General features: G+C 41.2%; 2 protein-coding genes across 2 annotated transcripts; both read right to left on the bottom strand.

Annotated features, from left to right (window-relative positions):
- Positions 1 to 4815: 4815 nt before the first annotated feature.
- On the bottom strand, positions 4816 to 13328 carry LOC140462870 (dynein light chain roadblock-type 2-like). Its single transcript, XM_072556274.1, has 4 exons — positions 13250 to 13328; positions 11744 to 11819; positions 9206 to 9373; positions 4816 to 5694 (listed from the first exon to the last, which is right to left on the bottom strand). Exons 1-4 carry the CDS (start codon positions 13250 to 13252, stop codon positions 5642 to 5644), a joined length of 300 nt encoding a protein of 99 aa, XP_072412375.1. The 5' UTR covers positions 13253 to 13328; the 3' UTR covers positions 4816 to 5641.
- Positions 13329 to 35105: 21777 nt separating this feature from the next.
- On the bottom strand, positions 35106 to 142233 carry LOC140462869 (E3 ubiquitin-protein ligase Itchy-like). Its single transcript, XM_072556272.1, has 25 exons — positions 142132 to 142233; positions 109014 to 109106; positions 101769 to 101859; positions 100445 to 100586; positions 98659 to 98783; positions 95831 to 95968; positions 92266 to 92326; positions 89499 to 89674; positions 86656 to 86854; positions 81536 to 81631; positions 79468 to 79642; positions 77854 to 77914; positions 77609 to 77693; positions 73359 to 73487; positions 71805 to 71877; positions 71127 to 71198; positions 68088 to 68176; positions 64816 to 64975; positions 58320 to 58453; positions 55650 to 55790; positions 54732 to 54852; positions 53796 to 53900; positions 50151 to 50247; positions 43733 to 43805; positions 35106 to 42017 (listed from the first exon to the last, which is right to left on the bottom strand). The coding sequence occupies exons 3-25, from the start codon at positions 101836 to 101838 to the stop codon at positions 41918 to 41920; spliced, it is 2622 nt and encodes an 873-aa protein (XP_072412373.1). The 5' UTR covers positions 101839 to 101859; positions 109014 to 109106; positions 142132 to 142233; the 3' UTR covers positions 35106 to 41917.
- Positions 142234 to 144179: the final 1946 nt, after the last annotated feature.

Below are 144179 nucleotides of genomic sequence, written 5' to 3'. Positions count from 1 at the left end.
GGAGGCTGGTACAATTGCAACATTTAAAAGACATTTGGATGGGTATACGAATAAGAAGGGTTTGGAGGGATATGGGCCGGGTGTTGGCAGGTGGGACTAGATTGGGTTGGGATATCTGGTCGGCATGGACAGGTTGGACTGAAGGGTCTGTTTCCATGCTGTACATCTCTATGACTCTGTGACTCTATCTGAAGAATCTCATCTCCCACATACTGGGACAACAATCTGTGTTGCTTTAACATCCCTCATCTTAACATGACACTGATCATGAAGGGAGGTGAAATAGATGAATCTGAGAAGGAAATGTCACAGAACAGTTTCAAACAGGCCAGCCCAACAATAATTCAAATTTAAAATTGCTATGTTTAAGTGTGGCCTTGGCTTTAAGCTCCTCCCTATCTGTGTAATCTCCACTGGCTCTACTACCCTCCAAGGTCTCTGCATTCCTTCAGGCCTAGCCTCTTGAGATTCCCTGATTGGATCCCAATGATGGCTGTTCTTTCAGCTGCCCAGGTCCTAACTTCAGAATTCCTTCTGAGAAATGTTCCATTTCTCTATCCCCTGAGGCCAATCCTTAAAGCCACCACTGCAGACATTTGTCCTGATAGCTCCTGATACTTACTGCCAGATTTTGCCTGATAACATTCCTGTGAAGTGCTGTGCTAGACGTCACTGTCCTGGAGGCACTATATCAATGCAAGTTGCTGTAGTTTTGAAAGTAGCGAGTGAGAAGCTAGAAGTGCTGAAGGCAAGTGTTCTAACCGATGGAAACGCAATGGCTGAAGGAGTGAATCTGAAGGAAATGTGTATCAAGGAGTAAGATTGGTATAGGCCAGACCACAGGCTACAGTGTCTCGCATGGCTGTGGGTACTGACAAGAGACGATCGGAAAGGTTTGATCAAAACAGTAAAGAACTCCACTCACTGAAGGTGACGTATGAACAGAGGCAGGTAATATAGTGGAGGTTACTGGGAACATTCATGATTATGATTTGGTTGAGGGTGGGGAAGGGGCTTGCAATGGACAAACTGGAATTTTCAAGCTCTTCCTACCCCCAGGCTTCAGAATTTAGCTGGAAGTGACAGCTGAAGAGGCTCGTGGGATGGAAGCATTTACATAAAGGCAGGCTTACCTTTTGGCAACACAGTTCTTGGTAGTTCCTGTTCAACCATTATTCATTCAGTGGATATGGGTGCCACTGACTGGGCCAGCATTTATTGCCCATCCCTAGTTGCCCTTGAGAAAGTGGTCATGAGCGTGGTGCTGGAAAAGCACAGCAGGTCAGGCAGCAACCGAGGAGCAGGAGAATCAACATTTTGGGCATAAGCACCTCATCAGGAATGGTGCTGTGAGCCGAGGGGGTAAAGAGATAAATGGGGAGGGGAGGGGGCAGGTAGCTGAGAGAGTGATAGGTGGATGGACATGGGGGCAATGGTGGAGTGGAGGGGATAGGTGAGAAGGACAGGTCATGAGGGCAGTGCCAAGTTGGAAGGTTGGAACTGGGATAAGGCGGGAGAGGGGAATTGAGGAAACTGGTGAAACAGTTTCTGGAAATGAGGAAACAGTCCTCACTTTCTCCTTGAGAAGGTGTTGGTGAGCTGCCTTCTTGAATCGCTGCAGTCCACCTGCTCTGGGTTGACCCACAATGCCATTAGGGAGGGAATTCCAGGATTTTGAGCCAGTGACAGTGAAGGAACTGCAATATATTTCCAAGTCAGGATGGTGAGGAACTTGCAATGATAGGTATCAGTTATCCTTGTTCTTCCAAACAGACTGTGGATTTGGAAAGTGCTGTCAAAGCAGCTCTGGTGAATTTAGTTGTAGCATTATACAGCACCGAAACAGACTCTTCAGTTCAATTCATCCATGCCAACCAGATATCCTAAATTAATCTAGCCCCATTTGCCAGCATTTGGTCCATATCCTTCTATATTCTTATATACCCATCTGGATGCCGTTTAAATGTTGTAATTATACCAGCCTCATTCCATACACGCAACACCTTTTGCGTAAAAAAGTTACCCTTTAACTTCCTTTTACATCTTCCCCCCCAACCCTGGGACAAAAGATCTTGTCTGTCTACCCTACCCATGCTTCCCAAGGTTTTATAAGCCTTGATAAGGTACCTGGGACTTCAATGTTGTGGCCATTTTGGAGACATGGATAGAGCAGGGTCAGGAATGGATATTGGAGGTTCCAGTGTTTAGATCTTTCATTAAGAACAGGCAAGGCAGTAAAAAAGAGGGGGAGGTGTGGCCTTGTTAGTCAAGGATAGTATAACGGTGGCTAAAAGAACTTTTGGTGAGGACTTGTCTACTGAGGTGGTATGGGCTGAGGTTAGGAGAGGTCAGGAGAGGAGAGGTCACAATGCTGGGAGTTTTTTTATAGGCCTCCTCAGGGTTCCAGGGACGTGGAGAAGAGGATTGGCAAAATGATTCAGGATAGAAGTGAAAGGAACAGGGTAGAAATGAAAGGAACAGGGTGGTCATTATGAGGGACTTTAACTTCCCCAATATTAACTGGAAACTCTAGTGTGTCGGATGGATCTGTTTTTGTCCAACGTGTGCAGCAGGGTTTCCTGACACAGTATGTCGAAGGGCCAACAAGAGGGAGGCCACACTGGATCTGGTGCTTGGTAATGAACCAGGCCAGGTGTTTGATTTAGTGGTGTAATGCCAGTGCTTCCCAATTTCTTTTCTGCTTTGACTGCTAATCCCTGAACTATCCCTGAGTGCCTTCGAACTCACAATCTTCATTGTATGCACCAGTAGGGGTCAAGACCCAGCGTTCCGAAATCCCTGCTTGACATCCTTAGGAAAGCAGATGGAAGAATTCCGTTTAAGATCAGACAGCATCATACCTTTTCATAGAGGGTAGTACATAAACAGAACAAACTGCCAGAGACAGTCATAGAGAAGTACAGCACAAAAACAGACCCTTCAGTCCAACTTGTCCATGCCAGCCAGATATCCTAAATTAAACTAGCCCTATTTGCCAGCACTTAGCCCATATCCCTCTAAATCTTTCCTATTCACATCCCCATCCAGATGCTTTTCAAATGCTGTAATTGTACCAGCCTCCAGCACTTCCTCTGGCAGCTCATTCCATACACACACACAACCCTCTGCATTAAAAAGTTGCCCTTTAGGTCACATTTAGGTAAAGTCAAGCATGATTACATCATTTAAAACAGATACATGGATAGGAAAGATTGAGGGGGATATGGTCTAAATGCAGGCAAATGGGATTAGTTCAGTTTAGGAAACCTGGTCAGCATGGATGGGTTGGGCCAAATGGCCTGGTTCCATGCTGTATGACTGGACTCAGTGCTGCTCTACAATGGCAACCTGGATCTTTGGGAAAACTCAAGCCATAAGAGAAAGTTGGAATGTGGCAACTCAGCTCCACTTTGCTGCCTTATCCTCTGATGATTCCCTCACTGATCAAATATCTATTCAACTTGCTTTGAATACGTTCAGTGACTTCCTTCCAGTGGGTGACTTTTCCAAAGATTCGTGATCCTCAGGGAAAAAAAACAATTCCTCCTCAACTCAGTATTCATAGGAGATAACTTGGAACAGTGTCCAATGCCTGATTCAGCCGAGGGAAAGACATTCTGTCAGCATCGATCTGCCCAAGCTCACTCAGAACTTTATACATTCCAATACGGGCACTTTCCATTTGAGTCTAAAAGTGTGGTGCTGGAAAATCACAGCAGGTCAGGCAGCATCTGAGGAGCAGAAGAGTCAACATTTCAGGCATAAGCCCTTCATCAGCAATGTTGGGGGGTGGGGGAGGGAAGGAGGCTGAAAGATAAATAGGAGGGCCCCCCCCCCCCACCTCTTTACTTATCTCTCAGCCCCGTTCCCTCCCTCACATTCCTAAAGAAGGGCTTAAGCCCAAAAAGTCAACTCTCTTGCTCCTCAGATGCTGCCTGACCAGCTGTGTTTTTCCAGCACTGCACTTTTCGAGTCTGATCTCCAGCATCTGCAGTCCTCACTTTTCATTCTGCCAAACTTTCAATGAACATCAGTTCAACAGCTAAAGACAATGCCTTCGTCAACCCCATGAACTGTTTCCAATTGAAGTACATTCCTCCTTAAATTGTGAAAACAGTGGGTGTACTGGTTGTGATCTTCCAGGAATCCTTAGATTCTGGAAATGTCCCGGAGGATTGCAAATGTATCAAATTAGCACCTTCCTTAATAAAGAGAAAGAGAAAAAAACAGTGCAGATTACTTCAAGCCAGTTAGCTCATTATCTATTGTTGGAAAATGTTGGGTGTCCATTATAAAGGATATAACAGGATACAACATTTGGAAATGCAAAATGTAAAGTCGCCATAGTCTTAAGAGGACCAAATGCTGCTTTCTCACCAGAGAGAGAGTGCGAGAGAGAGAGTGCGAGAGAGAGAGTGCGAGAGAGAGAGTGCGAGAGAGAGAGTGCGAGAGAGAGAGTGCGAGAGAGAGAGTGCGAGAGAGAGAGTGAGAATGGGAGACAGACACAGACGAAGAGAGCTGCTGGTGGTGGTTTAACCTGAGGGTCACTACACAGCAGGTCAGATGAGAGGTTGAGGAGGAGAATCCTTAACGTTAACCTCAGCTGATGCAGGAATTTGAACCCACACTATTGGCTTCACTCTAAATCGCAAACCAGCTGCCCAGCCAACTGATAGATATGGAAATATGGAGACCAAACCTCTAGGTGTAGTCTTACCACCACCCAGTACACTGTGTATTAAAGCATGACTGTCAATATGGTGCTACAAGCAGACTTACCTGTTAATAAGCATGCACTGCTCGAGTAGCAAAGAATAAGTGCTCATGGAGTAAGTCTTTATTTTCAGTAAAACAATATTTTCACTTCTCATCTGCCTTTCCACCTCACTCAATCAGTATATCCAGTCTGTATACTACACCTGTTAACACAGCTCCAGCAGCTGCTATACATTACAGGCTTGACATGCAAATTTTTTAAAACCAAACATTTATTTTGGGAAATAATTAAAAATCTAAAAAGAGAAAGATCAATTCTCTCCTACTTGGAGGATCAATCCTTTTAATGACCATAATTTCCCAACCTAAAGATACTTAACTACATTTATCCTCTCTCTGTCCGATTACTCTAGGCAGGACAACAAACCAATACTTACATGGCAGAAAATAAAACAGTTAGCCGTTGAGGACCCAAAGCACTATAATTTTAAATAAGGTCACCATTATGTGTTAATTATAGCAAATTACACTGGGAAATAGTTCCAATTTCCCAAAGGAAAGCTCTGCACTGGATTCGTTTCTCTACGGATTGATGGGGTTTAAAATGTGACTTGACCAATAAAATTAGAGAGTGACTCTATTGCACCAATTGATAATAGGTGTCCAATGCAAACGAACAAACACATGACGAGTTACAAGCAGCAGGGCACTGGACAATGAACAGACTCTTTCAACAACTTAAAAAGAATGAAACCACTGTCACTTGTTTCAGGAAAAGCACCACAGAAGCACAGGAGTTACGCTACAGCGAGTATAGTCGTGGTCTCGAGCAGGCGCAATGAAAACGCAATGCCTCTAATCACCATCATGTAAATTAGTGTTTCCATACAGTCTTGAAACTGTTCAAAGGTTTCCCCCGGTAATGTTACAGAGACGATTCATTGGTGTTCTGTATGACCATCAGCAAATACTCCTTATCTGTCAGGGAAAAAAATATAATGAATAATTAGAACTTTCCACAATTAAACAGAAATGCAAGATTGCCAGCTAGAGTCAGGGGAGTTGGAGTTAGGTGATTCCCTCACTTTTACTAATGCTCTATGAATAAGAATGTCTCTTAACATATATTATGTGGTGATTTTGGATGAACTGAAATCTGTGTTCGCACTCCCCTCCGCAACATGTTTAGTTCCCTCCAATCAAATTCCCATTTCTCACAACACTGGTCCTAACTGAAGTCACAAAGTCACTGTGTTAGTGAGGGCGTGAACTACCTGCTTCTCTCACTCTTCAACCACTCTGGCACACTTGGAAATGCCATCCTCTGGCATCCAACTCGGTTAAACTGTCTTCACTTGCCCATCTGAGTGTAGCCATTGCTAAAGAGCCTTCTGCTCTTCCTCATCAACATATCATTTACTAACAACGCCCAGAGAAAGGGGTCAACTCTACACATAAGAGTGTAGTTTTAGCAGAACAGAGTCTACGGGCCTTTTTAAAAAAATTGTTACTGGGTTTTGAGTGTCACTGGCTGGGTCAGCAATTATTGCCCAACCCTAACTAACCAGAGGGCAGTTAAGAGTCAACCATGGTAAAGAAGGCATTTGGTTTGCTTTCCTTTATTGGTCAGAGTATTGAGTACAGGAGTTGGGAGGTCATGTTGCGGCTGTACAGGACATTAGTTAGGCCACTGTTGGAATATTGTGTGCAATTCTGGTCTCCTTCCTATCGGAAAGATGTTGTGAAACTTGAAAGGGTTCAGAAAAGAGTTACAAGGATGTTGCCAGGGTTGGAGGATCTGAGCTACAGGGAGAGGCTGAACAGGCTGGGGCTGTTTTCCCTGGAGCGTCGGAGGCTGATGGGTGACCTTATAGAGGTTTACAAAATTATGAGGGGCATGGATAGGACAAATAGACAAAGTCTTTTCCCTGGGATCAGGGAGTCCAGAACTAGAGGGCATAGGTTTAGGGCGAGAGGGGAAAGATATAAAAGAGACCTAAGGGGCAACTTTGTCACGCAGAGGGTGGTACGTGTATGGAATGAACTGCCAGAGGAAGTGGTGGAGGCTGGTACAATTGCAACATTTAAAGAGGCCTTTGGATGGGTATATGAATAGGAAGGGTTTGGAGGGATATGGGCCGGGTGCTGGCAGGTGGGACTAGATTGGGTGGGGATATCTGGTCAGCATGGAGGGGTTGGACCAAAGGGTCTGTTTCCATGCTGTACATCTTTATGACTCTATGTTGCTGTGGGTCTGGCGTCACGTGTAAGCCGAGCAGATAAGAGTGGCAGCTTTCTTCCTTAAAAAGAACATTAATGAACTAGCTGGGTTTTCTCATAACAGTCAGCAATGGTTTCATGGTCATCGTTAAACTCTCAATTCTAGATTTTTACTGAATTCAAATTCCACTCTCTGCCATGGTGGGATTCAAACCCAGGGCCCCAGAATATTACCTGGGTTTCTGGATTATTAATCCACTTGGCTATCTTCTCCCTCTTCTGTATAGTACAATTTTATGGTCTATGCCACTGACATCCAGTTTTCTCTCTCCACTTTGCACAACCCTTTCACCCAGTCTTATTTTCAGACAGCAGTTGATTCTAGCTAAACACTGGCCCTAACAGAGGGAATTGGTTGGCTCAGTTGGCTGGATAATTGATAGCTACAGGATGGGTTCAATTCCCACACTGGCTGAGGTTACCACAAAGGATTCCTCTTCTCAACCCCTCCTTCCAGCTGAGGTGTGGGATAATGGCAACTTTAGATCTTATAGAAAATGAGACTGGGCAATTAACCAATGGAAAGCAATCTAATGGCAAATGAATGGAACATGTATTTTGGATTAGTCTTCACCACAGAATTACAATCACAAGGGGAGTGATAACAAACAATTATTGGAGCTGAAAAGTCTCCAGGTACTGATGGACTTCAGGCTAGGGTCATAAAAGAAGCAGCTAGTGAGACAGTTGATGCATGGGACTGAAGCTTCCGAAACTCCCTTGATTCATGGAAGGTTCCATTAGATTCGAAATATAACTCCTTTATTCAGAGGAAGGGAAGGAGAGGGAAAACAGGAAACCACAGGCCAGATAGCTTAACATCAGTCCAAGGGAAGATGTTAGAAACGATCATTAAAAAAAAACTCAAGAGCAGGGCACTTGGAAAGGTCAAGGCAATCAGGGAGAGTCGACGTGGCTTTATGAAAAGGAAATGACGTTTAATGAACTTATTGGATATTCTTTGAGAAGGTAACATGAGATGTGGACAAAAAGGAGGCCCATGGATGTACTGTACTTAAGATTTCCAGAAGGTCTTTGATAACGTGCCACATTAAAGATTATTGCAGAAAATAAAAGCTTATGAAGTGGGAAGAAACACTGGCATGGAGAGAAGGCTGGTTTCCTGTTAGCTGGCCTATAGTAGGCATGGAGGGTAATTTCCTGTTGCCAATATGTAACAAACGGTATGCAGCAAAGGGACACTGGAAATTATAGGAATTGGAAGAGGCCATTCAGCCCTTTGAGCTTGTTCTGCTATTCAAGGAGATCATGGCTGACCTGTGGTTGAACTCCACACAAATGCCTTTGGTCCATATCTTTTAGGAGTTTTGGTTACAGAAGCATAGGGACCATAGGTATGAATACTGAATTCAACAGTGACATAAAGATAGATTGAAAAGTAGGTCATGAAGAGGGCTTAACAGGCTGCAAGAAAATAGAAGTGGGTTAAGCGAGTGGGCAAATATCTGGCAAATGGAGAGAAAATGTGTAATTGTCCACAAAGAGATATTCACGTATAGGCATTCAAGCTGGGAGCTTCTGATTCACATTTGGCAGTCAGTTCACTGGAGTGCTGAGAACACGGATTTGAAGGCATACATAGTTGAGCTGTTATCCTGGAGGGCAATAAACTGAACATATGCTTAACGGACAAATCAAAACAACCCACCTCAAAACGTACAAGGACCAGGGTAGAGATACAAAGAAAAACTACCACTTGCAAGCTCCCCATCTCAGTCACTCACCATTCTGGCTTGGAAATATATCATTGTTCCTTCATCGCCTCCAGGCTAAAGTCCTGGCAACCCCCCCTCCATTACAGGGAGAAAGGGAGGACTGCAGATGCTGGAGATCAGAGTTGAGAGCGTGGTGCTGGAAAAGCACAGCAGGTCAGGGAGCATCCGAGGAGGAGAATCGACATTTCGGGCATAAGCCCTTCTTTAGAAATGAGCATTCCAAGTGAAGGATTTATACCCGAAACATCGATTCTCCTGCTCCTCGGATGCTGCCTGACCTGCTGTGCTTTTCCAGCACCACACTCTCGACCCCCTCCCTTACAGGACTGCGGGTGGCCTTACACCCTAAAGGCTAGCAGTTCAAGGTGACAGCTCACCATAACCTTGGCAAACGTTGATTTTGGATGGGCAATTAATGCTGGCCCAACCAACAACACCCAAGATTACGTGAACAAATTAAAACAAAAAATTACCAGGTGCGACCATGATTTCATTTTTCTTGCAGCGGATTCTGAGGAAGGTGAGGTCATTCTGTGGATCAATGTCCCGGATGGTGCTCCTAGCTTTCATTGACAGTTGGTGGATAAGTCCTGCGTACTGGGCTGTGCTCACATTGTCCATGGTCGTCCGGATGGGAATACCTAAGATAGAGCATATCAGCATTCAAATCATGTGACAGTGATGGGAGAAACAGAGCGATTGGTCAGCATCAGCCGTGGGTAACACACACACACTCCTCTGAGGCAGTAATTCCTACTCAGGACTGAAACATGAAAGTTTAGGCTGGCACTCTAGTTCAGTACCGAGGGCGTGTGGCACTGTCATAGGGGCTGTCTTGCAGGTGGAAATGTTAGTCTGTGGTCCAGCTTAGTTTCTGAGGTCCTCATTTCTGAAAGGCACATTGATTTGCAAGTCAAGTTCTCCCAGCAGCTTCAGCTAACTGGTACCCCCATTCTCTATACATGCTGCATAATGTGGATTGATATGCCTCAGTGTTAATGCAACTTGCATATTGTTGCTGTAATGTAATAGGAGAAAGTGAGGACTGCAGATGCTGGAGATCAGAGCTGAAAATGTGTTGCTGAAAAAGCGCAGCAGGTCAGGCAGCATCCAAGGAGCAGGAGAATCGACATTTCGGGCATGAGCCCTTCTTCAGGAATGAGGAGAGTCTTGCCAAGCAGGCTAAGATAAAAGGTAGGGAGGAGGGACTTGGGGGAGGGGCGTTGGAAATGCGATAGGTGGAAGGAGGTTAAGGTGAGGGTGTTAGGCCGGAGTGGGGTGGGGGCGGAGAGGTCAGGAAGAAGATTGCAGGTTAGGAAGGTGTTGCTGAGTTTGAGGGTTGGGACTGAGACATAGGTGGGGGGAGGGGAAACTGGAGAAATCGGAGTTCATCCCTTGTGGTTGGAAGGTTCCTAGGCGGAAGATGAGGCGCTCTTCCTCCAGCCGTTGTGTTGTTATGGTCTGGCGATGGAGGAGTCCAAGGACCTGCATGTCCTTGGTGGAATGGGAGGGGGAGTTGAAGTGTTGAGCCACGGGGTGATTAGGTTGGTTGGTCCGGGTGTCCCAGAGGTGTTCTCTGAAATGTTCCGCAAGTAGGCGACCTGTCTCCCCAATATAGAGGAGGCCACATCAGGTGCAGCGGATGCAGTAAATGATGTGTGTGGAGGTGCAGGTGAATTTGTGGCGGTTATGGAAGGATCCCTTGGGGCCTTGGATGGAAGTAAGGGGGGGGAGGTGTGGGCGCAAGTTTTGCATTTCTTGCGGTTGCAGGGGAAGGTGCCGGGAGTGGAGGTTGGGTTGATGCGGGGTGTGGACTTGACAAGGGAGTCACAGACGGAGTGGTCTTTTCGGAACGCTGATAGGGGAGGGGAGGGAAATATATCCCTGGTGGTGGGGTCCGTTTGGAGGTGGCGGAAATGACGACGGATGATACGATGTATATGGAGGTTGGTGGGGTGGTAGGTGAGGACCAGTGGTGTTCTGTCCTGTTGGCGATTGGAGGGGCGGGGGTCAAGGGCGGAGGGGCGGGGGTCAAGGGCGGAGGGGCAGTAAGTGGAGGAGATGCGGTGGAGAGCATCGTCGATCACGTCTGTGGGGAAATTGCGGTCTTTGAAAAGAAGGCCATCTGGGTTGTTCGGTTTTGGAACTGGTCCTGCCACAGACAACTGAATAGCCCCCTGGGATAATCATAGGAAGGAGGACTGGGGGCAGCCCTCGACATTAACCCAGATGATTGATAGCCAGGCATTACAATCACTTACATTTCGACATTTTTCAAGCACTGAGGAGTATTAACTCCCATTATCATCCATGATATCACTGCAACCACCAAGTACTGCAGCTGAATTATTCCGTTTGAGTGAAGGTCTTGTGGCAGTGTCTCAGCCTCTGAGCCAGAAGCTCAAGGTTCAAGTCCCACTCCAGCGGCTGATGGTCAAGGAAGATGTATTTTTAAACAAGTATTAACCGCTGGCGTTGGAAGAAAAGAGGAGGGATGCCTGGGCAGCCTCAGGCTGGTATGAAATCGGAACCACCCCCATCACCATCCATAGCTCCAGGTGGCAACCTGCAGATAGAAACAAAAGGTTGCCATAGCAACTCCAGCTCATTGGCTGGCTGGAGGCTGGTTTGGATCACATTGGTGCCAACTGGGTCCATTACGAACCTACCCTCCTGACCCTACCCCTGGCAGAAATCATGGCACTGTGGATCAGCCACACCTTCAAACATGAAAGATTCCACGTTCGCCCCCTTCCAGTTTACTAACATATACCTTTAAAGAAAAAGGAATCTAAAATAATGAGTGATCATAAAGTCCTGACAATGTCAACTCATCAAAATAAACAAGGATATCAACTTGGGGAGAGATTCGGGGTGAGGAGGGGGATTTGTAGTAAAACATCCAACATATATAGACAGACATTTAAATGTTCAGCTCGTAAACAAGAGCCAGTGTGACAATGAATCAGGAAGATACAGTCCTTTATAACAGACAACAATTATTGAAATACCTTCTGCATTGACAACAATAACACCTACTACACCTCTCTGGCTCTGAATTCTCTTCAGAGTTTCTTCAACTTCAGCCTGAAAAGAGAAGAAACGTTAACACTGTCACGCGGAGATGCTCAGAGTCTCTCAATATTGATTAGATTACTTACAGTGTGGAAACAGGCCCTTCGGCCCAACAAGTCCACACCGACCCTCCGAAGACCAACCCACCCAGACCCATTCCCCTATATTTACCCCTTCACCTAACACTACAGGCAATTTAGCATGGCCAATTCACCTAAACCTGCACATTTTTTTGAACTGTGGGAGGAAACCGGAGCACAGTACGGGCGGCACGGTGGCACAGTGGTTAGCACTGCTGCCTCACAGCGCCAGAGATCTGGGTTCAATTCCCGCCTCAGGCGACTGACTGTGTGGAGTTTGCACATTCTCCTCGTGTCTGCGCGGGTTTGCTCCGGTTTCCTCCCACAGTCCAAAGATGTGCAGGTCAGGTGAATTGGCCATGCTAAATTGCCCGTAGTGTTAGGTAAGGGGTAAATGTTGGGGTATGGGTGGGTTGAGCTTCGGCGGGTCGGTGTGGACTTGTTGGGCCAAGTTTTTCACCCAACATTCTCTCTCTCTGTCACACGTACACAATAAAGGAGCGGATTTCAACTTCCCTTTTACCCTGGGCAATCACAGCACGAATCTAGGTCTTGCCGTATGCATGGGGAGTTTTTTCTTTAAAATTCATTGACAGGATGAGGGCGTCGCTAGCTAGGGCAGCACTTATTGCCAGTCGTTTTGAGCTATGACACTGAAGAGTTCAGCAGAAAGCACAGCCACGCCCTCCTGCCAGCTGCCCACTCTTGTGAGAACAAGTGAACCGGTCTGCGGAATTGCACAGCGGACTCAAGGAATTCAGGAGAGAGCCTGGGAAAACACCGCTCAATGTCGAGGTATCCTTTGTACTGGCTCAGCACCAGCAGTTTAAAATCAGACTGATGGGAGACCGACTTCTGATGAAAATGTGAAATCATCACGTGGGGGGGGGAAGAGCACTTCTGAAAACAACAAAGCAAAAAGCAGAAATCTAAAACACCCTACACAGCAGCATAGTGACATGGCATTCAGTTGGTAAGCCATTGGCACATCAACCACACATACTCCCTCCTCTGAACCTCTGTATATGATGCAATGCCACAGCCAACTGTGGGAGTACTCAACCTCATTGATGATGCTCGGGAGGCTTTTGATTTCCTGGCATCCGGTCTCAGCCAGCTTTTAACCCAGGGGAAAGCTGCTGACCAATATTTAGATTTGCAGACTCGATCCTATTAGTTAGGGCACGTCCAATTCCGCTGACAATCCCCTAAATGCAAATTGCAAAGCCCACCCCCACCGCCTAACCCTCAGTGAGGCTGCAATGAAGAGGCTGGGTCTCATTCTGCAAAGCTCTCTCCCTGTCCTGTCTTCCCCCGTCCCCCATTGCCCTGGCCTGGGCTCTGCAGCCCCTCTGCACTCACCATCTCCCAGGGCCCACTCGCAGATGTTTCACCCAGAGCCGGCTGGCGGGCACTGCAGCTGCGCACTGCCCGGCCGTGATATCATTGCTGCTGGCGCTGATTGGCTTGGCCAGACCTCAATCAGCGGCGAGTGCACCGCCCCTCCTTTTTTTTGTGAATGGGCGGCACCTGTCAATCACCTTTGAATGACATCCAGGGACACACCGCTTTTCAGAATCAGACAATGCTGGGGAAAACTCAGCATCTCATAGAGTCATAGAGAGATGTACAGCATGGAAACAGGCCCTTCGGTCCAACCTGTCCATGCCGACCTGATATCCCAACCCAACCTAGTCCCATTGTTAGCACTTCACCCACATCCCTCTAAACTCTTCCTATTCATATAATCCAGATGTCTTTTAAATGTTCAATTGTACCAGCCTCCACCACTTCCTCTGGCAGCTCATTCCATACATGTAACACCCTTTGTGTGAAAAAGTTGCCCCTTAGGTCCCTTTTATATTTTTCCCCTCTCACCCTAAGCCTATGCCCTCTAGTTCTGGACTCCCCCACCCAGGGAAAAGGCTTTGTCTATTTATCCTGTCCATGCCCCTCATGGTTTTATAAACTTTATAAGGTCATCCTTCAGCCTCCGATGCTCTAGGGAAAACACCCCCAGCCTATTCAGCCTCTCTCTGTAGCTCCAACACCTTTGTAAACCTTTTCTGAATCCTTTCAAGTCTGGCAGCGTCTGTGGAGAGAGGAAGCAGAGTTAATGACTCAGGCCCAGTGGCCCTTCTTCAGATGCAGCTAGAACTGCTGAGCTTTCCCAACAGTTTCTGATTTTGTTTCTGATACCCAGTATTCGGAGTTATTTGGTTTTCTGTTTTCGAGGAGATGGGTCGATGCCAATCCTGCAATATGACACAACTCGGTCCAATGAAATTTAAGGAAATCTGCCTAAGACCTCAGGCCCTGCCGAGACATGGGCTGCTTCAGCACAGCCAAATTTTCACCAACTTATGGTCCCCATGATTAACCTTTCTCCATCCCTGATATACTATAATCCATCTTCTTGCCTATCCACTTACTCCTTTACCTCACATCCAATCATAGAATCGTTACAGTGTGCAAAGAGGCCATGAGTCTCATTGAGTCTGCACTCACCCTCTGAACAGCATACTGCCCTATCCCTGTAATCCTGCATTTACCAGGTTAAATCCACCTAGCCTGCACATCTCTGCACACTGCGGGACAATTTAGCATGGTCAAACAGCGCATCTTTGGACTGGGCAAGGAAACCCATGTAGACACGGGGAGAATGTGCAAACTCCACACAGACACTCATTCGAAACTGGAATCGAATCTGGGTTCCATGTACACCATCACTTTTTCTCTAGCTGTTATCAGTTCTGGAGAACGTTACCAGACTCGAGAAGGGGTAGCATTTTTAAAACAGATAGGAAAGAGTCAAATGCATTGCTGTGGAAGCAGAGTCACGTGTAGGCTGACTGATTAAGTTTGGCATTTAGGGCAGATGGATTTTATCCTTAGACTAACTTTTACTTCCAGATTTGATTGAATTCAAATTTCACCATCTGCCATGGTGAGATTTGAATCTACGTCCCTAAAATGTTAGTCTGTGATCATGTGAGGTAAGCAAATGGCCTCTTAAAAGCTATAAAAGATCTTATTCTCCACTTACACTTGGAGTTGCAGTCTATAAATAACACACTCTGACTTGTCTATTTCAGGTTCCAACTTAGGCTGGTTTGCAAGTGGCCAAAGGTGAAATCCTCTAAAATATGAACATAACAATTAGGAGAGGGAGTAGCCCATTCCACCCCACAGATTTAATCAGATGGTCTAACTGGCCAAAGTTGTTTTCAAGGATATAAACAGACACCAACCAAGAAACAAGGTTTATTGGTTGAATACATTGTTGAACTACAATTTATTGTAAATTTATATTTATAAATAACCATTGATATAATACACCTTCCCAAGGTTTGCGTGGTACAAATTGTGGATATGTATGTTTGTGTTTTAATATGAATTACTGCAAGTTTGCAGGAGACATGGATTTTTCTGTGTCTGAAGTTAATTATTAACTTGGAAGTATTTCTGTAACCATGATAATTTATTTTAAAACAAGATGTGAGGCCTTGTGAAGCCGTGCTGACTCTGCTTGATCATATGTGTTTATAAATACTCTAATAGCATCTTAGCATTTTGCCAATGACAGATGCTCAGCAAACTGGACTATAGTTATCTGCTTTGTGTTGTTGCCTTCCCTTATTGAATGAGATTACTACATTGGCAATTTTCCATCACAGAGTCAGAGTTATACAACATGGAAACATAGTCTTTAGTCCAACTAGACCATGCCGAACATAATCCCAAACTAAACTAGTCCCACCTGCCTGGTCCTAGCCCATATCCCTCCAAACCTTTCCTATGCATAGTTAAAAATCACACAATAGCAGGTTATAGTCCAACAAGTTTATTTGGAAGCACTAGCTTTCAGAACGCTGCTCCTTCATCAGGTGGTTGTGGAGTATATGACTGTAATCATTTCATATTCATGTACTATCCAGATGTCTTTTAAACACTGTAATTGTACCCACATCTACCACTTCCTCGGTAAGTTCATTTTACATGCAAACCACCCTGTACAAAAACAATTGCTCATATCTTGTTTAAATCTTTCCCTTCTCACCTTAAAAATGAGCCCCTAGTCTTGAAAGCCCCCACCTTACGGAAAAGGCAACCACCATTAACTCGATCTAGACCTTTCATTATTTTATACACTTCTATCAGGTTTCCTCTCAACCTCCTACATTCCTGCAAAAGAAGTCCCAGCCTTTCCAACCTTCCTTTACAAAATAAAACCTTCCATACCTGGCAACATCCTGGTAAATCTCCTCTGAACCCTCTCCAGCTTAATAATATCCTTCCTGTATCTTGGTGACCAGAACTGGACACAAGTATTCAGGAAGAGACCTATACAAACTCAACATCACTTCCCAACTTCTATACTCAAAGGACTTGTTGTCTTGAGCTGTAGGGAGAGGCTGAATAGGCTGGGGCTGTTTTCCCTGGAGTATCGGAGGCTGAGGGGTGACCTTATAGAGGTTGATAAAATCATGAGACACATGGTTAGGATAAATGGGCAAGATCTTTTCCCTGGGGTTGAGAAATCCAGAACTAGAGGGCATAGGTTTAGGGTGAGAGGGGAAAGATATAAAAAGGACCTAAGAGGCAACCTTTTCATGCAGAGGGTGATGCATGTATGGAATAAGCTGCCAGGGGAAGTCATGGAGGCTGGTACAATTGTAACATTTAACAGGCATTTGGGTGGGTATATGAATAGGAAGGTTTCAGAGGGATATGGACCAAGTGCTGGCAAATGGGACTAGATTGGGTTGGGATATCTGGTTGGCATGGACGAGTTGGAACAAAGGGCTTGTTTGCATGCTTTACATCTGTATGGATAATGTCTCACAAACTTGGTTGAGTTTTTTGAAGAAGTAACAAAGAGGGTTGATGAGGCAGAGTGGTAGATGTTATGGACTTCAGTAAGTCGTTCAAAAAGGTTCCCCATGGGAGACTGGTTAGCAAGGTTAGATCTCACGGAATACAGGGAGAACTATCCATTTGGATACAGAACTGGCTCAAAGGTAGAAGACAGAGGGTGGTGGTGGAGGGTTGTTTTTCAGACTGGAGGCCTGTGCCCAGTGGAGTATCATAAGGATCAGTGCTGGGTCCTCTACTTTTAGTCATTTATATAAATGATTTGGATGTGAGCATAAAAGGTATAGTTAGTAAGTTTGCTGATGATATCAAAATTGGAGGTGTAGTGGACAGTGAAGGTCACCTCAGATTACAACAGGATCTTGATCAATAGGCCAATGGGCTGAGAAGTGGCAGATGGGGTTTAATTCAGATAAATGCGAGGTGCTGCACTTTGGGAAAGCAAACCTTAGCAGGACTTATACACTTAATGGTAAGGTCCTAGGGAATGTTGCTGAACAAAGAGATCTTGGAGTGGAGTTTCATAGCTCCTTGAAAGTAGTCACAGGTAATTAGGATAGTGAAGAAGGCATTTGGTATGCTTTCCTTTATTGGTCAGAGTATTGACTACAGGAGTTGGGAGGTCATGTTGCGGCTGTACAGGACATTGGTTAGGCCACTGTTGGAATATTGCGTGCAATTCTGGAATATTGCATGCAATTCTGGTCTCCTTCCTATCGGAAAGATGTTGTGCAATTTGAAAGGGTTCAGAAAAGATTCATAAGGATGTTGCCAGGGTTGGAGGATTTGAGCTGCAGGGAGAGGCTGAACTGGCTGGGGCTGTTTTCCCTGGAGCGTTGGAGGCTGAGAGGTGACCTTATAGAGGTTTACAAAATTGTGAGGGGCATGGATAGGATAAATAGGCAAAGTCTCTTCCCTGGGGATGGGGAATCCAGAACTAGAGGGCATAGGTTTAGGGTGAGAGGGGAAAGATATAAAAGATACTCAAGCGGCAACTTTTTCATGCAGGGGGTTGTACATGTTTGGAATGAGCTGCCAGAGGAAGTGGTGGAGGCTGGTACAATTGCAACATTTAAAAGGCATTTGGATGGGTATATGAATAGGAAGGGATTGGAGGGATATGGGCTGGGTGCTGGCAGGTGGGACTAGATTGGGTTCGGATATCTGGTCGGCATGGATTGTCTGTTTCCATGCTGTTCTCTATGACTGAGCAACGAAGGCAAGTGTTCCAAATGCGTTTTTAACCATCCTGCATATGAGTGATGCAAACATCAAAGAATTATGTACATGAACCCGTAGGTCCCTCTGTTCTACAACACTACAAGGCCCTACCATTAATTGTATAAGCCCTATCTTTATTTGTTGTACCAAAATGCAATATCTTACATTATCCAGCTTGAACTCCATCTGCCATTTTTGAGCCCATTGACCCATTTGATCAAGATCCCTTTGTAATCTTAGAAAACCTTCTTTACTGTCTACTATGCCACCAATTTTGGTGTCATCCACAAACTTACTAACTTACTTACATGCCTTCTATATTCTCATCCAAATCATGTATATAAATGACAAACAAAAGAGGATCCAGCACTGATCCTTGTGGTACTCCATTGGTCACAGGCCTCCAGTCTGAAAAGTAACCCTCCACCACTATCCTTTGTCTCCTTCTCACACTGAATCTCACATAATCTAACTTTTCTAATTTGTCCTATATGGAACCTTTTCAAAGGCTTTACTAAAATCCAAATAAAAAATGTTTATACTGTTCTTGACATTACCAACCCTTTTTGGTAATTTCCATAAAAAAACATTTGAGAGACACGATTTTCCTCACACAAAACCATGTTGATTATCCCTAATCAATTGTTGCCTCTCTAAATGTCCATAAATCCTACCTTTTATAATCACTTCCAACAACTTACCCACAACCAAAGTCAGACTCACAGGTATTTGTTTCCCCGGGTTTCTACTTGCAAACATTCTTAAACAAAGGTACAGCATTCACCACTCTCCAATCATCAGGCACGTCATCTGTAGTTACAGATGATACAAATATTTCTGCAAGGGGTCTTGCAATTTCCTCCGTTACTTCCCACAATACTCTGGGATACATTAGATCTGGTCCCAGAAATGTATCCACCTTTATGTCTAAGATTGCCCGATCTTCCTCTTTTTTAACGTGATCTGTTTTTGAAACATCAAGTTTATTTCTCTGCATTCTTTAGCTTCCACAGTAAAAACTGATGCAAAATATTCATTCAGTATCTCTCTGATCTCCTGGGGCTCAACACGTAGATGACCTCTTTGATCTTTAAGAGGCCCTATCCTCTCTCTAGTTACTCTCTTCCTAGTAATGTATTTATTGAATCGCTTTGGATTATACCTAACATTATCTACCAATATTATCTCAAATACCCTCTTTGTCTTCCTGATTTTTCTCTTACAAATGCCCCTACACTCCTTAAATTTATTAAGAGTTTCAATTGAAGCAAGTGGTCTATATCTAAAATAGGATTGTCTTCTACTCTTGACTAGAACTTCAATATCTCTATTCATCCATTGTTCCTTAACCTTACCAGCCTTACCCTTCACTCTAACAGGAACACAATGCTACTGAACTCTTGCCATCACGCTCTTGAAGGCCTCCCACTTGTCAGATGCCCTTTTACCTGCAACTAGTCTACTCCAATCAACTTTTGAAAGTTCTTGTCCCATTCCATTAAAATTTGCCTTACTCCAATTAAAATTTTATGGAAGACTTATCCTTTTCCATAATCATTTTGAAACTAAATTATGATCGCAAGACCCAAAGCATTCCCCCACTTTTAATTCAGTCACTCACCCTGCCTTATTACCCAAGAATAAGTCTAGTTTTGCTCCGTCTCTAGTAGGAGCAGCCACTTATTGGTAAAGAAAAGTTTCTTGAACACTTTTGACAAATTCTTCACCATCCAAACCTTTAACACTGTGGTAGCCCCAGTCAATGTTTGGAAAATTATTATGCTTATGAATATCTGAAATCTCCCTACATATTTGTGTCTCAACTTCCCTCTTACTATTGGGGTGGGGGGCTGCATAGTACAACATACAGATTCCTGGAAATTACTGCTAGTGCCTCCACTATCTCTGTAGCTACATCCTTTAATATCCCAGATGTACCCCATCAAGTCCAAAAGAATTTTCAGACTTTACTCCCATTAGTTTCTTAGCACTATTCCTCTACTGATGGTTGATGTATTTACTATGCTGCCTCCTTTTGGTACTTGACTATTTAATAATTTTAGAACGTTACTAGAATCTTTGACTGTGAAGATGGATGCAAAATATTTATTCAACTCCTTTGCCATTTCCTGCTTCCACATTATTTCCCCAGCCTCATTGTCTAATGTTGGCCTCTCTCTTCCTTTTTATATATTTAAATAAGCTCTTGCTTTCTGTCTTGATATAACCTTTGAGAGTAAACTTGAAGTTATCTTTGTTTTGGTTGTCTTTTGTTGGTTTTTAAAACTTGCGCAAACCTCTGCCTTACAACTAATCTAGGTCACACTATGTTTTCTCTTTGAATTGAGTGCCATCCTGAACTTCCCGAGTTAACTATGGTGGACTTGTCCTCTTCCTAGTCTCCTTCTTTCTCACTGTGAGCTTGCCATTGTTCTGTAACCATCTTTGCTGCCAAACCCCTTTCGAGTCCAGTGCAGCAAGTTGCACCCTCACTTCTTTAGAATTACCCTTGTTTAAACTTAGCTCCGTTTTTTCTGATGCAGAATCCTCCCTCAAACTTCCTAAAGGATCTTCTACCCTGACATCATTTTTAAACCTTGCTTATGACATAACATTCCCTGACTGGATCCACAATGTATTGTTCTGGGAAACTTTGACTGCAATATATGTTATGACTTCTTTCTAGTAATTACTTCTGCTAATCTGACTATCCCAATCTACAAGGTTAAAATCACCCAGTATCATTAGTCAAGATTAATGCATTGCCTTTTTTTTTACATACCCCCTTCATTATCTTTATCAGGTTTATTCACAACCCTGCCAAACAGTAGTTCCAGGGACTAAAGAGTGTGGCTAACAGTGTCTTCTTCCCCTTGCTTTCTAACTTTCACCTGTATGGATTCTACATCTTCTGATTAAAGATAATTTCTTGCTTTCGTACTTATTCCATCCTGTACAAAATTGCTACCCCATCTCCTGCCCTTTGTCACAAAGCTAGTCCCTTGTTTTTCTAAAAGCTATTCCTTGGCTCAAGGAGATTCTGTCCTTGATTTTTCTCAGAGGGGTAATAAACCGGGCCAGGCTCCGATCAGTCTGGTTTGGTTCAGAGATAAAAAGGACTTTGAGATGCCTTTTTTTTATATGTAGACAGCTGAGACTTCAGGCCAAAGTGGTCATGTTTTAGAAGTGACCTGTATAAAGAGAGGGGAGTGGTCAGCTCTCTAGCTGAGCTGAGCAGTTTTTAGTTCAGTCTTCAACTGGGAAGTTCAACAGGGAGCTGTGTGGAAACTCTCACTCTTTTGATCCCTTCAACTTCAGCCTGTAAGCATGTGTTCCACTTATACTGGTTTTTAAAGGGAGTTTATTTATTGGGACTGTTGTGTGTATTCAGAACAGCATAATTAAGTCTAGCTGGATAGGTTGAGTTCTGTAGGGGTTCTTTATTCTGTTCCTCATGTTTCATTGTGTAATTTTATGAATAAATGTTTTGTCTGCTTTAAAATCTAGTCAACCTCGTTAACCTACTCCAGGTAATTTTCACTGTACACTTACCGAAACAAATTGCAAACTTGGGTCTCGGGCTGCCTGCTTAAGAATGTTTTGAGTGGTCTGACCTAGTCCATAACAGATTAGGGGCTTTTTGCTGGATTTTAAACAGCGAGTGGTGGGTGGTAACGTCTTTATTTCGGGTGTTGGTTTGGTTGGGGAGACAAAGCTTGGGATAGCAATGGCTCTCTAAATCGCCAAAAGTTTTCTGGATGTGGATGCGGTGACTTTGGAAGTTTTGCAAAAAGTGAATAAGACCAAGTTGCAAGAATTAGCAGAGAAGCTGGAATTGGAACTACCTGCTTCTGTGAGGAAAGGGGAGATAATTACAGCAATAGCTCAGCATTTTAACTTGCTGGAGAAACCATCAGAATCAGTAGAGATGGTAAGAATTAAATTGCAAATGAAGCAGCTGGAGTTGGAGGCAAGAGATGAGGAAAGGGCAGCAGAAATGAAACAGTTTGAGTTACGATTAAAAGAAGAGGAGAGGGGGAAAGAGACAGCAGCAGAACAGAGAGAAAAATAGAGTGTTTGAACTTCAAAAACTGATACTTAAAAAGGAAAGTTAGTGTAAAAGGCTGGAGATAAAGGCTGAGGGTAGGCTTAGTGAGGAAGACAGTGAGAATGAGCAAGTCCCTGGTAGACAGAAGCCCAGTGAGAAACTATTTAAGTATGTTCAAGCATTGTCTAAATTTGATGAGAAGGATGTGGAAACCTCTTTCATCTCATTTGAAAAGGTAGCTAAGCAAATGCAGTGGGCAGTGACAATGTGGGTTTTGTTGAGACAAACAAAAATTTGTAGGTAGGACTGGTGAGGTATTCACATCCCTATCAGAGGAGGTATCTGGGGAGTATAAGGAGGTGAAAAAAGCCATTTTAAGTGAATATGAACTTGTCCCAGAAGCCTGTAGACAATGTTTCAAGAATCTAAGGAGGGACCCTGATCAAACCTATATTGAGTTTGAAAGGATCAGACAGAGTAATTTTAATGGATGGATAAGAGCTTTAAAAATCAAGCAAACCTATGATGCTCTTCGAGAGGTTATTATTTCGGAGGAATTCAAAAATTCACTGCCTGAAGTAGTGCGAACTCATGTGGAAGAGCAGAGAGTTAAAACAGCAAGGTTAGCAGCTGAAGGGCTGATGATTATGGGCTGCTCCATAAAACACGGCTTGGCTTCCAGAATCAATTTTAGTCCATGGGGGATAGAAACTGGGGCAAAGAGAAATCCTCACGTGGAAAGGTAAAGGGAAATCTCAGCGAAGATCATAAGGATAACTTACCAGAGGGTAAAAAAGGAACCCTTGAGAGGGGCAAAGAAGTTAAAAGGCTTTAGTGTTTTCATTGTAATAAAGTGGGCCACACAAAATCACAGCGTTGGTGGGCTCAGAGAAAGCCAGGTGTAGGAAGACCAGACAAGCCTGGAAGTTTTGTTGGACTAGTAACAAAAAGCACAGGGGAAGTTAGACAGCTGCCTCAGAGGGTACAAGATGATCAGACGTTGATGAAGGAGGAAGTGCCAGATCTGCAAAAAAACAACATGCAAGGGTAAAGTTTATTCACATAGGCCAGGAGTTATAGGTAAGGAGGTAACTACATTAAGACACAGGATCCTCTCAGTCTGTAATGCTGAAGGATGAGGAGATATGTACTCCTGAAGGACTATTGCCAGAGAAGGTACTGGTAACAGGAATTCATGATGAGACAAAAAGTGCTCAGTTATGTAAAGTGAGACTAGAGAGTCCAGCGAAGAGTGGAGAATTTCTGGAAGGAGTACTGGACAAAATCTCAGCTCCAGGAATACAATTTGTCCATGCAAATGATATAGTTGATTCACCAGTCGGTGTGCTTCCTACTCTAGTTGAAAAGCCAGTAGAGACACAGGCAACTGAAGACATGGAGAATGCTTATCCAGGAATTTTCCCTGATTGTGTGGTCACAGGATCACAGAGGTACAAGCTGAAGCAGGAGAGATCAAAAGGCCCAGATAAGGAAGCTGAAATAGTGTTATCAGAGACTTTCTTTGATCAGATAAGTGGAACAGAGGAGAAAATAGGTAAATATGCAAGTATTTTTAGCTCTGCAAAGCTGAATGAATTACAGCAGAAAGATGAGGAGTTAAAACAGTTATGTCAAAAGGCATTTACTGAGAAAGAAAGTGAATGCATTCCTGTGTGTTATTATTTAACAAATGATGTCTTAGTGTGGAAATGGAGACCATCACACATTCAAGCAGATGACAAATGGGCAGAAATTCCGTCAAATTGTTTTGCCACGAGGATACAGAAAGGAGGTGCTGCGAGTGGTGCATGAGCTACCACTTGGAGGTCATTTAGGGGTGAGGAAAACACAGGCTAAAATACAATGACATTTTTACTGGCCAGACTACACCAACACGTATTTGAATTTTGCCAGATGTGTCATACATGTCAGCTAATCAGAAAACCACATGCAGTTATAAAACCTGCACCTTTAATACCTATTCCAGCATTTGAGGAACCTTTCACAAGAGTCTTGATTGATTGCATAGGTCTCCTACCTCAAACAAAAAGTTGGAATAAATACTTATTAACAATAATGGATGTGTCGACTAGATTTCCAGAGGCAATTCCATTATGCAACATCACAGCTAAAAGGGTTCTAGAAGAATTACCTAAACTTTTTTTTAAACTAGATATGGATTACCAATAGAAATCCAGTCAGATTAAGGATCAAACTTCACATACAAACTATTCAAGGAGGTTATGGATAACTTGGGAAAAAAGCAATTCAAATCTATTACGTATCACCCGGAATCGAAGGAGAGTTAGAGAGATGGCATCAAACACTAAAAACCATGTTGAGGGCTTATGGTCAGGATTATCCAGATGATTGGGATAAGGGAGTTCCGTTTGTACTTTTTGTGATCAGAGATGCACTGAATGAATCGGCCAACGTCAGTCCATTTGGATTAATTTTTAGGCATGAAGTAAGCAGACCATTAACATTGATTAAGGAGAAATTAATAAGTCAGAATTCAGAAACCACCCATTTGGACTGTGTGTCAAATTTTAGAGATTAGATTAAATAGAGCTGGAGAGTTGGCTGGACAGCATTTAAGAGTATCACAACATACAATGAAACAGGAAGTGGATAAGAAATCACAAATTTGCAATTTGCCATTGGGAAGAAGGTATTGGTGTTACTTCCAGCAACAGGTGAGCCTTTAAAAGCAAGGTTTAGGGGACCATATCAAATCAAGAGGAAATTGAGTGAGGTGAACAACTTGATAAGGATTCCAGACAGGAAAAAATCTCTCAGTGTGTCATGGGAATATGCTCAAAAGGTATTTTGATAGGGGAGGAAAGCAAGAGGGGAAGGTGTTAATGATTACAGCCCAGAAGGAAGAGCCACGTTCACAGGATTCTGAATTGGACATTCCTCAAATCAAATTGGACAATGTAGAAGTTGTCAAAAATTGGGATAAATTATTGACTTACCTTCCACTAGAAAATCAAAATAACCTGAAAGAGTTATTATTATCACACGGGGAGATATGTGAAAATAAACTGGGAAGTACTAACCTAATTGTGCATGATGTAGATAGACGAGATGCTGTTCCAATTAAGCAACATCCTTACAGACATAACCCTTTAAAGTTGGCACAGGTTCAAAAGGAGATACAGTGCATGCTCCAAGATGGCATAATTGAAGTGAGTTAAAGTGACTGGGGCTCACCCATAGTCATTGTGCCAAAGCCAGATGATACCCGATGGTTATGTGTGGACTATCACCACTAAAAAGACTGATATGTATCCAATTCCATGATGGGAGGATTGTGGCAAAAAAGTGGGACAAGCAACTTACATTTCCAAGTTTGATTTGTTCAGAGGCTACTGGCAAGTACCTCTGTCAGAGAGAGCAAAGGCAATTTTGGCTTTCGTTACGCCAAATGGACTATATCAGTTCAAAGCTGAAAATGTGTTGCTGGAAAAGCGCAGCAGGTCAGGCAGCATCCAAGGAACAGGAGAATCGACGTTTCAGGCATAAGCCCTTCTTCTCCTGTTCCTTGGATGCTGCCTGACCTGCTGCACTTTTCCAGCAACACACTTTCAGCTCTGATCTCCAGCATCAGCAGTCCTCACTTTCTCCTCGAAAATCTTAACCTACTGCGAATCCTCTTACAAGGATGCCTTCCTTGAAGAAGCTCTCTTCCTCCCTCTACAAGGATTTCAGTGAGTCCCTCTCTCACTGCACACCCCAGGTCATCTCCTCTGCACAGAAGCTCCTCAGCCACGTTCTCAAACAGACTCGCTACCACAGCCATGTCTCCTTCCTCAGCACCTGCCTACGGAACCGACTGATCCCACACGGACTCCGGACTACGTTCAGACCAACAAAATTTGGACCCAACCAGGACAACCAGTACCTACAAATCCGAAGCCTCCAGCAAAAGAATCTCCTGTTCCTTGGATGCTGCCTGACCTGCTGCGCTTTTCCAGCAACACATTTTCAGCTCTGATCTCCAGCATCTGCAGTCCTCACTTTTTCCTATATCAGTTCAAAGTCATGCCATTTAATATGAAAAACACTCCAGCCACATTTCAGAGACTGACTAATAAGGTCATTGCTGGGTTATCCAATTGTGTTGTTTACATTGATGACCTGGTGATTTTTAGTCACTCATGGAAAGAACATTTACAGCATTTATCAGACTTGTTCGATCGACTCTGGAAGGCAGGCTTGGTGATAAACCTGGCTAAAAGTGAATTTGTCAAAGCCCAAGTCACCTTCCTGGGCCACGTTATTAGACATGGACAAATGGCCCCATGGGATGCAAAAACAAACGTAATTGGGGAATTTCGTACACCGTCGACAAAAACAGCAGCACTATAGTTCCCAGGGTTAAGTTGATTTTACCGAAAGTTTGTGTAGAATTTTAACAGTGTGGCTGCTCCCCTCATCGAATTGTTAAAAAAAGTCAAGAAGTTTCAGTGGATACCAGATTGTCAAAAGGCATTTGACAGCCTAAAAACTGTGTTAACCACTGCACCAATATTAGCCACAGCAGATTACACATAGACTTTCAAGGTGGCTATCAATGCCAGTGATATGGGTGTCGGTGCAGTGTTCCTGCAGGAGGATGACAAGGGAATAGAAAGACCCATCAGGTATTTTTCCTGCAAGTTGAACATTCATCAACAGAAATATTCAATGGTGGAGAAAGAGACTTTGAGCTTGGTGTTGGCATTACAATATTTTAGTGTTTATATTACCAGCAATGCATCTGAGACAATCGTGTACACTGATCATAACCCATTGACATTTGGGAAAAATTTAAGGACAAAAATGCCAGACTGTTTCGATGGAGCTTGTTGTTGCAGCCATTCAGTTTGACAATTGTGCACGTGGCAGGTCGTGAAAACGCGATTGCCGATGCGTTATCGAGACTTGAATGAGATACGGAAGTGTCCGGTGATGGGTGTACTGCAGCTTGAATTTGCACAGGGTTGTGCATGTTTATAGCTAGTATAGTGTACATTTGCATTTAGACTACTATCCAGCTTTTGAAGGGTTAAAAATGAAGCCATCTCTTGGTATTTTTTTTAAAATGTGGGGTGGGGGGGGTGGGGGGGGTGGGTGGGGAGGTGGAAAATGTCTCAAAGCTAGCCCCTTTTTTTCTAAAAGCTGTTCCTTGGCTCAAGGAGACTCTGTCCTGGATTTTTTCGGAGGGCCAGTAAACTGGGCCAGGCTCCGATCAGTCTGGTTTGGTACAGAGATGAAAAGGATTTTGAGAGGCCTTTTGTTTATATGTAAACAGTTGAGACTTCAGGCCAAAGTGGTCATGTTTTAGAAGTGACCTGTATAAAGAAAGGGGAGTGGTCAGCTCTCTAGCGGAGCAGAGCAGTTTTTAGTTCCGTGTTGAACTGGGAAGTTAACAAGGAGCTGTGCAGAAACACATATTTCTGCCCTTCAACTTCAGCTGTAAGCATGTGTTCCATTTATACGTTTTTTAAAAAAAGGGAATTTGCTTATTGGGACTGTTGTGTGTATTCAGAACAGCATAATTAAGCCTAGCTGGATAGGTTGAGTTCTGCAGGGGTTCTTTATTCTGTTCTTTTGTGTTTCATTGTGTAATTTTGCGAATAAACCTTTTGTCTGTTTTAAAATCTAGTAGTCAACCTAGCTATCTTACTCCAGGTAATTTTCACTGTACACTTACTGAAGCAAATTGGTCTAGGGCTGCCTGCTTCAGAATGTTTTGAGTGATGTGGCCTAGTCCATAACATGTTTCAGAAAGGTCAGATATCCTTGAGCATTCAGTTCCCAGCTTTGATCTCCTTATAACCATTATTCACAATGGCTATATAAAAAAAAATAAAGAAAATTACAGCACAGGAACAAGCTCTTTGGCTCTTCAAGCCTGCGCCAATCTAGATCCTCTATCTAAACCTGTCGCCTATTTTCTAAGGATCTGTACCCCTTTGCTCCCTGCCCATTCATGTATCTGTCTAGACACATCTTAAATAACGCTATCATGCTCGTCTCTACCATTTCTGCTGGCAATAAGTTCCAGACACCCACCATACTCTGTGTAAAGAAGTTTCCACGTATATCTCCCTTAAACTTTCCCTCTAATTTTGAACTCATAACCCCTAATAATTAAGTTCCCCACTCTGAGGAAAAAAAAGTTTCTTGCTACCCACCCTGTCTATACCTCTCATGATTTTGTAGACCTGAGTCAGGTCCCCCCTCAACCTCTGTCTTTCTAGTGAAAATAATCCTAATCTACTCAACCTCTCTTCATAACTCGCACCCTCCATACCAGGCAACCTCCTCTGCACCCTCTCCAAAGCATCCACATCCTTTTGGTAATGTGACGACCAGAACTGTTCATAGTATTCCAAATGTGGCTGAACCAAAGTCTTATAAAACTGTAACATGACCTGCCAGCTCTTGTACTCAATACCCCGTCCAATGAAGGAAAGCATGCCGTATGGCTCCTTGACCACTTTACTGACCTTCAGGGAACAATGGACCTGAACACTCAGATCTCTCTGTACATCAATTTTCCTCAGGACTTTTCCATTTACTGTATAGTTTGCTCTTGAATTGGATCTTCCAAAACACATCACCTTGCATCTGCCATTTCTCTGCCTAACTCTCCGACCTATCTGTATTCTGCTGTGTCCTCTGACAGTCCCCTTCACTCTTCTAATCTTAGCAAGTTTGCAGATGACACTAAATCAGACCACCGATACCTTCCTCCAAATCACTTATGTATATCACAAACAACAGCAATCCCAGCTGATCTCCACTGGTCACGAGTTTCCATTTTGAGAAACTACTTAAGGAGTAAGGTCATACCCATTTACCTGAATTTGTGTTGCTACTTCCTTTTTGTTTTAAATAGGTACAATATTGCGTTCAATTCTGGTCTTCTTCCTAACGGAAAGATGTTGTGAAATTTGAAAGGATTCAGAAAAGATTTAAGGATGTTGCCAGGGTTGGAGGATTTGACCCATAGGGAGAGGTTGAATAGGCTGGGGCTGTTTTCCCTGGAACATTGGAGGCTGAAGGGTGACCTTACAGAGGTTTACAAAATCATGAGGGGCATGGATAGGATAAATAGACAAAGTCTTTTCCCTGGGGTTGGGGAGTCCAGAACTAGAGGGCATAGGTTTAGGGTCAGAGGGGAAAAATATAAGCGAGACCTCAAGGGCAACTTTTTCACGCAGAGGATGGTACTTGTATGGAATGAGCTGCCAGAGGAAGTGGTGGAGGCTGGTAAAATTGCAACATTTAAAAAGCATCTGGATGGGTATAAGAATAGGAAGGGTTTGGAGGGATATGGGCTGGGTGCTGGCGAGCGGGACTTGATTGGATTGGGATATCTGGTTGGCATGGACAAGTTGGACTGTGCTGTACATCTTTATGACTTTATAATACAAAAGCTGTTGCTTCTTTTCAATTTATAAAAGAGTGTTTTTGGGATTATAGACTTACTGTATAGTTAAAATCTCTGAATTTGTACTATAGGTAGATAGAATAAATCAAACCATCTTCATTTCTCTCACAATAAACTTGTTTAATTATTAACACAAAATTGATAGTATTGTGTGCTTGTGTTTCAGTGAGAGACCACTTTGTTAAAATCAGAACAAATCAAAATGACCCATCAAGCCAAGTTCCTGTCTGTAATAACATCAGTTAAGATCATTACATCCAATAAATATTAGAAATTGAAATGTGACACCTAGCCACACAGGCTGATTTGGATGATTTCAAATTTGTGGAGACCAGCACTTGGCAGACCGACCAGGAAAAAATTAAAATAGTCAAGTCTAGAGGTAAAGTAGTAGGAATGAGAATTCTTGCAGGTGAACTTAGTTAGAGATGACGTTAAGCAGTGATATGGAGGTGGAACTAGGTAGACTTATTGATGACACCACTGATGTTGGAAGCTCACCTCAGGGGTCAAATGCAAAACCAAAGCTGTGGACTGCCTGGTTTAGCCTCAAAAAACAAACGGTCACTGGACTGGAAATGTTACCTCTGCTTTCTCTCCACAGATGCTGTCATACCTGCTGAGTTTTTACAGCAATTTACATTTTTGTATCAGATTTCCAGCATCTGCAGTTCTAATATTTGGTTTAGCCTCAGACTGTTGCTGTTGAAGGATGGAGTCAGTAGCTGAATACCAACGAAGAGTCTTTCCAATGTCCACAAAGCAAGATGTTTTAAGGAGGCTTTTGAAGATGGGAGAAACTACCAAATGAAGAGATTAGCATAAGCATTCAATTTTAAAGTCGCTATGCCTGATGGGAGGAGGTCCTTGAAGTCAGGTAGGGGTGGATCAAAATAAGTCACTTGGGCAGAGTGGAAAATGCCTCAAAAATTTGCAAACAATGCCCAACAATTTAAACATTCTTGAAGATAGCTGATGAAAGTGGAATCTAGAGAGAAGCTGGGACTTGAAGTAAGTCTACACCATAGTCTACAAGTCCCCAATTTCTCTACCGCTTTTAAGGGACTCCTGAGAACCTGTTTGTGGCCTAGCTTCTGATTGCTGACCAGAGGATCTCCTTTATCAGCTTGTGTTTATTTTTATCTAGGCATGCCTGTGAAAGGCCTCAAGGCATCACTCCACATTAGAACTTTAGAATTTGAGTTGTCAATTTATCTACAAAAACAGTGGTCTTATGTTTTCTACTCTGATTGGTATGCAAGGAAATAAGAGTTCCATATGAAAACTCAGCCAACTCTCAACGCTCTAATGAAGTCACCTAGACTCGAAACATTAGCTTGCTCTCTTTCCATGGATGCTGTCTGTGATCTCCTGCATTTGTTGTTTTCAGTATAGATTCCAGCATCTGCAGTAACTTAGTCATAATTAGCTTTGTCAGAACAAATGATGAACTACACAAAACTAAAAGTTATCACTGGATTAGTAATCTAGAGACCCAGGTTAATGACTAGGGACATGAGTTCAAAAGCCTGCTCACGGAATTAAAGCTAATGAATATATCTCGAATTAAAAGCTTGTCTCAATAATTGTGACCATGAAGCGGTCATTGATTGTCATAAGAACTTATCCCTCGGAAGAAAATCTGTTGTCACGTCTTCTGGTCTCCACCTGACTCCAGGCACCCAGAAATGTTTTTGACACTTCACAGAAATGGCGTGGCCATCCACTCAGTTGTACCCAACCACTGCAAAAATCAAAAAGGTCAGGGTGAAAACCAGATGGACCACTTGGTACAGGCTGAGGTACAGGAAATGACACAGCAAACAGAATTGCCGACCTTACAAAATCTTCCTTATTAATATATGGGGGCGGGGGCCAAAATTGGGATGGCTGTGGAAATTACAAGTCAAGCAATAGATTGGATGGTTTGATTTCACGACTGCATCAATTTCCCAGACACTATCAGAGGAACAGGTACCCTTGGACTACTCTTTGACTCTGAGCCATATGAAGTCGCATGGCTACATGTTTAGTATGGGTAAGGAGACCATCTGCTGATTCCACCTATCAATTCCAAGTCCCTCCACCCCTTTCAGCATGTGAATCAGTATAATACTGAACACCTCTTGGAATAAGCACTGAGACACAGAGTAAAGCACTGTTTGGGGAACTATAATATCCAGAGTAGCTCAGCAGCACCAATATTGAACGAGCTGGCTGAGTCTTAAAGGACATGGCAGCTAGACAAATTCAGTAGCAGGTGGTGCAGAAACCAAACAGTGAAAAAAAAACTTACTTGACCTGATCCTACCAATCTGTCTCAATAAATTCATCTGACCATGACAGTATCAGGAGGAACAAAGAACAAAACATTTATAGCCCAGGAACAGGCCCTTCGGTCCTCCTAGCCTGAGCTGATCCAAATGTACTGTCTAAACCTGTCGGTCAATTCCTAAGCATCTGTATCCCTCTGCTCCCCACCTACTCATGCATCTGTCCAGACGCATCTTAAATGAATCTACTGTGCCTGCCTCTCCCACCTCTGCTGGCAACGTGTTCCAAACACCCACCACCCTCTGTGTGAAGTACTTACCACGTGTATCCCCCTTAAACTTTCCACCTCTCACCTTGAAAGAGTGACCTCTCATTATTGAATCCTTCACCCGGGGAAAAAGCTAGTCTCTATCCACCCTGTCTATACCCTTCATGATTTTGTAAACCTCAATCAGGTCCCCCCTCAATCTCCTTTTTTCTAATGAAAATAAACCTAACCTACTCAACCTCTCTTCGTAGCTAGCACCTTCCATACCGGGCAACATCCTCATAAACCTTCTCTTGCACTCTCTCCAAAGCATCCACATCCTTTTGGTAATGTGGTGACCAGAACTGTACACAGTATTCTAAATGTGGCCAAACCAATGTCTTGTACAATTTTAACATGACCTGCCAGTTCTCATACTCAACACCCTGTCCAATGAAGGCAAGCATACTATATGCCTTCTTGACCACTCTATCCACCTGTGTAGCAACCTTCAGGGTACAACAGACCTGCACTCCCAGATCTCTCTGCCCATCAATTTTTCCCAAGGCTCTTCCATTAATTGTATAATTTGCTCTATAATTAGACTTGCCTAAATGCATCATCTCATAGTTGTCTGGATTGAAAGCCATCTGCCACTTTTCCGCCCAACTCTCTAGTCTATCTATATCCTCCTGTATTCTCTTGACAGTCCCTTATGCTTTCTGCCACTCCAGCAATCTTTGTGTCATCTGCAAACTTGATCATACCAACAGGGCGCTCTTCAAGATCATTTATGTATATTACAAACAACAGTTGCCCCAATACTGACCCCTGTGGAACACCACTGGGCACCTTTCTCCATTTTGAGAAACTCCTTTTAACTACTACTCTGTCTCCTGTTGCTCAACCAGTTATTTATCCACCTAGCTAGAACACCCTGAACACCATGTGACTTCACTTTCTCCATTAGTCTACAATGGGGAACCTTATCAAATGCCTTACATGTATATGACATCATGTATATGACATCAACAGCCCTTCCTTCATTTAACAACTTGGTCACTTCCTCAAAGAACTCTATCAAGTTGGTAAGGCACTATCTCCCCCGCACAAAACCATGTTACCCAACACCAATAAGCTCACTCCTTTCCAAATATAAATGGATTCTCTCAGTACCCTCTCCAGCAACTTCCCCACCGACGTCAGGCTCACTTGTCTGCAGTTACCCAGAATATCCCGACTACCCTTCTTGTACAGGGGGACATCATGAGCAACTTTCCAGTCCTTCGGCACCTCACCTGTATTTAAGGATGCTACAAATATCTGTCAGGGCCCCAGCTATTTCCTCTCTCGCCTCCCTCAGCAACCTGGGATAGATCCCATCCAGTCCTGGGGATTTGTCCACCTTAATAACCTCTAGCCTACCCAACACATCTTCCCAACTTATGTCAACATGACGCAGACTAATCAAACTATCTCTAATCTCAAGATTCATCATGTTCCTCTCCACAGTGAACACTGATGCAAAATAATCATTCAGAATCTCACCCATTTTCTCAAGTTCAGCACACAGCCTTTCTTCATTATCTTTTAGTGGACCAATCCTTTCTCTAGTTACCCGCTTGCTTTGGGATTTTCCTTACTTCTGCTCGCTAAAGCTATTTCATGACCCCTTTTAGCCTGCTTGATTCCTCAGTTAAGACTTGTCCTACTCTTCCGATATTCCTCTAGGGCCCGTTCTGTTCTTAGCTGCTTTGACCTTATGTACGCTTCCTTTTTCCTCTTGGCTAGTCGTACAATTCCTCCTGTCTTCCAAGGTTCACAAATCTTGCCCTTCCTATACTTTGCCTTCAACGGGACATGCCTATCCTGCACTACCGTTAACCTATCTTTGAAAGCCTCCCACATCTCAAATGTGGACTTCCCTTCAAATAGCTGTGTCCAATCCACATTTCCCAGCTCCTGCCTAATTTTGATATAATTGGCCTTGGCCCAGTTGAGCACTCTTCCCTTAGGACCACTCTCGTCTTTATCTAAGAGTATTATAAAACTTACAGAATTGTGGTCACTGTTCCCAAAGAAATCCCCGACCGCAACTTCTACCACTTGTCCTGGCTCGTTCCCCAGTACCAGGTCCAATATGGCCCCTTCCCTCGTCTGACTATTGACGTACTGCTCTAGAAAACTCTCCTGGACACTTCGTACAAATTCTACTCTATTCAGACCTCTGACGCTAAGTGTCTCCCAGTCAACGTTAGGAAAATTAAAATCTCCCATCACCACTACCCTATTGTCTCTACATCTATTGATAATCTGTTTACCTATTTGTTCTTCTACCCCACGCTCACTGTTGAGAGGTCTGTAATACAGCCCCAACAATGTAACTGCACCCTTATTTCTCAGCTCCACCCATAATGCCTCACTACTCAAGACCGCCATAGTGTCCTCCTTTAGTACAGCCGTGATATCGCCCCTGACCAGCAATGCAACTCCACCCCCTCTTTTACTTCCCTCCCTGTCCTGTCTGAAATGTCTATATCCTAGAACATTCAGTTGCCAAGTCTTCAACCAAGTCTCCGTGATGGCAATAATGTCGTACTCCCAGGCACCAATCCACTGCATAGCCCTTGTGGAAGCAAAGTCTTCGCAATGAAGATATCCTTTATTAAGTTGTGGGACATGGCCACATTGTCAAATGAGATAGATTTTGAGTAGACTTTGCAGCTCAAATTCCTGAACTCCCCTTAACAGTAATGCAGGTCTACTCGCACCACATGGTTTGCAGTGGCTCAAGAGGAAGTTCATCAACATCTACTCAAGAGCAAATTAGGGAATGGCAATAAATACTGGCCTTGTCCACATTTGATGACCGAACAAATTTTAAAAAGCCTTGCAAATTCACCCATCTCTCCATTGAAAACAGGAGGAAATATAGTTCAATGAAATTAAAATATTTCACATTTACAGAACTGGAATGAAGATCTGTGCCTCATCAGAATAGTGTCAACACATTTGCCCTCCTGGAAGCAGTGAAATAATATTGGAAGCAGTGAAATAATATTCAGACCCATAACTGCTCACAAAACAGCTTATTGTCTGCACAGTCTTAAAGAGAAGCGTTTTTATTTTTTTTACAATGTTAACTATCTTTACATAGATAAACAGGTAAGAAGCTTGTGCCAAGTGGCCAGAATTATCTTAGTAGCCTTAACTCATTTCTGGAACAATCAAATTCAGCTTTACAAAAAGATTTAACACAGAAATATTAACATGATTTACAATCCTTAGATATTGTACAGTGGAAATTAGACACTATATAGAAAGCCCAAACGATCTGAGAAATTACCCAGATTTCTTTAAATTATGTTGCAGCCTTAGAAATAACATCCCAACTTCCTATGGAATTTATTGGAAATATTTCTAAAGCTATTTATTTAAAATACCAAATACACTATTTTAAATCAAATTAACATCAGTGCCTTTTATATAACAATGGGTAACTTGTTTTGAGGGCAAGAGTGAAAGAATTCTATGCAGCTATTATCCAATGGACTTATGAAGGCTTGATGTGATATTACAACAATCAGAGCGTACAATGCTGCAATGGATTTTATTTCCCTGGATCAAAGTTGGACATGAGGGAAGATATGCTGGGAACAATGAAAATGGCAGCTGACCAAGAGAGATAGGGTGAAGTATTTGGTCTTTGGTTGCCATGACTCCCAGCTCTAAGCTGCCTCCCTGAAAATTCAGGCAATGCTGCATACTTGAATGACAAGAAGAAAGATTGTGTTCATGAATAGGTGATTTAAAGTGTGGCGTTTTGCAGTTTTCTACTAAAATAAGTTGTTTTGTTACTTTGCATTGAAACAAAATCTTGTGTTACATTGTACCATGGGTTAATACCAACAATGTTTTCCATTATCAATGCACTCACTAGTAATGAGACAGATGTTAGGTTTTGCTTAGGAATCCAATGAGGAGGATGGAGGAAGCATCAACAGAATATCCTCAGCAACTCCTACTTGTGAATGTAACATGGGAGGACCATCAAGACATTACCTGGAATTTTCAGTCATGTCTGACGATTGGAATGCGGACTACCAAATCAGTAAATGATGCGTCAGAGAGAGAGAAACAAATTTCCAAATTCATTTGGATGTATTTTGCCTAAATTTTCTGGTTGTACTGCAGTGCAATTAGAGTGGGGAAGGGGAGGACGGGGAAAAGAAAGAAATCGGTTGCATCCTTCCAATTCAGCCACTTCCAGGAAAAGGGGAAAAATTAGCACACCATGTATAAAATCAAACTTTTAAACAAATACAAGCCATTACCATTGGACAATTAGCTAAGTTTAAATCTTTATCTTGCCAAGAAATCATTTTAAAATTATCAGATGTCAAAGTATCTGGTTTCCTGTTAATATCACAGTGGATAAGTTCATTCTACACAAATCTAAACAAGTGCCGCACCCATGGCTCCAGATTCCAGTTATTTCCTGAACAAAGTGGACATTCAGTAGTTTTCCTTTCCTTCCCTCGTGAACTGACAAAAACACTTGCTATCAACCCCAGATCTCATACATTGCTGCTGTCTGTCAATGTGTGCCCTTTTATCCTCTTGAAAACTTTTACATCCACCAAGATAGAGTTCTGCAGACCTCTAGCACACCAATCACAGGGCATTCTTAGGGACTCAGTGCTTATCAAATGCACTTTCAGCAGGATACACATTCAAGTTTTCGCATCTTCAGGCAATTTTGCTTTTCTCTTGGCCAGGGTACAGAGGCCAATTATGGCAACACAACAAATTTAAACAAAAAAAAAATCAGCAAACTTGGCAAATACCAGGAGTCAGACATTGTACACCATGATTAGTCAAGTGCACCCTTTATCAAAGGAATCATTGACAGCTATAATCACAGACTTCTTTACAGATGGACTTTAAGTCTTTTTTTGCGGGAGTGGTGGGTGGAAGAGAACGTAATGAGCTGCATAGACAAAGCATGGTGAAAAAAAGAGGGGGCAAAAACATGACTTTAAGTACAATACATCCTCATGTAGATCAACTTAGCAGAATGAGAAAAGATATTGTGTTTCCAGTGTCAGTTGAAAACTGATTACAGTTAACTAATCCTCACGGAATGCTCAAAGTGTATGCTGTTTTTGACCAAGCCTATAAAGCTGACAGGAAAAAAACCTACTTCCCCTCCTATAGTGAAGTTGGAGGATTGCGTCAGTCATAACCCCTGATATCCTGAATGTACCAGGGAGAGATTAACCAATGAGAAGTGCTAATATTGTAGTAAAGTAACGTTACATAAGGTAGATGGGAAATGCGGTCATGGGTAATTAGTTTCTTGCATTGTATCAATCTTTGTTCCAGTTATAAAAAAAAACTTACTTTGTGAGGACTGAACTGAGTTATCAACATGGTGCAGACAGTTCTAAAGCCAGAGATGACAATCAAGGTCAATTAAAGTACTTCCTCCCACGAATTTAAGAAAGTTTAGATTGATATCCAGACTATTTCATGATCATTTCGGAAGCAAAATCAGCACACACTGCTCCACTATTCAAAAGTATGCCATTAAGTAGCATTCTTTTGCAGTAAATTTGTTGAGGCCCACAGCTTTAACACACATCAATAAAATTATCCAATAGAAGTGAAATTTTCTTTTGCACTTTTCTGGTCAGGCTAAAAGGAGAAACTGTGTTCACACTAGCATTAAATTTCTTACTTCTGAATGAAAGGTTAGGGGGTAGGGGCTATTTGAATGGATCTGTGCGCTACATTAAAAATTAAGATTCAGCTCATGGCTGTATAACAAAAAGAATACATCAGAGAAAAGCTCAAAGGAAGAGAAGAGGGATGGTGAGGAGGAAGGTTAGCAAACAGGACTGGAACAAAGCCCTTTACCATCTTGCTTCCACTTGTTGGTCTGCAGAGCTCCAGACAAATCTACGATCTGTTCATTTAATTAGAGAAAAGTGTGCTTCTAGTAAGTGGCAAGATACAGAGCAAAAATAAAGGAGGAAGTGTTGCACAGCACACAGTCCTTGCAACCTAAAATCTTCCTGCAATTATTTCATTCACATTTACTGGGAGATAAATATATTACTTGTTTTGCAATTATCAGTTATTGAACCATTGTGATGCATAATCATACAAGATTTATAGACACTATGTTAAACAGTAACAAAAACTGGTAATAAAAAGGGCTGTAACATTTTTAATTAAGCCAAAGATTCCATCTCTAAAAAATATGCTCTCAGCTATTGGGCTCACAAAGGATTCAAGCTGACATGCAACTCAAAAAACCAGTTTCACCAGACAATGCAACCTCTTGAAACAAGTTTCTTTCAGGTAACAGTCATGCACTGACATCCATTCCAACATCCATCTAAAAGAATATGACAAAATCAATGAGGGGAGATCCTGTTTTACTTGATATAAGAGTTCTCCAAAGCAAGGAACACTCAAACCAAGATACCTGACATGCAGTTTACCAAGAACAAGATGAGGAAATTCTCATTGCAAGCCTATTCTGGCCAACTGCAAAATAGTAATGAGTCCCTGTTTTTCAAAGTTTGATTAAGCAACCTCCACACAGTCTGCATAACTTTAGAGTTAAGAAGGCAAACTCTTGAGCTGACTCATGCTGGGATAAAGTTCCATAGGTGTTGTGTGCGTGTGTGGAAACTGCAAACATTTGTAGGTGGACAACATTCAGGCCTTGCCCCCATCCAAAGGCCAAGTGTACACTGCCAAATTTGGGATTTTAATGGATTAATAATCAGGAACCTGTACAGAATTTTTCCTTAGCATAAGGTCAGAGAGCTCAACTCCAACATGGATTAACTTCACTTCCCATAGTTTAAACAGGAACATGCATCCATTAAACAAGGCAACTGGGATGCTTCGACACCAAACTTAAAACTGGAAACTCAGTGATTACTTACAAATGCAAACTGAAGTTCAAACTTTCTAAAATAGGCAGGTTTTAGCAAGAAAAACTACCTAAATTTGATACTCTATATACATAATTAATATCTATGATAAATCCTGAAAATATATTACAAATATACTCTAGCTTAAGAATAGGTTGTGTTAAAAATAAGTCAGGGTTCCCAAGTGCCCTCACTCCACTATTTTCTCACCCAGTCCTGAAAATACTGAGTCTTGCTGGAGTGCTTGCGTCAGCTCCAGCTCTGACCCAATAGTTGCACATCACGAGCTTAGACAGGTGTTCCGGGCCAATTCAGGTATGGAGTGCATCAAAACCAGATTCAGTCTGGCCCTCAACAGATCTCAAAAAAACACTTTCCAGCAAGACTCAGGGAATACTGATTGAGAGCAGCATTCCAGGTGAATTGCCCCTAGCTATCCCAGAATGTTTCAATAATTCCTAAATAAAACTGTTACTCTTCACAGTATAACAAAGCCAGCATAAACCAATTATTGCAGTAACGACTTCCAGTTAATGATATTCTGTACTACGCCTTTGTATACAACAAATAAAGTCAGGGAGAGAAGAGAGGTTTAAGTCTGAATAATCAAAAGAGTATACACTATTTCATATGTTAGATGTTGATGCAGTCATTTCAACCCAGAGATAATAGCTGGGAAGTAAGCCACACTTAGATTTACCTTATTTTCGCTTTATATTGAAAAATACTAAATTTGCTTTAGAATAGACAAACTTAGGAAATCTTTGGCAGTTGCAATCAAATTTTCAAACAAATCTCTGCCAAATTCCCTCAATAATTTGGGATATCCATTCAATTAACAGTGGATACTGCTTCTGTGCGTGATTCTCTTCTTCTTTGTCCTTTCTTCAAACCATCAACTTATTCTGGGCTTTAGACCCATGGGTGTCAACTTTCCCAAACTGCAATGTACTTACGGAATGTGTATTTGCATAACTTTTGCCAAGCTCAGTGCTGCCCTCACCCAAACACACATGCTCACAGTTTCAGCAGGGCCACATTAGTTGACCAGAAACAAGATTCTTGGCTGAGGTCTTTACTGTGCCCTTGTTGGTCCTTGCTGAAATTATCTATTGCAGGTTAGATAATAAATCTTTTAAAAATTGGTATAGAAATATAATCTGTATCCCAAATAGATTTTGGTGATGTGATTTCTCAGCTGTGTTATAAATTTGTTTATACAGAAAAAAAAAACTTGAGGGAAACCCACATTTCGTTTGGTTGTGATCATAGGTTACAATGGATAAACACTAGATTCTAAACTGGGAATAAGAATGGGAGACTAAGTAGTAATAGGGAAATGATAGAACAATTAAAGTGGGTCTCCCAAATTGTATGGGGCTGAGAACTCATTATCCAGGGATTGCTGTGGGAAGGTTTTTAGAAAGAAGAACCTTTTCCCAGATGGATATATGAAGTGAACATTAGTACACAAGACAGAATTATAAACAAAATTCTGTTCAGCTGGTCCTGGTCATATAGAGTGCGCAGTGTTACTAATGAATGTTACTTTTCTTTTAAAATTACTATTCTATTCCACTATTTTTTAAAATTTTATTTCTTATCCCTCTCCAATCTTGGAAATTTACACCTATCTTATTTGCAAAGTGTCCATACAGCTGATAAATTAAAAACCCATAAACAAGGTGTGAAGTAGATATGTCAAGGTGGCCCTTGAGCGCTGTATGCAGAGACTGGGTGGGGACACTTTAAAATGTCCTCAGAAGTTCAATACAAAGTTGCACCTCGTGGGGAAAGGGGACGCATATGAGAAAAGTTCAATCTCTAACCAAAGACAACATTATTTTACAGCAGCCTTTCCTGAATCAAAGGTGTCAGCACAGATACCACAAAAATATTTTCCAATCAAGCTCTATAAAACTAGAGCTACGATTGATCTACATCTCTCAGTCCTTTAAAAATATAGGGCAGAAGCCTCTGTTTTCTAGCTACACTTTACAGAGAGGAGGAAGAATACATCTGGGATAATGAGCACTACTGTCAGAAGTTTTTCTAAGAGACTACTTAAAAGAAAATTCATGAAAGGTGCAATGTTAGAGTAGACATCTGTTCATCAAACAGTAGCCTGCACCTATCTTTCAAGTATCAACAATGCTGGAAAAAACATTTTAATAAGAATTTTGTCACAAGGTAGGGACTCCCTGAAGTTCACTGTACTTGCTTAAATTAAAACATTGTATTAAATTAAGACATTGAGATGCATTTAAATTAATCTTTAAAATGAAATATGATTACATCTTTTAGCAAAGATGAGGACTGAACTGGAGGGGTGGGTGGGGAAAGAGAGAGAGACACATACACACACACGGAGGGGGGGAAGAAGAAAGCTGCTATAATGGGTCATGAGGACACAGAGAGTGTGGTACAAGCAAAAAACAAAAATGGGGGAATAATAGTATAGGAGGGATATACACAATCTAGGATTGTTTCTTAGCTCAACAATGGAATACATGTATGGATAGTAGACATGTATTCCAGCTCTGCTCTGCCAACTATAAGATGTTATTAATTCCAGGAATCCCATTCCCAACCATATCTTATCAACAGCAGCCAACTGTATTCCTACGTCTAAATGGGGTAAGCATGGCTGCTCCTTCGTGTTCAACAGAAATGAACATACTACAGTTTTACACTGTTTATCACAGCACATTAATTCTATTTAAGCATGTACAATTTCCTCATTATATTAAGTTCTTCAGCTTGTAAATACATAGAGTTTCGAAGGCAAGACAAAGGCTTTTCAGCCATTTCCCACAGGATTTCCAAAGCAAATAGACAGTCCTGATGTGTCTGGATAAACAGAAGTCTACTGGAAAGTAAAGCACAAGAAGTGAAATGCGTTCCTCCTTTACAGAATCTTTCAAATGACATCACAAAACTCTCTCCTGACAAGACTTTCATACAGTAATTACTCTTGTCCAAAACCTTCAGTTTCCTCAATTGCGAATAATAGCTTTTCCTTCAGTTGCTCAAAGCTCTTGTATGGTGGCAAATCCAGTCGATTAAAACTACAGGGAAATAGTTTAAAAAAAAAGAATCAGTATTCTGAAAGTTTCATTATGGACTAAGTTCAATAACTCATTTAGATACTCATTTGCTAACTACTCCAACCACAATTAGTTGGCTCGGTTTTATATATTCTGTGGAAAATCAGGTTCCACCATCACCACCAACCATGCTCCCGCCCCCACCCCCCAAAATATTTTTGCCTATTTGGTTCCAGCTGCTCGCTGTCACAAGCTCCACCTCTTATTTCAAGTCACATCTTTCTCAGAGTGAGGGAGAGAGAAATCTAATTGCTGTCTCATGTAGGGGTCTGACTTACAGAAGATAGTAGGGGTGCTAGATCATGAATTTATGTACATGAGGTTTCACAAACACTCTCTAGATACTCTCACACAGCATTACATTATTGATTGTATTCTGGGGTACCAGTGACAGATATTTCACCCAGTGTCAGAAACTGTTCTTAATGAGTATAGTAAACCTTTCTCCACAGTAGCCAGATTATAAACAATTTTCTTAAGCTGCTGGCCTTAACCAGTCAGCACATTTACAAACCATCATTATCCACAAGGTTTACAATATGGATGGCAGCAAATTACAGGAAGGGCTGTGTGCCTTCCATCAACTGCTCTCCTTTAGTACAAAAGCATTTGAAGGATACTTGGCATTCCTGGTGCTTGCTTCAAGGGGCAGGGGAAGCTGATGGAGACAAAATGGAGCTAAGTAGATATAATAAAAATTTCTTTAATCAAAATATGAGGAACACATTCAGTCATCAAAACTAATCCAGCTAGAATTAATGAGGTTTGACATACATTGAATAGAGGGTTCCAGGCTCAAAATAATGAAAAACCTGTGGCTTAATCCCAGTTACCACAGAAGAACAGGGGAGGAGAATTTCATCAGTATGATTAGCCCAATCAAAGTCGAAGTAGGCCAGAAAATGGCTAATATGGTTATAGAAGATTTGCCTATGTTTTACCAAAAAAATACCCTTAATCCACCCATATACTAAATAGGAGACAAACACTCATTAATCTTAAGTAAACAAAGTATTGCAAGAGCTTTGTATCAGGAACTGGGAGAAAGCTTTAAAAAAATGCACATGCAAATGTTGAAGAAAATCTGTTCCGTGGGTTTTTCCAAGTTGAAAACAGTGACCGTGGAGTGGCCACATAAGGTAGAGAAAAGAGAGCAAACCCAAACCAGTACTTCCCAATCAACTGAAACAGTTGGACAAGAGAATGCAAGGGTCAATGAGCAAGTGGCAAATTTCGGATAGATAGTAGAATCTTTCCTCTCAGAGTAGTGAGCTCTTGAAGTGGAATTTCAGAGAGAGCTGGGGAGAGAAAAAAAAGCCCTGGAATAATGTAAGAAACAATTTGGGAGTGATCAAGTAGAATCTAAAAGAAAGAGATCACAATTCAATGTGATTTGAGCTGGAATGATTTAGTAATTCCATTCAGAGGTTGCAAAGATACTGGTGTAGGTGGTGAAATCTTCACTGCCCTCTGCTCAATAGGTGGCTTAAAGTTGGTCACGGTGGAAAGTTACACTCCAAACATATGTTTTACCTTACCTTGGGAAAAGACATAGGAAAAGTGCTCCATTTACTCCGCACAAATTTTTGAAGTTAAGAGGTTAAGGAATGTAAAGAACAGAAATAATAGTCACAGCTTTAAAAAAAGACAGACTTTTCTTGAAATACTCAACTCACCAGGTATGGCTTCTTGGCAACCAATTTTCCTTCCCAACTTTCTCAATACAAAACTTCTGAGGACCATTGCTCCCTTGAACCAAAATGCAAAAATGCAATTTAATATATTTCTTTTCAGTGATTAACAAGAATAAATTGCATTTATACACCATTTTCAACATTCTTTACAAACATTATCAGATAGAAACTTGACACTGATTTGAGGCCACTTTTTAAAACTCATTCATCAGATGCAACTGTCCTTGTCTAGGATCTGCATTTGCCCATCCAAAGTTGCCTTCAAGTGACGACGAGCTGCCTTCTGGAATTTCAGCTGCCCTTGGAGCATAGGGATACCCATACAGCTGTAAGAAAGACTGTTCCAGAACTTTGATCCACTGATAATTTCTTCACTATCATCTAGTTCCAAATCAGCTAAGGGTGTGGTTTGGAGGGCAACTTGAAGGTGGTGATCCCATGTATCTACTGCCCTGATTTTTCTAACTGTTGAAGGAAGGTTGCTGAGTTACTTGGAATGTATCTTGCAGACGGTACACACTGCTGCGACTGTGTGTGTGAGATGGTGAGGGAAGTATAAGTAGGTAGATGGGGTACTAATCAATTGTAGATGCTTTATCCTAAATGGTGTCAATGCTTTGAGTGTTGCTGGAACTGCATCAATCTAGTCAAGTGGAGGCTATTCTAGCAAACTCCTGATTTGTGCTTTGTTGATGTTGGACAGGCACCTACCATAGAAATCTTAGCCTCTGACCTACTCCTGTGGAAACAATATTGTAATGGTCCAGTTCAGTTTTCAGGGAACAGTAACTTCTGGGATGCGCAGGGTGGAGTGTTCAATGCAAGTCATGCCAATGAATGTCAAGGGATAATGGCTGGATCCTCCCTTGTTGCAGATGTTCATTGACTGGTATCTGTGTGGACTAATGCTACTTGCTAGTTATCAGTCCAAACCTGGATGTTGGCAAGATTGCACTGGATATGGACACAGACTGCTTCGATATCTGAGCAATCACAAATGGAGTCGAACATGGTGCAATCATCAGCTCAACATCCGACCTCATGACTAAAGGCTTAGTCAGAGATAGATTTTTTTTTAGTAGTTCTTTAAAGAAAGACAGATGCAGACAGATTTAGGAAGAAAATTGCAGAGTTTGCAGTTTTTGCAACTGAAGTCTGCCAATGGTGGAGCAATTAAAATTGGGAAGGGTCAGAAGGCCAGAATTTGCAGAGAACAGAGATCTTGTGAGGCTGTCAGCGTGGAGGAAATGAAATCAGAAGGGGAAGAGTGCTGCTAAGAATAGATATGAAAACAAGTAAAAGTTTGCATGAATAAGAGGTGAACTCATTGAAACATACTGGATCTTAAGGGACTTGACAGGGTAAATGCTGGGAGAATGTTTTCCCTTGTGGAAGAGTCTAGGATCAGAGGGCATAGTCTTAGAATTAAAGGAGACCGACTTAAGAGCGAGATGAGGAGCAATTTCTTCCCTTTAGGGGGTTGTGCGCCTCTGGACCTCCTTGCCACAGAGAGCTGTGTGGGCTGAGGCTTTATATATATTTAAGGCTGAAATAGGGGCCAAATAGCATACTCCTGCTCCTATTTTGTGTGGTTTTATAGTCTTTTAAACTTGAGACATTGCTTAACTGGGAGCCAATGTGGGCAAGATGTCAGAGCAGAGATGAACAAGCTGAATGATATCACTAAGGAAATGGGCAAAGAATTGAATGAGCTCAAGCTTACACGAGGTAGAACCAGAGAAGGGAGCAATGAGTGCATTTCATTAAGTCAAGCCTGGGATAACAAGGAATGATTAAAGGATTAAATCAGTGATAGAAAAGAACACTTATTTATAACAAATGGTTAATTTAAAAAATAAAGTACAAAAACAATTTGCACATCCAAACTGTCACAGAAAACTCAATCTTTTGAGAGAGGTATGTAAATCAATTACTTTCATCAGAGGGAGAATGTCAGCATGTTTTGGAGCACTACTGAATATTGCCTACTTAAAAATGACAATCAGGTAAGGTATGTGATTAAACCATATTGACCCAGCAGAAACTCTGATGAGAAACAGCCACCTATGTGACCAACTGGAGGGTATCTAGGCCTGAGGAACTGCCCAATGGTAAGTGAAGCAATGCCTGGTAATAAAGCGTACAGGGAAAGAACGAGAGAGAGCAAGCTGTGGGTGGTCCACACTATCACCAGCTGAAAATCCTTATGCTCCATTTGACTGAAACTGCTAATGTAAGCAAAGCTCCAGTTCCCCCAGTGAAAGAAATTGATAGACAAGCATGTGGAAATTAATCCAGAGGCAGTTTACTATGTGATAAGCACAGACATGCAAATGAGGGAAGGCATGAAGCCAAAGTTTTTAATGTTTGTGTCTGCTTTGGCACAACTTAAGAATAATTTATGCTATTTAAGAACTAGCATACTGTGAATGCACATTTTACACCACTGATAGGACACTTGACTGCTTTACACAATTGACAAATTTAATTCTAGGTTTTTGAGGAAAGGATTCAACATTAATAATCACATCTGAAGGAAAAGCTTATTTTAAAAACAATCTGTTCATGCAGTGAGTCACTTACATTGGCTATGGTTTGAATGAGTCCTGCAAATTACATATTTAAGCCATTATTTCTGCGCACAATTTTCTTTTTAAATGCACTATGGAACTTTAGTGTTGACAATATGGCAAGAGCAGTCCAATTTTGGGTAGGGAGGTCGAGGATATTGACACAACAAATGATGAAGGAACAGCAATATATTTCCAAGTCAGGCTGATGTGCGACTTGAAAAGGATTTGGTAGTATGCCCGTGAATGTGCTGCCCTTCAGCTTCTTTGAAGTAGCGGCTGGGAGTGGCCGTCAAAGAAACATGGGTGAGTTGCTACTGCCAATTTACAGCTAGAGCAGTCTGAGGATATGGTGCACCAGTGATGGTGGGAGTCAATGCTAAAGGTGATGGATGTGGTCCTGAACTAGTTGCTTTGTCAGAGATGGTGTAGATCATGTTTTGCTGAAGCTGCACTCATTAAAGAAGAACAATGTCATTAGAGTAATTGCTCCAGTTCTTTAAAAACATCAGTTCAATAAACTTAGACAAGAATGCTGAGGAAAAGTCACCTTGTCGAAATTAACTGAATTGATGTTTTTAAAGAACCATGGCTACATATTCAGTCTTGATTTAGTGGCTGCTTATAGACATAAGCTGATCTGAAAATTTGTTTTACTCAACATTTTTTTTAAAACATTGCAGGGATTCAAGATTAGTTGCCTAAAGGTAATATACAAGCCATGCCTGGATGAATGCAGCTCTCACAACACCCTAGAACCATGCAGGATAAAGTAGACCACTTGATCAACACATCAACGTAAATATTCATTCCCTACTGATGAAAATGGTTAGTGCATGTGCCATCTTCAATGTGCACTACAGCAACACAAAAGCAAATCTTTCAACAGCACCTTCCAAACCCACAACCAGTACTACATGGAAGGAAAGGGCCTGTTAAAGTACAGATTTGAGACGGCCCAGGGAATCAACCTGTAAGCCTCTCTTGGTTCGTCCCAGAGATCATACTCTTTGATAGTCTGGAATAAAAAACCTGTTATAGACAGTTTAGTTTAATTTTAGTCATCCCCTTTATTTACCAAGAGCATTACTGTTACAACATAACACTGATACCTATAAGCTAAACTAACTAGGTTCCAATAACCCAGGAGAGTAGGATATCGCTCTTCCTTTAAGAGCCCTCGCAGGCTACTCTGCTGTACTGTCACAAACAGGCTTCCTTTGTGCAAAACATTTACAAAAACATTGCATGCTCTTATCTAGGCAGATAACAGTGAAGGAAAATAATTCGTAACAGAGAGAAGTTAATTGACTGGTCTGTGTGCACTTGACTGATCACTCCTACAGGCCCTAAGCTATTCATCAGGTGGGAAAAACAAATCCAGCCGAGTTAGGAGACTGCTTGCAAGATAAGTTTCTATCATAGAGGAGTACCAGCCTGAATTAAGTGGGAGATGTCATAAGGTAACCTTGCACAGCTCGCATGTCAGATACAATTGCTTTACAAAAAGGCTTCTTAGCAAGAAGGGCAAACTTTTGACCATAAAATGGCTTCCCGAAACATTGTACCAGAATCTCTTCAATGTTAGGTTTAGAATAGTTTTTAGGCTAGGAGCAGATACCTGCTTTTTATCTTAAGCATCTAATCATTCTGTATCTTAGGTTGAGATGTTACCATAAGGTTGCATTTAAACTGATGCATTAACCTTGAATTAAATGTGCTTTCTTTTCATGGTTGTGATGCAAATTCAAATAAATCACAAGATCTGATTAGTTAGAATTGACAGTGGGGCAATCTGTAAGGTCTGTAGAATGGTCTGCAAGAAAGTTAAAGCTTCATCAATATTACCTTTAACAGAATTTGCATTTCATAACCAATAATGGCTACTCAAAATCAAAATCTCAGAAATGCAATTAAGTTCAATGCATAGCAAGTAGGCACAAAGAGTTAATTTTCTACTAGTTTTGCAGTCCCAGCACTAAAATGGTCTCTCTCTCTAGTATCTTTTTGAACTCAAGTCAGGAACTTGTAACAGAAAAGATGTTGTTCCCTCTGTGTCTGCCTCGCTTGCAAGGAGTTAATAAGAATCCATTATAATTGATAGGATCCAGACTGTCAATTACAAGGTTTTTGATGATACAGCGTTTCATTTAGAGGTCAGAATCAAACACCTATTAATTTCATAAGGGAACAGCCATGAATGTTATCACTCTGTGTCCTGTTCACACAGATTCAATGTTAAGGCAAATATTCTTAATTGCCTTAGAGCATCCTGTTATCACTTGGTGAAAACAGATGTTTTTATCTTCTGCATAACTTTCCGTTCCCCCTTTTCTCATGGCTAGACCCTTCCTGCCTGTCTATTTTCTAGCAGCAAATGTGTTCTATAATTCAACATTACATTTTAGTCTATATGTTTAAAGACAAGTTTTAAGGCTATAGACTTTCCCAGGTCTATCTCTAATATTCCAATTAATGTTAGTGCAGGTCAAGCTCCACAACAATCTGAAAGATAACTTGCAATTCCTCACAAGCTGATTCCTGTCAGACAATCAATCAATGAGCAAACTGAAATAAAAAGCTACAGCCAAAGAAAACTAGAACAATTATTTAACATCTCCAAGTCAAATACAGTCGAGTCTGAGGGACATCACATTTATTTCATTACTGCTGACTCAAAATCCTGGAACCTCTAACGTCACAGCACTTTGAGAGTACTTTCACCAAATGGACTGTAGTAGTTCTTCAAAAAGCTCACTAGCATTCATGACACAGCTAAGGAATAGGATTAGGATTAGGATTAAGCCTTACAGATCACAAGGGTTGACAAGGTGGCTCAGTGGTTAGCACTGTTGCCTCCCAGGTTCGATCCCAGCCTTGGGCAACTGTCTGTGTGGAGTCTGCATATTCTCCCAGTGTTTGCATGGGTTTCCTCCCACAGTCCAAAGAGGTGCAGGTCAGGTGAATTAGCCATATTAAATTGCCCGTAGAGTTAGGTGCATGAGTCAGAGGGAAATGAGTCTGGGTGGGTTAATTTTTGGAGGGTTAGTGTGGACTTGTTGGGCCGAAGGGCTTGCTTCCACACTGTAGGGAATCTAATCTGATCTAATCAAGCTTGCAACATACTTTAACTCAACTTGTGTCTAAGTCAGTTTCATTGAAGGTACATCGCTCAAGTTAAGATAAACAGAAAAGTTATATTGAAGCTCAATTTGAGTTTCACCTTTACATACGTGTTACATGTTAAGTCAAGATTTTCTCTCTTCAGTTAAACAAATTGTGTGTTTGAACTTCACCCTGTCTGATATTTTACAGAGTAAGACACTAATATGACAGATTCCTAAAATTAATAAATCTGGGGTCAAATATAGGTTAGTCTGGGTAGGGATAGCTGTTCCTTCTTTAAAACAGTGTTACTAAACAAGTCTTTTGACAACTGCATGGCTTTTAAAAAAAAAACTATCATAGGGGCACCACTCCTGAGCTGATACCATTCTCACCTGACAACTTTAGATGCAGTTTTCAGCATTACTGAACAACAATCAGAAGCCAAGAAACCGGACAGATTTTCCAACCTGAGCACTGAAATTACCTGTAATGTGTAACTGTCGTTCCAAGTCTGCTAAATTATTGCCAAACACAGGTTCATCATCAATGTGGTGTACTTGCTTACTAAAAATAATTGGAGGAACTCTTCCCATTACATGAAAGCATTTAAGAACAATATACCCTAAAATGGACAATGAATGATTGCCAACAAAACAAGCAACTTGAATGAACTTAAATTCCACCAAGCTTATCTCCACCATTTGCTTTTGAACAACACTTACCCATAAGATCAGCAAATCCACCAACTGGTAAGCGGCATGTTCCTGTGACAAACTGCAGCAGACGCATTCGCTTCTCATTGTCCATTTCTTTCACAACCTAAAGGAACAGTGCCACTAAGTTAAGACAGTTATTCATAAAACTTAATTTTGTGCAGTACACATGCTTCTCTACCAGCTTACTTTCTCTTGATGCAAGAAATAGAAGGCAATTGGAAATTCAGAAAAACCTTTAAAACCCCATCAACATCTAATATTGCAATGGGGAACATAATTCCATTTACGCTTAAGACTTTGCTTCTTGGAATTTTAACCGATCTTACTTTTTTTAAACTGCTCCTGACTAATTAGATTGCAATTTTAGATCCTGTAACCAACGAAACTGGTAATATATAGGAAGTGAAAGAGTAGTTTTTTTTATTCATTCACAGAATGAGGGCATCGCTAACCATGCCAGGCATGTATTGTCCATCCCTAATTGCCCAAAGGGCAGTTTCCGAGTCAAGCACAATGCTGTGGATTTGGAGTCACAGGTGAGCCAGACCAAAAGGAAGGGAGGCAGTTTCCTTCCCTAAAGGATGTCAGTAGTGGAACCTGGGGCTATACATTCACAAAATCCTGAAGAATCAGGATAAAATTATAAGGTAGTTAAGAAGCCGATGTTGTAAAGGTCATGTTATTGAGGGTACATATGTGGATGTTTGAGTTATGATTAAGAGAAGCTGGAAAATTAACTGACAAAAGATAAAAGATTAGTATGCAACATAGTACAGTGGCCCCGTCCCAGGGCAGAATATCTGGGATCAAGCCCCACCTATCAGAGGAATGTCATAACATGTCTGAACAGGTTGATTAAAAACATTTTAAAAAGATTTATTCCCACCCAAGAGTGACTGACCTGTAGGACACAAAGGTGATCTCCACTTATTATTTGGAGTATAGCAAATAAACCCTTTGTGGAATATAGATAAACTCTTGCTTCATCCTTTCACAGATGCAGGCTCATTAGATTAACAAAGAATGCATGTGGGACATTTAGCTTTCCAAAGCATGTTGAACACAAAAAGGAAATCATGATCAATCTGTACACATTAATAATTTGGCCTCAACTGGAGCAGTGTGCGCAACTGTACAGTCTGGCACCATACTTCAGGAGGATGTCAAGGTTTTGAAGAGAATATTCAGGAGTATGAGATCCTAGAATAGAAGCTTCAGTCATGTGAACAGATCACAAACCGGAGTTGCTCTCTTTATAGCATGGAAGGTTAAGAGTTGATCCAATAAAAGGAATTCCAACTTGTTGAGTTTAGAAGGACGAACTAAGGAAAAACTACTATTTCTAAGTTGGACCAGGATTTAAAATAATTTGCAAAAGAACTAGTTGGAAACTTAGGACCAATTATTTCACAGAGTGTTAAAACGATTGAGTGTACTAGCTGAAAAGGTGGTGGAATCAGATTCCATGTGAACTTTTAAGTGACAATTGGACATTACGTGAAGAAGGTTAATTTTCAGCATTATACAATTTGACAAAGATTAATGGCAGGCTAGTTGATTGGGAGAGTTTTAAAAATTAATAAAAGACGACCGAAAAAAAAGGAAGGCGGCAAACTTCGACGGGAAATTTGCAAGTCATATCAAGACAGACAGCAAGAGCTTCTTGAAGTACAAAAAGAGAGAAACCAAATTGAAGAATGAGGTTGGGGAAGCAATAATGGGGAACCAGGAAATGGTACAGGAGTTGAATAAATACTTTGCATCAGTCTTCACAGTAGAGCTCATTATCATTTCAAAATTACTAAATCTAGAGGCAAAAAGTAAAGAGGAAGTAGGTATAAAAACTATTACAAGAGAGATTGCCCTATGGAAACGAAATACTGACAAGGCCCCTGGGCCAGAAAGGATGTGTTCCACAAAACTAAAGTAGTAACTACAAGGATAGTGGACACGCTGGTAATCTTCTAGGGATCCTTAGATTTTGGAAAGATTCCAGAGGATTGGAAACCTCCTAATGGAACACCTTTATTTAAAAAAGTGAGGAAGGAGATGAAAGATCAGGTAAAGTTAGGCCAGTTAGTTTAATGTCTTACTGGGAAAATTAGGATTTTATAAAGACTATATAAAGGAAGTAATAGTAGAGCAGTTAGAAACCCATAGTATGATCAAGCACCAGTCAACAAGGCTTCATGAAGGGAAAAATCATGCCTGATTTATTTAACAGAAATCTTTGAGGTAACAAACTGTCTGAAACAGAAAGTGGATGTAATGTGCGTAGTCTTTTCAGGAAGAGTTTCTAAGGCACCACACCTTAGGCTAATTAAGATATGAGCCCATCATGTTGGGGGTCATACCTTAGAATGGATAGAGGATTGACTAGCTAATAGAAGACAGTTGGAATAAGGGGCATTTTTAGGATGGTAACCCGTAACTAGTGGAGTGCCACAGGGACCAGTGCTGCAGTGACAATAATTTACAATATATGTTCATGACATGGATGAGGGAAGTGAATGCACTAAAGCCAAGTTTACATAAAAGTAGATGGGAATGGAAATAGTGAGGTTGACAGCCTGCAGGGGGATATAGGCAAGGAAACATGCAAAAATCTGGCAGATTGAACGTGAGTAAATGTGAGGTTATGCACTTTGGCAAGAGGAGGAGGAAATGGAGATTATGTAAATGGAGCTACATAGAGGGATTTGGAAGCTCTCAAAAATCACAAAAAATTAGCTTCCATATTCAGTGACTATAAGGGAAAGCAAATGGAATGTTGGCCTTCATCTCAAAGGGACTGGAGTATAAACTTTGGAAATTTTGCTAAAGCTATACAAGGCACTGGTCAGATCACAGCTGGGGTACTATGAACAGTTTTAGGCCTCTTAACCAAAGGAGAAACATACTGACATTAGAGGTAGTGCAGAAACATTCATTAGGATTTGGAGGGAGTGGCTTATGAGGAGAGGTCGAGTAGGTTGAGTCTGTGCTTATTGGAACTTAGAAGAATGAGAAGCAACTTTATTGCAATATAACAGACTTTTGGGGACTTGACAGGGTAGATGTGGAATGATTGTTTCTCCCTGTGGGAAAGCCTAGGGCTACAGCACAACACCTCAGAAAATGGGATTGCACATTTATGACAGAGATGAGGAGGAATTCTTTATCTCAGAGGGCCATGCATTTGTTGAATTCTTTAATGCAGAGGGCTGTTGAGGCTGGGTTAAGTATGTTCAGGGCTGAGACAAGACAGATTTCTGAACAGCAAGGAATCAAGGATTATGAGGAAGAGCCGGGAAAGTAGAGTTGATGGGTAAAAGGTCAGCTGTGATCTCATTGAATTGCACAGCAGACTTGATGGGCTGAACGGTCCTACTTCTGCTACGAGGCCTTATGATAATAGTGAAAAAAAATACAAGGCTTGGAATCAAATTAGGTAGCTCCTTCAAGCATAGGAAATCAATACAGCCTTGTTTATGTAATCCTATGAATGCATCTCATGGGATAAGCATGCTGATATTGCTGACTGACTCTGACTGTGGCAGTGAGAACACACAGTAATTTAGAAATAAACATCTGAAACATATATCTCCTGAAATACTCCCATAATAGAAGCACTTTAGCATAACATGTGAAGAATGCAGAGCCCTTACCCACCTGCCAAAACCAGACCACTTGCTTGCTGTTCCGGGTATAGTTGCGATAGATTGCATTTCTCTGCCAATCATTCAAGTCTATTTCTTGCATTCCACAAAGAAGTACCTGTAAATATTTGAGCAAAATTAAGAATACCTTAACTCAAGACTAAGGAGAAAAAGAACACTGGCACAAGAAAAAACTACATTTTAGTGGTTGCTCATAATGCTTGACCCTTGTTCAAAAAGGGGTCCCCTCCCCAAATACTGATACAAACCCCTTCCATTCATTCACATCTTCCAGGTATCTTCTTTGGGCACTGGCAGAAATGATACAGGGGTGACTTAAAAGGCAAATCCTAATATTAACACTGATTTTTAACAATTCTAAACAAGGATGTGCCTAAAACTAAACACTTGAAGAAATCCAAAAGCTGACATCAGTTGAGAAATGAAGTTCAGACCAAGCTGACTCAGATGTTGGAGTAAAGGGATGGAATACACTTTTTAAAGAGATAGATCAAAAAAGAAATTGATGTATTAAAATGCTGAAAAACATCTTAAATAACATAGCACTCTTCGAAAATGCAGTTAGCGTTTGAGAAATGCAAATACAGCTGACAAATAAAGTGCACCTCTCAAAGAATACTACTCATCTGAATTAAATACATACAGGTACCATTATGCAAAATGGATATTCTAGAACAAGTGACTGCCTCCAGAGTCAATTTCAAATCGAAGATAATTAATGGCAGCATAGTTTATAAACGGTAGGTGCTGGTTTTGCACAGCTAATTTGCAGTCCAGTGGCCTGCACTTGTTCCATGCTTCATTGGAATGCCCCTCTCAATTCAGAAAGGGATCGATAGAAAAAAAAGGTGGACAACCACAGGTCATAGTGTCACTACTATCCAGTTAAACAAAAGAATGAAACAAAGTACTCAACAAATTACAATACCTCCAATTCTTTGGCATCAAATGACTGAAGATAGTGTAGAGGAAGCACTTCATTAAATCCCTCCAAGAATGCCTGTGTCTGTTCTTCAACACCTCGTGATAGTCTCCAATCAGCTACAAGCCTATACAGTTCAAACCACTTGTATTAATAACTTGTTGGATTATTATCTACTTCCAGCCAGTTTGCAATTCTGTAGACCCTTGCTTTAAATTGCCTGGCTTTGAGTTATCTTGATTTAACATCCATCAGATAAAGTAGTGGGATTTTTACATTTCATGCCATAGGCATCATTTTAAAGTTGCTTTATGCTGGCTGTGACACATGATACAATGAGTACAATTTTGCAATGGCTTCTCCTGATCCCTTGACCTCACTGGTTGCTGGCTTGATGTCCAATTTGTTGACTGATCCTCCCAGTTCCCATTCCTCATGAGCCCTGACTGTCTGTCGTCTCGCCAACTTTTGGCTACCCCCTATAACCCTGCAGCTTAAAACCTCATCCCTAAACCCCTGCTGACAGCGAGGGTTCAGGTAAGGAAAGTGGTAAGACATAGGGTTGACCAGATGGAGAACATGTGGAGGGTTGTTTTAGTTTTGTTTCTGAGAGAAAGGTCTGACATAACCTGAGTACACTTTTTACACTGGCTTTAATGGGGAACATTGATTAAGTTAACATACTTCATGTTACCATATTGCATATTTCAGCAACACAAGTACAATGTTAAGCAAGAATTTCCAGTGCAGTAAATACAAGAATTCTTGCCTAATTTTTCACAATCTACACAATTTTTGTTCGCAAGAATCATTTATATAGTTAGCATTATACATTGGAGTAACTTGGAAAAAAATAAAGTGGTGATCTTAAGATACGAAATGCTCAAATCTCACTAGCATCTGAAAACATTCACTTCATTTTACCCAATATACTCTTCTTTGTTTTCTTCAGTCACCAGTAAATTGTTACCATCAGCTTTCAGTTCATGGGTTTGTATTTCACCTAATATTTCCTTGTCAACTGAGAAATACATTTCCAGGCCACACTCTTCGAGGTTGTTTTCCCTAGAAGTAAATTATTTCCCCATTAGTTACAATTACAGAAACAAAATGAATAACTAATTTTGAATTAGGTCTATTTGAAAGAGAAACTGCTTAAATTGAACGAGGTAATTCAAACGTTCCAAATATTCACTGTGAAGGATGTAAACCTTTCTGATCCTGGCTGCAAGATCACTGCAGGATAAGGGTTGAACAAATATTGTGATATAAATCTAATGTGTACCAAGAATTTTAAGTGGTTCTCCTTTGTTTGGCTTAATTAGGCCATGCCTACTACAATACTCCTGCAGCAATGTTAGTAACCAATGCAGTACCATAACCAACAGATGGCTGATCATACTTTTTGCTATTCTTTCCTAGGACATGGCCATTTGCATTCTTGAATGATAGGGCTTGCTGGGCTACTTCAGATAGCAGTTAAGAATCAGATTACTGTTGTTCTGGAGTCACATGTAAGCTAAATCAGGGTAAGGGATGAATACAGTTCCCATCAGCTACGAAGTTGGTATTTGAACTTATCCCCCAGTGTTTTACCTTGGACTACAAGACAACATTCCCTCAGAGTTTTTCCCCCCACTGCTTGTACCTCCAAGGTCTGTGCACAACAGTGACTTCTGCACATGGAAGTCAATGTATCAGCACACCAATTGGTAGTGCCAGATTTCCTAGCAGCTGCACACCTTAGGGAGAACCTGGGCTTTGGATTATTAGTCCTTTGACATTACCACCACATCACCAATTCCCCAAATTGCAATGTAAGGACAGGAGGAAGAAAAAAAAAAATTGGTTAGTATTCAGATTCTGATCCTTACTCATCATAAATTACGAACATTCATCAACAGTAAACAGCTTTTACCATTTGGCAGCTGGGCTTATAGTAGTGTTCCAGGGTAAAAATTTTCAGTTCTAAAGGCAGCATACTTCCTAAATGAGGAAAGTCAAGGCAGGATCTAGTACAACCTTGTTATAGCACAACCATGATGCAAACGGCTTGCTGGTGAACAAACTTAACCCAAAGTCAGAAAAGTACCACTTTCTCAATTGCTATAACATTGGTTTGCTCCTCAATTGTGGAATGGGTCAAGTGGCACAACAACATGGGCCGAAGGGCCTGTGCGGTGCTGTACTATTTTCTATAGTACTGTATCTTAACATTTCCTTATTCCAGCACCATAGTATGGCTTAGTTGTGATCTGCTCCTCCTCTGAGGAAACAATGTTCTACAAAAATTGAAGTAGCATTTCTCAATAAGGGCGGGCAATCCTGGTCCAGTTTACTTTTTTTAAATTCATTCCTATCATGCATTAGAATGCTCAATTAATTTGTGTCCAAGTTAATTTTCACACTGACCTGATATAACATAACCACCATTGTACATTTCGAAGTGTTTTATGAACTTGTAACATTTATTTATAAAGCTTTGATACAACAAACAAACCAAGATAGAAAACTATCAAAAGCTTCAATAATCAGACACCTTAAGAGTAGCCCACAATTTTCAATTTGGAATGGTTTGAATCAATTAGATCTATGTAAACTAAGAGGCCGGCATGCTTAATGTTTCTTCACACGTTGGAGGGAAAAAACACCAGAAGATGATTGAAGAAGAAAATCTAAGCTTGAAGCACTACTTTTCATTCATTGCACACAATCACACAGCAATTCAGAGGGCACCCATTGGATCACTCATAAATTATTCCTTTAGGTTAGCACATGTGGCTGTACAAGTAAAAGAAACTGGATACATAACTCAAAACTGCATACAACAAAAATAACTTAGAAATAATTGGTTCAGGGGCTTGCACATTCCATGAAAATTTTGCATTTTTTACAAAAAATATTATGCACTCTGATGTATTCTAAGCATGTTCCAATTCACACTTACAAAGCATTTGATGAAAGGTAGAAAAGAGAGAGATCTGGATTTTCAACAGACTGATCATTTCTCTAAAATTGACCTGCACAATTAATTTCATACGTCCTACTCTGTTCCAATTTACAGATACTCTATCTACCTGTTGCCCACCCAATGTTTCCAATTCCAGTTCTCAGAATCAATATCTCAAAGGCCAGAATTATTGTCAACAGCATTCTGAATGCATGAAAGAGCGATAACCTGAGATCAAGTCCATCAGTAGCTAGATTTTACACAAACAATATTAAGAAACAGGGTTCAGTTTGCATTGATCATTAGCTACCCACCATCAACACCATGACTGCCCCTTCAGCAAAAAAAAAGCTGACTGCTCCAAATGTAATGCCAACTATGTGCCAGTTCAGTTAATTAGATTGGAAACATTAATGGTTTAAAATAGAAATTATACAGCTTCTTCACATCCAAAGGTGCCAAGCTTGATAAAGGATAAAAATACCAGATCAAAAGGCATTTTATTGGGAAGGTCAAATGGACTATTTGCTGCCTCCTTCTTCAAACATACTATTACTCTATCCTACAGCTTTGTTTTACTTTAATTGCATAGTCATTAATAGGAAAAGCTCATAATCAAAACTGAAAATAAAAAAAATACAAACCTGATCCAAATGAGGGAGTTGTAAAATTCTGGATCAATAGATTCCAAGTCTTTGGTTACTATGGGTTTGCTTAGCATACGTTTGTAAAATGGGAGAGAAAATCCAGTGTCAATAAATTTTCCATGAAACAGAGCCTGTCATGAAAAGGAAAAACAAAGGAGAAATCTACAACTGGTTTCATGAAATTCTCTCTCTCTCTCTCTCTCTCTCACACACACACACCCACACACACAGCTGATATAGACCACATGAGTATATGAACTGAATTAAAGGGCCCTTAAGCAGTTCAGATTACAGTGAAAAGTACAGTCCTCCACAGAAACATGCTGAGATGAGATAAATTTCCACAGTCAGGGCACATTGTAGTGGTGACAATAATACGGCAAGCTAAAACAAGAACTTACAAAACTAAGTTTGTCTGCACAGGCAGTGTTCAATCTTTTATTTATTGTTGAGAATACCAAGAATGTGTTGATGCTTATGTCAAGTGTTAATCTTAGCTGTGAATATATCTATAGCAGTGAAACATTTAACAGATCACTATTTTGTAGATAATTCATTTTTTGTCAATAAAGATATTCAATTTCATACTTTCAAAAAATAATTTAGTGTACAGTTGTGGACAAAATGCTATAGAAGGCACCTGACTACCAGACATTTGGGCTAATAGAAAACACAAGAAGAGTGAGGCATAGTTGTTTAATTAAAATGCAAGGTAGAATGCATTATGTAATTTCAAAATGTAAGTCAACATCACTGTAAACTTAATTCTCCAAATATGTAACTTAGTGATTACAATTTCAAGTTAGAAAAATTTTAGTCAAATAGTGCGTATCTGATTAAGGAGGAGTTTAACCAAACCTACATAGAATAAACAGCATAGAAATAGGGTTTGTGGCCCAAACAGACAACGACCAGCACTTATCCTTCCCTCAACCTGACTCTCATTTTCCCTCATTCAACTTTGAGTATTACTATCTAGTCTTTCTTTTGCATCTGCTTCTCTAGCTTTCCCTAACTTTACCTCAACCATTCCCCACAGTGTCAAGCTGCACAATTTTTCAATTCCTCGGGTAGACATTTTTTCTGAATCCACTATTGATTGATAACAAGCTTATATTTATGGCCTTTGGTTTTGCTCTTCCCCAATGGGGAAACATTCTCAGAATTTAGTCCATTAAAATCTTGCATTAGTTTAAATAACTGTCAGATTAACCTCCCTACCCAGCCCCAGCCTTCTCTTTTTACGAGAGATTCAAACATACTCATCTGACAGGTGTAAGCTCAGTTTGGGTACCATCTTTAGAAATCATCTTTATCGCCTCCTGCCCCATTCTCTCCTATGTCTTTTGATACTTGTTATAACATGTCAATCACAATTGTAAATGGCATTCCAAAAGTGGTTTGTACGAAGATTCCATACAGATTTTACCCATTAAAGGACTGGACACTCTGGAGGCAGGAAACATGTTTCCACTGATGGGTGAGTCCCGAACCAGAGGACACAGCTTAAAAATAAGGGGTAGGCCATTTAGGACAGAGATGAGGAGAAACTTCTTCACCCAGACAGTGGTGGGTGTGTGGAATGCTCTGTCCCAGAAGGCAGTGGAGGCCCAGTCTCTGGATTTGTTTAAGAAAGAGTTGGATAGAGCTCTCAAGGATAGTGGAATCAAGCATTATGGAAATAAGGCAGGAACAGGATACTGATGGAGGATCATCAGCCATGATCATAATGAATGGTGGTGCAGGCTCGAAGGGCAGAATGGCCTACTCCTGCACCTATTGTCTATAAAATCGACTTTTCAATTCTGTCCCTCTAGAAATAAACCATGATGCTTTGTTTTATTTTAAATAAGAGTTCTAACTTAAACTACCACTTCAATGATTTCTTCATTTACACTCAAAGCATCTCTCTGCATCTTTAATTCATTGAGAATATTGATTGTTCATGTCATACCCTTAAATGTTCTTACCATGGAATGCCCAATTTGTAAGCCTTCTGTAATTTGTTACTGTACTCCTCAGCTTTCCCCAAGTTGCTGTCATTCACAACTTAAGAAATTGTGTTGACTCCAAATTGCCAGTATAAATTGGGAACAATAGTTCCAGATTGACCTTTGGGGAATCTACCTTATGCCACACTTTACATTTTATCTGGAAGCTAGTTACCTATTCATTCTGCTAGTCCCTGATTCTGCATGATCTGATGTTATTTTCAGTTATTGATAACCTTTTGGAAATCTAGATGGCACATACCACTCTGATCTTGCCAATGTTCTCGGATATCTCCTCAAAAATTCAGGGAGGCTGGTCAAACAAGACAGCCACGTGTGAAATCCATGCAAATTATTAATTATATATTGGGCTTCTACAAGTTTTCTATTTTCATCTTTAACATGGATTGATTATATTTCCTATCACAAGCTGACCGGGCAGACAATTTCTTTAAGAGGAACTCCCAGAATGTTCAAGATTGGTAAATAGCGAATCTATTTACCAGTCGTCTTGCACAACATACTTTCCCTATTAAAAACACACCAATACCTCTGCTACCTCTTCCCTTGACTGCTTTTATGACATATGTAATTCACCAGACAAAATTATTAATCTAATATTTCTCTCTTTTTAAAAGATGATCATTTTAAATCTCAGCTTTTGAGATATTATCCAGCTGATAAGCCTCCCCTATAAAATACAGAAGCGAAGCAATGATTAATTTCTGACCTTAGCAATACATGGACTTGCAAACACTGTGAAACTTGTTGTCTTAGCTAAAGTTTTGGTAAACATCTCATTTTTTTTTACCTAGTTGATTTTAACCCTACTGCGAATCCTCTTGCAAGGATGTCTGCCTTGAAGAAATTTTCCTCCTCTCTCTACAAGAATCTCAGGGAGTCCCTCTCCCACTGCAACTCCCAGGTCATTTCCTCTGCCCTGAAGCTCTTCAACCATGCCCTGAAACAGACTCGCTACCACAGCCACATTTGGTTCCTCTGTGCCTGCCTCCATAACCAATTCATCACACACGATTCCGGACCACCTTTAAACCAGCAGAGTTCGGATCTGAGCAAGACAAACAGTAGACTACAAATTCAAAAACACCAGCAACGGTTCTCCTTCAAGATCCTCTGGTCCACGCACGCAGCAATGCGCCGGCAGCTAACCTCTCTACAGTCAGACCTGCCTCAGCTGAGGGCCACACTCTCTCAGAATTGCAAAGGTCCCCTTCTGTACTATATCCTCAGGAGAATTCATACTCTCAACAAACAGTATTTCAATCCGTCTCAAACATCAAAAACAGTAAGGACAACAAACTTTTACCTATCCACCTCCATAACCAGCGTTCCTCAAACATTCCAGAAAATTCCCCTGGCCTCTGGAACTGCTCGGATGCCATTAGCCATGCAGCTGGTGCAGCCACCACTCCCACGTTGATTGATTATGTCACTTCCACCCCCATCATGGCCGCTTCCGCCCCTCAATTCCTCATTCACGTGACATCACTTCCACCCCTCACATCATCGCTGATGTCACATGCGCAGTGCCTTCCACACCCCCCCCACTGCCGTGTTTGCCACCACTTCCACCCCCACCAAAGCTACTCACCTGCATTCTGCTGACATGCACCCCACAGATCCCACTGTCACCATCCCCACCCCCAGAACCCTGAAGGGAACACCACCCTGCTCATGACTCCACCCCCATTCCCCCCACCACCACACCCACTTCAGTTACAGGGTCCGCCCCCACTCCAAGCTCCAAGCTCCAAGCTCCCAGCCCTGCCGAGTTTTCACCATCCCCCCAGACCTCCCCCTCACTGAGGACGAACGATCAGTCCTTAGTAAAGGACTTACCTTCATTCCCCTCCGCCCATGCATCAATGAATTTAATACACGCCGTGATGTTGAACACTTCTTCCGCCGCCTCAGAGCTTACTTTCACAATCAGGACACCTGCCCACCTTCAGAGGACCCCTTCGCCCACCTCCAACACACTCCATCCACCTGGACACCCCGTGCTGGCCTATTACCCGCCCTCGACCTCTTCATTTCCAACTGCTGCTGGGGCTTTAACCGCCTCAACCTATCTACCTCCCTCCCCCACTCCAACCTCTCACCCTCACAATGCGCTGCCCTCCACTTCCTCTGCTCCAATCCTGACCTCACCATCAAGCCAGCAGATAAAGGGGGTGCAGTGGTAGTCTGGCGCACTGACCTCTACACCGCTGAAGCCAGACGCCAACTCGAGGACACCTCTTCCTACCACCCTCTCGACCATGACCCCACCACCCCTCCCCCCCACAACCAAACCACCATCTTCCAGACCATACAGAACTTTATCACCTCAGGAGATCTCCCACCCACAGCTTCCAACCTCATAGTCCGGGAACCCCGTACTGCCTGGTTCTACCTCCTTCCCAAGATCCACAAGCCTGACCACCCTGGCTGACTCAGTCTCAACATAATCCTGCCCCACTGAACTCATCTCTACCTACCTCGACACTGTCCTATCCCCCTAGTCCAGGAACTCTCCACATACGTTCGAGACACCACCTTCTCCACCTCCACCAAGACTTCCGTTTCCCCGGCTCCCAATGCCTTATCTTCACCATGGATATCCAGTGTCTCTACACCTCCATCCGCCATGACCAGGGCCTCCAAGCCCTCAGTTTCTTCCTCCCTCGACGTCCCCAACAGTACCCTTCCACCGACACTCTCATTCGTTTGGCCGAACTGGTCCTCACCCTTAACAATTTCTCCTTCGAAACCTCCCTCTTCCTCCAGACCAAAGGGGTAGCCATGGGCACCCGTATGGGCCCCAGCTATGCCTGTCTCTTTGTTGGCTACGTAGAACAGTTGATCTTCCGTAATTACACCGGCACTAGTCCCCATCTCTTCCTCCGCTACAGTGATGACTGCATTGGCGTTACCTCGTGATCCCGTGAGGAGGTTGAGCAATTCATCCAATTCACCAACACATTCTACCCTGACCTTAAATCTACCTGGACCATCTCTGACACCTCCCTCCCCTTCCTGGACCACTCCATCTCCATTAATGACAACCGACTTGACACAGTCATTTTTTACAAACACTCAGATTCCCACAGCTACCTGGATTACACCTCTTCCCACCCTACCTCTTGCAAAAATGCCATCCTGTATTCCCAATTCCTCCGCCGTATCTGCTCCCAGGAGGACCAGTTCCACCACAGAACACACCAGATGGCCTCTTTCTTTAGAGGCTGCAATTTCCCTTCCCACATGGTTAAAGATGCCCTCCAACGCATCTCGGTCCACATCCCACACCACCGCCCTCAGATCCCACCCCTCCAACCGTAACAAGGACAGAACCCCCTGGTGCTCACCTTCCACCCTACCAACCTTCGCATAAACCAAATCATCCGCCGACATTTCCACCACCTCCAAACGGACCCCACCACCAGGGATATATTTCCCTCCCCATCCCTTTCCACCTTCCGCAAAGACCGTTCTCTCCGTGACTACCTGATCAGGTCCACACCCCCCAACTACCCACCTTCCCCTGCCACCACAGGAATTGCAAAACCTGCGCCCACACCTCCTCCCTCACCTCCATCCAAGGCCCTAAAGGAGCCTTCCATATCCATCAAAGTTTCACCTGCACATCTACCAATATCATTTATTGTATTCGTTGCTCCCGATGCGGTTTCCTCTACATTGAGGAGACTGGATGCTTCCTAGCAGAGTGCTTCAGGGAACATCTCTGGGACACCCGCACCAATCAACCACACCGCCCTGTGGCCCAACATTTCAACTCCCCCTCCCACTCTGCCAAGGCCATGGAGGTCCTGGGCCTCCTTCACCGCCGCTCCCTCACCATCTGATGCCTGGAGGAAGAACGCCTCATCTTCCGCCTCGGAACACTTCAACCCCAGGGCATCAATGTGGACTTCAACAGTTTCCTCATTTCCCCTTCCCCCACCTCACCCCAGTTCCAAACTTCCAGCTCAGCACTGTCCCCATAACTTGTCCTACCTGCCTATCTTCTTTTCCACCTATCCATTCCACCCTCCTCTCTGGCCTATCACCTTCATGCCACCCCCATCCACCCACTGTACTCTTTGCTAACTTCCCCACCCTCCTCCCTGACCCATCGCCTTCATCCCCACCCCAACTCACCTATTGTACTCTATGCTACTTTCTCCCCACTTTCCTCTCATTTATCTCTCCACCCTTCAGGCACTCTGCCTGTATTCCTGATGAAGGGCTTTTGCCCGAAAAGTCGATTTTCCTGCTGCTCGAATGCTGCCTGAACTGCTGTGCTTTTCCAGCACCACTAATCCAGATCTCAACATCTCAGTACAGTTCATAATTCCCAATGCTTTACTACATAAAACTAAATTAACAGGATCTGGTCGACTTAAGATTTAAATATGATCTAACCAGCTTTATTTAAACAGTATACAGGACTTAAAAAGAGCAGTAAAGTGAAGGTTCAAGTAAATCCTGGAACATACCATGGCTATGAACCGACCTATGAACCGGAAGTACTTCAGATGGTCTGGGTTGATGTAAGATGCTGGGTTTATTTGCAAGCAATAATTTTCCTTCCCAGCATACTCAAAGAGGCAATACATTGGGTTCAAAACTTCATGGGAAAGTAGAAAGAACCATTCTCTATTTAAAACAAAATGAATATTAGATAACACTGGTAGCAAGATTTCAGTCATTTTCAACATATAATCTGATCCATTTTTAAAGCCAAATCACTGGACCAAATAGAACTGTGCTTGATCAAATAGTAGTCTAACTTCATTAAATATTCTACAACAGCAGCAAATCCAAACTGCATTCTGGGGTAAACTTTTGTTTGCTCAATTTTAAACATGACAAAATGTTTTAACTTGAATTAAGATCAGTTATTTGTATAGTCAGAACAGTTGCTAATCATGTTTCATTATTGAAAATAATTTACAGCTTGGTCAGAAATCTCTTGTTCTCCTTAATCTTCTCATTTCTTTTTGCCTGAAATCACTGACTGCTCACGGAGGTGCAGTCCCATGGGCACATTATGGTTATAACATACTCAAAAGGCTATTATTCCTGAGAGATATTGACAGTGAAGGCTGACTGGCCATTTCAGCACTACAGGTATCACAACAGTGGCCACACAACAGAATATCACATATCTCCAGCAAAGGACACTGAACAGCAATACCATGTGGCCTTGGTTGATGCATATTTTGAAAATGAGGATCAGTTCACGCAATACAGATTGGGGACTGAACCAGAGACCTTTCTGGTCTACCTGGTACAGTTGCCGGCTATATCATTTACCAAACGGGGAGAATTTATAAATGTCATTTTAATGCTTACTTGTCATAGAATAATAAGTATGAATCTCTTCTCCCAGAGTGGAGGGGTCAATTATTGGGGTGGGGGAGGTTGGGGCTGGACAAGAGATGTACAAGTCAAGTTTTCCATTCAAAGGGTGATGTGTGCTAGGAACACGTTGCCAGAGGTGGTGGTGGAAGCAGACAACAGCAGCATTCAAGAAATACCTGGATGAATACATGAATAGGAAGGGAATAGAGGGATATGGATCCTGTAAGTGAAGACAGTTTGAGTATGGAAGCTCAAAATGTGTTGGCTCAGACTTGGAGGGCCAAAGGGCTGTCCCTGTAGTGCACTGTTCTTTATATGGATAGCTGCTGCCTCTCCCATCAATATTCCAGCTGCTGGGTAATCGTTGGTAGCAAAAATGGAAACAGCTTACTTTTGAGAGCCTAGCTGAGATTGGGAACATGACATTTATAAGTTTAGTTCAATTACGAACCAAAAATGAATTTGAGTGGAAGTAGAGGACATAACTGAGGTATTAAAGGAGCACTGTGCAGTTATCTTCACGAAAAATGAGGATTAGATTAGATTAGATTACTTACAGTGTGGAAACAGGCCCTTTGGTCCAACATGCTCACAAATAACCCTCCAAAGAGCAATCCACCCAGACCCATTTCCCCTACATCTAACACTACGGGCAATTTAGCATGGCCAATTCATCTGACCTGCACATTTTTAGACTGTGGGAGGAAACCGGAGCACTCGGAGGAAACCCATGCAGACATGGGGAGAATGTGCAAACTCCACACAGACAGTTGCCTGAGGCTGGAATTGAACGTGGGTATCTGGCGCTGTGAGGCAATCGTGCTAACCACTGTGCCGCCCCATGCTGCTAATGTCACCGTATAAAGGAAACAGTATAGAATAAAAGTTGGCTGCACACAGAACAGGAAAGTCATCTGGCCTAGAAAGGAAGCACCCCAGATTGCAAAGGGAATTAAGGCTGAAAATTGTTCGAGCTTCTGACCGCAATCTTCCAGAGAAATTAGGGGTGGTGCCAGAGGATTGCAGAGCTCTGTATGTAATACTAGTGTGCCAAGAAAGGCACACCCACCAACTTCAGGCTTACCAACCTAATGTCAGTTGTGTGAGAACTGATAGAAGAAACACGAATCAAAAACAAAATTAATTGTCATTTGGCAAAGTACAGCCTAAGAAACGAAAGACTGCATGGACTTGTTAAACGCATAACATGTTTGACTAACCTGATTGGGTTATTTTATGCAACATATTGATGAATGTAGTGCAGTTAATAATGTGCTTACAGACTGCTACAGACCACATGATGGATTTGTTTGCAAAATTAAAGCCCACAGGATTAAATGGACATTAACAACTACAAAACTGGAGAAAACAGTCACCAAACGGTTGTTTTTCAAAAGTAAAGAAAATACACAATGGTGTTCCCTGGGGTTGATGTGGAGGCCACTGCTCCTCCTGACACTTATAAATAGCCTGGGCTTACGTATATAGATTATGTTTTCAAGGCTTGCAGATGATCTGAAACCTGAAAATTAGGATGATGGCAATTGGCTAGGAAGACATGACTGGTAATGGGAAGGCACGTGGTTACTGAAACTTAACATAGAGAAGTAATATATGGTGGTAGGGAGGAGGAGGCAGCAAAATTAACTAAATTACAATTTTAAAGTGGGGAGGAACAGAGATACTTGGAGCTGCAGACATTTAAAGATGGAAGACTATTTGGTAGTTCTGTTAAATCAGAATATAGGATGTTGGATTTAGTAATAAATCAAGTACAAAAACATGGCACTTTGCAAAGAGCAAAATTAAGTTATGGTATTTTAAAAACACTAGTTAAGCCTTGGCTAAGGTATGATGTTCAGTTTTGGACAGCATATGATTAGAAAAAAATCACGGGCTTAGTGAGGGTACAGAATAGATTTACTAGAACAGTATCAGGGATGACAGACTGTGCAGAGACCAGAAAACTGGAGGCTTTCGGAATCAAGCAGAGAAGGCTAAAAGGAAATTAAATGGAACTTAAGGCAACTTTTTAAAGAGTAAATCAAAAGAAATGTTTACCGGTGGTAGAAGCATTGAAAACCAAAGTGCACAGATTTAAGCCGATTTCCAAAAAACCCAGAAGGTATAAAAGGAGAGACACTGCATGAAGGTCACGGAGGGATTGCTAACAATAACTTCCAAAAAGGAACTCGATAAATACATAAAGGGGAAACACCTGAAGAGCCACGGGAAAGACATGAGCGGGACTAATTGTATAAGGTTTGCGAAAAAGTGTGGCAGAGGCACCATAGGCTTCATTCTATGCTGCATCATTCTATGGCTCTGTACTAAATAAATGTTTTCGTGCATTCAGCACAATTGCTGCTTTGAATCAGCTGATCTGCAAAATGAAAACACTTACCTTGCTACACCTCCATAATCTAAGCCTTCCTCTCCTGGAAAAATGATCCACAATCGTCGTCGCAAATCTTGAGGGTTGAAGCTCATAATCTGAAGCACAAAGCAAAAGTTAATCAGAGAACATTTTAGTTAGTCTGAGGCAGAATCACTTATTTCCCAACAAACAAGTTAAACTGCATGTCTCCAATGACAGGTTAACTGCACTTAGCAACAACAAGGACAAAATTTCTTGCATACGTCATTATAATCACTCAAGAGATCACAAAACAACTTTTACAATCTTGGCAATGTCATTTGCAAGTTCAAGTTTTCTGAACTGAAGTTTCAGCAGATGCCTTTACGTGTTAGGGTCCATCTTAATGAGTTCTGATGTTCTACGCCCAATGTTTCATTTATCCTCCTTCTCTTATTACTAGACAAAACACAAAGTTCTTTCTTCTTCAAGTCTCCCCTACACCACTGTCCGAGATACAGGAAAGATTCTCACAAATGTCCATAGTGTTAAGGGTTTAGATGGAGAGAAATTTGTTAAGTGTGTACAAGAAAATGTTCTGGTTCAGTATGTACATATATCTACTACAGAAGGTGCAAAACTTGACCTACTCTTAACAAATAAGGTAGGGCAGGTGATTGAGGTGTCAGTGGGGGAGCACTTTGGGGCCAGTGACCTTAATTGTATTTGTTTTAAAATAGTGATGAAAATGATTAGACCAGGTTTAAAAGTTGAAGTTCTGAATTGGAGGAAGGCTAATTTTGACAGTATTAGGCAAGAACTTTCAAAAGCTGATTAGGAGCAGATTTTCACAGGTAAAGGGACAGCTGGAAAATGGGAAGCTTTCAAAAATCAGATAATGAGGGTGCTGAGACAGCATATTCACCTGATAGGGTGAGAGGAAGGGCTGGTAGGTACAGGGAATGCTGGATAACAAGAGAAATTGAGGGTTTGGTTAAGAAAAAGAAGGAAAAGACAGGAGAGATCAAGAGAATCCTGAGAAGAATATAAAGGCAGTAGGAGTACACTTAAGAGGAAACTCAGGAAGGCAACAAGGGGACATGAGATAGCTTTGGCAAATACTGTTAAGGAGAATCCAAAGGGTTGTTATAAATACATTAAGGACACAAGGGTAATGAGGGACAGAATAGGGCACCTCAAAAGATCAGCAAGGCAGCCTATGCGTGGAGCAGCAGATGGGGGAAATACTAAATGAGTATTTCTCATCAGTGTTTACTGTGGAGAAGGACATGGAAGATATAGAATGTGGGGAAATAGATGGTGACATCTTGAAAAAATGTCCATATCACAGAGGAGGAAGTGCTGGATGTCTTGAAACGCATAGAGGTGGATGAATCCCCAGGACCTGATCAGGTGTACCCAAGAACTGTATGGGAAGCTAGGGAAGTGATTGCTGGGCCCCTTGTTGAGATATTTGTATCATCGATAGTCACATGTGAAGTGCCTAAAAACTGGAGGCTGGTTAACATGGTACCAGTATTTAAGAAAGGTGGTAACGAAAAGTCAAGGGACTACAGACAGGTGAGCCTGACATTGTTGGTGAGCAGGTTGTTAGAGGAAATCCGGAGGGATAGGATGTACATGTATTTAGAAAGGCAGGACTGATTAGGGATAGTCAACATGGCTTTGAGCGCGGGAAATCATGTTTCATGAACTTGATTGAGTTTTTTGAGGAAGTAACAAACAGTATTGGTGAGGGCAGAGTGGGAGATGTGATCTATATGAACTTCAGTAAGGACATTCGACAAGATTCCTCATGGGAGGTTAGCAAGGTTAGATCTCATGGAATGCAGGGAGAACTAGTGGAGGGTTGCTTTTCAGACTGGAGGTCTGTGACCAGTGGAGTGCCACAAGGATTTGTGCGAGGTCCACTGCTTTTCGTCATTCATATAAATGATTTGGATGTAAACATAGAAGGTACAGTTACTAAGTTTGCAGATGACACCAAAATTGGAGGTGTAGTCTACAGTGAAGAAGGCTACCTCACAGTACAACAGGATCTTGATCAGATGTGCCAATGGGTTGAGGTATGGCAGATGGAGTTTAATTTAGATAAACGTGAGGTGCTGCATTTTGGAAAAGTAAATCAGAGCAGGACTTGTACACTTAATGGTAAGGTCCTAGGGAGCATTGCTGAACAAAGACCTTGGAGTGCAGGTTCATAGCTCCTTGAAAGTAGAGTTGCAAGTAGATAGGATAGTGAAAGTGGCGTTTGGTATGCTTTCCTTTATTGGTCAGAGGATTGAGTACAGGAGTTGGGAGGTCATGTTGTGGCTGTACAGGACATTGGTTAGACCACTGTTGGAACATCGCGTGCAATTCTGGTCTCCCTCCTATTGGAAGGACGTTATGAAACTTGAAAGGATTCAGAAAAGATTTACAAGGATGTTACCAGGTTTGAAGGGTTTGAGCTACAGGGAGAGGCTGAATAGGCTGGGGCTGTTTACCCTGGAGAGTTGGAGGCTGAGGGGTGACTTATCGAGGTTTATACAATCATGAGGGGCATGGATAGAGTAAATATCCATGGTGGTGGTGGAGTCCAGAACTAGAGGGTGCAGGTTTCAGGTGAGGTGGGGGGGGAAGAAGAGATATAAAAGGGACCTAATGGGCAATTGTTTCACGCAGAGGGTGGTACGTTAATGGAATGAGCTCCCAGAGGAAGTCGTGGAGGCTGGTACAATTGCAGCATTTAAAAAGGCATCTGGATGGGTATATGAATTTGAAGGGTTTAGAAGGATATAGGCCAAGTACTGACAAATGGGATTAGAATAGGTAAGAAAATCTGTTTGTCATGAGTGAGTTGGACCGAAGGGTCTGTTTCCACGCTGTACACCTCTAGGACTGTGGACAATTTTGAGTTCAGCTATTGTGTCAGGAAATAAAAATAAATGAGGGTGAGCAAACTTTATATTATCATTTATATCTTGGTGGTCTAGTGGAAGGGAGGGGCCTGGATCCAGATCCATTGCCTATCATTCCATTAAGATTAAATTATTTATATCTCTCTGTCCAACCCAAACAAATTACCTGCTGAAACGAGTCCTCAAATAAGGTTTTCCTTGAAACAGTTATCTTGATGTGCTGAGGTGCAGCCAGTTGCTAGAAAACAAAGCAATTCCATGATATATTAAATATTCATTCCTCTAAAAATGCAATCCTGGAATGTCTAATGGCTCGCCAATTAAGCCTTTGCAAAACCTTGGATAAATGATTAAAGAGCCATTCCACTGTTCAAGCAATTTTTCCACCACCTTTTTGATGAATATACTGCAGTGAAATGGAAGAATACTCACTGGTGTTCTGGACCAGACCAAACCCCCTCAAAATATATTAAGATCGCCTAAATCCCCCTCCCTTTTTCTTATTTTAAAGGTGACTGTAAGGCATTGCTTTACAGAATCAATTCGATTGGTCAAACTACTCAATGTTAAGTAAAATACACTATTTTGTCTGAATTTTAACTGGAGTATAAAAATAAAGAGAAAATTGGCTTCGAGCATAAGCATTCCTCATGAAGAGCTTATGCTTGAAACGTCAACTCTCCTGATTCTCGCATGTTGCTTAACCAGCTGTGCTTTTCGAGCACCACACTTTGAAACTACTCAACACCTTTGTCCTAAGCTTTCTTCATTTAAAAAAAAAGAACAGAATACACCTCTTAAATCCACAGTAATGTCACACTGGATTGAATGAAACACTGCTTACCTGACACCAGAACCTGAAATAAGAAACTTTGGATCTGAAATCACGCACATATGCTATGTTTGGACCATTTGACCTGAAAAACATAAGGTTGGGAACATGGTAGTGGGGAAATGGTAGACCAGAGAAGAAAAAAAATTATAGTTTGCAAGATTCAAAATGTAAGAATAGTTTCTTTGGAGTTACACAAGTACATTTAAAATGTATTAATGCTTGTACTCCATCTGCCAGTCACCTCTAGCTAATACACAGCACATTAACAGGTCATTGAACATAACATCCCAAACCAGATTTCATTCACCCTATTTGGACAGATACTGTGCTCAGCAGAGGGTGAAATTAAACAGGATTCTAAATACAATTTTTGTACAACCTAAACAATGTAAATTTGCTCTGCACAAGAAAACACTTATCTAATCAGTATCCAGGCTAGTATCTCAGAAGCAGAGATTGTGTGAACCAGAAACATGATGCACCCTTAAGAGCAATTAATCATAAACAACAATACCTACAGACTGGATCAATTGATAAATTAGTTCTTCTGTGATGCAGCACTGATATAGCCTACAATTCTAGATTATAAGGGCTCTTGCGGCACAGTGGCAGTGTTCCTACCTCTGGGCATGAAAGCCTGGGTCCAAGTCCCACCTGCTCCAGAGGAGTGTCATATAGATCTGCACAGGTTAATTACAAAATCTACAACGTCTAGTAGGAAGATCAGAAATTTGAGGCACAGTCCCTGGGCACAGAAACACAGCCAAAACAGAATCCCTACCACCTTTCCATTCAGTCAGTTAGGTATTGGATAAGCCTTCAGCAGCCTGTTGAAGCAAAGAACCACACTACAATCTCAACCTTTAGCACAGAATTGTAGGAAAACTAAACTATTCTGTCAACTCAAGCATGCAACCTTAAAATTATAGAAACATTTACACTCTGTTCATGACAAAAACACTGTTAGCAATGAATATGCTCAGATCAGAGTTCTTTTTCCATGTAGGATGAAACTTTCTTGGAAGATGTTGCAGTACCAATGTGATTATTTCATTTGTCATTTTATGTTTACTTACAGTCCAAGACATCCCAATTATGAACAATCTGCACTCTGGTCTTATATAAACTCAATTTATATGGTCCTTAACACAGCAAATTATCTTGCTTCATGGACGTTCCTTTATTTTGGAATGCAATGACCTATGCAAGTCAACCTGGCAGCCAATGTACACTAACAATAGCCCATAAACAGTAAGATTAATGACTAGTTGATATGATTTTTCTGGCAATACATATTGTGGGAGAAGTCATGGATAGGACACCATGAGAATTCTGTGTATTTATTTTCAAATACTAGTACAAGGTCTTTGAACAGAAGATTGAATTGGCAGATAGGATAGTAACTCAAGGTTTCACGTGGAGGACTCTTTCAGGACCAATCTGAGCTAGATTGGACAGTAATATTATTCTACCCAGTCCACCACTCATTGCTAATAACTACTGCTCAACAATCATAATTTATTTCACTTTAAAAACGTATAAAATCAAATTTTAAATGCTTACAGTGCTGACTTTCCGGTGCGTGGGTCAATGTAAGTTGTTGTTCGTCTGTTATGATCTACAAAGTATGGAACGCCATCAACTGTAAAGCGCATTTCCCATCCATCCGGTAAGGGTTTCTCGTTGAGAGTGCTACAAGAATGAGTAAATATGAAAGGCTCTTCAGTCATACCAGACTCAAAATTTTAACTGTTTTCTTTTCCACAAATGCTGCCAGAGGTGCTGAGTTTCTCCGGCATTCTCTGAAATTGGTATTAATGATACTCTCTTAAAATATAGATCCTGTAAATAATAAATGAAAGTTATCAAAATCCAGCTCGTCTTTCAGACCATCCTCACTCCTCTGGTTCGTGGAATAACTAGTCTATTTAAAAACTTTAACATAAAAGGTGAAAGGTTTGTGTAAAGATTTGTAGCTCAGGTGCCGGTTGAATTTGTTGTGGGTATTTTTTGTGAAGTTGGCTTTCAGACATTTTGCCCCTTTCTAGGTGACATCCTCAGTGCTGTTCAGCCTCCTGTATTGTGTCAGTTGGAATTTATTTGGTTTCGTTCCTGCTGCTTCTGGTTGCCAGTTTTGTTTCCAGCCAGACTTCTCCAACCACTGATTCACGATAGCACATAAGCTGACAGCAATGCTCAGACAACAATTCATCAGAACAGAAGACCCAATAGCCTTCGTGTTTAGGACAAACGTGACGAACAAGACTCTACAGAGACTGCAGGAAACACTGCATAGGACAAACAGGCAGACAATTTGCGATCCGCATTCATTAACATCAACTAGCCACTAAACACCACGACCAGCTGTCCCTAGTAGCTATACACACAGACGACAAGGACCACATATTTGACTGGGAGAACACAACAATAATAGGACAAGCCAAACAGATGACAGCCAGAGAATTTCTAGAAGCATGGTACTTATCCATGAACTCCATCAATTAACACTGACCTGGACCCAATATACCGAACACTGCAACAACCAACAAGCAGCAGGAACGAAACCAAATAAATACCAACCAACAGTACAACAGCAGTTCAGAGGAGGCTCCAAAGCACTGAGGATATCACCTAGAAAGGAGACGAAATGTCTGCAAACCGACTTCCCAGCTCAGCGAACATACCAGCAATAACTATAAAAGGTGAAAGCCTAATATTTTTTGTTAAAACACATTTTTAACAAGTGAACACTAAATATGAAAACACTGATTTTGGTGAACCACAAACTTCAATCCACTCTCAGCTCAAGTTATTATCTTATGTCATTTCATCAGGATCAGTCCATAAATTTAATCCATACAGTTTCTTTCAGAAAGAAAGAGAACAGTATATTAAGGATTCATTCACACCTTCGTCTCGGGACAAAGGCAAACATTTGACTATGGATTTATCATAAAAACCTTAAAACTCTCAAACAGCAACCACTGAAAACTACCCACATAAACAGAAACTGTTGCAAACCTAGATACCACATAGCACAGCATCTCAAGACACATTCAATTAATTCAAAACAATTCATGACCTAACCAACAAACTATTTTACTTAAGGATTATTTATCATGCAGATTAGATGATTTCAGGCATACAAGACAGGAAACTGCAGCTTCAACGGGTAGTCTCATACATAGTTGAATAAATACTGGGGCTTTCAGCTAACTTCTTCCCAATATTATTTCTCTTCGGTTTCCTACTGGTTTTCTCCACTCCTTCCCAAATGCATCATGCCTCTTGCTAGGGTATGGCACTACAGGTTAGTCAACAGCTTTAATGTTATAAATCTTTATCAATTTGTTTTATATTTGGCTCCAGAGCTGTAATAACTTTTTAAAAATATGCTAAAATCAAAAGTGGCACTAATACCTTTATGTTAATAACACAGCAGTCACTGTTGGTACGAAATCAACGATGCAGAATAGTTAACATTCCAAACACAGCTAGCAACAGCCCAAAAACCCAATATGGGACGAAAGAACTTTGTCAATTCTAATGTTGAATTCAATCAGCCATCTCGGCCATTCTTGGCCTGACTTTTGCCCTAAGCAAGGATGTTCAATGACAAGTTTAATTAACAATTTCAACCCATCAGACAGCCAATACCAAGCAGGGATTTGGAAATTAAGGAATTTGAAACAGAATTATACAATCAAGCTTGCTCAATCTGGCACAAGCCACTTTTCCTCTTCAGAAAGGTGTGGATGGAAGGGCAAATTCCAACCTGGCCCAATCAATATAAACTTGGGGACCTCTGGCAGCTTTACAGGCGTGTGCGTGTGCGTGTTCATAATTTCTGGAAGAATGTATGTAGACTTCCACAGCATGTTTTAGACTTGTGACCGACTCTGCATTGTTGGTTCCTCACCTTTTGCATTAAAAAGGACTTAAACTCTGCAAAAAATTGACTCTGGGCAAGTTACTACTCTCAGATGATTTGCTTGACTTAACTTGAAGGGTATTCTTTCAAAGAAAATGACTGCCAGAATTGCAAATAGATTTAATCACTGAAACCCAAAATGCGGTGTGGAAATAAACAAGTCAGTCAGCATCTGCGGATGAGCCGTAGTTCAGATGTGAACAGCCTAGTCTAGCATGTTGATTTGTTCTCTCTTTTTTGGAAGATATCAATGATCTGCTTCATTTTCCACATTTTTGTTGTCACCATCCAAACATATAAATGGGTACTGTATTTGATCTATCAAATTTGAAAGTCTTCTGACTGGCATCAAGGTACCAAAGCATTTTATCACACTGCTTTATACATTACCAAATTTGCTGTTAACTCACAAATGACACCTTTTGCGTATGTGAAGATAAACCGTTCTCACATCCATCCCAACCTGTGTGCAGCCCTCAACCTTACTGACCACTCAATCCCTCCAAACACACTCTACAGACATCCAGCTGGATGGGATTGCCCTCATTTTGTTCCATTCTTATCTAATCAAAGCCAGAAAATCATTTGCAAAAGGTCTGCCTCAGGTGTCTCCCAATAATCCATCCTCAGCACTCGCTATTTGTCATCTAAATGTTGCGACATTATCTGAAAACAGGCTATTACTTTTCACATATATGCTGAAGATACCCAGCTCTACTTCACCACCACCTCTCTTGACTCTTCCACCTTTGCTGAAATGTCATATTGCTATCTGATATCTAGTACTGGACAACCAGCTATTTGCTCCAATTACATATTGGGGAAATTCTGCAGCTACAAATTCCATTCCCCCTTCAAACACTGTTCTTTAGATATGGACTCCATCCTTCTTCCTGGCAAACGCAGTTTGTATTTAAACCAGTCTTTTTACAACCTTGCTGTCACATCTGCCCCCAAGAGATTAGCTTCTGATCTCATATCTGTAACATTAAGACTGTCCATAACAACCCCCCCAAACATTTCTCAATTTAGCCCACCTCAGCTCATCTGTAGCTAAACTTCTCATTCATGTCTTTATTACAAATTGCCTATTCAACTGTATTGCTGGCTCATCTACCACATTTTAACTTTGGTAAACACGAGGTCATTCAATACAGTATAGCCCATGTCTTGCCATTACTAGTCCTGTTCATCCCCCACCTTTGTCCTCGGTGACTTCGTGGCACCCAGTCAATCAACATCTTTTGACTTTAAAATTCTATTCTTGTTTTCAAATCCGCTCCCCCCACCCCCCCACCTCCTTGCCCTTCACTATATCTCTAATCTCCTCCATGCCGACAAATCCGAGAGGCATCTGAGCATCACCAATTCTGGCCTCTCAGACACCCTAATTTTAAACTGTCCATCATGGACAGTTATTTATACCTTTATTTAACAAATGCTAAGCTTTGAAACACCCTCAATACATCTCTCCGCCTCAATATTTTCTTTTAAGATCACATTACAAATTCTATCTTTCTGACCAAGCTTCTGGTGACCTAACATTACCCTGTACTGTTCTATATCATATCATACTTTGTTTTATAATACTTCTGTGAAATATCTTTTTATTTTGTCAAAGGTGCTACATAAATCTAAGTATATTTTATCATTGTTATCACTCTTTAATTCTAAAACTAAGTTAAAACTACAACTTTAACAGGCAAAAGATCAAGGTGGAATGTAGTTTTATAATTCAGATAACAGCAAGAAAACAACAACCTACTCTTAATTGTGAACCCTATGGTTAAGTTACTATGTACTCGACTCTGGCATCCAGTAATCTCTTATTTTCTTTTTACACTTTGAATAGAAGAAAAAAAAATTGAAGTCTAGTACTCACCCCTCTGTCCGAGGATCTTCCCACTGAGTGGTACGGGTTAAGTGGTTTACAAAGTACATTCGACCATTACTGTCTGTTCTCTTTTCTATGAGAATAACAAAGTTTTCAAATTATTAAAAAATGGGGAGCTTGTGCTCCAAATGAACAGAAGTAATCTCCAACTAGTCATAAGCACCATTACTGATTAATGATTGGAAAAGCAATGTGCATAATCTGTTATCTCTGTATGCTTCAGCCTTACTTACCCCATCCAGTTGGTAAGGGGCCAAGTGGGTCAAATTCAGCTGGCACCACCTGTTCGGGATACTGAAAATGAAGACATTACCAATCACGCTTTTCAAAAATATGATTTATGCCAATAAAATCTAACATGTCACTGGGTAAAAATGACAAATCGAAGCCATTACAAGCTCGTCTTAATAGATAATTCAGAACTACACAACACTGTTTTAGAGGTCACAGCGATGCAAATAGAAGGGGCAGTTAGACAGAGGTCATACAGAAGGTCAACTCCAATAAAAATCGTAAAATAATAAAGGGGTCTGGCTTCATTTAAATTAGTATCTGAAACAACATGCCTTTACCTACTGCTGAAAATCTAAAATGTTTTGCTTCATCAACACCCAAATGATTCACACTGGTTCCCTTTGGTGTGAAGTTATTAATTTCAGCTGATACTTTCACTAAGGCCCAGAGTGGAAATGATTGGTTGCCACAGAAGAACAAAATTTCAAATGCAATAAGAGAAGTCACTCTTATCCAACTACATCAACTACTGTATCATGCTAGTGCTGGGCACAGACTGCTTGACATCAGCTGAACAAAACCATCCAGCACACTAACACACAAAGGGAAAGGGCGATCAAGAGACAAATCCCCATAAAGGAGGGGACCATGGTCATACCAACAGATCATGGGAAGTGATAAATAATTAAGCTTCTACTGCAAAATTTAAGCTGATTGTAAGTTTCAGTATACAAATCAATACTTACGACTTTCCATTATTAAAAACATATTTTCACTTAAAAACTGCTGCCAGCCAAGTTGCTTGCTAATCTAACAGTAAAGGCAAATATCAGATTTTAAAGTCAACATGAACAGGGCACCTGGACTAGCAACCTATTCAGTTTGATCAAGGACCCACAGTCCATGGAGAAAAATTCACTCAAGACCATTTTAGTTGATCCATGAAAAATGGAGCCCGTTTTCCAATGAAACATCTACAAACATAAATAAACATACGGACTGAGGGGGATACCAACGAGTACAAGCCCAACTTGCACAACCTCTCATGAGAAAATCCCTCCATACCCTAGTGAATGTTCGCTAGGTAGCCTCCGATGCCAGTATATCTTTCCTTAGATAAGGAGACCTATACTGTGGTCTGACCACTGCCTAGCAGTTTTAGCAACACTTCCCTATTTTTAGCACAATACTTATTACTTACTGGGAAAAAAAAACTTAAATTGGCAAAAAAAAATTCCCTTTCACAAAACAAGTTGTATCTGCCTGATTACCTTGAACGTTAATGTGTCCTGCTGTAACTGTTTTAAAAATAGTTTCATGTTTTCCCTGACAGATGGCAAGCTAATTGGTCTGTAGTTTGTGACCTTCTGCCTCACTACTTTTTAGAATAAAAGGAGTAACGTTGACATCCCATTGTTTATAAAATACAGATATATCCATTTAAAGTAATGGTTAAAGAATCTATCAGATATGTTTAAGGGAGAAACAAGTAATGTTGGATTGAGGTGAACACATTTTTCAAAAGGTGCCGAAATCACAATGTTGATTTTCTACACATTAGATTTCTGGTCCTTCCTTTTAAAAGTCAAAAAGTTAGTTAGTAGGTTGGTTACCGAATAAATAAACCTCTGGTTGAACTGCTGCATGGCTCCCTGTAGCTGATTTCTCTGTGACTGCCACTGCTCAAAGTTCCTGACTGATTCCACTGTGGGCCGCTGCCACGTGGTCGTCCTGGTAATGTGGTCAACATAATAAATCCTGTGCCTCTCATCGACCCTCCGTTCCCAGCTGTCAGAAAAGAATTGGGGAGAACGTGGTTAATGACAGATTATTCTTCATTCCAGCAGTGCTACCAAGCAGTGTTGGATAGTAATCTCTATTATTTCCAGATGTGAAGTTGGTTTTAGTGATAATATTGTAATAATGGTCATTGTAATGCTTGACATAGGCATTATGTATTAGGGGGATATACAACAGAACAAGCATTTACTGATAGTAATACAGAATAGTAATTGATTATTAGTCCTGTTGAGATAACAGACATGTTTTCAGGTACATCAGCTCGGGAAGGAGAGCCAAGATTAAGAGTTGCTACCTAGGAAACAGTGATAATTCATACCTAACAGATAAAATCATACGTGCACTGCCCTGGAGAAACAAGCTTCATGTGTGGCCTCATGGAAAAATAAGTAGATAGATCAAAGAGATATTGGAATTATTTTTTAATGCTGAAGCTACTTTTGTATTAAGTGGCACAAAAAAGCTTATGGGGTTCACGGTGAATGGTTTGGACTTTAAAAACAGACCAGAGACTGTGGTTGAGTGTTTCCATGGTTACACAATTCTCTCCAGGAATTCAACAATGTCATTTCCAAACACATTCTACAATAGCACAATTAGGATGTATTATATAACGGTGTGGCACAAGGATGATAAACTGAATGATTTAGCACAGAACCAGGCCACTATGAACATGTATCAAATTCTATTTGATAAAGCAATGAGAGAGAGGAGTACACCACATGCAGAAAATAGCTAGCCACTTGGATTAGGAGTCCGTCAAATACCACAAGGCATGAGGATTGCAGAAGGTGATTACAGTGAATATGCGTGTCATCCAAAATAAAATATTAAAAATAAATAATGATGCATCTGACTAGTCCAATGGCTCAGATGTGAAGGAAAACGTAAAGGTAAAGTTGTGATAATCCTACTGAGCCAAAGGGTTGCCAGACAGACAACCATGAGCAATTTAATCTGAGATTGTCAGGCAAGAGATGTTGAGAAGGACAGTACTTCAAAGCAACCTCAGCCAGTGTAAAGTACTTTGCCTCTGCACCCTACAGCTGAGGACAGACCCAGATTCAATGCTGGGAACGACATTTAGTTAACAAGTGTTAGTTAGGTTACGTACAAGATCCTGAAGGGGCTTAACAGGTCAGGCACGGAAAGATGTTTTCACTGGTGGGGGAATCTGGGACAAGGTCTCCAGATAAGGGACTGATCATTTAGGACTGAGATGAGGAGAAATTTCTTCAAAGGGTTGTGAATTTTGGAATTCCCTACCCCACAGGATTATGAATTCTCTATCATCGAGTACAGCTAAGGCTGGCATAGACATATGTTCATCTCTGAGTCAGGGAAAATGGGAACAGAGAAATGTGGAGTTGAAGTTCAAGATCAGTCACGATCCTGGAGAATGCTGGATCAGGTCAATGGGTCACATGGTTTCTTCCTGTTCCAATTTCTTGTATTTGGAGGTAAAAGAAAATGCACTGGTTTAGGCCACTAGGATATTAAAAAGGGACAATCATTATACATATTCTTAAATCACTATCCAGTGATCTCCATTAGAGCAAGGAAAGTGACTTGACTGTGACCTGTCTCACCATTTGTGACCAGTGGTACTGGAATCCTGCTCAAACCTTCACTGACAAGTTTTGGAAAAGAAATATGTTTCCTCGGAGAAAACTTCACCTTCCACTGAAAGTCCTGTAAAAAGCTACCAAAAACCCAGGGAAATTACACCTGAAGCAACTATGTTGAAGAAGACATGAGAAAATTACTTTAGTCATCTGTTTCATTATCATCCTGTGAAAGAAAACTGATTGACTTAAATAGTTACTCAGAGAACTGCTATTTACTAATGAGCATTTCAAATTTGATGTGTGATCCACTTACCCTGGAGGCAATGGCTGTGGTCTTTCCCACGTTGTTCGTTTTTCAATGTGATCTACAAAATACAATCTGCCATGCTGATCGACCCTCTGCTCCCAGCTTTTGGAAAGAAAGTAAAATATGGGGTAATACTAACAGAGAGAAGCAGCACATGAACAAAAAAAAACCTACATTTCACTCTCTGCCTTCCACCCTGGTACCATGAAAGGGGAATGCTGTTTGCATAGCCTCCTTAACTCCATTTAAGACAGATTCAGGATTAGTGGTGCTGGAAGAGCACAGCAGTTCAGGCAGCATGCAAGTAGCTTCGAAATCGACGTTTCGGGCAAAAGCCCTTCATCAGGAATAAAGGCAGTGAGCTTGAAGCGTGGAGAGATAAGCTCGAGGAGGGTTGGGGTGGGGAGAAAGTAGCATAGAGTACAATGGGTGAGTGGGGGAGGGGATGAAGGTGATAGGTCAAGGAGGAGAGGGTGGAGTGGATAGGTGGAAAAGAAGATAGGCAGGTAGGACAAGTCCGGGCAAGTCAAGGGGACAGTTACTGAGCTGGAAGTTTAAAGCTAGGGTGAGGTGGGGGAAGGGGAAATGAGGAAACTGTTGAAGTCCACATTGATGCCCTGGGGTTGAAGTGTTCCGAGGCGGAAGATGAGGCGTTCTTCCTCCAGGCGTCTGGTGGTGAGGGAGCGGCGGTGAAGGAGGCCCACGACCTCCATGTCCTCGGCAGAGTGGGAGGGGGAGTTGAAATGTTGGGCCACGGGGCGGTTTGGTTGATTGGTGCGGGTGTCCCGAAGAACGCCTCATCTTCCGCCTCGGAACACTTCAACCCCAGGGCATCAATGTGGACTTCAACAGTTTCCTCATTTCCCCTTCCCCCACCTCACCCTAGCTCTAAACTTCCAGCTCAGTAACTGTCCCCTTGACTTGCCCGGACTTGTCCTACCTGCCTATCTTCTTTTCCACCTATCCACTCCACCCTCTCCTCCTTGACCTATCACCTTCATCCCCTCCCCCACTCACCCATTGAACTCTATGCTACTTTCTCCCCACCCACACCCTCCTCTAGCTTATCTCTCCACGCTTCAGGCTCACTGCCTTTATTCCTGATGAAGGGCTTTTGCCCGAAATGTCGATTTCGAAGCTACTTGGATGCTGCCTGAACTGCTGTGCTCTTCCAGCACCACTAATCCAGAATCTGGTTTCCAGCATCTGCAGTCATTGTTTTTAGCTCCATTTAAGACAGAGTTAAGTCGCAGAATTTTCACAGTCATGAGAAAGGAAGCGAAATGGAAGTTACACAAAATGTATTTCCTGCACCCTATTCAAAGCAATTTTGAAAGTAAGTCGAGCAATAAGTCAGGAATTAAGAACTAGTTATTAATGTTAACTCCTGAAGGAAAATTCAATGCAATATAAATTTGCATGAATTATTGACCTTTTTCAACATCTCCAAAGCAGAAAGAAAACGTTTTGACCAGTTGGTTCTGACCTTAAAGGGAATAAATCATCACTTCCGCTGGGAAATTACATGTACATGGTGATCAACTGTTTCTGATAGCTCCATATTGCTTATCCTTTTATTCAAGTAGTCAGCAAAGTGAGAATGATATATTTTAGTTGCAAGGTTGATGAGAAAAAGTAAACTAAACAGCACAATTATAAAAATAGGTTGCACAAACACCAACCGTTAAAATTGACAGACTAAGTCAAGATGGATGCCAATAAAGAATATGGGATCCCTGGTTTTATTATCAGTGCTATAGAATACAAAATGCAAGGGTACACCAAATCTTCACAAATCATTGGGAAGGTCCTAATTAGAGTACTATGTCCAAGTCTAAACAATACACTTTAGAAAAGGATGTCAAGGCTTTTTAAGAGCATGCAGAAGTAATTCTCTACGATGAGAAAAAATGTTATAGAATTGAAAAATGTGATAATGTCTTTGATAAATCCAAGTATTGTACTTCCTTGGCAAGTCAAAAAATGTAAGAATGAGTTAAGGTGGACAATAAGCCAAGCATTAACTTAAATTGCAGCTTTCAAAACCAGTTTAAAAAATTGACAAACTTACAGAACTCAATTAAAATCAAATTAACATAGGTTTTCATAGGTCAAATGGTTCCCTTCTGTGCTGCATGATTCATCGTTACATGGATAAAACCAAAATGCTCCCTCATGTATTTCTAATTGTGTTCAATAATTGCAACTGGCATGGCTGAGGTATTAAGCTAACACTTTGCATCTGTGTTTAGAAAAGAGGAGGATGGCTGGCCAGGCCACAGAAATTCTGTCACTAGAAGGGTTCAAGATTAATCAGGAAGAAGCCTTGAATAGATGGTTAGTGATTAAAGTTAACAAGGCACTGGAATTAGAGGAGATGCATCCAAGGATTGTGAAAGAGGTGAGTGTAGATGCTGCAGGGCACTGGCCACAATCAGTTTTCTCTGGGCTCAGGGGAGGTGCGACAAGGCTGGAATGTTGCCAACAATAAGGTCATGTTCAGAAAAGGTTGTACGGGTAGTTCCAGCAATTATAGACCAATTAGTTTAAGTTGAGAGTGGGAAAACGTTTGGAAACAATTATTTCGGATAGAATCGCGAATCAAAAGAAAAAAAGGTAGATTAATTACAAAGAGTCAGTATGGATTTCTAACAGAAAATAGTATTTAACTAGCTTGGAGTTTTTTGTGACGGGGTATTGGAGGGGGTCTATGATTGTGATGCTTTTGACATGGTACTCAGATTTCCAGAAGGTTTTTGGTGGGTATATGAATAGGAAGCATTTAGAGGGACATGTGCCAAGTCTTGGCAAATGGGACTACATTAGGTTAGGATATCTGGTTGACATGGACGAGTCTGACTGAAGGGACTGTTTCCGTGCTGTACGTCTCTATGACTCTACTTAATATTATTGTATTGCAAATCAGAAGATAAAGAACCTTCTAAAATTCTTATTTTGGTTTTTTGTAAGGACATCTTCAGTATATGCTGCTGCATGGAAATATTAACATATAAAATTAAACAATCTGGAGCAAAAACTAATTGCTCAAAAATTCAGAAGGTTGGGGGGGGAAAAGGAGGAGAAGAACAGACGCCCTGTCTGCAAAAAAGACCCTGACCTTCTAGTTGCCTGCCACCTCATCACACCACTGTGTTCCCTGGACAACATCTTTGTTCATGGTTTATGTTCCTGTTATCTATTGAGACTTCCAAAAAGGCCTTCAATAAGGTGACTCATGGGAGGCTGCTGAGTAAGGTGAGGGCCCATGGTGTTTGAGATGAACTACTGGCATGGATTGAGGATTGGCTGTCTGACAGAAGGCAGAGAGTTGGAATAAAAGTTTCTTTTTCGGAATGGCAGCTAGTGACAAGTGGCGTCCCACAGGGTTCAGTATTGGGACCCCAGCTGTTCACCTTATATATTAACGATCTGGAGGAAGGGACTGCGGGCATTCTGGTTAAGTTTGCCGATGATACGAAGTTAGGCAGACAGGCAGGTAGTACTGAGGTGGTGGGGAGGCTGCAGAAAGATTTAGACAGTTTAGGAGAGTGATTCAGGAAATGGCTGATGAAATTCAACGTGAACAAGTGGTGAGGTCTTGCTCTTTGAAAAAAAAAATACAGGCATGGACTATTTTCTAAATGGCGAGAATATTCAAAGCCAAAGTACAGAGGGATCTGGGAGTGCTAGTCCAGGATTCTCTCAAGGTTGACTTACAGGCAGAGTCTAATTAAGAAAGCAAATGTAATGTTGTCATTTGTCTCAAGAGGGTTGGAACATAAAAATTGTGATGTGCTGCTGAGAATCTATAAAGCTCTAGTTAGGCCCATTTAGAATACTGCAACCAATTTTGGGCCCCACACCTCAGGAAGGACATACTGGCACTGGAGCGTGTTCGGCGGAGATTCACACGGAAGTTCCCTGGAATGGTAGGCCCAACATACGATGAATAGCTGAGGATCCTGGGATTGTATTCATTAGAGTTTAGAAGGTTGAGGGAAGATCTGATAGAAACTTACAAGATAATGAATGGCTTAGAAAGGGTGGATGCTAGGAAGTTGTTTCCGTTAGATGGGGAGACTCGGACCTGGGGGCACAGCCTTAGAATTTGAGGGGGTCAATTTAGAATGGAAATGAGGAGACATTTCTTCAGAGTGTGGTGGGTCTGTGGAATTCATTGCCATGGAGTGCAGTGGAGGCCAGAACGTTAAATGTCTTCAAGGCAGAGATTGATAAATTCTTGATCTCGCAAGGAATTAAGGGCTACGGGGAGAGTACGGGTAAGTGGAGTTGAAATGCCCATCAGCCATGACTGAATGGCGGAATGGACTCATTGGGCCGAATGGCCTTACTTACACTCCTATGTCTTATGGTCTAAGATTTGGAGCTCGGGTGCTGGTTACAGGAAGATATCACCTGGAAAGGGGACAAAATGTCTGCAAACCAAATAAACATAACAACTGCAACATCTGTCCCAGGCTTGCTGCAGCGCTCCAGTGAAGCTCAATGCAAGCTGGAAAAGCAAGACCTTGTCTTCCACTTGGAAACTCCATAGCCTTCTGGACTGAATAATAAGTTCAACAATTTTAGGACTTGAGGCATCGTCTCCCATGTCCTTACCCACACACAACGGGCCTTGTTATCACATGGTCAGCTATTGTTAGCCACTAATAGTTCCTATCAGCAGCCATTCATTCTCCCAAGTCGACTTTTACCTACTCATTTGTCCAATTGTTCTTCTCTCTCTTTGGGCTTTAAACTCTGCCTATAATTTACTCCTTACTCCCATTCTCCCATCATACGTTCTGCATAAAAACCAACATTTTCCTAACTACCATCATTCTGAAGGAGGGTCAGTGGACTGATGTTAACTGATTTCTCCCCACAGGTGCTGCCAGACCTGCTGAGATTTTTTAGCAATTTCTGTTTTTGTTTGATTTCCAGCATCCACAGTTCTTTCCATTTTTTAAACTATTTTAAATAAATTTGACTGGCTATGAATCTAACATGGGTTGCCCTGACAAAGTAGTATTTCAAACTACAAATCTTTTAATAGTGTATTAAAGGGATTGTCTTTCCTTTAAACAGAATATTCAATACATCTTTTAAAAATAACGCAATCTTACCCAGGTGGAAGTGGACCCTTGTTCACGGTATTTAATGTTCTGTCACCAGGAGAAATGGATGTATTTGGTGGTACTGTACCATTACTGGGTGATGCATCCGGTTCACCCGCTGCTACAGCTGCAGGAACAGTGGTGGTCGTAGGTGGAGTTGTAGAAGAAGGGCCATTCTCTAAGGGAATTGGATATCCATTTTCACAGGCTGGTGGCAAAAACAGAATCCGGAACGAGTCACCAAGGACACTTAGTCGCTAGTCATTTCAGCAAAAAATTGCTCCTTAATTTGTTCAGTTAGAATACCAAGTGTGTGCACATTGTTTGTGTCTGCAAAAAATGTAGGGTGCTGTGTATTGAAAAGATGCAGCTTTCAACAGCTTATGGGGTACTAAGCTGAACTAGCCATATAAATACCATGGATACAAGAGCAGGTCAGAGGCTAGGAATCCTGCAGTGACTCAACTCAACGGCCTCCCCCCACCCCCCCCGTAAGTCAAGAGTTTGAACAACATTCAAGACAAAGCAGCTGGCTCAATTATTTGTGGATGTGGTGCTATTCGGTCCCTCTACCGCTGACACTCGCCATTTGTAAGACGCACTGCATAAATTACCAAAGGCTCTTGGACAGCACCTTCCAAACCCATGACAACTACCATCTTAGTAGGACAACAACAGATACACAGGAAAACCACCAACTGCAAGTATCGCTCTAAGTCAGTGACCATGCTGACTTGGAAATGAATTAGCATTCCTCTAATGTCACTTGTTCAAAATCTTGGAATTCCGTGGCATTAGAAGTGTATCAGCATAGATACAGGTTTGGTTAACTAATGGAAGAGACAGTTACAATAAGTGGGTATTTTCAGAATGGAAACCTGCAACTTATGGAGTGCCACATGGATCAGTGCTGAAGCCACATTAATTTATAATATATATTAATACCTTGGATGAGGAAAGTGTGTGTATTATAGTCAAGTTCGTAGTCGGTACAAAAATAAGTGGAAAGGCAAGTGGCGAGGATGACAAGAGTCTGCAGAGGGACATGGACAGGTTAAGCAAGTGGACAAAACCTTGGCAAATGGAATATAATGTGCGTAAATGTGACATTATGGATTATTAAAGGTTAAGATATCCTTATCTTTCATTAGTAAAGGAATCAAGGATTATTGGGTGAAGGCAGACAAGTGGAGTTAGAACGATCAGACCCGCCATGATCTTACTGAATGTCAAAGCAGATGTGATGGGTTGAATGGCCTACTTCTACTCCGATGCCTTATGGTTCCTTTAATAGCATTGTAGATGCACCCATACCAAAATGACTGCAGTAGTTCAGGAAGGCAGCTCAGCACCACCTCCTCCATGGTAAAAAAGTGATGGGCAATAAACAAATCCACTTGCCCTGAATGGAAATAAAAAGGTATCAATTTAAGATGGTCAGTTAGGCCTGCAGTGTGCCTTCCAGTATGTACAAATACTAATACACAGGGACCCCCTTTTGCAGACACAAAGATTGTATGTTTCAACTCAACAAATGATCTTGATAACTTCTTAGGGCAATGCCTTGATAAATTGGAGTCAGCTGGCATTGTTTAAGAGTTTAGCTGTTAATATCAGTTATTAAATTGGTACATACTCCATGGTAACACCCTGATTAATCAAAACGCGCTTGCCTACCAATCAGCACATCCCTCTCAAACAGCTTACATAGCTTGTTCTATTTTACATTTGTAATCTTGCAAATTATTCTAAATGAGTGTAAGGTGAAAAGCTTCAATAAATGTCTTTATTGAGGAATACTCAACTTCTGCACTATCAGACAACTTTCTGAATATCAAATCAAAAGATAAGCTTATCTATGCAAAAATGGGGCGAAACTAAAAGTTGGCAATGAGATCTATTTTCTGTTTCAGAATGACTGAAAAACAGTCTGCAACTCAGTACAGTGGTATTAACTTTAGAAACAAATTAACTGATCAATTGAAACACCTCAAACCGAACTTTGATATTTACTTATTGGCTTGCAGACTGGTATAATGTAAGCAGTTCACCCTGACAAGATTGCAGTAATGCAAAACATAATCAAACATTGATAAGAGAAAAATTGTAGCAGGTACTGAAATTGGGAAGATTTAAATGTTGATTGATTGATGGAAACTAACATCATAAGCCTTGTCCAAAAGGAATCTCAAAAATAGAATTAAATCAAAAATACTGGCTAGATGGGTCTGGGTGGGTTACTCGGAGGATTGGTGTGGACTTGTTGGGCCGAAGGGCCCGTTTCCACACTGTAGGGAACCTAATAAAATAAACTTCCAATTGCCCCTAGTTTGATGTCTAAAGTCAAAATTTTAAAATATAAATATCTTAAAGGCTCAGGGGTCAACAGAAAGAAATATTGTATACTGTGATTGAGTGGTGCATGCCAAAGTCAAATGCAGTCAAAGCCACGAAGAAATGTGAGAACGTCAGTTTGATAGCCAAGAGCCAAAATGAAAATTTAAACATACATTTTAAAATCTACCCAAGGGCAAAGGGTCTAAACAACTTGCATTTGTATCACACCTTTAAACAGAGTAAAATGTCCCAATAGCTTTACAACAGGATAAACAAACAAAACCTGACATCGTCAAAAGGAGACTAGTGATCGAAAGCCTAGTCAAGGAGTTAGGTTTTAAAAGACAACTTTAATGGAGACAAAACAGACAGTAAAGGATGTTTAATTTGAATTTAAAAGATGCTTCAAGTGCTTAGGAGCATTCCAATCATGAAATCCACTACATCTTGCAAAATATATTTTATCATATGAACAATCTGCTGTCCACGAAGGGTAAATTCACTTCTTGATTTACCTGCTGTACTGACAGGTCTGGATGGGACGGCAGGTGGAGGTCGTGAAGGTCTTGGAGGTCTCACTGGCTTTGGTGGTTTTGGAGATGGTGATGGTGTACTTTTGCCATTCATGCTGCACTCATCAGCAGACCTCATTTCCGATGAACCTTCTTGGGACACGGCATCGCCATTTGCACTGGAAGTGATCGTACAACTCTGATCAGAATTCTATTGATATGCTATAAATTATGTGAAATCCAAATGACACTGCTAAAATCAAACCTTCAAGATCAATTAAATATGGTAATTAAAAGTAAAATAAAAAAAGGAACTTGCCAAACTGCCTGCATGATTAAAAGACATACGAGTATCCCAGGAAAGTCCTTCAGAATGATGAGACATGGAGGACCATTTTCTTCTCAATGCATTAGTCCTTACACCCATTGGGGTGGTCACTGAATCGGATTCTAATACTAGGATCACTCATGTTTTTGAAAAGCATAACACTGATAACTCAGTAATTAGAAGATAGGTGCCTTTGCTAAATAACAGATACAGCTTTCACATTAGGGTAATAATTTGAAGGAATTACCACTTTGAAGAAAAATTAATACAATGCTCAATGTGAGGTGAAACTATTGTCAATGATCTATTACAATTTGGTTGTGAAGTTCAACAGTCATAATCAATCCTCCTACTAGCTTAATTTTTTTCTTCTTTATCAAAAATATTTTATACATCAAATTATGCCAAAGTAATTAATTTGTGCAAAATCAAAATTTAAGAGTGAAACAAAAGAAAATAGGACTGGTTTTATATAACTGCTACAGGCAATACAGTATCTATTTGAACAATGTCTTAAGACTCTGTTTACAACTTATATTCACTGCTTAACCACCCTTTTTGTAGGGGTGGTGACTTCATGATTGAAAAAAAACTCAACCAGAGATGTCCTATCACACCCGCTGGTACCAGTTAAAAGGGGGCATTAAAATACATAGAAAATGTATGTACATAAAGTATGTTATTTTTGTGCTTTGACTGCTTTATTTTTAAAAAAGCAGCTAGGAAACACCATTTTAAAGCTGAGCAGACACTGGAAAGAAAGGAGATTTTTCTCCTTTGAATTGTGAAATCCACACAAAACTGAAGACCACAGGCCATTAATGTTAAAAACAAGAAAGAAGAAAACATGGCAAGTCAAGAAGTAAGGTGACTGCTGGTTTTGGTCTCAAGTCTTTTGAATGTTTCCTAGTAATAGAAGGAGTAGGCCATTTGTCCTGTCGAGCCTGCTCCACCATTCATTAAGATCATGGCTGACCTATCCATTAACTCAGCTCCTCTTACCTGCATTATCCCCATAACCCTTAATTCCCCTACTATGCAAAAACCCATCCAATTGTGTCTTGAATATATTTAACGAAGCTGCCTCTACCACTTCCTTGGGTAGAGAATTCCATAGATTCACTACTCTATGGGAAAAACAGTTTCTCCTCATTTGTTCTAAATCTACTCCCCCTAATCTTGAGGCCATGTCCCCTGGTCCTAGTCTCACCCACCAATAGAAACAACTTGCCTGCCTCTATTTTATCTATCCCTTTCATAATTTTATGTTTATATAAGATCCCCTCTCAATTTAAATTCTAGTGAGTACAGTCCCAGGTGGCTCAACCTTTCTTCATATAATAACCCACTCATCTCTGGAATCAATCTGGTGAACTTCCTCTGCACCGCCTCCAAAGCCAGTACATCCTCCCTCAAGTAAGGAGACCAGAAAAGCACACAATACTCTAAGTGCAACCTCACCAACACCTTATACAATTGCAGCAGAACCTCCCTGCTCTTACTTTCAATTCCTCTAGCAATGAAGGTCAATATTTCTTTTGCATTCCTGATTACCTGTTGCACCTGCAAATTAATTTTCAGCAATTCATGTACGAGCACTCCTAAGTCCCTCTGCACAACAGCATGCGGCAATCTTTCACCATTTAAATAATACTCTGACTTACTATTTTTACTTCAGGGAACGAGGACAGATACCCCAGGCAGAAGACAGGTAATGGGTTCTTTGGCCACTTGAGCTCATCTTCTACTCTTACTTTAGTGTTGTGAAAGTGAAAGTTGTGGCAGGTTTTTGGAACCACAAATAGTTTAGGGTGAGTTTTGTACCACAGCAAGCTGGACTCAATTCTAACACAAATTTGGTTATTTATTATTCTGAAACTAGGTATAACTGCACAGCAGTATTGGGTCTTACTGCTTCATTAGGATAGATTTCACATCTAAGAAACAATCCCATTAATAAATGATTTATGTACACAGTCTGCAATTTAACTAGTGTTCCACTACTGAAAATGTGTTGCTGGAAAAGCGCAGGTCAGGCAGCATCCAAGGAACAGGAGAATCGACGTTTCGGGCATCAGCCCTTCTTCAGGAATGAGGAAAGTGTGTCCAGCAGGCTAAGATAAAAGGTAGGGAGGAGGGACTTGGGGGAGGGGTGTTGGGAATGCGATAGGTGGAAGGTGGTCAAGGTGAGGGTGATAGGCCGGAGTGGGGTGGGGGCGGAGAGGTCAGGAAGAAGATTGCAGGTTAGGAAGGCAGTGCTGAGTTCGAGGGATTTAACTGAGACAAGGTGGGGGGAGGGGAAATGAGGAAACTGGAGAAATCTGAGTTCCACTACACACATTACAGTGCTCATCATTGCCTGAAAGTGATATTTCCATTTTTGCAAAGTCGAGGGATAATTCTGAAGAGAGCAAATGAAGAATTCTGAAAGCCAGGTTGTACCTTGATGGGTTTAGTACATATGCCTCAGTGCCACATCTGGAACCTTTATTTGGGGAGTTACCTGAAAGAAATCAAAGTTATGAAAATGTAGTTTTGCAGTGACATATTAGACAGAAGAGCATTGACTCAACTCAATTGTCCATGCCAGAAAATTCAGACACAAGTTACCTTTCCATCAAAACAACAGTACCTCAAAACTACTCCTTAGAAGCCTCATATCATTTGCTTTAAGAGGGGATTCAAGATTAACTCACTAAGTGTCAGTTTATAAATATTCTGAGAGCAGGAAAGAGGGAGATCCCATAGAGAAATTAACTTCAAAAGAAGCACATGTACATAAAATATTTAATTAACTTGGGAACATGGTGACGAGAGGACAACTGTGGCACATCTAGTTAACTCACGGTCTACAGCATGGCACTTGTCCCCCCATCATTTCTTTTTTGGGGCAGATATTTGTTCAAATCGTCACAATTTGCTCCCCTTCATAATCAAATCCATGCTTATTACTCTAAAATCAAAATGCTGTTTTATTCTATCATATACATACTTTTTCATAAATAAATGTAGGTAGAAGCACAGAATTAGGTATCCACAACGTGGTTCAAAACCCTTTACTTTCAAACTGAACTGAAGAGTTGAATATTTTAAAGGGGGGCATATTCTGGGCATTACTTCCTCCAACATGCACACAATGAGCATTGAAATGTTAAAAAAAAGCACAAAAATATAGCTCCCAGTACCAAGATGATGATTTAGAGGGAACACAACTAGCGGGATAATTTGGAGGATTTGAGTCATTGACATCATGAGCGATTGATTTTTACACATTATTCCAGATTTCTGTTAATTCACTCATTTTTGCGGACACTGCGGGAAAGGCTCAGCATTTATTGGCATTTTAATTCCCCATGAGAAGGAGATGGTTAATCATGTTCTTGAACACAACTGATTAGCTGACAAAGTCTTTTCGGAGGGCAGTTAAAAAAAAATAAACCAGATATACTTGCACACGAATACACATGCAGGCCAGACCAGGTAGTTTTAAACATGTCAGAACTAGCTAGATTTATAAACACAAAAAAATTGCTAGTCATATTGCCACCATTATTTGGACCAACATTTTAGTCCAGATATAGTTTAACTACTTAAGTTAAACTGCCTGGTTGCAATGGTGGGATTTGAACTCTCTTCTTCAAATCATTAATCTTGACCTTAGGAACACTAATCCAATAATAAAACCTTAAATATTGCTGAGAAAAGAAATAGGCAGTTGAAGCTTTTGTATTACACATGTCAGGACATACAAAAGAATGCCGAATTTCAAAAAATCACAACAGAATATATGACAGGAAATGGGAGCTGATCAGTTGCAATGATCAAAATATTTGCAGTTAGTGGATAAATTCAGCCCCATAACTCCCCAAGAAAACCCACTCATGGGGTAACCAAAGAAAAGTTATCCCAGTAAATAGAATGGAAGGAAACTCTGAGGAGCTGCAACATCAATCACAGTGCAGTTTTTTCCTGGGTCTGTTAAAATTAATCAGCAATAAACAGGAGAGAATCAACCTTGGAATGGAGAAGCAAAGGGCAGTGAGCAAAGTGAGAGAAAGCAGTGAGTGAGTAGGGAGTCACATTTCATCAAAGCTAAGTTCAGGGACCATCTTTTGTTCAGGCAGAGATAGGGTCACCTTTAGCCAAGGCTGGGATCAAGAACTTTGTCGAATCTGGGAGTTCCAAGTGCTAGATTCAGGCATATGCTTGGGGTGGTTGTGAAGAGTGTAGGAGACTGCGAGAGTGTTGTTTGGGGGCTCGCAGGGAGAACAGACAGCTGCAGGATGGGAGAAGTGGATGTGCAATGGAGAGAGAACAAGTTTAAACCTGTCAACAAAGAAATACTCAGCTAAGTGGGATTAAAAAGAACTTTAAAATCTGATTTGTATTGAATTTCTTGTAAATAAATGTGTAATCTCTGGATTAAGGCAGCGTTGGCTCTGGAGCAGAGATACCCAGAAAGAAAATTGTAGCGGATCCTGTAGTTAAAATTCAGTATGAAACTGAAATGTAAGATGCGCAAAAAAAGGTTCTAACTGTCTATACAAAATATTCTAGTTCTGTGGATATGCAACTGAAATACAGTAGGTGTAATCTCACCAGCTATGTAAAGTATATTTAGGATTATAGCTCTTGAATGTAAAAGTCAATTATTATGGAAAATATAATTGCTCACTTATGTCTATCATCTTGTACCAATTTAAATATTGTGATATCTAGGAAATTAACATGTTCTTGTGCATTACGACCTGAAATTTGATTTAGGAGTTATTTATGAATGAAAATAATTGACCAATTCTTATAATCTGGTATTTATACAAAGTCTAAATACTTCGTTTTCAACACTAATACAGAAGGAACTGCTTCTAAGTGACTGTGAAAATGAAAAATGCAGCCCTTGAGAAGCTGTCAAGAGAAGCCCTTGAGGGAAAATAAAATGACATCTGATTGGTTAAAGTAAAGGCTCCTCATGCTTCAAGTTAATTCAAACATGACATCAGGCTTGAACAAGTTCTATTTTTAGTGCAGAGAACAAGCACCACATAAGAATGTACATTGATCCACAAGATGTGTATTGCATTATCAACTTTACTCCTGTAATGGCTGCTAGTGTGGCTTTAGCACACTCAGGGTTGTACAGCAAGTGATGTCTAATTACAGAAATACATCTGACAGTAGAAACTATTTGGGCTTTACAAATGTATACTGGCTGAGTATCGTCTTCACCCTGCCTATTACCAACAGCCAGAGTTACATGCTTGATTTGATTAGCTAATCATTGAAGAATATAGCCTTTGTATCTGTCATTGCACTAGCTATGAAATTCATAACCAGTGTTGCTCAGTTGTGAGATAGACAGGACATATCTTTGGACCGACAACATTATGTTTGGCAGTGTTTCTTTTCTCAGCTATAGTCAACCTTTGAATTACTATAAACACTTTGCTACTGTTTCCTGTTTTATTGAGTGTGCGTTTGATGGATGTTTCAAATTTTAGTATTTGTTAATCTTGGCCTACACCGTACTCACTTTCTAAATAAAGAATGCATCTCACCCTAGAATGTGTGCATAAAGTTGAACTTTATCAGTTGTTCATACCAAACATTTTGTATTTGAATTTTTTTCAACTTCAAAATGTCACTGTTCCATTCATGTCCTAAATAATTGCTAACAATATTTACAAAAAAATTAATGGCAGTAACAGTTAGAATACTTCTTCCAATGGAGTATGTGGATCTTAACTTGTAACTGAGCTATTCAGACAGGTCATTTTGAAGCTTTTTTTTTAATCATTCCACTATAGCAAAGGCTGGATACTCCAATCCTAGGCACCTAATTACTGCCTGTGTTTATCACCTCATCAAAGCTCCCAAGGTTCCCACTTACAATGGTACAAATAAGATAGTTTCAAAGCTTAACTTTTGACCCAAAATCAGTTATTCCACTAGAGCATGTTGCCCACAGCACATTATGTTCGTGAAATGGGATTCCAATTTTCTTACATACTTCTTGCAGCTGCAGGGTCGCCATTAGTTAAGACTTCCGGATCTACAGTTAACCCATCCAAGGACACAATAAGTTCGCTTGCCCCATCCACAATGTCTCGCTCATTTGAGAGTGGTAACTTTATAACCACATCATCAACTGAAAGAAAGATTTAGATGCAAAATTAATCAGGGGGATACCACGCTTGCAGTGATACATTATTTCTTCTCTGTACAAGAGTAACTGCATCAATGCAAGTTGCACAGGTAAAGTTAAAATACATCAAAAATGTTTTGCACCATTAGTTAGTTAGCTGCAAAGTTATCAGCACAAAAATCATTGTTCACAGGAGACCCCCTCTGCTGATAAAAAGACAACATACAAAACAAATGACCAAAAAACAAGTAGCATAATGTGAATTCAAGACTGTAATTAAACATGATTTTAGATCACTGCTATAAAAGCTTGTTAAACTTTGCCTGTACCTACAGCATCAGAAAGTAGGAAATACAGCTGGAGTAGAGAGAGTTTGGACATGGAAGCCTGCTCCGCCATTCAACAAGATCACATCTGATTTTATACCTCAATTTCAACTTTTCGCACTATCACTGGACACCTCAATTCTATAAATGTTAGCCTTGAAAATACTTAACAAACGATCATTCAACTGGGGACAGAATTCTTAAAACTCTCAAACCTTTGAGTGAAGAACCTTCTCATCTGAGTCCTACATGGCCCCTTATTCTGAGCTGCGTTTTCTAGACTCTGCAGCCACAGAAACATTGACAGTTTTCCTCATCCGCCTCCTGTAGCCTTATTATGCTCATCTATTGCAATTCTGGAAGAGGAAGCAAATACTAGAAACCTCACCCATTATATAAAGGATATATATCAGAATTTGGACTTTGGTAGGACCCTCAATACCTTGCTTGGCAAGGACTATAGGTTGCCAAGTTAGTATCAGCAAATATGTTGGTGCTCATTTGCAGTCAGGAGAAGGTGAGGACTGCAGATGGTGGAGATCTGATTAGAGTGTGTGATGCTGGAAAAGCACAGCAGGTCAGGCAGCATCCGAGGAGCAGGTGATTCGACATTTTGGGCATAAACCCATAAGCTTATACCCAAAACATCATTCTCCTGCTCCTCAGATGCTGCCTGACCTGCTGTGCTTTTCCAGAACCACACTCTTGACTCTCATTTGCGTTCAGTTTATTCTAAAATCTACAGAAAAAAAATCCTCATCGGGGGAAGTTATACAGTGTTCAGTGTTCTTACGTTGGCCATAGACATTAAAAGAGTTTAAAATTCTGTCAAATTTAAAAATTTCTTCTATAAAGAGAGCACTTTGAACATAATGTACTCCTTCAGGCACTTTTCAGAGGTTGCCACACTGCTGTGAATTTTATGCAATACACTTCATAAATCTGGACTGACAACCGTTAACATCAAAGTCCAAAACTAAATAAAACAAAATTATCAAGATATAATTGTAAAAAAAACAAAGCTATAATTGCAATTTTAGGCTGTGCTGAGACGAGTGACATAAGGCGATACAAAAAAAATTAATTTATTCAGCACTTTTAATTTGGAAAAATATGCCAGCATTTTTGAGGATTATTATTAAACAAAATATGACACCAAATCACATCAGAAATACATAATTAAGTTTGGTCAAAAAGGTATTTTTTTGAGAAAGGTCATAAAGGAAGAGAGTGCATGAGAGAAACAAAGAGGCTCATGGAGAACATTCCTGAATTTAAGGTTCAGATAGCTTGGGACATTGTTACCAAAAGACAGAGATGCTTCAATTGCTCTCAGCATCTCAGGACAATAATCTTAACCCCCAATTTTAATGTAGCAACTTGTGTGTTTATGTGGTTGCCAGGCAAAGACAGGTTTGGTTTGGCTGCAGTACTCCATACTGAGTTACACAGCTTGCTGACATATTCTAATCTAGAAAGACTCAAGGAGTCGGAGAATGTTCAGTGGTACAAGGTACAGCAAACTTTGTTTTAACCAGCACCCTAAATAACCCTATAAAATAAACAGAAATACAAGTCTTGAAGAACCAGCACATACCTGGCCCCATAGGTGCTGGTTAACAAAAGGTTTACTATTTACCAGGCCAGCAGCAATTATGGTAAACTGTTATTTAATTTCCAGGGAGGAAAGTTTTTAAAAACTAATTTACAGAATTTGAAAATGAATAGAATGGGATCATATAATCAGTCGTATCTATATTTATTCTCTATCTGAGCCTATTTTAGGATGAGATTATTTGATTCCTGAAGTGTGTGATAATGCAGCAAGTGTTAAATGGCAAATTGATGCGGGTAAACCGAAACTGTGCATCAAAATAAAATCTATTGCAAAACAACTGAACTTGAAGAATAAACATTTAAAGAAAGGTTACAAAACTATATGCATGAAATATGCTTGTTAAAAACATCAGGAAAGTTGCAGGGTAGGTAAAATGTAGCAAGGAACGAACAGAATAAGTCTGTTCATTCCCATTTACACTGAATTTGAATGAGAGAATGATATATTCCTTTCTTGCTACTTATGATCGTACTTCTCTATTAAAAAAAAAGCAGCCCAATTTTCATTACTATTGGCTTCTGAAGCCCTGAAAACTAATTCGCTCACTTTGTGGAATTTCTACAGGAGTATAACAAAGTGACACTTGTGTAATCCTGTCCTTGTGCTCCTTCTTTAGGTTCTCAGATATTACAACTTGGCTCATCCTTCAGTCAGCAGATGGTTAACAAACCTGTACCATTTAGGATACTCCGAGCAGCATGGGAGTGGCCTAATTAATGTATCAGGGCTGAAAAGTACATCAAACTCACATTTCATGTTATTAGACTTTAATGTCTCACAGATATCCAGAGTGGCACAACCAAGGAGAACATCCGATTTTAGTGTTTGATGGCTCCAGACTTTGAAAGTGATCATGCTGAATGGTGTAACAATCCTATGTAAATAAAAAAAAGTAATGAATAAAACAAGATATTTGGAGACAAAAAACATACAGGACAGTACAGAACACCAAGAGACCCACCACGATCCTATTATAAACTAATCTTATGTTCTTCTTTCATCACTTCTTTTGGGTACCTTAACAGAAGGTGAGAATGAGACTCATTTGCAGCTCTTCCCCAATAGTGGCGTTCATAGATTGAACAGGAAAGCCACATACTGCATCTTTACTCAAATGGGAAATGTCACAGCCTTTGAATGAGGCCTTCTGCAATTAGTAATCAGATGAAGAACTAGCAGAGCTGGATTTTCTCCCCTCTCTCAGGTACTCGCATTTTCAATGTTTTTAATTTGGTCAACTGCGCACAGAATTCTAAAATGACAAAGAGTGATCCATTTGTCTCAGTGTCACACAGTAAGGAGGATCTATGGGCGATGTAACAAAGATAGTTATGAAAGACCAAATTCTTCAGAATGTGAGAAAAGGAGAAAATAAATTAATTAGTGATTTATATTTTAAAAATCCATCCTGCACCCTTCAGTGTCTCAATGACCAGAAGCTCTGGATTTCAAACTCATGTTGAATTAATTTCCATCTGTGGTATAGAAACAGAGGCTCAGAGTCAAAACCTAGAAAGGGAAACTTTTCTACAACAACAAAAAAAAACTTGGTACTCATCATTCTGGGTACAGTTCTGTAATCATTAGATGTGGCACTCGAAGTAGCCAAGATTTAGTGAGTTAAAATCCCACCATGACAAGTTACAAAAGTTAATCATTAAACCTAGCAACTTGTAGACTAGCAACAGAAATAAATCTCAAAACTGCTGTATTGTATTAGAAATGTTCTCCAATGTTCTCCTGGGAAAAAAACTCACCCTTATCATGCCACTTACTCTGCAAGATCAGGCTCATATACATTTGAACCCAGGAATATACTAGTTTATAAAGTCACCCTCAGCAAGACTCATGTCCCCAGACCAATGGACCCATGCTGGCTTTGTGGATGTACCTACATAAAATGGATTGTGGCCGTTTAAGAGACTGTGCACAACCACCTTCTAAATGGGCAACAAGGGATAGGCAATATATATTAGCCCAGTCAACGACACTTGCACTCCAAGAGTGAATTAGACAAAAAAACAACTTTACCTTGTGTGACTTACATGTAACTGCAGTCTACCACAAGGCAGTTGACTCTAGGACCTTTAAAGTCTGTTTATTTCAAAAAACCATTAGCAAAAAGTCAGCAATATTCATATCAAGAATTTTGATAATTTCAGTATCCTTGCAAAAAATTTGTATTAATGGTTAAGGAAGATAAAAGTTTACATTCAAACAGCCTCAAATACTAGCCAATAGTGAGAGATATTCCAACAAATCACTCAATGGGAAAAGCATTGGAGAACATTGGAAATAGACAGTTACATCTAGGGGTGCCATGTGATGCAAGATATTTCAGACAAACAAAAATTAAAGGTCTCTCAGTTTTTGGTCATCTTATTGATGAGGCCTTTTATCTGTTCAATGAGAACAAAATACCATGATTTTTATTTTTGTTTTGCAGTTTATCATAGGCACCAGTTGCATTGAACAGATTTAATGCAGTTACATTCACAGTGATATCACAATTAAATGATCGACTTCTCAACATACACGGTGACTTGCTGCTTCCATTTGGGGTTGTGCGTGTTGGTAACCTTGTCAGTTTTCTTCGACTGGCCATCAACTGCCACTTCCACATAGGGACTGGGACCAAACCAGTTCTTCTTATTTTCCTTCAGCTTTGCACAAATGACTAACAAATATAGAAACACAAACTTAGAGGCAACAAATCTTTAAAAAGGAGTGCAATCATTGAACTGAATTACAACATTTTCATATTTTTAAATATTACTAGCCATCACCCCATGATCTCACCCAAATAGAAAAGATTAATAATTGCAATAGATTCATGTACCATTTAAACAAAGGGCTTCAGCTAGCAGATGTCATGACAGCCAGCACCAGCAAAAACAGCATCCAAAGAAAACAATCACATTAGACAACAAGTACATGGAAGTAACGTTAGAATGCAAGAGGTTTTAAATAACTGCAGTGCTTTACACCCAATGTGATGTTTCAACTGCACACAAGAATACTGCACTACAGCATGGCTAGATAAGTTTTCTATTTCCTAAATATCCAATCTTTTTAAAATGTTTTAGTGGCTATTGTGCAAAATGAACTGAAGGAAGTCTGGAATTCCCTGCCTTTGATGTCCCATTCTGGGTACAAAGCTACATAAGGATTAGTAACAACAATAAAAGCTTCATTACCAATGTATTACTCCCATCGATCAGGAGGGACTCATATGCCTAATTATTTCAGTCTATGTATTTTAAAAATACTATGAACTGCTTGAATACATGACAGCAGCGAGGACAATAGCAACGCCTTGAGAAATAAGCAAATAAGAGTCTTGCAGTTTGCTGGAGTTCACGGATTGACTGGAGAAGAGCCTGCTTGATACCAATAATTAAAAAGATCAGAAAATCAGAACGAGGACATTTATAAACTCTGTAGGCTGGCTACAGGAAGATCACAAGAGGAGATTATTGTACTTTCTGTCAAGATTGTTTTAAAAGTCTCAAATTGGCTTCTGCAATATAAGGAAGCACAGCATAGTTAGGAACGGTAAAATTGTTGGCTCCAGTATAAACACAACATCTTATCTATTTACAGTGTTGTTTAGGGGACAGGCTCTTGTTCACAAATAAATTGACATGGAGGAGAAACGTAACGTGTTGGAAGACGAACTAATAGACATCACAAAGTCTGGAATAAGCATTCAAACCTATGCCTCCCCATGGATTGAGATCTCAATTCTGGCTACACATCTGTGGGGAAATAGTAAGTGGCAGTCAGAAATTTAAATCAAGCAAAAGGTGGGCATGCACACATGCATAATGAATTTTAAAAAGTGCATTTCAAAACACACCTTTTATTCCAAGTTGTGATTTTGTCGTATGGCTGCTTGCTGAACCAGAATTTGTACCATTTGCAGCCATGATTCAGACTACGCGAGAAACCTAAAAAATAAAGTCAGCCACGTTAAAAAGACATCTCAAAAGATAGTGTACGATTATTATATTAGTCTAGAACAAGTTCGTTTAGTATAATTAGCATCAGTGTATACAGAGGGCACCCTACATACATGTATATCCAGGACATTAAAATGAATGAATGATTTATTATCACAAACACTTAGGGAGATACAGTGAAAAGTGTTCTGTTGCCACAATTCGGCACCATTTTGAGGTACAGAAGAATATAAAGAAAGCACTTCGAGTTTATCATTGAGCTAAGGTCTCAAACATGGCTCCAGGACTTCTGGAAGGTCTCTGAACCGGGCCTACCGCAGACAGAGCCCCCCGCTCTGGTAAAAAGATCGAGCATCAACATAAAGCTAGATGAATGACGTAAAAATTCAATATCTATTGAGTTGCCATTCTCAAATGTGGGGTGCCACAGGAATGTAAAAAATCAATTTGGATGTCATGCCTATGCCATTTTTGCTTGACTTATTAATTAGTCACAGTAGAATGCTTCAGATCACCAACCCCACCTTCATCCACCTATCGCATTCCCAGCGACCTTCACCCCCAACTCCCACCCCAACCACCCCGCCCCACCCACTCAGTTTATCGCTCGGCCCCCCCTCCCCCTTCCTCCCCCATTTCCTGATAAAGAGCTCAGACACGAAACATCGATTCTCCTGCTCCTTGGATGCTGCCTGACCTGCTGTGCTGTGCTTTTCCAGCACCACAATCTGATTCAGACTCAAAGTAAGGTGAAACAAAAACAGAAACAGCTGGAAATAAAAACTCAGCAGGTCTGGCAGCATCTGTAGAGAGAAAGCAGAATTAACATTTCAGGTGCTTAGCGAGTTTTGAGAAGACTTGTAGCTCATGTTGAGGCTTTGGATGTAGATTTGCTCGCTGAGCTGGAAGGTTCATTTCCAGACGTTTTGTGACCCTACTAGGTAACATCTTCAGTGGCCATCAGGGGAAGCAGTGTACATGATTCTTGGTTTCTATTCATATGTTTGGGTTTCTTTGGGTCAGTGACGTTATTATTCCTGTGGTGGAGTCACTTCCTGTTCCTTTTCTCAAGGGGTGGTAGATGGGGTCTAACTTGATGTGTTTGTTGATGGAGTTCCAGTTGGAATGCCATGCTTCCAGGAATTCTCATGGGTGTCTTTGTTTGGCTTGTCCTAGGATGGATGTGTTGCCCCCGTTGATTGAACAGCTGTACTTCCTGCACAAATGCCTAAGAAAACAGGTACTATCTAAATACCTTAAATACAAACCTCCCCTTAACATCCCACTAGCCAAAAGAATAGCAGAGCAAAACAGCCGCAGAATGCTTAGAGAAATGATTAATGATGCCCACAACAGACTCTGTGAATGCAACGGGGAAATTTTGCATCAAAAAAATCTTTACTCACTCATGCAACAGACCATGAATGGATAGACACAGTACAACAAGCCATAGATATTAGACAGCGACAAACACAGAAAATGAAATTAGACCTGCAGAAAAAAACTAGATAAACTTACATAAAGTAACGACACTGACATCACAGAAGCATGGATAAAAAAAAACTTATCTGACCGACCCTTAACAGACACTGAAAAAGCCATCTTAGTAAGAGGATTAAATTACAACTGCCAGGATGTGGACAAGATAGATTTCTTAGCAGCATTAGAAACAACACTAAAAGACAACCAACTCACAGAAGAAACCCAGCAAACCATCAGACAGGTAGTCGCACCAACATTAAGCAAAAAGAAAAAAAGAGAAGGAATCACGCTCAATACACAAGAAAGGAAAGCACTGGAAAGACTGAAAAAGATAAAAACATTGTTCTCCTACCTGCAGACAAAGGATGCTTGACAGTCATTCTAAATCGAAGAGGCTACATTGAAAAAGCAAACGCACTACTTACAGACAACAACACTTACCAACAAGTGGCAATAGACCCGACCCCACAGCTACAGAACTGAATCACAACCCTACTCAAAAACACTTCAGAAATCTGGAGATATAAATAAGACCGACTTCCAAAAAAATGGAACCAGATGGATCCAACACACCACGCTTCTACGGATTATCCAAAATTCACAAACCAGAAGCCCCCCCATAGACCCATAGTCTCACTACCTGGAACACCAACTTACTGATTGGCCAAGGAGCTACACCAAAGACTAAAACACTTAGTAGAGGACTCACCCCATTCCACCCAAGAATTTCTGAAGACCAAAGACACTAAGATAGAAGAGAATGAAATGATGGTATCCTTTGATGCAACAGCCCTGTTTACATCAATCAACATTAACCTGGCCAAGGAAACACTGACTACACTATTAGAAGACTCAAAGACACATACATCAAACACTGCTAACTTCATCAACAAGGACAGAATCAAGCTAGTGGACTTATGACTTACCACACACTTCGCCATCAACAACAAAACTTACAAACCAATGGAACACCCATAGGATCTCCGATATCAGGGTTCTTAGCAGAGGCTGCAATGCAGAGACTTGAACAAACAGCTCTGCCAACCATCCAACCCAAACTTTGGGTCCGCTATGTGGATGACACCTTTGTCATCACTAAACGAAACAAATTAGAGGAAACCTTCAAGACCATCAATAATACCCTTCCTGGCATAAAATTCACCTAAAGAGGAGGAAAACAACAAACTGCCATTCCTAGATGTCACAGTAGAGCGAACAACCAATGGACAACTTCAAACCAGCGTCTACAGGAAAACAACACATACGGACCAAATATTGAACTCCAGAAGCAATCTCAACACCCACAAACGAAGCTGCAGCAGAACATTATTTCAATGAACCAACACACACTGCAGCACAGAGGAACTACACAGAGCAGAAGAAAATCACCTATACTGTGTATTCAAAATGAATGGGTACCCAATGAACACAGTCCGCCGATTTCTCAGCAACAAACCCAAACAATCAGACAAAACGTCTCCAGAAACCCTAACCACTCTCTCCAACATCAAAGACATCTCGGAAGTGACTGCCAGACTACTCAGACCTCTTGGCATCATGGTAACCCACAAACCCACCAACACACTAAAACAGCAGCTAATAAACTTGAAAGACCCTATACAGACAACAAGCAAAACTAATTTCATTTACAAAATACAGTGCAAGGACTGTATCAAACACTACAGTGGACAAATAGGCAGAAAACTAGCCACCAGGATACATGAACACCAACTAGCCACAAAAAGACATGACCCTCTCTCACTAGTATCCTCACCTATGAATGAGGAAGGACACCACTTTGACTGGGACAACACATCCATCCTAGGACAAGCCAAACAAAGACATGAGAATTCCTGGAAGCATGGCATTCCAACTGGAACTCTATCAACAAATACATCAAGTTAGACCCCATCGACCACCCTGAGAAAAGGAACAGGAAATGACTTCACCACAGGAAATGACATTACCAACCCAAAGAAACCCAAACATATAAATAGAAAGCAGGAATTATCAGCAGTGCTTCACCCGAGGCCCACGAAAGATGTTACCTAGCAGGGTGATGAAACATCTGGACATGAACCTTCCAGCTCAATGAGCAAACCTACATCCAAACTTTCAGGTCCTGGACAAAAGTCTGATATCCTGTGGTTGGGTCATTGGACCCAAAACATTAATTCTGCTTTCCCTCCACAGATGCTGCCAGACCTGAGTTCTTCCAGCAATTTCTGCTTTTGTTTCTGATCTCTCGCATCCACATGTTTTTGGTTTTTTGAAAGGTGACTTACCCATCTTCTTTACAATTGACCTATACCCTCAAAATGAACATAAAGGAAATTACTCCCATAAACTGCAACCTTTTCCTGGGGTGGTGTGGTAGTGGTGTTGGGGAGGGGACAGGATTAGGATAGGGACAATTTAAAAATCCTTATATTAAAGAGAAGAGAAATATCAGGCAATTCACATTATACAGCATCCATGGTCATAAACCAGCTGTTTTGCCATGTAGCTCACATGAAGCAATTTTTATCAAGAATTATAAGACAGCAGTAATTATGTTTGATCTCATTTGTCTTCCATTCTTGTACTGAATTATCATCCAGTTTCCAGACCAATTCAGCATATAGGTTAATGCTGCCCATTCACATCCTACAGTGCACAAATTAACCTCCACTCAAGGTCACAAACAATATTGCAGAGTTCCATTAAATATCCTTAAAAAAAACTGAAAACTTTCTCAACCTGTCACAGGCTTAAATCAGATTATTCACGCAAATTGCAACAGTTCAGTTGGCTACTGCTGGACCTCAATTGGAAGCAAAAGCACAAACTCCTAATCCCCTGTTTTCTCACAACCAGTTAATCGTTTCCTCAAGCTTCCTGCAGTTAAAGTGCAGAAAGAACCAAGGCCATTAGCACCAGCACACAAACCAAAACTTGACTGCCTATTGAACGGATGAATATTCTCAAACTAGATGATGTTAACAAGAAATCTAATTTAATAATGAACTTATTTAACACTGTGCTATTGCGGTATTAAAGCAGGAACAGATTTAAACAAATCTGTACAAATTTTACTTATTCAGTTATTCAAGTGTTGTCATTACGATTGAAGAATTTTTTTATATTATTCTGTAGACTATGCGGTTGGTCATTTAGTGTTGTCAAGAGATAGATGTTAGGGGCCATTTTAAGCAGTGCCAGCTGTTCCACTGTTAAATAAATTAAAATCCACAGAATTAAACTTAAAACAATAACTCAGATTTGTATGCTTGGGTTGAACACTGGCAACTTTTAACTAGAGTAGCTGGGTATTGCTTGGGCTATTACCTCCCAAATTCTCAACCTCCACCACCGAGGAGGACAAGGGCAACGTCTCCACGGGAGAACCACCACCTGCGAGTTCCCCTCAAAGCCCACGATATCTTGCTTGCATCTATAATCAATGTTCCGTCACTACCACTAGGTGAAAATTCTGGAACTCCCTTCTTAACTGCTCTGTGGGTATACATACACTCCAAAGACTGCACCACCGCCTTTTCAAGGCCAATCAGTGGTGGACACTAAGCCAGTAGCATCCACAAACCATGAATGAATAAAGCAAAAGGCACAGCTTTATAAAGATGGACACAAACTATTATAATGAGTCGAAAAGTGTGGCGCTGAAAAACCACAGCAGGTCAGGCAGGAGAATTGACATTTTGGACATAAGCCCTTCACCAGAAAGGGAGAGAGGGGGGCTCAGAGATCAATGGGGTGGGGAGGGGGTTTGAGGATGGTGTGGTGTGGTGGGAGGTGGTGGTGGGGGAGTAGCTGGGAAGGCAATAAGTAGATGGTGACAGGCGCAGTGGATAGGCGGGAAGGAAGGTGAACTGGTGGGACAGTTCAAGGGGGCTGTGCTGAGTTGGAGGGTTGGATCAGGGATGAGGTAGAAGGAGGGAAGATGAGGAAACTGGAAAAATTGACATTGATGCCGGGTCGTTGGACGGTCCCAAGGTAGAAGATGAGGCATCCTTCCTCCAGGTTTCAGGTGGCTAGGTTTTGGCAGTGTAGCCATCCCAGGATTTGCTTGTCCTTGATGGAGTGGGAGGGGGAGTTGAAGTGGTTGGCCACAGGGCAGTGGGTTGTTTCAGACGTCCTCTGAAATGTTCCGTGAGCTGACGTCCTGTTTCCCCAGTATAGAGGAGACCACATCGAGAGCAATGGACATAGTAGATGGAGTGTTTGGATGTGCAGGAAAATCTCTGTTGGATGTGGAAGGATCTTTTGGGGCCTTGGATAGAGGTGAGGGGGCAGGTGTGGGTGCAGGTTTTACATCCTCTTGCAGTTGCATGGGGAGGTGCCTCTATCCCCACCTCATCCCTAGATCCAACCCTCCAACTCAGCACTGCCCTCTTGAACTATCGCACATCTTCCACCCCACCTATCCGCTTCACCCTTCACTCTAACCTATCACCATCACCCCCCCACCTGCATCCACGTAGTGCCTTCCCTCAGCATCAATCTTCCTCCCCCCCCCGCCCCCCAATTTATCTCCAGCTTTGACAAAGGGTCAGTTAGACTCAAAACGTCAGCTCTTTTCTTTCCTTACATATGCTGCCAGACCTGCTGAGATTTTCCAGCATTTTCTCTTATCTCTCAGCATTGCTGGGTTGCCATGGAACAAAAATAAGTTCAAACTCGAACAGTTTAAACTATGCCCTAAGATACCAAAATCCAATTAAATTTGAATTTGGTTTTAATATTGTCAAAATACTAATGAAACAATTTGATGTTTTGAGGTTGAAAACCAGACATTTGAACAGTTCGGGGGAGAACTGCCGAGCACCAACAAATGTAGACTGCTAGCTGAAGAGCTCTCTGAAAGGTACCTGACTGGGGGGTTTGTGTAGCAGAACATCAAAGCCAACATGGAGAGAATCTAAAGAGGAAAATTTACAAAGGAACATCGGCAAAACAGACTAGTTTTGAAATGTGATTTTTTTTTGTAAATCTTAAATCGGGATTTCTTAATCAGACTAGTATTGTAGAGTGGGAGGTAAAAGATAGGTTTAAGAGAAAGGAGCTATAAATAATTGTTGGTTTTAATATTCTCTGTTGGACTTAAAGAATAAAGTTGTTAATTTTTTACTTTAAATAGTGAGCTGTGGGATAGTTCTTTGCCTCTCGAATTTTAACAGATTACAGCAGTAGGTGAATCTTTTCGGTGTTGCTGGTTTAAATTAGCAGAGGGGTTTACCGAGTGTCGTAACAGTACCATCACTATACAGATGTCAAAGGTTCTTGATGAAAGAGGAGCACTCCAAAAGCTAGCAATTTCAAATAAATCTGTTGGACAATAACCTGGTGTCGTGTAATTTCTGACTTTGCCCATCCTCGTCTAACACCAGTGCCTCCAAATCAGCAATTCAAGATGACAGACTGCTACCTTATCAACTGTAACTAGGGACAGACAATGCTAGTCATGACACTTTTGCCCACATTAAGTTTGCTTAGAAAAATTATTATACTGAAAAGATGTTGTGCCATAACAATGTATTTCTGCCATATAATGGACTTACAAATTAAAAAGAGCACTTTAAAATATGGTGCACTAGCAAACAAGAGATTTCATATGTGTTGTCTTCAAAAATAGCATTCAAATATAGTTTTATCATACATACCAATCTACCAAGCAATGCCAAATTAGTCAGTCTTTCCTGGACATTTCTCTTGGAACAGGCCTTCAGCGTTTGATATTGGTTTCTTAGCTCGTTCTATAAAAATTAAACAATGTAGATATTCAGTTTACAACAGCCTATTAAGCACTACTTATAGAGAAAAAAAAATTGTGCAACTAAGCTATACTCAACTGACATCTATCAACAAAGAAAGCATGGCTGATCAGAAATGATTTGGGGCTGAAGGATCTCTCTTCTGATCCCTCAGGAAGAGGACATCTGTAGGACACCTGGTTGCAATCAATAATTTGCTGATTTTTAGGTGGTTCGAATCAGGCCCCAATCCCTAGTTCTAACACTGGATTTAGAAATGTGAAATAAAGGTAGCAGTAGACAGGTGTTTCAGGGCAAAAGGAACTAAACATTTATTTAAATACAAAAAGGTAAGTATAATATAAGAAATAAAAGGCAAATGCAAGAAACAGTGAAATTAACAACTATACAGAGGCCTATGATTAAACACACCATCAAATTAAAGAGGTTAAAACACTATTAGAAGCTAAACAGATGTTTTAATCACAAACTTTAATCAGGCTTCCCACCCTAGGGGTCCCTGCACTGTCACCACCTACCTTCCTCTCCCTGCTAGCGACTTTGGAAATTTTGGGTTTCAAGAGTTTCAACTTAATACTGAGGGAAAAGTACAGATTTAAAATGCATCAGGTTGCTGAGACTCTTGCCATCGGTTCTCTTGGCTTGGAACAGCCTGTGCCTGGAAGGTCTTGTTCTGAGAGCACACGGTTGGTTCCCCCACTCTTGGATGTCCCTCGTTGCGATGATGCTCTGGTTTGTCTTCCTGATTCAGCTTCTCTGTTCGGCCTCTGTGGTTCTTGGTTCTAAAGCTGCTTGTTTGGTCTGGAACCTTGGGGGAAGCTGCTTCTGCAGGACTTTGTTGTTGAAAAGATTCTGTCTCTGCCAGATCAGGACTAGCAGTTGAATAAACTGTGTGCCCCCCATATCTCCTCTCAAATCTGTTTGCCATTGTGTTTTGCACCATGGATGCTGTCTGACCCGCTGTGATCTACAGCATTTTTGTTTTCACTACTGAGGATGTGTAGGATTGAGCAAAAATCCCTATCATCTAAAATACTGTTGTTGTTCACTACAGATTCCAGCAACTGCATTAATTTATTACATCTTAAGTAGTACTGATAACTGGGCAAACGTTTGCAATGAAACCATCAAGAGAATAAATGTATTTAAACTAGGACTGTATATTTTAATACTGCACCAACCCTCCCTGTGTGGCAGTATTACTTCATTCAACAGTTTTGAAAAGGAGTCAAATCAGATTTGAAACATTAACTGTGCTTCTCCACAGATGTTGCTGGGTTGGGTGAGTTTCTCCAGCACTTCCTGGTTTTACTTCAGGTTTCTAGCACCTTCAGTATTTTGCTTTTATATATCACTTCCTTATCATATGCTTTATTGAAGTCCTTATGAAAACATTTACTCAAGTAAGAATGCTTATGATTCATAATTTATGATGAGTCAATTATCATGGTAACTGAAAGAAAGCGTTTCCAAATAACTAACAAAAAATGACGTCGTGTCATCTACAGGCTTCAAAGTACCAGTTTCTCTCACTATTGGTAATGTAGATCAGATGTTGCCACACATCAAAGCCAAACAAATATTTACAAGCTCACTTACTACATGACAATTGCAGAATATTATATTAGAACAAAATCAAAGAACAATATAAAAAGACAGGCTGTAATTTTGGTCAATGAAGCCTGCTTTTTTTTGAAAAGCATTGTAGTTAGTCAGATTTCCTTAAACATTCCACATACACCTGCATACTTTTGCAGTAATTACCAAACTCCATTTGAAGGCTATCATTGAATACCCCATCAGATAGTGCATTCCAAAGGCTGTTCACCAATGTTCAGTTTAGGGTCTGCCAAAATCACTTGATCCAGACTTCCTCATCATAATCTTGCTGCAAACACAGACAGAAGAGCTGAATTTAGGAGGGGATTTGAGTGTGACTGCTCTCGGCATTGAGGCAACACCTGACTGAGCATAGCAACAAGGAGTCCAAATAAAATTTAGGCCAGTGGGAATCAGCCTTAAAGTTATGTTCATATCCCATAAATGAATATTAAAAAATTACCGCTCCTATTCTATTTCACCTATACTGAAAAAGAACAGCAATAGTTTAATAGTTTGATTTATTTTAAAAATTCAATTTCTATTTTCTTCTCTTCTTCAACCAGCTGGCATATGCATAGTAACTTACCTTGGTTACTTTTGAAAACAGCAAGGCATAAGTGTTTTTTTGTTCCACTGACAGACATTATTAGCCACTTTGTTTTCTTTGCCAACTACAATCTAGCTACGTTCCATTCTCCCCCTTCAAAACAGTTAAAGAGCATATTCACGAGCGTGTCCAGAGACATTAACAGTTGGAGAACAAAGGTGTGGCACACTTAGATGCAAGCAAAACCACAGCTACAATTTAACACAAGAGCGATGGATAGATGAGACTTCCTGGAGTTAACAAACAGCATATTATTTTTGAGATTTTGGACAGTCAACTTACAATAGTACTTCCACACTTGAAATCAATAGAGTTTGAAACCTAACATAACTAGCACTTTGACATTTTACTCATGCCCCAGAATTACAGTGTACTTCTGAAACTGAAATGAAGACAGCTCAGTATACAGATTGGATTCAAAATGGGGTTTTGCATCAAGTTTGAATGCAACATGTACTTTAACCACTGACAAGATTGTTGTTTACATAACAGCGGTTTCCCTTCAGTAGCTACTGAAGTTAATGCATTATGTTACATTTACTCAAGGCTGTACCTGCTCTAAAGCACTGATCCATCTGCTATGACATATATTTAATTTTTCTTAGATCCTTAATTTTCAGCAGCGTGGTTCTAAAATAAAATTCAGCAGTTTACAAAGAATGCTAGCTGGCCAGGATGAATTGGTGCTGTAAACCACATCACTCTGAATTTCGATGTTCCATTATAAATAAAAATGGCACCATCAAAAATGTTACCAGAGTATGAGAGCATTGTTGTTACATGATTTTATTTGGTGCAATCACTGTTATTTATGTTGGTCTTGGTGAAGTAGACCAGTGCATTTTTTAAAATGAGAAACTTAGAAGTGGCATTCCTAACAACCCAGGAAAACCTCAGCTGATTTCACAAAGTCTCACGGAGATGGTGCGTGAAGATACACAAAGCAGAGAGCTACAAAAGAAAACAGAGTATGGATTCCAAAGGCCAATCAAAAATCAGCAACCCGTCCGGAAGTTTTGTGTGAACAACAAATTAGGAGAGACTCCAATATGATATCCTTCAGTCAAATCTTGTTCTCAAATGTACATAAATAGGTTATTGGGCAAGATACTAATGGACAAATGCTATTTACACAAAATAAGCTCCAATTCAGACAAAGCGTTCTTACAGCTACTGTGTGCAAGCAGAGCTCCATTGTACTTCTTCCACAATTAGAATCAGAGATGTACAGCATGGAAACAGACCCTCGGTCCAACCCGTCCATACTGACCAGATATCCCCAGCCAATCTAGTCCCACTTGCCAGCACCCAGCCCATATCCCTCCAAACCCTTCCTATTCATATACCCATCCAAAGGCCTCTTCAATGTTGCAATTGTACCAGCCTCCAACACATCCTCTGGCAGCTCATTCCATACATGTGCTACCCTCTGTGTGAAAAAGTTGCCCCTTAGGTCTCTTTTATATCTTTCCCCTCTCACCCTAAACCTATGCCCTCTAGTTCTGGACTCCCCGACCCCCAAAAAAAGACTTTGTCTATTTATCCTATCCATGCCCCTCATGATTTTGTAAACCTCTATAAGGTATCCCCTCAGCCTCCAATGCTCCAGGGATAACAGCCCCAGCCTGTTCAGCCTCTCCCGGTAGCTCAGATCCTCCAACCCTGGCAACATCCTTGTAAATATTTTCTGAATCCTTTCAAGTTTCACAACATCTTCCCGATAGGAAGGAGACCAGAATTGCACGCAATATTCCAACAGCGGCCTAACCAAATGTCCTTTACAGCCGCAACATGACCTCCCAGCTCCTGTACTCAATACCCTGACCAATAAAGGGAAGCATACCAAACACCTTCTTCACTATCCTATCTACCTGCGACTCCACTTCCAAGGAGCTATGAGCCTGCACTCCAAGGTCTCTTTGTTCAGCAACACTCCTTAGGACCTTACCATTAAGTGTATAAGTCCTGCTAAGATTTGCTTTCCCAAAATGCAGCACCTCACATTTATCTGAAATGAACTCCATCTGCCACTTCTCAGCCCATTGGCCCATATGGTCCAAATCCTGTTGTAATAGGAGGTAACCCTCTTCGCTGTCCATTACACCTCCAATTTTGGTGTCATCTGCGAACTGTACCTCTTAAGTTGGCATCCAAATCATTTATGTAAATAAGTACAAAAAGTAGAGGGCCCAGCACCGTTCCTTGTGGCACTCCACTGGTCACAGACCTCCATTCTGAAAAACAGCCCTCCACCACCACCCTCTGTCTTCTACCTTTGAGCCAGTTCTGTATCCAAATGGCTAGTTCTCCCTGTTTTCTATGAGACCTAACCTTGCTAATCAGTCTCCCATGGGGAACCTTGTCAAACGCTTTACTGAAGTCCATACAGATCACATCTACCATTCTGCCCTCAAATCTTCTTTATTACTTCTTCAAAAAACTCAATCAAGTTTGTGAGACATGATTTCCCACGCACAAAGCCATGTTGACTATCCCGAATCAGTCCTTGCCTTTCCAAATACATGTACATTGTGACCCTCAGGATTCCCTCCAACAACTTGCCCACCACCGAGGTCAGGCTCACCGGTCTATAGCTCCCTGGCTTGTCCTTACTGTCCTTCTTAAACAGTGGCACCATATTTGCCAACCTCCAGGCTTCCGGCACCTCACCTGTGACTATCAATGATACAAATATCTCTGCAACAGGCCCAGCGACCACTTCTCTAGCTTCCCACAGAGTTCTCAGGTACACCTGATCAGCTCCTGGGGATTTATCCACCTTTTACCGTTTCAAGACATCCAGCACTTCCTCCTCTGAAATCTGGACATTTTGCAAGATGTCACCATCTATTTCCCTATAGTCTATATCTTCCATATCCTTTTCCACAGTAAATACTGATGCAAAATATGCATTTAGTATCTCCCCCATTTTCTGTGGCTCCACACAAAGGCATCTTACAATTATATCAATCGAGATGTGATAAAATGCTTGTCAAGTGTACATGGGTGTATATTCATGCGCACCCTTAAATCAAAGTTCTGAACTTTAATTTACAATTCTAAAGGTACTATATAAATGCTATTATACAAAAGCAGATCATTCATACTGTAGTAGCAGTGTACTTCTTCGAAAGATAGTACAAACTTCAAAAAGCTAATATGTCAACAACAAAATGTGAACACTAACGTTGGAGTAGATGGTGAGCATTTCAAAATGTGAAAAAAGAAAATAGCATTGGTAACTCAAAACAAATCAACATAAAAACCGTTACTGAAAGAACCATACAAAAATACAAAAAAGGGCATCCATGCGCATTTCCAGTCTTTTCTCCATCAAACTATTCCATTTGTATGAATGCGATCTTTGAATAGCTTGATAGCGTACACATCCAAAGCTCAAACAATGGAATTTAGATCCTCAGAAAACCAAATTTAGAGCATCCATTCTTTGCCTCTTGATCTTGAACAGATTTAGTATGGAAACGCTCAGAACCAGTTACGTGCTTTGAGTAAGGCACAGGGACACTTATTCAACAAAATTAGAGGCATAGACTCAGACGTACAGCATGGAAACAGACCCTTCGGTCCAAATTGTCCATGCTAACCAGATATCTCAACCCAATCTAGTCCCACCTGCCAGCACCTGGCCCATATCCCTCCAAACCCTTCGTATTCATATACCCATCCAGATGCTTTTTAAATGTTGCAATTGTACTAGCCTCTCCCACTTCCTCTGGAAGCTCATTACATACACGTACCACCCTCTGCGTGAAAAGGACTCTTATATCTTTCCCCTCTCACCCTAAACCTATGCCCTCTCGTTCTGGACTCCCCCACCCAGGGAAAAAGACTTTGTCTATTCATCCTATCCATGCCCCTCATGATTTTGTAAACCTCTATAAGGTCACCCCTCAACCTCCGACGCTCTAGGGAAAACAGCCCCAGCCTATTCAGCCTCTCCCGATAGCGCAAATCCTCCAACCCTGGCAACATCATTATAATCTAGTCCCATTTGCCAGTACTTGCCCCATATTCCTTTTAACCCTTCCTATTCATGTACCCATTCAGATGCCTCTTCAATGCTGCAGTTGGACTGGCCTCCACCACTTCCTCTCTGAACCCTTTCAAGTTTCACAACATCTTTCCAATAGGAAGGAGACCAGGATCGTACGCAATATTCCAACAATGGCGTAACCAATGTCCTGTACAGCCACAACATGACTGCCCATCTCCTGCACTCCATACTCTAACCAATAAAGTATACCATATGCCTTTTTCACTATCCTATCTACCCACAACTCCACTTTCAAGGAGCTATGAACCTGCACTCCAAGGTCTCTGTTCAGCAACACTCCCCAGGACCTTACCATTAAGTCCTGCTAAGATTTGCTTTCCCAAAATGCAGCACCTCACATTTATCTAAATTAAACTCCATCTGCCATTTCTCAGTCCATTGGCACATCTGACCTAGATCCCGTTGTAATCCGAGGAAACCTTCTTTGTTGTCCACTACACCTCCAATTTTCTGGTGTCATCTGCAAACTTACTAACACTACCTCTTATGCTCACATCCAAACCAGTTAGTGACGAAAATTAGTGGACCCAGCACCGATCCTTCTGGCACTCCACTGATCACAGGTTTCCAGTCTAAAAAACCACCCTCCTCCACCACCACCCTGTCTTCTACTTTTGAGCCAGTTCTGTATCCAAATGGCTAGTTCCCCCTTTATTCCATGAGATCTAACCTTGCTCACCAGTCTTTCATGGGGAACCTTGCTGAACATCTTACTGAAGTCCATATAGATCACATCTACTGTTCTGCCCTCACCAATCCTCTTTGTTACTTCTTCAAAAAACTCAATCAAGTTTGTGAGACATGATTTCCCATGCACAAAGCCATGCTGACTATCCCTAATCAGTCCTTGTCTTTCCAAATACATGTACATCCTGTCCCTCAGGATTCCCTCCAACAACTTGCCTACCAACAATATCAGGTTCACTGGTCTATAGTTCCCTGGCTTGTCCTTGCCATCCATCTTAAACAGTGGCACCACGTTAGCCAACCTCCAGTCTTCCAGCACCTCACCTGTGACTATCGATGCTACAAATATCTCAGCAAGAGGCCCAGCAATCACTTCTCTAGCTTCCCACAGAGTTCTAGGGTACACTTGATCGGGTCCTGGGAATTTATCCACCTTTACCCATTTCAAGTCATCCAGCACTTCCTCCTCTGTAATCTGGACATTGTGCAAGATGTCACCATCTATTTCCCTACAGTCTATACCTTCCGTATCCTTTTCCACAGTAAACACTAATGCAAAATACTCATTTAGCATCTCTCCCCATCCCCTACCGCTCCACACAAAGGCTGCCTTGCTGATCTTTGAGGGGTCCTATTCTCTCCCTAGTTACCCTTTTGTCCTTCATGTTTTTGTAAAAACTCTTTGGATTCTCCTTAATTGTATTTGCCAAAGTTATCTCATGTTTGCTGTCCTGATTTCCCTCAAGTATACCCCTACTGCCTTTACACGCTTCTAAGGATTCACTCTACCTATCCTGTCTATACCTGACATATGCTTCCTTCTTTTTCTTAACCAAACCCTCAATTTCATTAGTCATCCAGCATTCCCTATACCTACAAGCCTTTCCTTTCACCCCGACAGGAATATACTTTCCCTGGATTCTCGTTATCCAATTTCTGAAGGCTTCCCATTTTCCAGGCATCCCTTTACCTGCAAACGTCTGCCTCCACTCACCTTTGAAAGTTCTTGCCTAATACCGTCAAAATTAGCCTTTCTCCAATTTAGAACTTAAACTTTTAGATGCTGTAATTAGAGGTCCTTTAATAGCATCAGCAGGGTTTCCATCCCCATTTCCAGTTGCAAATAACATCATGGAATAGCCCTCTGCAAGGAGTGTGTCTGGCCTTAACTGATGGTCTGAATTGCAGAAATGCAGGTATTTTTAAATCATGCATGTTAGGTGTGCTCTACATCATCAGTGCTGGGAAGAGAAAAGAACATCCACTTGTATTTTGTTTAATAAAAATAAGAATTCATAGCATAAAGCAGTGGTTTCCCCAGGATTTCCATAAAACATAACAGGGATAAGGCATTCTCATACAAAAGCTTGCATATCATAAAATATTCCATTGTGCTTTAAAGGTATGTTGCAAAACAAGGTTTATACCAAGACACAAATAAGTACGAGGAAAGGTGAAAGAGGCCAGTATCTGTGTAGTGCCTTAAAAGGTGACAGAGAAAGGCAGAAGGGTTTCGGGAGGGAGTTCCAAAGGTTGGGGTCTTAGCAGTTGAAAACACGACCAGCAATAATGAAGTAATTAAATTGGGAATGCAGAGGAGAACAGCAAATATAGGAGTGCATAGTGTTGTAGAGCTGGAAGAAAGTACAGAGGATAGAAAGGGTGAAGATCACAGAGGGCGGCACAGTGGCTAGCACTGCTGCCTCACAGCATCAGGGTCCCAGGTTCAATTCCAGCCTCGGGCAACGGTCTGCGTGGACTTTTCACGTTCTCCCTGTGTCTGCGTGGGTTTCCTCCGGGTGCTCCGGTTTCCTCCCACAGTCCAAAGATGTGCAGGTCAGATGAATTGGCCATCTAAATTGCCCGTAGTGTTAGGTGCATTAGTCAGAAGGAAATGGGATTGGGTGGGTTACTCTTCGGAGGGTCGGTGTGGACTTGTTGGGTAAAAGGGCCTGTTTGCACACGTTAGGGAATCTAATCTAATCTGGTCTATCCTTTTCTATCACTATTTTAAACCTAATAGACTTATGGTTGCTGGCTCCAAAGTGCTCTCCCACTGACACCTCAGTCACCTGCCCTGTCTTATTTCCTAAGCTTAGGTCAAGTTTTGCACCTTCTCTCGTACATACATGCACATGCTGAATCTTGTACACACTTAAATTCCACTCCACCTGTCTTGCTTATGAAATTGCCTTTCACTCCAACCAAAACCCCTTAACACTATGGCAGTTCCAGTCTATGTTTGGCAAGTTAAAATCCCCTACCATAACCACTCTATTATATTTACAGATAGCTGAGATCTCCTTACAAATTTGTTTCTCAATTTCACTCTGACTATTAGGGAGTCTGTAATACAATCTCAATAAGGTAATCATTCCTTTCTTATTTCTCAGTTCCACCCAAATAACTTCCCTGGATGTATTTCTGGGAATATCCTCCCTCAGTACAGCTGTAATGCCATCCTTTATCAAAAACACCACAGCCCCTCTTCTCTTGCCTCCCTGCTGCCAGTGCTGCCCATCCCTGAGCCACGTTTCCGTAATTGCTATGACATCCCAGTCTCACGTTCCTAATGATGCAGAGTTCATCTGCCTTCACTGTTAGGAACCTTGCACTGAAATAAATGCAGTTTAATTTATTAGTCCTACAGTGTCCCTGCCTGCCCTGACTGTTTGACTCACTTCTGCTCTCAACTGTACCAGTCTCAGATTGACCTCACTCCTCACTATCTCCCTGGGCCCCACCCCCAAACCTTACCAGTTTAAATCCTCCCGAGCAGCTCTAGCAAATTTCCCTGTTAGTATATTAGTCCCCTTCCAATTTAGATGCAATCTGTCCTTCTTGCACAGGTCACTTTTACCCCAAAAGAGCTTCCAATGATCCAAAAATGTGAATCCTTCCCCCATACACCAGCTCCTCAGCTATACATTCATCTGTTCTACCTTCCTATTCTTGCCCTTAGTAGCTTGTAGCACCAGGAGTAATCCAGATATCACTAGTCTCCAGGATCTCCTTTTTAAATTCCTACGTAATGCTCTGTAATCACACTTCAGAATCTCAATCTTTTCCCTTCCTATGTCGTTGGTTCTAATGTGGACAATGACCTCCTGCTGGCCCCTCTCCCCAAGAACACCCTCAGAGACATCCTTGATCCTGGCACTAGGGAAGAAACACTCCATTCTGATTTTTCGCTGCTGACCGCAGAAAGGTCTATCTGTACCTTGGACTAGAGAGTCCCCTAACCCAGATGATATCTTGGAACCTGATGTACCCCTCATTGCATTAGAGCTAGTCTCAAACCAGAAACTTGGCTGATCGTGCTACATTCTTGTGAGAATCCATCACCCTCCGCTTCTTGACCCATAAGTTCACTTTGCGTTCTTCCATCCAACTGATTCGCTGACATGTATAAAAATGTCTGCTTGGAATGCATTCTTAGCAGCTCTATGTTTAAAAGGTAGAGGCCCGAATTGTGTTGCCACATCATTTGTGCAAGCACCATGGTATATCTGGCATACTCATGTCCTATCATTGGCACCAGACCTGCGGTCAAATTCCAAAATTCCGTTGCTGGATAAATTAAAATTCACGGCCATTTCATCTGCGTTTCTGATGTGGTATATTGAGCAAAACACGTTTTTGCCATTCTCGGATGACAAACTCCCGGAAACAGGTTGTTTCGGTATCAAGATTTTTTACTATCCTCTGAAATGTTTGCTCGGCTCAGCGCTTCTTTGGACCATCTTATGTGCATTGCATTTCTGACGATGATGCGACCACGCTGACAATTTTCAAGCCTGGATAACTAACAGAATATGCAAGCCTCCCAAATAAACTGCATTACACTTCATCTGGTAACTCCCAAGTCTCTGATTCATCGATGTAAAATACAGACAAACTGTATCATTCTCTTTTTCTTCATTGTTAGATTGACCTAATACACAGCATTGATGATTTTTAACATTGAGAATATAGTATGCTTTAGATGTAAATAGAGTACTGTGGATTCCAAAAATAAATTGCCAAAAATTAACAACCTGTATTAAGCAGGTCACTGCAGTAAAGCCTCAATAAACAACAGCTTGGTGTTTGCCCTCAGGTCCTGGCATAAAAATAGTCATTCATTTCAAATGTAAACCACTGTATTGGAAAACTACAGCAAAGAACTTTTATGATTTGCAAACGTGTACTTTACCTACATTTGATATGCCTACTCTTAATAGGTGTTCATAATGAATAGCCCTGCAATTTCATAAGGGCATGAAATAAATTCTCCATTCACTATGGCACAGCACTGTTTTATATCAAAAAGGTCTTAATTTACAGCTACAAAATAATTACAGATAAGGTTGGCAATTTGCCTTAGTTCATCCCCTAAAAATTCCAAAGTTTCAAGATTTAAGTATTCTTAAAAATTTCCACAGCCTTTATTTTCAGTGCTTCGTTATGAAGTCAATACCACAGGTTAAATCAGTGTTTTAATATTTTCAGCTTTATCTAATACTTGCCCCTTTTTGCTACAATTGTAATTTGTCATTCAAGCAATATTTATCTTTCAGTATTACTCCATTCCTACAATAAAGAAAGAATCTAAAGTTAGTACCAAACATTTCAGGTTAAGTAGTTGGGAAAGCATCAAATTTAAAGGTAAAAGTATACACCTGTGCAAAGTTGAATAGTGGTCAGAATATAAAGAATAGCAGAGAATGACTAAAAGATTAATCGGAAGTGAAAATTCAGAGTATGAGAAGCTAGCTATACAGGTGAAAATGTATGGCAAGAGTTTCGCCACTTACTTAAAAAGGTTGTACTTGCTAACTCCAAGGAGTTTGTGGATTAACAGTGGTATCCCTCAAATACAGTATTAAATTGTTACAAATGATGTGGAGGTGGTGTTGGACTGGGGTGGACAAAGTAAAAAAAAAACACAACACCAGGTCGTAGTCAAACAAGGTTCATTTGAAATCACAAGCCTTCAGAGTGACACTCCTTTGTAAAGGTGCCGTAAGAGATGGCCCACCGCCAGAGTGTATAGGCAGAGATCTCAAAGAATCATACAATTGGTGCAAGTTGAGTGAACAAACCTAAAATAGCTGACTGAGAACTCTGTTAGAAAGGAGATCCAAGTTTCGATTGATTAAGATGCAAATTCAGAATCGGTTTCAAGTCACTGCCCTGAGATAATTAAAGATTCTGTCAGTGTCTAACTTTGCAAACTGCAATCAGGCAGATACAAAAGGTGACATCTCAGGTCAGACACTGAATTGTAAGTGAGAGGCCTCGTTCAGAATCAGAGTTTTAAATCAGGCTGGTCTTGGTCTGAAAATGCCACACTGACTGTGACTACAGAATGTATCTGCAAATAAACAAACAAACGCCTTGGATGAAATGGTTCACCCCATAGATTCGTGCGTGTTTTAGTGAGAATGCACAGGCACATGAGAGACTGGTCATCAAATCAGCAAAGGAGGAGCCATCATCATGCAGAATAGAATGTAATACTGCAAAGTAGTATGCTGATAATTGGACAACCAGGAACGCTACAGACAACTACCTGCAGATCCAACCAAAGTACACTCGCGTGAATTCATCAGATTGATCAAGACTTTTGATCTAGTCTTTCAGAGTATCCTATGCACTTCCATCCTGCGTAGGGAGTTTCTGTTACCTTCCGAAGATACGTAAAGCCAACACACCTGGATGTCCCAACATCTCAGATAATGGGACCCTGTGAGAGAACCTCTCTGGCTATGTAGAGGTCATCTTGAAACCCATTGAACAAGGAGCCCCCAGCTTGTTGTAATACTACGGATTTCTTACAGAAACTCAGCACCCATGGACGAGTCGAACCAGGAACATTCCTGGTCACAATGGACATTTCAGCATTCTATACAGGCCTCGCTACAACAGCCTGAGTACTTAATACCAACTAATTTTCTGATGCCATCCTACAACTCCTCCGCTTCATCCTCAACAACCAGGTCTTCATCCAGACACATGGACAGCTATGGGGACCAAATTTGCAGCCCAATATGCCAACATTTCCATGCACTAGTTCAAGCAAAATCTCTTTGCTGCACAGGGCCTCTGATCAACACTATACACCAGATATATTGATGCCATTTTCCTATGTTGGACTCATGGCGAGGAATCACCGAAACTACTACATAGCAACATCAAGATTCATTTCACTAGATTTCCTTCTTGGATCTAACAAGGATGGATTCTTTAATACCTCACTCTACTGCAAGCCCAGGGATAACCTCACTACGCTGCACTTCAAGCTTCCACCCTAAACATATTTTAAAAAGCTATCCCCTATCGACAAACCCTGTGTGCACACAGGATCTACTCTGATGAGGAGGAACACTATGGACACCTAAGTGCGTTGAAGGATGCCCTCCTAAGAACAGAATATGATGCTCAACTCATCGACTGCTAGTTCCAATGTGCCACACCAGAGAAAAAGCAACAAACTCCTAAGACAGAAATGGGATAGGACCAGTAGAATACCCTTTGTCATCCAGTATTTACCCGGAGTGGAGAAACTATGTCATGTTCTTTGCTGCCTTCAACATGTCATCGATGACAATGAGCACCTTGCCAAGGTCTTTCCTACACCTCCACCTTTTGTCTTCAAACAACCACCAAACCTTAAACAGAACATTGTTCACAGCAAACTACCCTGCCTTTGGGACAGCATTGACTGCAATACTACATAACCCTACCATGGCAACCTCTGCAAGACATGTCAGATCATCAACATGGATACAACCATCACACTTGGGACCACCACCCACCACATACATGGCAGAGACTCAAGTTGGGCATAGGTGGGTACTGCAAATGCTAGAGATTAGAATCAAGATTTGAGTGGTGCTAGAAAACCACAGCAGGTCAGGCAGCATCCAAGGGCAGGAAAATCGACGCAACAGGCAAAAGCTCTTCTGCAGTGTCCACCTCCACCTAGTTGATTTTAACCTTACTGTGAATCCTCTTCCAAGGATGCCTACCTTGAAGCAGTTCGCCTCCTCTTTCCTGAAGAAGGGCTTTTGCCCAAAAGGACGATTTTCCTGCTCCTATGATGCTGCCTGACCTGCTGTGCTTTTTCAGTACCAATCTATATCAGATATTCATCTGTTGTCTCTCTCTTATGATGCAGGCAAGGAAGCCCGAGGCATGGTATATTCGCGGGACCAAGCAAATACTACGAAGATAGATGAATCGCCAGACAGGAGTGTTCCCTCCCAGTCGGGGAGTACTTTAGCAGCCAAGGGCATTTAACCTCCAATCCATTGGGTAAGCGTCCTCCAAAGCAGACTTCAAGATACACAACAACACAGAATTGCCAAGCAGAGACTGATAGCTAAGTTCCATACCCACAAAGAGGACCTCAACCATGATCTTGGGTTCATGCTGCGCTACAGGTGACCCTACCACACTGTTCTGTGCCTGTAAAATACTTCCTTGACAGCATCACCATGATAAATCACCATCTCTCCACCTTAATTAGTTTGTACAGTTTTGGATTACATATTCCACACCTCCCCCTCTCTCACATACATATACAGAAGAATCTCAATTATCCAAACGAGATAGGCGGATTATTTGGTTCATTGATTTCCTCTGGGGCTCGAAGTTTTCTGTGAAGTCTGCTCCCCCTTTAGGAGACTGGGCAGTATCTTACCACGTGTGAGCACCCCCCCAATCCCATCCATGCCCGCCCCTGACGCAGTCAGACTATACACCAACATTAAGATTGCTGCTGCCTTGTGGGTAAGTTCCACCTTTGCCCTCTACAGGACAATGTTGGAGAGATTATCTGGGGAAGAGGAGAGGCAGAGGCAGAGACAGATCAGTCATTTGGAGACGGTGCCTTGACTTTCCAGGACTGTTCTCGGCAGCATTTCAGTCAGCAGTTTGTTTTTAAATCATTGTACCTATAAACAAAAAACATGATCAGGATTGAAACAGCTCTTTGACTAATGTTTCTACTGGGACCTTGAGATCCCCTTCAGATAATCGAGGTTCCTTTGTATTCAAATCTATGGAGTGAATCATTTCATTCAAGATGTTTGTTTATTTGCAGATACATTCTATTTTGTTCAAAAACACAATCTGTAGTCATAGCGTGGCATTTTACAAATTCCTGCTTTCAGAACAAGACCAGCCTGATTTAAAACTCAGACAGATTCTGAACAAGGCCTCACACCTACAATTCAGTGTCAGACCTGAGATGTATCTCTGCCTGATTGAAGTTTGCAAAGTTAGGCAGATACTGATAAAACCTTTAATTATCTTGGGCAGTGACTTGAAACCGATTCTGAATTTGCATCTTAATCAATCGAAACTTGCTTCTCCTTTCTAATAGAGTTCTCTACCAGCTAATTAGATTGCTCACTCCAATTAGACCAATTGAATGATCCTTTGACCCCTCTGCCTATACACTCTGGCAGTGTATGCCATCTCACTGCACATGATGAAAGAATGTCCCTCAAACATGCGTTGGGCTCTAACCTGGTATTGTGTGATTTTTAACAGGGTTACAAATAGCAATTAATGATATAATTTTAATGTAATAGTATACATGGTCATAGAAATAAACTTTTAAAAGTTGAACTGTTCTTTTAATTGTGAAAAATCAGACTAAGGTTAGGTAGTTGGCATTAAATCAGCATTGTGTACTTGTAGTCAGCTATTAATGGCGTATTGCCGTTGACAAGAAGATCCCATTTAGAAAAATGCAAGTGTTAACCATCTATAGAGCAAGAATTGAGAATAGAAGGAAATGATAGATGATAGATATTTTACTTTTGTCTTTAATATAGAGGTGTCAGAAAACATTCTAGTGATAACTGTAAATCGGCAGGTGTAAGGGAGAGTGAAACATGATTTCATAATCATGAGAGAAGCAGCGCTAAGCAAACTGATGTTGAAGACTGACAAATCTCTAAGTGGCAAACGAAGTAATAATGCATTAATTACATTTCCAACATTCCTTAGATTCAGGAAAGACTCCATTAACCTGGAAAGCAGCAAACATGACCTCTGTGCCCAGGGAGGGTAATAAAGAGGAGTATGTACATCATCGTCTAACTTTTCCTGAATAACTATTTTACTTAATTTTAAACTTAAATTGATGGTTCTAGGCATAGTTGAATTGCCCAGAAGAAAACAATTTCCCTGGCTATTGTCAGAGCATGCTACAATGGGGATTCCACAGCGTGCCTATGTTGTGTTCTTTTTCTCTTGAGATTCTTACACACTTGATGCAACTGCAACACGCCAACTTCTTTGAACCACCAAATTTTATTAAGCACAGTACAGTACAAACTTTGGAGAAACTCTTAACACTTTTCACCATGCTTGCATAGCATGTCTAGAGGTCTCTCTGAACAAAGGAAACAGTTCTCCCTTTATACAAAATGTCCACAAGACAACCCCCTTAAGGGCACTTGCCCAAAACATTGATTCGCCTGCTCCTCGGATGCTGCCTGACCTGCTGTGCTTTTCCAGCACCCCACTCGCAACCCTCAGCTGCACCCTTACAGTCACATGATAGTCAAGACACTATACAGTGACCCGATTGTCTCCAGAAACAAATGTAACATAAATCATCCCTTAATGGTCAAATCTGTTGCGTATCGTTTCAGTAACTGTAGGGTGCAGTCAGAATTTTAATTGCAATGTTCTAATTGATTCAGAATAGGTGATGACGATGCAAAGGGCTCTGAATGGCAAGGGATGACAACGCAAGTTCACTTACATTCTACCTGCAGAATAGAGACATCCCACTCCGTCCCTGGGGCACTCCATTTCTTGTAGGTCGGCAGAAGAAATTAACACTTTAATATCTCACCCACCTGCAATGTAAATCTATGCTGGCATACTGAATGTTCAGCAGAAAGTCCAAGCCAGTATATTCATTTACCATCATTCATTAAGAACTGACTATTCAGTCTGACAGGTCAAATTACATACAAACAAGGTTTACTGCACGGACGTTGAATTTAATTGGTGAATCTGCACTGAAAGTTAGATGAAAGAGCAAAAACAGCTGCACTTTTTCAGCTGTATTCACTGTATTGCATCTCTTTGTTGACTTTGAAATGACCTTAAAGTTACTGAGACCTCACCACCACCCACCTCGATTGGATGGGTATATGAATAGGAAGGGTTTAGAGGGACATGGGCCAGGTGCTGGCAGGCGGGACTAGATTGGGTTGGGATTTCTGGTCGGCATGGACGAGTTGGACTGAAGGGTCTGTTTCTGTGCTGTACATCTCTATGACTATGTCAGCTCAGGAAGCAGACCTAATCGGGTGGTTACTTTTCGCATGGCAGCTACAATAGTTTTCTAAAATTACTTAGGATTATAAGGTAGAACTGAGTGTCAAGTTCACAATTCACCAGGGATAACATTCTCTTAATCAAGTTCCATTGTTTCCCAAATCATCACAAATACGAAAATTTAATTAAACCAAGACTTGCCCATTCTCCCAACTGCTTAATTAAAAGTTCAATGAAATGCACAATTTGTTTATTCCATTAACAAACAGCTATTAAAAACAATTTGCGATGGTAAAAGAAAAAATGTGAATTGCTAAAGACTGAAATGAATTGAATTTGAATTGAACTGAATTTATTGTCATGGGTACCAAGACATCATGAAAAACTTTGTCTTGTGAGCAATACAGGCAGATCACATAGTTAAGTAGCATAGATAAATAAATAATAGGTAAACAGTGGCAAAAAACAAAAACACAGGTACAGGCGAATGTTAAGAGTTTGAGTGTCCATTCAGTATTCTAACAGTAGGGTAGAAACTGTTTCGAAACCGGCTGGTGCATGTGTTCAGGCTTCTGTACCTTCTCCTTGATGGTAGAGGTTGCCAGGGTGGGGTGGATCTTTGAAAATGCCTGCAGCATTTCCTCGACAGCGGACCTGGCAGATGGATTCTGTAAATGGGAGGTTGGCCTTTGAGATTGTCCGGGCCAAGTTCATCACCCTCCGTAACCATTTCTGATCTTGAATGGTGCAGTTGCTATACCGGGTAATGATACATGCAGACAGAATGCTCTTGATAGCGCACCTATAAACATTGGCAAGGGTATTCGCCGTCATGCCAAAATTTCCTCAGCTGCCTGAGGAAGAGAAGACGTTGTTGGGTCTTTGTAGCCAGTTAACCAACTGTACTTTAAAAAATTCCTATACAAGTAGTCTTAACTTCACAGTTATTCATTCATTGGTTGAGGATTTACCTTTTCAGGTTCTCCGGAGGTGATTTTGTTCCTTTTCATTTCAATAGGAGAACTTGCAGAGTGCAGCCCAGAGAGGAAGGTGAAGGAGAATAGCTACATGCTAGAGATTTTATTTTAGTACTACACAGAAACGAGAGGGAGCTTGGGAGGTCATGTTGGGGCCAACACCAAGGAGCCTTTCATAGGTTAGATATTTCTGCTGTCACACAAGACGATAGCTACCTACACAAGAACCAATCAAGACGTACAATGCTAAGCTCTCTTGAACCCACAACTGGTGCCAATTGAAGAGTTGATAATAGGACAGTCCCAATTGCCCGGGACACACACAGGACAATATGCCTGGACCCTTCTCTCATCGCTCCAATAATGTAAGATTGTACATATAACTCAGTGTTCCAGTAACTTGGTTTTAAAACTGCAAACACCTTCTCACTCATTTTACATAAAATTAAAATACTGTAAATGCTGTAAATCTGAAATACATTCAAAGCAAGAGTGCACAAGAGACAGCGCAAGAGATAACATTGAGTCCAATATGAGAGTTCTTCAGTTCATGTTCGACTCAAGACGTTATCTGTTTCTCAACCTGTTGAGTTTCTCCAGCCTTTTCCATTTCTTACAGTTTCCTTTGTATATAGCAGCATAATTTCCCCATTTTCAATCCTCGCGCAACCCCCACAAAACAAAAAGCCATCTTTACTCCAAGCTACTGCAGTACTTATATCCCATATCAGAATAAGCCACCCTATTATATTCGCCGCTGTACAAAGTTCCCAGTTTGATCACATGGGAGACTTACGTAGAGATCAGGAATTATCATTTTGCAATAGAGAAACATTACAAAGCAAGATCCTCCAGCTTTTTACTGCACCAAGAGAGGTAACAATAGTGGTAGGATTGTGCATGGTCTCTCTGAGCAGGTGTTAGAAAAGTATGTTCCTCAATGCTTCGACTGTCCCTGTCTATTCCAAACAGCTGCCAATAGCAGGTAAATGGTGCTGACTATGTCCAATAACCTTCCTAGTATCTGGTTCAGAAAGGACGTTGGGTGCCAGTTAGCTGAACCTGCTGGTGTCATCAGCAATACTGGTGGTGGTTGGGAGAACTTGATTTTTTGCTGCTCGAAGATGAATGTGCCTTTTAAAATAAAGGGGTGAGGACTGCTCAAAAATACCAGTATACTTGGCCATGATATTGACTATATCAATAAGGAAACTTTTGAACTAGCTTTAATACAGCATTTGATCTATTATTTGCTCCCAATTGCTAGCACTAGTAAAGTCCCGGTTATCTTTATCCCACGTACCCAGATTTCCACTTTTGAAACAGATGTCAGCTGCATGAGAATTCCGGATGCTCAGGATCTGAAAAATGGGAACTTTACTGTAACCTAGCAGGAGAGGAGCTTAGCAGGAAAGACAGTTGAACAGCAATGGCTAGAGGTCATGGGAGCAATTCAAGAGAAACAGCAAAATTTCATCCAGAGGGAAAAGCAGCACACTAAAGGGAGGATGAGGCAACAACGGCTGACCGGGGAAGTGAGGGACAGCATAAAAGCAGAGAGAAAGCATATAAATGTGGCAAAGGACAGTGGGAAGTCAGAGGATTAGGAAACCTACAAAGACCAACAGAGGACAACAACGAAATAAATAAGGAGGGAGAAGATTAAATAGGAGAATAAACTAGCCGGAAATATTGGGAAAGATTGCAAGAGTTTATTTAGACATACAAGGGTAAAAGAGGCACAAGTGGACATTGGGCCATTGGAAAATGATGCTGGAGAAGTAGTAATGGGGAAATAAAGAAATGGCTGAGGAACTGAAGATGTACTTTGCATCAATCTTCACATTGGAAGTCACGATAACATCCCAAAAATTCTTAAAAGTCTGGGGATGGTGGATTTGAGTATGGTGGTCATCACCAAGGAGAAGGTGCTAGAAAAACTGAAAAGTCTGAAAGTGGATAAATGGATAAATCATCTGGACCAGATGGGCTACACCCAAGAATTCTGAAGGAGATAGCTGAAGAGACATTGGTGCTTTAGCAGTGATCTTTCAGGTATAACTGGAGTCAGGGAGGGTCCCAGAGGACTGGAAAATCACTCATGTAATCTCCCGTTTAAAAAGGGAACAGGCAAAAGACAGGAAATTATAGGCCAATCAGCCTGACCTCAATTGTTGGTAAAGATGATATTTCTGAATACTTGGAAGCACATAGTAAAATACATCAAAGTCAGCACGGTTTCATCAAGGGGATATGATGCTTGACAAATCTGTTAGAATTCTTTGATGTTGTTACAAGCAGGTTAGACCAATGAGACAAACAGATGTTATTTATCTGGGCTTTGAAAAGGCCTTTGATAAGGTGCTGAGTAAGATAAGAGGCCAGGTACTAGCATGGATAAAAGATTAGCTGTCCGGCAGAAGATAGAGAGTAGGGATAAAAGGGTCCTCCTCAGGATGGCAGCCAGTGATTAGTGGTGTTCCACAAGGCTCGATGTTGGGAACATAACTTTTCACTTTATACATGAATGATCTGGATGAAGGAACTGAGGGGCATTCTGGCTGGGTTTGAAAATGATACAAAGATAGGTGGAGGGGCAAGTAGTATTGAGGCGGCAGGGAGGCTGCAGAAAGATTAAGAGTGTGGGCAAAGAAGTGGCAGATGAAATACAATTTGGAAAAGTGAGAGGTCATGCAAAGTGCAAACTTAATAGTTAACAAGGCAAATACAATATTGTTATTCATCTCATGAGGACTAGAATATAAAAGCAGGGATGTACATCTGAGGCATTAAGGCTGTGGTCAGACCACATTTGGAGTATTGTAAGCATTACTAGGCACCATACCTTAGGAAGGATATACTGGTCCTGGAGAAGGCCCAGAGGTGATTCATCAACATCAAATGGGACTAGATTAGGTTAGGATATCATGGACACGTTGGGGTGAAGGGTCATAGTCAGAGATGTACAGCATGGAAACAGGCCCTTCAATCCAACTTGTCCATGCCGACCAGATCTTCCAACCCAATCTAGTCCAACCTGCCACATATCCCTCCAACCTGCCCCTGAGGTCTCTTTTATATCTTTCCCCTCTCACCCTAAACCTATGCCCTCTAGTTCGGGACTCACCCACCCCAGAGAAAAGACATTGTCCATTTACCCTTTCCATGCCCTTGATGATTTTATAAACTTCTAGAAGGTCACCCTTCAGCCTCCAACACTCCAGGGAAAACAGCCCCAGCCTATTCAACCTCTCTCTATTGCTCAAATTTTCCAACCCTGGCAACATCATTGTAATCTAGTCCCAATTTCCAGCACTTGTCCTACATCGCTCCAAACCCATCCTATTCATATATCCATCCAGATGCCTTTTAAAATGTTGCAATTGTACCAGCCTCTACCACTTCCTCTGGCACTGGATTAGTGGTGCTGGAAGAGCACAGCAGTTCAGGCAGCATCCAACGAGCAGTGAAATTGACGTTTCGGGCAAAAGCCCTTCATCAGGAATAAAGGCAGTGAGCCTGAAGCGTGGAGAGATAAGCTAGAGGAAGGTGGGGGTGGGGAGAGAGTAGCATAGAGTACAATGGGTGAGTGGGGGAGGGGATGAAGGTGATAGGTGAGGGTGGAGTGGATAGGTGGAAAAGAAGATAGGCAGGTCGGACAAGTCCGGACAAGTCAAGGAGACAGTTACTGAGCTGGAAGTTTGGAAGAGCTTCAGAGCAGAGGAAATGACCTGGGAGTTGCAGTGGGAGAGGGACTCCCTGAGATTCTTGTAGAGAGAGGAGGAAAACTTCTTCAAGGCAGGCTCATTCCATACATGTACCACCCTCTGCATGAAAAAGTTGCCCCTTTTATATCTTTCCCCTCTCACCCTCTAGTTCTGGACTCCCCGACCCCAGGGAAAAGACTGTCTATTTACCCTACCCATGCCACTCTATTTTATAAACCTCTAAGGTCACTCTTCAGCCTCAAATGCTCCAGGAATACAGTCCCAGCCTGTTCAGCCTCTCCCTACAGCTCAAATCCTCCAATCCTGGCAACATCATTGTAAATCCCTTCTGAACCCTTTCAAGTTTCACAAGGTCAAGTTCTGCACCTTCCCTAGTAGTACATCCACATACCGAACCAGAAAATTTTCTTGTACACACTTAAGTTCCTCTCCATTTAAACCTTTAACACTGTTGCAGTCCCAGTCTACATTTGGAAAGTTAAAATCCCCTACCATAACCACCCTATTATTCTTACAGATAACTGAGATCTCCTGACAAATTTGTCCCTCAATTTCCCATTGATGATTTGGGAGTCTATAATACAACCCCAGTAAGGAGATCACCCCTTTCTTATTTCTCAATTCCATTCAAATAACTTCCCTGGATATATTCCCAGGAATATCCTAAGTACTGCAGTTATGCTATCCCTTATCAAAAAGGCCGCTCCCCCTCCTCTTTTGCCTCTGTTTCTATCCTTCCTATAGCATTTATCTCCTGGAATATCGACCCGCCAGGCCTATATGTCCCTGAGCCACGTTTCTGTAATTTCTCTGATTCCCCAGTCTCATGTTCCTAACCATGCCCTGAGTACATCTGCCTTACCTGTTCAGCCTCTTGCATTGAAGTAAATGCAGTTTAATTTATCAGTCCTATCTTGTTCTCTGCTTTGTCGCTGCCCTGACTGTTGGACTGGTTCCTTTTCCCAACTGTACCAATCTCAGATTGACCTCTTTCCTCACTATCTCCTGGGTCCTACTCCACCACTTTACGAGTTGAAATCGTCCAGAGCAGCTCTTACAAATCTCCCTACCGGTATATTAATCTCTTTCCAATTCATGCTTATTTTACAGGTCACTTCTACCCCAGAAGAGATTCCAATGATCCAAAAATGTGACCCTTCTCCCCTGCACCAGATCCTCAGCCACACATTCATCTGCTCAATCCTCATACTCCTACCCTCACTAGCCCATAGCTCTGGGAGTAACCCAGATATTACAACGAGGAATGCCTTTTTAAATTCCTGCCCAACTTCCTATATTCTCCCTTCAGAATCTCATCCTTTTCTTTTCCCATGTCATCGGTTATAATGTGTACAATGACCTCCTGTTGGTCCCTCTCCCCCTCGAGAACATTCTGCACCCTCTCTGGAGGCATCCTTAATCCTGGCACCAGAGAGGCAACACACCATTCGGATTTTTCACTGCTGGCCACTGAAACTTGTGCTTCTGACTAGACAGTCCCCTATCATAACCAATTGCTTGGTATCCCTCATTACATTAGAGCCAGTCTTGATACCAGAAGCGTGATGTTCGTGTCACATTCCCCTGAGTTCATCACCCCCTAGATTTTCCAAAACAGCATACTTGTTTGAAATGGGGATAGTCACAGAACATTCCTGCATTCTCTGCCTACCTCAACCATTCCTGGAGTTAATCTTTCTATCTGACTGCAATTGCAGTTTTTCTCCCTTCCTTTAACTGCCACCCATCCTCTAACACCCCCGTACTCTTGTAAATTCCTCATTGCCTCTAACTGTCACTCCAACCGATCCATTTGATCCGTTAGGATTTGCTGTGTTTCCATGCTGTACATTTCAGTGACTACGGGATTATACTCGATGGAGTTTAGATTGAAAACTTAGAAAATAATCAATGGCCTGGACATGTTGGGAAGATGTTTCCATTAGCAGGAGAGACAAGGACCCAAGGGCACAGCCTCAGAGTAAAAGAAAAATCTTTTAGAACGGAGATACTTCTTTCGCCAGAATGGTGGAATCTGTGGAATTCATTGACACAGAAGGCTGTGGAGGGCAGGTCATTGAGTATATTTAAAACAGAGATAGTTAAGGAAAGTGGGGTCTTGTGGTCTAATTATTACCATAGGCATTTCTGCATAGACACCATTTCTCAATGGACAAATTCCAGCATCATTCTGAAGGTAAGAACAGTTCTAATTTCCACAACTTCACAGCCAGATACCTACTCCCCCAGCTTACATCTTCACCATATTGTTCCAAACCAGTTCAAGGTCCTCATTTTCAACTCTGTCAAAAAAATTGAGCTTGCCTGTGAGCAATCTTTCCCAAACCCTAATCCTCCCCTGATTCCATATTACAAACTACACAATGTCAAAATCTATTTTATTTACTCACCCTAACCACTGATTAATTTCAGGACATGCACCTTCAATTCCATCCACAGACTTGCTCTAATTTGAGCCAGCCACCTTTCCCACAGCACACTCTTTGTTGATTTTATAATAAAGCTTGTATACCACTTTCTTCGCCAGGGCCTTATTTTCCATATCTATTATGACCACACACTTGCAACTCTTCCAAAACTACTTTTCCTCCTTCAAAAGCCTTAATGCTTCTTTTCAATTACCCTCATACTCCCCTCAATTAATCTCTAGCTGTCTCCTTCAGGGATTCGCTTTCTTCTAAAGGGCAAACAAACTTTTCCATGAGGAACATTATAAATTGTTTAAAGAACATTTGCTAATACAATTTGACTTTTGATTTTTAAAAAAAATTTAGCATAAATAGAATCGGTAACAAACAAATAGTCATCTTGCAACATGGATTTTTTTTTTTTGAAAACTTAAGAACTGGATGTGAATTCTAAGAATTACTCATTAGCTCCAGCTTGAATCAAAGCAAAACTATCAAGCAGTTTCCATTTCCTATAATGACACAGAAAAGACAATTAAGCTGCATACTTTCTGCCAGGCGGAAGTTTGTAATGCTCTGATGTCAGCAATTGTTCTTGTAATCCAAATACTTAATAAGTGAGTCATAAGTAAGAAATATTGCAAAAAAAAACAAATATCAGCAACTTACGTAGTGTCACTATGTAACAAAACATCACAAGGTACTTTGCGGTGAATGTCATAACACAAGTTTAACACCAAGCTACACAAGACGATATTTGGACAGATGACAAAGGGCTTGGTTAAAATGTAGGTTCTAAGCAGTAGTCACAAAATGTAAGTAGTACAGAGGTTTAGGAAGAGAATTTTGGAGTTCAGCACCTTGACACCTGAATACACTGAACAGCATTTTTATTTTTAAAACTCCGTTAACGCAAGATTAGAAATAAGGAGGAGTCAAGGCCCAAGTTGAGTCACTATCTTTGAGGAAAAAAAGAAAACCAAAATGAAAATAAAGCTCATGAAATAAGACAACTGAATATATACAAAACCAGAAGATTATTTTGAAATGAAATTATATTTAGAACGTAAACCAAAGAACTGAGGATGCTGGAGATCTGAAACAAGAACAGAAACTGTCAGAGAAAGTCAAGCTTGTCAGCATTTGTGGAGAGAAAACAGATGACATTTAGAGTCCAGTGACTCTTCAGAAGCTTCGAAATAGACGTTTCGGGCAAAAGCCCTTCATCAGGAATAAAGGCAGTGAGCCTGAAGCGTGGAGAGATAAGCTAGAGGAGGGTGGGGATGGGGAGAAAGTAGCACAGAGTACAATGGGTGAGTGGGGGAGGGGATGAAGGTGATAGGTCAAGGAGGAGAGGGTGGAGTGGATAGGTGGAAAAGGAGATAGGCAGGTAGGACAAGTCCAGACAAGTCATGAGGACAGTGCTGAGCTGGAAGTTTGGAACTAGGGTGAGGTGGGGGGGGGGGGGGAAGGGGAAATGAGGAAACTGTTGAAGTCCACACTGATGCCCTGGGGTTGAAGTGTTCCGAGGCAGAAGATGAGGCGTTCTTCCTCCAGGCGTCTGGTGGTGAGGGAGCGGTGGTGAAGGAGGCCCAGGACCTCCATGTCCTCGGCAGAATGGGAGGGGAAGTTGAAAAGGAAGGTTGGTAGGGTGGAAGGTGAGCACCAGGGGCGTTCTGTCCTTGTTACGGTTGGAGGGGTGGGATCTGAGGGCGGAGGTGCGGGATGTGGACGAGATGCGTTGGAGGGCATCTTTAACCACGTGGGAAGGGAAATTGCGGTCTCTAAAGGAGGAGGCCATCTGGTGTGTTCTGTGGTGGAACTGGTCCTCCTGGGAGTAGATCCGGCAGAGGCGGAGGAATTGGAAATACGGGATGGCATTTTTGCAAGAGATAGGGTGGGAAGAGGTGTAATCCAGGTAGCTGCGGGAGTCGGTGGGTTTGTAAAAAATGTCAGTGTCAAGTCGGTCGGCATTAATGGAGATGGAGAGGTCCAGGAAGGGGAGGGAGGTATCAGCGATGGTCCAGGTAAATCTAAGGTCAGGGTGAAATGTGTTGGTGAAGTTGATGAATTGCTCAACCTCCTTGCAGGAGCACGGGGTGGCGCCAATGCAGTCATCAATGTAGCAGAGGAAGAGGTGGGGAGTGGTGCCGGTGTAATTACGGAAGATCAACAGCTCTACGTAGCCAACAAGCTTATCTCTCCACGCTTCAGGCTCACTGCCTTTATTCCTGATGAAGGGCTTTTGCCCGAAACGTCAATTTCGAAGCTCCTTGGATGCTGCCTGAACTGCTGTACTCTTCCAGCACCACTAATCCAGAATCTAAACGTAAATGATATTTTTTCTCTACAGAGGCTGCCAGACTGGCTGAGTGTCTCCAGCAATTTTGACAGTATCATTTTCATAACCCAGAGACACCCCACAGCACGTTAGAATCAATTAAGTACTTCTTTATTGTGTAGACACTGCTGGAAACATGGCACTCAATTTGTACACAAAGTTCTATTTTAGCAATAGGATAATAAGCAGACTTTCCATTTTAGTAATGCTGCTGGAGGGATAAGTATTGATCAGGACATCTTATGAAGTAGTTACTTAGTTTTTTTAAAAAGAGCTTGGTTACCAAAACCGCTAACCTTAAAACAGACTGTACAGACATGTTTAACCTGCTAACCTTTACTAGACAATTACTACACATTTCAGGTGTTGTTCATTCAAATTGGTGACTTTCCTTTGATAGTCCAAGTCGTTTAGATACTCGGATAGGCTACACAACAGTCATAAGATAAAACGTTCTGGCTAAATTTGTCTTCCCATATGTGGTGAAGAAGTTGATGATGTAAGCAAGGTAATTGGGTAAATACTTCAACAGGCAAGAATATGGTATTCCACAATGGCCTCAACTTATTATTTCATAAACCAGACAATTTAATAAACCCTTAGATGATAGGATAGAAACCCACATATTCAAGTGCTGACAGACAGACACTGTATACAGAAAAAAAGTAAGAGAAACACTGATTAAGATAAAAGGAGGATCACTGTACCTGAAATATTAACTCAGCTTTCTCTCTACAGATGCTACTAGATCTGCTGAGTTTCTACAGCAGTTTCTGGTTTTGTTACTGATGGATTAAAATTTGGCAATGGATTTCAATGCAGACAAATGTGACGCAATCTACTCTGGCCATAAAATAGCTAGAACAGGATACCTTCTAGTTAGAGTAAATCCAGAAACGGTGACTGTTCAAAAAGACTGGGGATCCAGGTCTTTCTCTAGTTTTGTATCACGACTGAGATCTAATTGAGATATATCAAGAGGTCAAAGGGGATTGACAAAAAAGATGGAGAGAGTATATTTCTTCTTGCAGGGCAACCTAGATTGAGAGGTCATAGATTTAGGATAAGGAGGTAGCAGATTTAAAACAGTGATGAGGAGAAATCACTATCAAAATTTTGTGAATCGGAGTGCAGTGGATGCCAAAACAGTGAGTCAATTTAAGGAGATACATAGATTTTGAGTTAGTAGTGGGTTGAAGGATTAGGGAAAGTGGACAGAAAAGTGGAGTTGAGGTCAAAATGACTCAGCTTTGATCATATCAAATGGTCAAGGCGGCTTGAGAGGCTGAATTGCCAACTCCCGGTTATGTTCTTAGCTGAAGTTTCCAAATGGGAAGAAGAGAAGGCGGGTATAAATGATGTACTTCAGCTCCAAGTCCAAATTTTAATAATTTTGAAAGTCTGATCAGTTGAACATTGCAATAGTAACGTAAATGGTGCTTATATAACTACACTGCTACCTCTCACACTTAAAACAACCCATGGCATGTATGCAGGAGTCAGTCTGGTGGTGTAATGTTACATGTGAATGAGGGTTCTGGCCTATTCTCTAATTTAGCCTCAGCTCTTGCATGTAATTTGAAGTTGGCAGACCACTTGGAAAACCCTGTGTTACATTAGGAAACATTAGGTTCAGTTAACATTGACATCTTTAATGCTTTCTTGTCAACTTTTCTTCAAAAGAAGTGTTCATTCTTGACCTGTGTATGGTCCCACAGATGAATGTCGTCTTGTACCCCTTTCTCACGAGTAGGCCTCTATAAATCATTGGGGAATATTAAATGGGGAAGCCCTTCTCATGTATCAATGCAAGCACGTGCAGAGAACCTTGAATGTGAAAACAGCTAACTGTTGCAGCACTGGAGAGTGTAGCATTTACCATCATCCTAACAGATTGGACACCAATGACCTTCCGAGCCTGCATGACCTAGCTATTCTAAGGATATATTCACAAAGTCAGAACTGGGAGTCAAAACTAAACTTAGCACTAATTCAAACTTTTCCAAGAGACAAACATTTTTGTAATGCTGAATTCCAAACTGAAGGAGCAAGAGACATTAGAGGTCTTCAACAAAGACACCTTGGAGATCAAATATATAACTCTTGGAAGTGAAAATTGGCATATTAGATAACATAAATATGACCCATAGAATGAGACTTTAAAATAATTGCACAATATTAAAAGTTGCAGAATGAATTCATCCACCGTATGATAACGTAATAAATTTCAGTTTTGGGAGCTCCGTAATAAAAAGTAAAATTTTTTAGGAGCATTATGGAGATTCACCAGAAGACAAGGCAATATGGGAAAATGTCATTGAATAAAGCTGCATAATGACATTTGAGATGCCACATATGACTACAACGGAACTGTGGTTCGTATAACATGGTTTGACTTAAGGGGCTGACACCTTGTTGGCCACCAAAACAGCTAGTAGACTGAACAAAAATATCTCAAACATATTTATAGATAACAATAAGTATGAGTGATTCTTGCTCTAAGGATTTAATCCACTTTAGAATGAAACAATCATGCCCTTTGAAGTTTTGCATTTATATTTTATGATATTATTGAATTTCCTTGATTTGTTATTGAACACACACCCTCACGATTAGAAAAAAAAAGGTACTACCCCCAAGGTAATTTTGCATCTCAAGGTTCAGACAGATAATGCAGATTTGTTTGAGCTTTACTCTTAGGAGAGTGTGTGGCAATTGTAACATGTCAATAGGTCAGTTGTTAAAGTTAAGCCAATATCTTTTAAAGTCCAATAGGCTTGTAAACTGAATCATCTTGTATTGCTTGCAGGGCCCAAACTGAACCTTGTACAAGAAAGCCTGCAATTCCTTCCTTTGGGATAGCCCTTTAACATGGTGGGAAAGTTTGAGTGTTATGTCCCTACAACTTTGTTGGTAGAACAGCATTCAGGATAGGGCCACGCGAGACAGGCTGGACAATAGGTGGAAGCCAGTCTGTAGGCAGGTCCTGGATTTGCTCGCAGGCTACAAAGTTAAATTAAACACCTAACACAGCACAAAAGGATGCACCCACCTCAGATAAAATCCAAAGGCAAAACAAGTCTGTTACACTTATAAACATCAAATATAAACATCAACTGAGGAAAACCACAATGTGCCGGTGGAAAGTAACACTGAGCAGAATCAAATATCTTGTCCAAGACAGATAGAAATGGTCCTCTTATGTTCCACCAGGTAAAAGGAGACTGAAACTACACTGTCATTAGTAAAGCTTACAAGAAAATTTTGTACTTTTTTTCCAAACGTTCACACAGGTTGTAGACATGCTGATTATATGCTAACAGATAAAAATAATAAGATCAACCTCAAAACTGAAATCAGCAGTTGCAAGTATTCATTGCAGTTTTTAAATACACAATAATGTATCTTGATGCACAAATATAACATGATATTATACACTTGGATGCACTGTTAATAAATGCGTCCCATCACAATGTAAAGTTAAGTAGTCATGGTTTCTGTCCAGAAATGAAGGACTAAACATTACATGACTTAACAACTCAACATGTGAGTTTAAAAAAAAAATAATCTTACATCAATAACTACAGATTCGAGAACTAATGAAATAAAATGGAATAAATTAATCAAGTTTATTGAAATAGCATAATAAAATTAAGCATTTTGTCTTGTAAGTGAGATGCTAAATTGGTTCAGTTTATGATCAGTCAAGCTTTCACAGTGCCTTTATCAGCTCTGATCTCTGAAATGACAACCAAAACAAAAACACCTTATTTATCTCATTTGCTATTTGGGTCCTTTCAAATTGACTGCCATATATGTCTACAAACCAGTAATTACGTTTCAAAAACACACTCATTGGCTGTAAAGCATTTTGAGACATCCTGAGGATGAGAAGAACTATATAAATGCTGGTTTCTCTTTCCTACTGTAATTAACAAAAGCAAACGTAGCCTAAAGTAGAAATAATAATCTTGTACAGTGGTGGTTTATTCCATGCAAAGTCACATTTCCTTCGATGTTGCTTTCAGTAAAGTGAAAATATTAAAAGGTTAAACAAAACTGCATGATAGTGCCAGTTTACTACCGCAATTTACTTCCTTCATAATTAAGTTTCACAAAGTGCATGATCAGATAAATAATTGATTTTAATTACTTGCAATGGGAGTGGAGGGTAAAGGTCAGGACGGTTTGCTACAACTTATTGGGCATTGATGTGACCACACTTGAATTATATACAGCTTTGGACTCCATCCTTAAGAGATATACTTACAATGAATGGAGTTCAGAGGAGAAACACTAGGCTGACTCCTAAGATCAAACAGTTTGCCTTGAGGAATGCTTGAACAGAGTGGCCTATATTCATAGGAGTTTAGAAAAAATGAGAAGTAATCTTGTTGAAATTTACAGGATTCTGAAGGGATTTGACAGGGTTGATGCTGAAGTTTGTTTCCTCTCATGGAAAAAATCTAGAACTAGGAATTGTTTAAAAATGAAGGGTTTCCCATTTAACACAGCATGAGGAATTTCTTCTGAGAGCCTTTACTTTCTGGAATTCTGTTCTACACTCAATCAATATTGAGTCATACAGGCAGCCTTATATAACACAGAAAGAGACCCCTCAATCCAACTGGTTCATGACAAATCAGGTATCCTAAACTGATCTAGTCTAATGTGCCAGCATTTGCCCCATATCCCACTAAACTCTTCCTATTCACATACCCATCCAGATGACTTTTCCAAGTTTGTAGTTGCACCATTTCTGGCGGCTCATTCCAGACATGCACCACCTTCTGCATGAAGTAGTTGCCCCTTAGATCCCTTTGAAATCTTTCCCCTCACCTTGAACCTATGCCCTCTAGTTTTGGACTCCCCTACCCTGGGGAAAATATTTTTCCCTATTCACCCTATCCATGATCCTCTGTAAAGTCACCTCTCAGGCTCCGACACTCCGGGGAATAAAGCCCCAGCCTATGCAGCCTCTCCCTACCCCCCCTCAATCCTGGCAACATCCTTATAAACCTTCCCTGAACACTTTCAAGTTTCACAACATCTTTTCTATAGTAGGGAGACCAGAATTGAACATCACTGAATATACTGAAGGCTGAGGTACACTGATAAATAAGGAAATTGAGATTTACAAAATCATGAAGGGTATTGACAGGGTGGATAGAGACAAGCTTTTTCCCAGGGTGAAGGATTCAATAACAAGAGATCATGCTTTCAAAGTGAGAGGTGGAAAGTTTAAGGGGGATACACGTGGTAAGTACTTCACACAGAGGATGGTGGGCATTTGGAACACGTTGCCAGCAGAGGTGGTAGAGGCAGGCATGGTAGATTCATTTGAGATGCATCTGGACAGATGCACGAGTAGGTGGAGAGCAGAGGGACACAAATGCTTAGGAATTGACCGACAGGTTTAGACCGTACGTTTGGATCAGCTCAGGCTTGGAGGGCCGGAGGGCCAAAGGACCTGTTCCTGGGCTGTAAATTTTCTTTGTTCTTGATTCTGTCAGGCAGACAACTGGATGTAAGGCCATAACCAAATCAGTCATAATCTTGCCAAAAGGGCAGACTGACAACCTCCTGCTCCTTTCCTTATGACGTTATGGTAAAGCAGTTGGATCAGTACCAAAAAAAAAATTCAACACCATCCAAAATCATTCCACCAATCTCAAAAGAGACTTATAAGCAGTACGTCAGAACAGTCAAAACCCAGCCACTGAACTTTGAACACTAACCTCTCAAATGGAATTAGGGAGGACCTGAAACAACTACCTCCTTAAAACTGTCATAATAAAATGACCTGGACCTGGGGAGTTGATCAGGTACAAGTACAAACCGACCTTTAAATCTGGTAGGAAGACTACATCAGACTCCAGGTGTTAAAAAGCCCGTCCTTCCAAAAGAGGGGAGACCAGAAGTTTCCTTGCTCTGAAACTTTCCCACATTTGGACAATTTAAACTAAAGAAAAAACTCGCAAGTCGGTGGGCCACTTGAACCTCTCAAATAGACAGTGAAGCGGCCTGCCGCAGCAGACAGACGGGGAGAAGGGAGGGTGGAAACCACGGGAGGCCCCGGTGAGTGAGGGAGTGGGGCAAACTGACTGCTCTCCCACAACATCGGGCAACCCCAACCCCATTCCCCTCCCCCCCCCAGCACCGGGAGGGGTTCCCAACCGCCGCCTTCCTTACATCCTTCCTTCCATGCCGCCGCCCCCCCACGAAAAAAATACATTCCAACGAGAACGGGAAACTGAGAATGTTTCCTTACCAAAGGCGGCCAGGCCCGGTTCAAAAGGACAACCGCGGGCTCTTCTCCGCCGCCGACGCCTGCAGCGCGGCCGCCATCTTGCAGCGCCTGCTCACGTGACCCTCCTTCACCCGCCCCGCCGACGTCATGGAGTCCACCTGTTTCACCGGCGTGTTCTGATTGGTTAGCCCGGATGTCAATCAGCGCCGGCGATGTTGCCAAGGTGGGGCAGAGTGCGCACGTGGGTGGGTCAGCGCTAAGGTGTTCCGCCCTTTGGTCGGAGCGTCCCAACACAGCGCAGCGTCCTGCTGCACCCTCCCAATTATTTTTGAAAGCCTACCAATTCCAAATTCAGAAAAGCGTTGGTATTCTGCCTAAACTATTAATCCAGATGTGGAGGTACCGGCGTGGACAAAGTTAAAAATTACCAACAGGTTTATTTGGAAGCACCAGCTTTTGGAGCGCTGCTACTCCGTCAAGTAACTCATGGAGCAACATCACAGGATACACCAATTATCGTAAACCATCACAGTGTCATACAACTGATGCGATGTATTGAACAAACCTAGATTGCTGTTAGGTCTTAGAATGGGGCTGCAGGTTTTGATTGATTAATATGAAAATCCCAAAACTTCTTTCTAGTCAAAGTACCAAGGTAACTTAAGGTTTTATGGGTATGAACAAAAGGTGACATCTCAGCTCAGACAATGCTTTAAAGGTGAGGTTAGAGAGACTGTCTGTACCCCAATCTTGATCCAGATTCCAGGTAATTTCTGGAAACTCAGGTGCGAATCCTGCCAGGCAGGTGTTGTAATTTGAATTTTTTAAAAAATGTGCGTGTAAGTTTGCTCGCTGAGCTGGAAGGTTTGTTTTCAGATATTTCATCTGAATACACAATAACAGAAAGGAAAGCACTTAGAAGGACTAGTCATTAGAATCATAGAATCCCTACAGTGTGGAAACAGGCCCTTTGGCCCAACTAGTCCACACTGACACTTTGAAGATTAAACCACTATTATCCTATATTTATCCTATTATCCTATATTTACTCCTGACTAATGCACCTAACTTACACATCCCTGAACGCGATGGGCAAAGTGTTTCTTTTTCCTTCTTAATGTTAGTGTGACTGGCTGATGGTTTGCTGGGTTTCTTCTGTGAGTTTGTTGTCTTTCTCCGGGTCCGCTACGTGGATGACATCTTTGTCATCACTAAAATGAAACAAATTAGAGGAAACCTTCAAGACCCATGAGATTCACTAAGGAGGAAAACAGCAATAAACTGCCATTCCTACATGTGACAGTAGAGCGAACAGCCGATAGGGATCTTTAAACCAGCATCTACAGGTAAATAACACATATGGACCAAATACTGAATTACAGAAGCAATCATCCTAACATTCACAAATGAAGCTGCATTGGAACATTATTTCAACAAGCCGCCACACACTGCAGAGCTGAAAATGTGTTGCTGGAAAAGCGCAGCAGGTCAGGCAGCATCCAAGGAACAGGAGAATCGACGTTTCGGGCATAAGCCCTTCTTCAGGAAAAGGGCTTATGCCCGAAACGTCGATTCTCCTGTTTCTTAGATGCTGCCTGACCTGCTGCGCTTTTCCAGCAATATATTTTCAGCTCTGATCTCCAGCATCTGCAGTCCTCACTTTCACCACACAATGCAGAGAAACTATGAAGAGCAGAGGAAAATCATCTGTACAGTATATTCAAAAAGAACGGGTATCCAATAAACACAGTCCATCGATTTCTCAGCCACAAACCCAAACAAGCAGACAAAGTGTGTCCAGAAACCCTAACCACTCTCCCCGAAATCAAGGACATCTCGGAAATGACTGCCAGACTATTCAAGACCTCTTGGCATCACGGTAGCCCACAAGCCCACCAACACACTAAAGCAGCAGCTAATGAACTTGAACTATATAGACAATATCATTTGCAAAATACCTTGCAAGAACTGTAACAAACACTACTTTGGACAAACAGGCTGAAAACTAGCCACCAGGATACATGAACATAAACTAGCCACAAAAATACATGACCCACTCTCACTAATAT

The sequence above is a fragment of the Chiloscyllium punctatum genome, chromosome 37 (assembly GCF_047496795.1).
Source record: "Chiloscyllium punctatum isolate Juve2018m chromosome 37, sChiPun1.3, whole genome shotgun sequence".
Classification (NCBI taxonomy): Eukaryota; Metazoa; Chordata; class Chondrichthyes; order Orectolobiformes; family Hemiscylliidae; genus Chiloscyllium; species Chiloscyllium punctatum.
Note: the sequence above shows the minus strand (reverse complement) of the source record. Positions and strands in the feature narration are given on the sequence as shown.

Excerpts from the sequence above, each read along its gene's own strand:
- LOC140462870 (XM_072556274.1), bottom strand. Across the intron at positions 9,374-11,743 it reads TATTGTTGTCAATGCAGAAG|GTATTCCCATCCGGACGACC; the intron begins GTATTTCAATAA and ends GCTCTATCTTAG. Across the intron at positions 5,695-9,205 it reads TGAAATCATGGTCGCACCTG|ATAAGGAGTATTTGCTGATG; the intron begins GTAATTTTTTGT and ends TTTCCCTGACAG.
- LOC140462869 (XM_072556272.1), bottom strand. The coding sequence starts at position 101,838 with ATGGCTGCAAATGGTACAAATTCTGGTTCAGCAAGCAGCCATACGACA. Across the intron at positions 79,643-81,535 it reads CCACAGCCATTGCCTCCAGG|CTGGGAACGGAGGGTCGATG; the intron begins GTAAGTGGATCA and ends CTTTTCTGACAG. Across the intron at positions 77,915-79,467 it reads ACCAGAGGTTTATTTATTCG|TATCCCGAACAGGTGGTGCC; the intron begins GTAACCAACCTA and ends CTTCATTTTCAG.